The sequence below is a fragment of the Aplidium turbinatum genome, chromosome 18 (genome assembly GCF_918807975.1).
Source record: "Aplidium turbinatum chromosome 18, kaAplTurb1.1, whole genome shotgun sequence".
Taxonomy (NCBI): domain Eukaryota; kingdom Metazoa; phylum Chordata; class Ascidiacea; order Aplousobranchia; family Polyclinidae; genus Aplidium; species Aplidium turbinatum.
This window is the reverse complement of record NC_137489.1, coordinates 7,255,001-7,377,419: the sequence shown is the minus strand read 5'-3', so window position 1 is coordinate 7,377,419 and position 122,419 is coordinate 7,255,001. Positions and strand designations below refer to the sequence as shown.

The 122,419-nt window shown below is 38.2% G+C and overlaps 5 protein-coding genes across 5 annotated transcripts in view; 3 read left to right on the top strand and 2 right to left on the bottom strand.

Moving 5' to 3' along the window:
- The first annotated feature begins 15,765 nt into the window (after positions 1-15,765).
- Positions 15,766-53,128, top strand: LOC145787080 (ATP-binding cassette sub-family A member 2-like). The gene is made up of 45 exons (XM_082598798.1): positions 15,766-15,828; positions 16,268-16,361; positions 17,259-17,373; positions 18,142-18,308; positions 18,907-19,028; positions 19,550-19,702; positions 20,865-20,990; positions 22,222-22,317; positions 22,714-22,887; positions 23,704-23,824; positions 24,861-25,041; positions 25,543-25,693; positions 26,768-26,896; positions 27,781-27,942; positions 28,612-28,720; positions 29,511-29,662; positions 30,323-30,447; positions 30,884-30,998; positions 31,354-31,550; positions 32,242-32,392; positions 32,717-32,848; positions 33,101-33,217; positions 33,501-33,698; positions 34,608-34,731; positions 35,025-35,185; positions 35,564-35,693; positions 36,242-36,397; positions 36,733-36,839; positions 37,053-37,135; positions 37,500-37,712; positions 41,443-41,761; positions 41,832-41,964; positions 42,183-42,301; positions 42,607-43,425; positions 44,046-44,178; positions 44,478-44,745; positions 44,967-45,279; positions 45,922-46,218; positions 46,818-46,929; positions 47,076-47,241; positions 47,562-47,746; positions 48,069-48,274; positions 48,779-49,090; positions 50,015-50,203; positions 52,103-53,128. The coding sequence occupies exons 1-45, from the start codon at positions 15,766-15,768 to the stop codon at positions 52,130-52,132; spliced, it is 7,725 nt and encodes a 2,574-aa protein (XP_082454924.1). The 3' UTR covers positions 52,133-53,128.
- Positions 53,129-65,178: 12,050 nt separating this feature from the next.
- LOC145787084 (electrogenic aspartate/glutamate antiporter SLC25A13, mitochondrial-like) lies at positions 65,179-78,400 on the top strand. The gene is made up of 16 exons (XM_082598802.1): positions 65,179-65,226; positions 67,894-68,036; positions 68,285-68,400; positions 68,811-68,950; positions 70,144-70,290; positions 70,944-71,082; positions 71,254-71,429; positions 71,618-71,696; positions 72,035-72,156; positions 72,301-72,390; positions 72,717-72,794; positions 73,129-73,269; positions 73,643-73,781; positions 74,374-74,486; positions 75,013-75,160; positions 76,428-78,400. Exons 1-16 carry the CDS (start codon positions 65,179-65,181, stop codon positions 76,610-76,612), a joined length of 2,004 nt encoding a protein of 667 aa, XP_082454928.1. The 3' UTR covers positions 76,613-78,400.
- A 6,077-nt stretch (positions 78,401-84,477) lies between these two features.
- LOC145787325 (uncharacterized) lies at positions 84,478-86,951 on the top strand. Its single transcript, XM_082599050.1, has 4 exons — positions 84,478-84,678; positions 85,166-85,303; positions 85,879-86,031; positions 86,819-86,951. The coding sequence occupies exons 1-4, from the start codon at positions 84,519-84,521 to the stop codon at positions 86,911-86,913; spliced, it is 546 nt and encodes a 181-aa protein (XP_082455176.1). The 5' UTR covers positions 84,478-84,518; the 3' UTR covers positions 86,914-86,951.
- A 581-nt stretch (positions 86,952-87,532) lies between these two features.
- LOC145787667 (matrix metalloproteinase-14-like) lies at positions 87,533-112,554 on the bottom strand. Its single transcript, XM_082599460.1, has 11 exons — positions 112,371-112,554; positions 100,543-100,731; positions 99,766-99,845; positions 96,954-97,240; positions 93,910-94,071; positions 93,547-93,661; positions 93,127-93,255; positions 92,808-92,950; positions 92,232-92,369; positions 92,019-92,138; positions 87,533-90,168 (listed from the first exon to the last, which is right to left on the bottom strand). The coding sequence occupies exons 1-11, from the start codon at positions 112,539-112,541 to the stop codon at positions 89,756-89,758; spliced, it is 1,947 nt and encodes a 648-aa protein (XP_082455586.1). The 5' UTR covers positions 112,542-112,554; the 3' UTR covers positions 87,533-89,755.
- Positions 112,555-121,477: 8,923 nt separating this feature from the next.
- LOC145787137 (4-aminobutyrate aminotransferase, mitochondrial-like) overlaps positions 121,478-122,419 on the bottom strand; it is an 8,571-nt gene continuing 7,629 nt past the window's right edge. Inside the window, exons 10-11 of the mRNA XM_082598862.1 lie at positions 122,100-122,358; positions 121,478-121,812 (exon numbers count right to left, since the gene is read on the bottom strand). Coding sequence (XP_082454988.1) covers positions 121,691-121,812; positions 122,100-122,358 — 381 coding nt within the window. The 3' untranslated portion in view covers positions 121,478-121,690. The remainder of the gene's footprint in view (positions 121,813-122,099; positions 122,359-122,419) is intronic.

The following is a 122,419-nucleotide window of genomic DNA, read 5'->3' as shown; positions in this document are numbered from 1 at the left end:
AAAATTATCGCGCGCAAAGTTTGAATTAAGTTAGAAAAAAGAAAAGATTTAAATTTTAACAATTAACAACCCAGACAAAAATCTGTCATTTCTACATCTACGCTGCGCCTCAATGGATTTCCAAGAAAGCATGCTTGCCAACGACAACCAAAAAGTTTAGCACTTCCATCTACCCAGTTTAAGTCTTTTGTTTCTTTACCTTATATCAAGGGAGTTTCTGAAAATATTCGGCGTATCCTAAATGAAATTGGTGTAAAAGTCGCTTTGAAACCTTTCTTGAAAATAAGTAAATTTTTGCCGTCTTTAAAAGACCCCTTGAAACAAAGCGAAATCTCGGGTTTGGTGTACCAAGTTTCTTGTGATGATTGTAATTTAATTTATGTTGGCCAAACAAAACGAGATCTTAAATCTCGCATTAATGAACACAAAAGAGCTTTCAAATATCAACGCCCGGAACATTCTGCTCCTTGCATGCATGCCATAACTTCAGACCATAGAATAACTTGGAGCAATTCTAAAATTCTAAAAGTTGAAAGTGATTATAGAAAGCGAATGTTTTCTGAAAGTTGGTTCATCAATCAAAAGCCTCATGTAATGAATCGCAATGATGGCATCTCTTTTCCTGCTATCTACAAAAAACTATTGTAAGTGGTTATTTTACGTTTTTTAAATTGGTTTCACGCTGATTGTAAAACTGTGCAGTAGTGCGTTTTTTAAACTCGTTTCATCATGACTCATGCCGTTCATTCTCCTCTCTTGTCAGTGTTTCAGTTTCTTCCCTGACAGCAGAATCCATCATTTTTACATTGATTCAACGTCTGCGGACGTTGGGTAGATGTAGAAATGACAGATTTTTGTCTGGGTTGTTAATTGTTAAAATTTAAATCTTTTCTTTTTTCTAACTTAATTCAAACTTTGCGCGCGATAATTTTGTCTAGAGTTGAATTTTCATTTTGCGTGTTTAGTTGGTTTCAACAACATGGTCCTGTGTTTTGCCATGCTAGACAGGTAGTCACTACCTGGTCTAGCCCCTGAAGAAGTCAGTCGTGTCTGATTGACGAAACGTCGGAATAAAAGCAAATTGTCACTGTATACATCTTGTGATAGTTTAGCTCAATTTGCACCAGTAGAACATCTCCTATTATTTAATTTAATGCCTGGTGAACAGCCTCATTCAATTTTCAGCATTTTCTTTTTTTATTTTCCCTTTATATCTTAAATTTTTCTGAAGGTGTTGCAACCGTGCCAAATTTCTTTCAACTCAATAACTTACTTCGGTCTCAAGCACGTTTTAACGTTCGCGTTTTGTCGCTTCTACCTTTTTCTCGACCTTTGTTATGCTGACGTGCAGTGGCGTAGCCAGGAAAAAAATTTGGGGGGGGGCCAAATATTTGATGAATTGAAGAGAACGACAAAGTGTTGGATTTAAGACATCGCCACCTGATGTGCAGTGGCGTATCCTGGGGGCTTGAGCAAGGGGAAGCAATGAAACTGGTGGGGGTTAGAGCGTGCCGAAGGCACGCGTATTATAGGGGGGTCCGGGGGCATGCTCCCCCGGAAAATTTTTGCAAAATTACACTTAAATAATGGATTATAGCGCTTTCTGGAAACACTTTTAGGGTAATATTTGTATGAAATTTATTAGCAGATAAACAGCTATTAACTTATTAAAGGTAGCTCTTACACACGAACGGGCAAAATCTGCGGCTAAAATTAGAGAACACCAAAAACTCAGCTACACAAAAACCCAACAGAGTAAGCCATTCTGAAATAGCTTCCACAAATTAGTTAAAAGAAACGTAAATCGAGTACCTAAATTTTGCGCGATTTAGGATTTACAAAATTTATTGGTGTCTTTCTGTGTGTCTAAAACAAGTCCTTGGGGTGTTAATAGCCAGATGTCTTGGAAAACGTTATAAATTTCTACAAATTTTATTATATTTTCAACAAAGGGCTCAACTTCGGAATCCAAACTTTGAAAATTTGGGGGGGGCCATGGCCCCGTTCGCCCCCCTCCTGGCTACGCCTATGCTGACGTGTATTGTTTTGATATGATAGTCAGAAATAAAAACAACTGAACTGAACTGACTCATGGAATCAGATAATTCATGTTGATGGCAATCTGCTGCAAGCGGAGATGGCGATTAAATACTTACATGTAGGCTACAAGTGTTTTAGTTTCTTGTTTTCAAAACCTACACTTTTTTTCCTTACAGCTCAAGCTTTTTTTTCTTTTTAATTCTGTCAACTTAGTTGCCCGGTTGCACCACATAGTGGGCTAAAAAGAAAAACAAACCCACTTTGGAGCGCTAGAGAGCCTGTATTGAATTATTGGACTGGATGTTTACCAATTTTCACAGCAAAAAAGGAAAAGGAAAAATAGTGCACAGTTTAGCCTACTGTACAGGTACTTCTAGGAAAACTAGCTTAAAATACGTTATGTTTGTTTTGCATGAATGTTGATGTGTTCACACATCTTTTAAACTTTACGAAAGTAAAGGTAGTCTTCTTGTGCAAGTCATCAAATGGGAATGTCATTGGCAAGTTTACTCAATGATTAAATTGTGGGTTGTGCCTGACCTAGGGTATTTTATGTGTACCAGTAGCCTATATGCAGGGCCGTGTGAGCACCATCTCGCCCTCGCAAAGTCCACTAGTGGGCCCTTATGTTGGTAGGTCTATATCGATTTTTGTAGTTAGTACGGTATTTTTTTCGTCCTGGACGGCGGACGCATGACAAAAAATAAAATGATTGATGATTGATTGAAAAATAAGACAAGTGTTTAGGGCAGCAAACTCTTTCAATGTGGGGAAAAATTTACATTCATCATTTTAGTAAACAACTTTTAAAATTTTATAGAAGAAATAGTTAATAGGCTAGCCTATGCCGACAAGGCGACAATGCAGAAGAGGATCTAGAAAAAAGTGGGAAATAACCAGGGTTTTAACAAATTAAAATTTTCAACATACGGTAGGTAAACAAACAATGCAATGCAAAATTTAACGTCCAAATAAATGGAGTGTTCAGAAAGGGGGTGTGGGGTCTTGCCCAACAAAATTTTGACAAATATGTAATCTTGTTTTGGTCACTTTTTAGGCATTTTAGGAGCAATGTTTTTTATCAAGATGCACACTTTGTATAGCCTATAAGTTAGGCTGTGACTATATTTACACTATATAGTGTAAGAATAGCCTCAATAGTGTTGCCAGATAAGGAATTTTGCCCTAATTTGAGAAAATTTTAAAGCTGTTGAAAACAAAAACTTGTATTTTGGAATTTTTTTTAGTCTTGGGCAAAGATCAAAACCCTAAACTTATCCCTAGCTCTAGCCCTTACCTTAACCCTTCCTAACTCTAATCCTAACTCTGGCAACATCTCATTGTGTAAAAATAGCCACTTCCTATAAGTTAACCAATTCATCAAATTAAATTGGATTAGGGAAGAAGTTTTGTTTAAAATCTAAGTTAGCCTACCATTTCAAATTTTTTTATTTGCAACCACAGAAGGATTTCACTAATTTATTTCTTGAAAGTTTGAATAGTCTAGTGTGTTGTAGCCTTACAGGAGGCTGGAACAGGCTGTCCTCACCTTCACAGATAACATTGTCACTTTATATTTATAACCTATCTTGATTCATGTTAAAATTTATCAATTTTTTTTATTTTTGTTTTATTATCTTTATCCTGCATTGCGGGAAAGCGGACTTGAGCGCTATGCATTGGTGTACTCCTTCCGACATACACCCGACCCACGCTGCAGCCGACTGCAATGTCTGTTTCCGGTTGTCTACTCTACTTATGACTTAAATTTGGTACTACCCATTACTCGAAATCGATCACTGGGTAGAGGAAATTATCGTAAAGTTTCTTGCCCAGAGAAACAACAGCAAGTGCAAGTGGCTGGAGTCGAACATGCAGGCTCTCGACTGCGAGCCCAACACGCTAACCACTCGGCCACTGGTGGTATTATTAATTAAATAGGCTATTTCAGTGAGCAGTGTTTACTTTGAAATATCAAAAAATATTGGCCGTGGCTGTATTTACACTATATAGTGTAATAATAGCCTCAATAGTGTTGCCAAATAAGGAATTCTGCCCTAATTTGAGAAAAGTTTTAAGCTGTTAAAAATAAATACTTGTAGGCTAGGCCTATTATATGTTGGAATTTTTTTTTAGTCCTGGGGAAAGATCAAAACCCTAATCTTATTCCTAACTCTAACCCTTACCTTAACCCTTCCTAACTTTAATCCTAACTTTGGCAACACCTGATTGTAACCATGGCATTAAGTGTGGAAAAATAGCCCACTTCCAAAAATATTAGGCAGACTATGAGTGGTCTTTTAATCAGTCTCACTCAGGGGATACAGGGAGCTGTTAACACGGTTTTGACTTTGAGTGTATGCTGTGAGTTTTCTGAATATAACTAAACTAGCTCATGAATGCAAAACAATTACTCATCAGCCTTTATCAGATTTTTACAGTAGTGTCACATAAGAATTCTATTTACGGTATCAGATATTTTGGTATCAGATATTTTGTAAAAAAACTGATGTCATTTTGCTAGCCCATAGATGATTTCAGACTGCAGAAATGACTTCCCAAGACTTGATTTAGTGGGGATAGACACCAAAACCACTAGCCTGCACCCACTAGAAAAAAAATTATAGTCAATTTAAGGAATTTTGCCTTGGCGGCCACTAGAGCGCTCTTGGATAGGGGTCAAACGGGGTCAAAAAATGTTTTTTCAAGTACCAATGTAAAAGATAGCCCAAACTGCATCTTTTGGCAGATGCACTAAGCTGAACTCAAAAATTCGTTTTTTTGATCCACCCTACTCTTCAGCAGAGTACTGTGCACCTGTTTGGTGCCGCAGTGCTCACTGCCACAACATCGACACTGCCATAAATAGCGCCCTGCGCACAGTGACCGGATGCCTGTGTCCCACACCATGTGACAATCTCCCCATTCTCGCTGGCATCCAACCCGCTGAGTTTCGTCTCGAAGAAGCCACTCTGTCCCTCGGTCGACGGGCACTGGAGCCTAATCATCTTCTCCACCACAAGATCTCTGCTCTCCCAAACGAGCACCCCAGTTGACTAAAATCAAGACACCCATTCGTGCCAGCCGCTCAACTTCTTATCAACGAAGCTGATGTACAAGACATCTCTGCGGCTACTTGGGCGGACCATAAATGGAGTTCTGAATGGAAGTCAAGCGCCACCAGACTCTATTCGTTCATCCCCAATGCCGACACACGCCCCATCGGCCTGACACTACCAAGACAAGCATGGGTGCGCCTCATCCGTCTCCGTACGGGCGTCAGGCTTTTTCGCTCAACTATGCACCAATGGGGAATGGCCTCTTCCTCCTCCTGTGAATGTGGTGCCGAGGAACAGACCGCAGACCACATCATCAATGACTGTTCCATCTTCAAGCCACCTAATGGAGTGGAAGGTCTGCGTGTCATGGATGATGAAACCAAAGACTGGCTGCTCTCTAGTAGCCTTCCAGTGTAGTCCGGGAACATCGTGAATCTGGGGTGGTAAAAGGATAGACCCTCGGCCCCAGACGCTCACACGACGACGACGACAAAGGTATTTCTGCAAGTACTTTTTTTGTAAATTGTTGCAAAAGGGGTGCAAAGTAAAGTAAAGTTATGCAGTATTAGGATATCATTTTTACATTTAATATTTACAAAAATTAAAAATACATGATCACTGAAGTCCTGATTTTGTCTTTTAAAAATCTGAGTTGATTGACTGAAGACAAATAATGTATTTTCTTATGGCTTATTATTGGTGAACACTCTGTTTGTAAACAAAGAAAATAAGAAATACTAACATCAAAAGGTGGGGGTTCAACTATCAGCACATGTGCTATTGATTTAAACACTTCCAATACACAGCTCTACAATCTACATGCGGGAAAAAAGTAGCTGAGTTTAAATTAATTATCATCATTTTAACTTTAGACAACCAAAAACTTTAAACTGTCAAGTTTGTTTACAGACCTGTATAATTTTTCAACCAGTTTTTATTTTTTAAGGTTATGTCATACATAGTCAAACTTAACCCATTAAAAGCCGCCACAAGTTCCCATTGCTCTTTTTAAGTGATATTTCAGCCACAAAGTTGTATTGTCATAACTTTTTAGGTATACTAAAAAAAATTGGAGATTTTTGCTTTTTTGATGCATTTTTTTGTTTGTCTTTTAAAAGGACACCGGCCACATGGTCAAATATAAATCTCGTGATACCTTAACCGAAGCAGGTGTTTGTTTCGGTAGAAATTTGTCAGATCTTTCTTGAAGGACGTTTCAAAACTATTGTATAAACATATTATATTCACGGTAACCATCGGCGTAGCTAGTGGGAGGGCGGTCCCCCCCAGTAGGCGATCCCCCCAGTAGGCAGGAGTGCGGTTCCCCCCCCCGGTCGGAAGCTTGTGGGTGGCAGAATTTTTACATGTAAACAAAAAAGCATAGCAAAAATCTTTTTTGAAGCGGATTTTCCTCGAATTCTATATGCTGGCTCCTACTTCACACGATCAGGGGTGGAAAAATCATGGTCTGCCCCGGGCGGCACACACTCTTGCTATACGTCACAGACAGTCGTTCTCCAGCTCGTGTCCAAGCATTGGTTTCGTCGTCAAATCGAATTTGGCTTTGGATGGTGATGTCGTAGCCTACATGGGTTTGGAGGCCCAGACTACGATGGAAAAGTCATGGGCAAAAGTCACATGGTAATGGAGGGTGGGGGACGTGGTAGTTTTAGCTTTTCTAATGTTTCGTTTTTCTTGGGCTTTTTTATCCGTTTTTTTTTCGAAAATTTCCGTGCCTTCCCTAGATCTTTTCTCCAGAGTGATCTGTCACTAGCAAGTTGTTCCCAATGGGAACAACTTTCTTGAAGGACAAAAATAAAAAAAAGGAAAGAAGAAATTTTTTTTTTGAAGGAAAAAATCGAAATAGGATGATGCAATACTGAGTCATTCAAATTGGTGTCCTTTTAAAAGGACATCGGCCGTAAATGGGTTAAAGTCATGGGATTTTCAATCCATGCAATATTTAAGCATTCTCATAGCCATAAATCATGTAGTTTGCTTTGTCATATTTTAGTCACTGTCAAAATTAAAAAGGAAGTGGTGATGACATAAGCTAGTACGGTACTATACTAACTGGTATTATATATATGCAGTGATTCTATTTATTTATATTTTGCATATTTGGTCAGGGCATCTCTATATAATTTGTATGTATTGATTGAATAGCCTAGCCCTTTGAAATTGTGTAGTTTCCACTGTATGTACATGAAAATTTTTAAGTAGATTGACATGCTCTTTGACTCAGTCTTTAGCCTATCTGCAGTCCAATGAAGAGGATGAAAATTTGAGAAAAGAATTCAGAAGGGATCAGTTCATCATAAGATTTGAACAAAATGGGGTTCTGCCATCAACTCCTTATCTTATTATGGAAGAACTGTTACATAAAGAAAAGACACTTAGTAAGTAGTATTAATTAGGCCTACTAGAAAAACTGGTGTCATCTGGCATGCCCTTTGTTTGTGATATATGTTAATAGGGTGGCCCCTTTTGAGGCAATTTTTTCATTTCAACTTGCCTGGGTGATAAATTTTTGCCTTAGCCCAAAATATTAATAAATCCAAAAATTTTTTGAAATCTGACCCTGTTTAGACCCTGCCCCAACACCATTTTTAAATCGAGCCCCCTAAATCACGTTTTTAATGATAAAATTAGTACTATTTGAGCTAGATATATGTTGTTGGTATTCATTTTTATTGCCTTTCAGAAAGGAAGACACTTGCATGCCTTAATTCAAGATTTGAACAACTTTTTATAAATTCATTTTATAGTATCAATGTAAATGCTTCTTAAATTGACCGATAAAGTGATACGATTTCTTTCTGAGCATTAGGCAAAAGACAAAGTGATGAAAGTACTACTAATTTATTAACCAAGAAGTAACAGCACATCGCATTTCACACAATAGAAACTATGTTTGCTTGGATTTTCTGGTGACACGATACTTTTTCCCCATCCATGGCTTTTTCTTCCTTCTATGGTGCACAAAGCTTCACCAATTTGTCGTTTTTGCCCAGCTATCCGCCCAGTTGCTGTTGTCAGTTTAACTCCACGTCCTACAGATTGAGTGTGACTTGGATAATTTAGATGAAGAGGATGTTCCACAAATTGCTTAATGTTAATGCATGATTTGGTCAGGGGAGGTTTGTTTGTTTGTCGTATTCAGGCTTCTACCCGGTGGTGGAAGATTTAGATTAAGTGGACGGGAAGGCAAGGAATCCAATCTTCGTGTCCACCTTCAGGCGGGTCTGCTACTATTCGGTGAGTCCGATTCGGTGAGTTCGATTCGGTGAGAGCCTTTTTCGGTGAGAGCCCTATTCGGTGAGTTTTTTTTTTTAATTATTGCGCGCCGTAGCCTAATTATCATTGCCGTTATAGGGTTAGGGGTTGGGGGATAGGGGTTAGGGGGTTTTTGGGGTTGGGGGTTTTTGTGTTTTTTTTTTGAATTTTTGTTTGAAAATTATCGGGTACCGTAGCCTAATTAAAACCCCTAGCCTAATTAAAACCTCTTAAACAAAAAAGGAATCCTTCCCTTGAATGAACCCCCCTGTTGGCTGCATAGCCGAGTGGTGTGAGAACTGGAATGGCAATCGAAAGGGCGCCAGTTTGACACCGCTCAAGAGCATGCGGCTGTGTCTCTGGCACGACACTTGAAGGCATGCCTGAAGGCGGAATGGCCCGATTCGGTGAGAGCCTTTTTCGGTGAGAGCCCTATTCGGTGAGTTTTTTTTTTTAATTATTGCGCGCCGTAGCCTAATTATCATTGCCGTTATAGGGTTAGGGGTTGGGGGATAGGGGTTAGGGGGTTTTTGGGGTTGGGGGTTTTTGTGTTTTTTTTTTGAATTTTTGTTTGAAAATTATCGGGTACCGTAGCCTAATTAAAACCCCTAACCCCTAACCCAAACCCCCAAAATTCCCCAAACCCCCCAAACCCCCAATTCCCCTAAAACCCCCAAACCCCCAACTCCAAAAACCCCCAACCCAAAACCCCCAAAACCCAAAAACCCCAAAAAACCCCAACCCCAAAAACCCCCAACCCCAAAACCCCTAACCCCCAACCCCAAAAACCCCCAAACCCCAAAACCCCCAAGTCCCCCAAAACCCCCAAACCCCAAAAAACCCCAACCCCAAAAGCCCCCAACCCCCTAACCCCCAACCGCAAACCCCTAACCCCAAACCCCCAACCCCAAAAACCCCCAACCCCCAAACCCCAAAAACCCACCCCAACCCCAAAAACCCCCTAACCCCTAACCTCTATCCCCTAACCCCTAACCCCTATCCCCTAATCCCTAACCCCTATCCCCTAACCCTATAACGGCAATGATAATTAGGCTACGGCGCGCAATAGTTTAAAAAAAAAAAACTCACCGAATAGGGCTCTCACCGAAAAAGGCTCTCACCGAAAAAGGCTCTCACCGAATCGGACTCACCGAATCGGACTCACCGAATCGGGCCATTCCGCCTTCAGGCATGCCTTCAAGTGTCGTGCCAGAGACACAGCCGCATGCTCTTGAGCGGTGTCAAACTGGCGCCCTTTCGATTGCCATTCCAGTTCTCACACCACTCGGCTATGCAGCCAACAGGGGGGTTCATTCAAGGGAAGGATTCCTTTTTTGTTTAAGAGGTAAGATATTGTGGAGCACCCACTGTCATATATGGTTATCATTTCTCTATAAGATGTTGCCTCAAAATTTAATTTGGGAAGGAGAAACTCTTGCACTGAAGAATTTTGCGATTGACTTTCATCATTGGTGGTGCGCCTAATCTTAGAGATTAGTTTAACTGCATTAGCTCGGATGGTTTTGTTATCAATGCCCAGCATTGCCAATAGCACATTTTCGGGATTTTTTTATATTTCTTTTTGTAAGGTGCATTTGGTATGCATGGATATGTAAACCCTTAGAACTTGTGATCCCAAACTCAGCCAGCGAGAATGGCACAGTGGACCAATTTTGTTATTATTAATTAACTGTTAACTCCGGAGATGATCATGAAAGCTCTGATTTTGTCTATAACAAAATTGGTCTACCACTGTGCCGTTCTCGCTGGCTGAGTTTGAGATCACAAGTTCTAAGGGTTTACATATCCATGGATACCAAATGCACCTTACAAAAAAATCAACCTTCTTGCAAAATATATTGTTGGCGTTTATTGGAAAAGTCACATTCAAGCTAAATATAAAAGTACTATCACGGATGAGCCGAAAAATCTTTTTCAAAAAATACATTGCAAAAGAATCTAAATTGCCGTTTTGCAAATGTGCTTTTGGCAATGCGGGGTATGATAACAAAACCATCAGTGCTAATGCAGTCAAATTAATCTCAAAATTCTTCAGTGCGAGAGTTTCTCCTTCCCAAATTAAATTTTGAGGCAACATCTTATACAAAAATGATAACCATGTATGGCAGTGGGTGCTCCACAATATCTTACCTCTTAAACAAAAAAGGAATCCTTCCCTTGAATGAACCTCCCCTGGCCAAATCATGCATTAACATTAAGCAATTTGTGGAACATCCCCTTCATCTAAATTATCCAAGTCACACTCAATCTGTAGAACATGGAGTTAAACTGACAACAACAGTAACTGGGCGGATAGCTGAGCAAAAACGACAAATTGGTGAAGCTTTGTGCACCATAGAAGGAAGAAAAAAGCCATGGATGGGGAAGAAGCATCGTGTCACCAGAAAATCCAAGCAAACATAGTTTCTATTGTGTGAAATGCGATGTGCTGTTACTTCTTGGTTAATAAATTAGTAGTACTTGCATCACTTTGTTTTTTGCCTAACTCTCACAAAGAAATCATATCACTTTATCGGTCAATTTAAGAAGCATTTATATTGATACTATAAAATGAATTTATAAAAAGTTGTTCAAATCTTGAATTGGCATGCAAGTGTCTTCCTTTCTGAAAGGCAATAAAAATGAATACCAACAACATATATCTAGCTCAATTAGTACTAATTTTATCATTAAAAACGTGATTTAGGGGGCTTGATTTAAAAATAGTGTTGGGGCAGGGACTAAACAGGGTCAGATTTCAAAAAAATTTTGGATTTATTAATATTTTGGGCTAAGGCAAAAATTTATCACCCAGGCAAGTTGAAATGAAAAAATTGCCTCAAAAGGGGCCACCCTAATATGTTAATGTTTTGTACATACGATAAGCCTTTGTTTTTGTAAAATATAATCTTGAGTTTGTGTCAAACATACAAAGTCTAAAAAAATAAAAACTCTTCTGCCATCCTGTATAGGCTAGTTAACATTTCAAAAAATATTGTGGTATAATATCATGTTTATTGCTAGTAAACGAACCAATTTGAACAGTTTGGAGTTTTGTGAGCCTCTGCATTGCAATGGTCTTAGTTTATTATCACCTTATAAACAATTTTCCTGAACTTTGACCTGTTATCCTAACTTATTAACTTGTGCAGGCTTATTTCTTTCCAAAGTTTTATTCATTTTAATTATCTTACCTAAATTTCACTTTTCTTTTAGCAAATGGTATTTGAAATTCTGCCTTTGCTTGCTTAATACCTTGTGTGGAATTAAGTTAAAAAGTTACATGCTGGTATAATAATGTATATTTATTGCTGTAATGCTTTAATATTTTCTTTACTGTAATTCAAATGTTATTTGATAAATTTCGAGTTCGAGCAATAGTACTTTTTATAGTACCATACCGTAGCTTAAAATTTCACCTTCATAATATCTTTAATTTAAACTCTATTCTTAATTTCCAACTTCAATTAGGTCATTTTTAAAAACTAAAGTTTTCTTTATAACGCCTGGTGAACGGTCTTATTTTGTATTTCTTTAAGTTTTTTTTTATGATTTTTTTTCTGTCCAGCTTGCTTTCAAAGCTTGGTTTCTTAATGTTTCTCTATACATAGAAGGCTTGCTCAGTTGCACATGATTACCGCCTGGGGGCAAGTTTTCATGGAGTATATAACTTAGGCAATTGATGTACTTACACACTGCATTCTGTAGGTCAAGGTAAGGTTAGTCTTCTAAGTCAGAAATGACTAGATGGAACTGTTTGTATGGTTTTACCATTAGCACTTAGCAGTGATGAATGAATGTTGAATTAAATTGAGATAGAAACTGGATAATAAATGTCGCTTTGTGCGTTATAAGTCTTGTATCTTATTTACTCCTCAGATAATTTGCAGCTTCATGTATCTAAAGTTTATCTTGCCAGCGTCTGTAATTGTCCAGTCAGCAATTATTGGTTAGTATTCACCATAAGACAAAGAACAAATGTCCTGCATTCAAGTATGTTCAGCACTTGGTGCTGCTTTTGCTTAAATCATGCAGTGGTTAGAATGAACACTTCTATACCAGTGTGATTGTTCAATTGCAGCAAGCCGGTCCATCTCACTACTTGCTTACTTTTTGTTAATTTAATGTACTGCCATGATATACAGAGTTAAGCAGACATTGGCAGTTCTAAATGCAAGATTAGAAGTGACATTGAAGAAGTGTCACCCAGTTAGCAAAAGTTGCCGGTTTTACATTTATCTACGATGTAAGAACGACTTTGCAAACTGGATTGTTGGTGATGGTGAGATTGTACATTGTGACGTGATTTTGATGGCTGGTTCCTACATGACGTTTTTATGAGAGTACGAGTGAGCATTCAGCAGAGTGTCTTCTTCTGTGGAAACCACAAAAACTGTCTGAAACAGACATTAACCGATCAAGCTAGAAAGTTTACTCCTTTTTCCGTCTGCAAACATAATGTAAAAAACAAAACTTTTCTACCTTGAAAAAAGATAATTTTGCTCTTTTATAAGGTCATTTTTAATTGACAGCAGTCAAGACTCAAGATGGTAGCGATACAGTGAGCGAGAAATCTGTCAAATTAACAATTTGTCGACCAATTAGTCAGGTTTATGTTAATTCAATACTCGCACGATTTTGAAATGTTGATCAGAGAAATGTAAACTAAACCAAAACGGCAATTTGTGGCGACTTCCTTTCTTTGTGTACGTACCCGCACCGTATGTTTTATTTCAGCATATCTTCAAAGGAGCTTGCTTTGCGTAATCGTGGAATCTGCGCAGTTTGTGCTTTTTGCAGACTGGGTAAAGGCGTCTCTTTTCCTTGTTGCCAATTGTATTGCATGCGACTCAGATATAAAGCTTAGCTGCTACAACCATCTGTGCAAAGTACGCTTTATGGCTCAAGGTCATCAGGCAGTGTTCCAGCTAATTGTTTCACTTGCAGTGACCAGCGATAATAAATCGTTAAGCCAGGTAGAAAATTAGTTCTTTTGTGCTTTAGTTTCATGTTTGTAGGCGTTCAATCAATGTAAAAAGGACTGCTGGAGATACTTTATTAGTTTTTGTGTATTTTAATTTACTGTAAAAGAGCCTTAGCATAGACAAATAGTTCAGGTTAGATGACAGAGCTAACCACGTATTTGAAATTCATGAAGGTCTTGGAATGAAAGGCTTATGGAGGCAATGTTTTTCAAATAATGGTTGAAATTCTTGTCGTTTAACAAGTCTTTGTTTTTTTGGACTTTATTGCAAGATAAATTGCTTCGTTTGGTAATTTTACAAAAAATAGTCTGAATATTCTGTTAACTGAACTTAAATTTATGTCACATGTCCTTTATCTAACGTTAACTTAATCTAAACTCAAAAGCAAACTTTGACTTCCTGGACAGTGGACAAGTCTCTCCTATTTGGAAGTGATTGCTTTCTTAGCGTTGTTTCAAGGCAAATGTTTGGACAAGGCACCAAAAAGTGTTCGCTGAAATAGGTACAGCAAGCTAATGGTGTGACTCAAGGAGTATATGTGGTTGAAAGAATCAAACTAAACGCGTCATTTCGCGCAGCCTGTGCCATGCGATAGGGTGTCTTTTGTCGATCGCTCATTTTTTTTTTCGGTCATCGTCTGTCCAGATCGTTTTTTGTATGCACAACAGACGGTTGAAAATCACTTAGTCTTAGGGTTTTGAATACCTTTGTGCTTGAAAGTGTTCAGGGAGACAGGTGGTGCATTAGCAGTGCCAGCAAAATGAGGAATACTGGTAATTTAGACTTTTTCATTTACTTTTTAAGTATGTCAGCAATGTTAGTTAACTTGGTTGATCCCTTGCATTTTTTACTATTTTTGCAATGATAATGAGTTCTTTCAAGACTTTTCTCAAAAACATGTCTTTCGCGGTAGTCCAATGTAGTCGAATGTAATACTACACTCGACTGCCGAGAAACACATGTTTTTGGGAAAAGTCTTGATGGCTAGTGTGGAGGCCGCACCGGTATGGTTAGCGAAACACAATACTCGCTGTTCTATAGTGAGTAGTCAGGTAGTGCTGACGCCAGGAAGATCGCTCCTTTTCAACTAAGAATATGCGATATATATCGCGGATAATAGTTAACAATCCAGTATGCGTTTTTGTAGTTTTCCATCATTTTGCATTGTTTCAACATTTTTTTAGCGCGGGTGTTTAAAGAGCGTGTCTAAATTATCAGTTGCTGCATCTAGCTAGCAAAAGTTGCCATACTTTGAAACGATGCAAAATGATCACTTTCAAGCTTGGATTCAAAAGGCGATGACCGATAGTTCGTCGTTGTTGTTGAATGAAAGCCAACAAAGTTGTCAGCTCGTTGTGAGGCAAATAGATGGCTAGTATTTTGTTTTCTAACTGTCAATAACAAAGCGCTGCTGGTTCGTTGTTGGCACCATCTTTGCCTACTATGCACAACTACATAGTTACTGATTTTACTTCGTTGCTAGTTTTGGATGCAGTTTAAATATTGGGATAGTAGCCTTGCTCAATAAAATGTCTGTGGAGAATCGATCTAGCCCATTACAAGTGTCCAACTTTGCGCGGATAGGTCGAAACTCCCTCTTTGTGTATTGCTTCATAGGCTCTTGGCAAAGGACGTTTATTCGTTTAATATGTGATTAGGTACGTGTTCACTTTTATAATTTGACGCTTCTTTGCTAGACCAAGCGTGTTGAGGGGTCCTGCCCCTTTCCATCCTTGAGACCGCGGTTGTAGTCTGGACTAAATATCATGATAGATATTGTGATTTTTAACTTTGACGAAGTTTTGTTTTCTTGTTGGTTTATTCAGGCTGGTACTTCCTATTCCTAACGAAGCAGTCTTATACAGTTGCCCGTGTGGTCTCCATAAGGTACCACCATGGGCTCTATCCGAGGGGGGTACTCACCCCCCCCCCCCACTTATTGGAGTGGTTGAAATGACTAAGACAAGTTGAAAGTTGTTGAAATGACTATGACGATTTTAGCCTACTGTCCAAAAATCACCTCCCCAAACTCTAAAAGTGGGTAGAGCCCCTGGGTACCACCCTAGGCCTAAAGGTCATCTTTTTGTCAAAGCGAAAAGAGGAACTTTAGAATTCCAGAAATTTGTCATTTTTATGGACGTGCATTTGTGTTTAAAGTTTCCTTCAAAAATGATGTCTAGATATTCCTATCTTCATGATTAGGTCACTCTTTATTGTTGTGGAGATTCAAAGATAAGACGAATAGCCAACATAAAACAATCTACTGGTTTGGTACAGTATATACACCCATTCAGCTCCCAAAATAATTCAACAACTGATCAGTTGACAAACCAACGTAGGCAGTACACGGGTGACGGAACACAGTAGGCTACATCCCAACCATAGTTTAGGTTGCACTTTGTGACATGTTCCAACACCCTGTCTTTGTACTCTTGTGGAAAAATCTCAGGCTGAAACGAAGCTTACCAGTAAGTGAGAAATCACTAGCAGTTGAAGTGTGGTAATTGTTATTGTTTTGTTGGTGCTGGGTCGTCTAGCTAGCAAAATCTGTTATTTTAACGTTGACTTAGCGTTTGTAGACATTGAATCAATGTAGAAGAGGAATTTTGCTAGGCATGCCTGACCAATAGGAGCGCTTTAATTGTAAATTGCAAAGTTAAGGTAAAAATTGTGTTATCTCCACTTTTGTGTTGGTTATCCAATCAACCCAGCCAGTAAAATTTGGCAATTTGACATCATTGCGATGTCGCAGGTGGTAACTTTTACGAGCGGGATAACAGTTTCATGTGTTGCAAACAAATTTATAATGTAAAAAATGGTTGATTTGCTGTATGGTTGCATTCTTTTTTAGAGGGTAATTTTGTGAGCACCTTTCTTGTCACATATATTATTATATTTTCATTGCAGTGGGTGACCGTGTTCGAACTGGCAACCCCCGTTGTTCTCTTCGTTATTCTTGTAACTCTTCGTCTGAAGGAACCCGTGAAAAAGATTGACGGAAGTGAGTTTTGAACGGAAATGAACTAACGACATGTTTATATGTTTTCGCTCGAGCTTTTTTATTGACCATTTTTATTGCCTCATGGCTGTGGGAAAAAGTTTCTAATCTAACTATTTTACAACCAAGTTTTCTAATCTAATTTAACTAATCTAATTAACTGTTGGTAACCGCATTAGGTTACCGTTGCAGAGGTACTTTGGTACAGTATTTTGTAAAACTCAATCTATTCCATGTTGGAAGTTGTGTTGCGTGTTGGAAGTTTTTACGTAATTTAACGTTAAAAGTAACCGCTTGCACATCTTTCGGCCTTAAAATAATGTGTGTATCATTTTTTCTTGCCTTCAACCGCAGGGCAGTATATAACTTGTAAATTTTATTTTGTATTCGCTCTGAGGATGCGCATTGTCATGGTGTGCGAAACGTCAGTGAAGCAATAAATCAACTTCTTTGTTGATGCTTTTACTTTCACTTTCATCAGATGAACACCCAAACTTTAAAGTGTTCATGATAATCATGTCACGTTTATTTTGTTATCGATTTACATCTGCTTATATTTTTTTTTTGTAACTACTGTCATATACTTTTTTATTTTGTACTACACTGTATTATGTTTACAATGTGAACACATATTAGCACTTGGGCTTATGCACAGTACTTTACCTGAGAACTTGTTTTGGTTTCATTTGTAAAGTCTGCAGACAGGTTTTCCAACACATGCTTTACGCAATTACTGTTAGGTTATATAATGTGGTACAACGCTTGCAGCTGTGTCCGTTTGCAAATATACAGTAATCACTGTGAGAGGAAACCACATGCGGTAATTCTAGTCTTTTTTTCTTCTTTTTTTTCGGATTGTGCGGGTTTGAAGTAAAAATAAAAGTTTGTTTGCTCTTTCAGCAACTTACAAACCACGGCCTCTTCCCAGTTCAGGCATGGTGGCTGTGCTGCAGGAATTTTGCCCTCACAATGATGGGAAAGACGCCTATGGATACCCTCTCCACAACAATACTTTGTGAGACTTTCAGTAAATTTTAAATTGTTAAAAAAGCAGCAGCCAAGTTCAGAAACTTGCTTAATTCATTGATAAATCAGAAACACAGGCGTCTACTTTGTCATTTATTTTTACATAGTTTTGTCTTTTTGCTTGCCTTTTTTTCTAAGCACCACAGCTGAGCGCATGTGCAGCTGTGCATCTATGCGTGCAATTGACGCATCGTCTGTTGTGATGCAGATCAAATCTGCGATTTTTGTTTGGTTTAAAGGTCACTAAAACATCTGTTTGTTGTGGCTTAAAGCGGCTGAACTTCTTTCTTGAGTTTGGACTGGATTTACTAAACCATTGCTTGCCCCTGCCAGCAAATCAGTTGTTTTTTACGGTGATTCAACGCCTGCAGACGTTTGGACTCAAAACAAGAACTGATTTTCTAGCTAGTGTCGCGTGGTGCCTTATTTTCATTTTCACAAATTCTTTGTGAATTAAATTTTGCCTATGTTTATATATTGTTTACATTTTAATTTGAAAGGCTAACACCAACATCAGCGTTTGTTTGTTTGTTGGATATTTGCTTATTAAAGAACACAAATCGTAGATTTTTTTTGACTCTAACTTTGTCGCTCGATGTTTCCACATGTGGTGTTTTCTCGAAGTCTGAACACATCTCAACTCATACTCAAATTAAATGTCTGCAAACGTTCATACAATGCTAAAATTATTTGTTTTTCACTTGGATAATTCTGTTGGCGCTTGTTTTATTCTTTTTCATTCATGACTCGTCTTCAGGGTTGAGCCGTTTCTAGACCATCTCCACCATGCATGGGAAAACAGCAGCGTCCTTAGCGATGGACTGAATGTGTCTACCACTCTGGAAAGGTTCAATCAAACCTGGGCCGACATGGCAAACAATTCCGACCGGTTGGACAATTTGTTTACCAACCATACCGCGAACAGTGAGTGTGTCTTTTTGTGTTTCTTCACTAGTTTTGTGTTTACTGAAATGGGAGCGGATACACTTCATTTTCATTCATTATGAAACCCACAAACATTCAAAGTTAATGTAAATTTTCTTTCGAGAAAGTGTCCTTGTGTATTGACTCTTATGATCGGACAATTTGACTTGAAGAAAAAAGTGTTTAAACTGTGATTCTTTGTTGCATTTTCCGCTTATTTTAAAAGCTAGATTTGGATGTAACTTCATAATTTTTGTTGCTTTTTCCCCTTAATAACGTTTTTTTCTCTTGCTAATTTTTTGTTGAAATTGATAGAAATCCTCAAAAGCAAAACAAGCTCATGCATATTTTTTACCGCGGTATCTGATTTATTGATTGATTTGATCCATTTATACTACAGAGTGTAGATATAATAATAATATAGTAGTAATGTATTAAGTAGACGAATAAAATGAAAAGTAGATGTTTTAGTGCTTTTATAGTGTAGCGTTAACAAGACCACGAACTAACAGATAATTCAGCACGCTTCGTTTTTCATCGAAGATCATGTTTTGCTGGGAAAAAAATCTTATTTTTTTTTGTGCTGTTTCATTTTCAGCACTGCGTTTGTATGACATCTTAAAAAACAGAACCGAGTTCAAAAGTTACCTTGTCCACAACCTGTCATTCACACCAGTGGACGCCTCATCGTTTCTCAACTCCACTCTGGACTTGAAAGAGGTCGGGAATTGTTCAGTGCGGCTTTTTGATTTATCCATTTTTGTGGTTGTCATTTTTAAAAATTGCAAGTTTTCTTTATCTCAAAATGGCTCAATTTCTTTTGAGCTCTCATTTCTTTTGCGATCACTATCATATTTAAATGTGTGTAGTTTTATTTAACGTATTTGTACGTTACCTTAACCCCTTAAAGCAAGACAATCGTTTTTTCTGAGGTTGACACGCATTGATCAACCTGCTGCCGAATAGTTCCTTGAACCTGTGTGAACCGCAACGCATTCTCGCCATGATGCAAGCGCCAGGCATTAAAATAATGCTGAAACTAACTCTTACAATATGTCTTTCTGCTATGGTTTTAAATTAATTGCTCTTTGCAATTAAGCCATACTATGTAGCCTATCTCGGCTCACTAAGAATAATTAATTTTGCCTATTTTTCATATTCAATATAATTTTTAATTACGCACGTAGTCAATACAGCAATCTGAGTTTTTTTTTAATTTTAATTTGTACGGTTTAATTCAGACCATGAGAATGCTTCAAATGTACCCCCTAGCTTCACTTCCAGTCCCTAACCGGTCCAAACGAAATCTACCCAATCTGACTGGCGTATCGCTGCCAAAGGAAGAAAAGAAAATGAAATTGGCCGACTTTTTAGAGCAGACGTCTGATGTGCAGGTGAAATATGATGCCATTCCTTTGCTCTTTTTACACATATCAATAAACTTGTGATTTATTGTGTGTTTGATTTGAAGTTGTATCTGTTGCTGCGCTTAAATTTTTCGTATTTTTTACTCACTTTACTCACTTTAGGTTAGTAGAGTTGAGTTTAGAGTACAAATAAAATAACATCTTTTAAATCAGTGATTCTCAACCTTTTTTGGCCCGTGGACCATATTTAAAAAAAAAATATCCGATGGACCACTTTGCTATGTTGACGCCACTAGTCGAAACTGTATTGCACATAATTCAGAAAACTCAAGGGCGTGTTCAATCTTAGTCCTAAATAAAACAACACGTAATTAACTAATTAAGCAAACCCTCTTAAATTGCACACTCAACCTTAACTACTTGAATACAAATAATTTTAATTTCAGATTTTATTCTAACAAAACATCATGCACATATTGTTTCAATAGAATGGTAATGTCTCAGTTTTGCCTTCTTAGCAACAGGAGCTTCTGACATTTTGTTACTCTTTCAGTTTACCTTTCAGTTACATTCAGTGAAACAGAAAATAGCTCGACTCTCCTGAAAGAAACTTTGTACCATGAAGAAACGCAATCTTCATGCACCGGCAACATCACAACAATTACAGCAACACATGATTTATTGATTAGGCCTGAGCCGCCTGACAGCACTTCACTTATGCCTTGAACAGTTCAATAGCTTACTCGTCAACTAGTAAAAGAAATTCAAAAACTGCTGAGCTTATGCTTATCTAGCACTTCCAGAAAAATCGATCAAAAATCACGAGGTAGGCTGAACATAATTATTAGCCTACGTCAGGCTGACATACAATCATACATGCTAACTTATATAATTTTCTTACACCTGCATGCAGTCCTTACATAATTTACTGTTGTAAATGATACAATTTTGAAGAACGTTTCATCCAGGATTTATAGAACTCTCTGTGGACCAACAGAAATTCCAGGTGGACCACCGGTGTTCCACCTGGATCACGTTGAGAATCACTGTTTTAAATGACAAGTTTTTCTGTAAGCTTCATCAGGAAAACATGGACATGTGCCCTGGACGTCGCCATAGTCTTGGGCGACAACATTTGGCTCAAGCACGCTTCGTTGGTTGACATTGTCTTAACTATGCATTTGTGCAGTCTCCATACACTGAAGCCCTTCTTCCTCTCATCAACATCGCCTTGTTTGCTCATCCTTCACTATTCTCAAGCAATTTAAGTCACGCGGAGATGCTGCAGCAAAACTCAAAGCTCAGTGCGATCGAGGTTAGTAGAGGTTTTGTTGAATTGACATCGAACCAGACATGAAGTTATTTATAGACGCAAGAAGGAGGCAAAAGGAAATTATTTATACCTAAGCTGCCAATCGATTGTTTTTTATTGTTCTACTTTATGGCTTTTTAAATTGGCAAAGCGTGTTAAAAGATTTTGGGTTTTCAATAACATTTAGAAAGAAGGCATTTAAACTTTGTACCGCAAGCATGTGTTTTTTACACTGCCCTTGATGGTTCTATTTATATCTCAAGTGAATCAGATGTGAATGAGCAAAGGTCACTTAGACAGGGATCGGCATCGTTTTCTGCGCTACGGACCGCTTCAGAGTACTGTAGAAGCCATTTCTAAGATTCGACCAACAATTTTTACAGATTAATGAATAAAAATTAAAGCAATAATGATCGATTGCATGTAAATTAAATACAACTTTGCCTAAAATTTCTTTAATGGGATAACTTATTGTCATGTGGTCTGATGATGAATGTCTACAAGACCGTTGCTGGTCTGTGACCAGAAGGTTGCCCGCCCCCGAATTAGACTGCCTCGATAGTTTCAACGATGCATACCGCGGCTTCACTAAATCGAAAGACAAAGCAACAATATGTGGTTCAGCAGTGCAAGTTTATTCAGTGAAAACAATATAAAAATATTTTCATGTCCATTGGCCAAAAACTGTAGCTGTAGGCAGCAAAACTGACCGTTCGACTTCGCTGTTTCGGCCTCTGGGTTTATCACTACCGCTCGTATTCTAACCACGTGAAATATCTACCGATGTTAAAACAATATAACAAGAGGAATCTTTAGTAGGCCTTAACCTAGAAGAGCCGTTTTTCTAAGGAAAACAAAAACAAACTGTTTCTGAAAACGTAAAGTTACTGTTACTTTAGTTACATTGCTTTTTCGAGAATCGAATTAGCTGGAACTTCACTTGTCATTTATTGGCAACTTATTTCAGGCGGTCGTATTATTCTGACTACGTGAAAATTTTGACAACGTTAAAACGATGTAAAGAACGGAATCTTTAGTCAGTCGCAAATCTCCAAGAGCTGTCGTTTTTGTCTCATTTTTGCATAAGCAAAACGATAAACAGTTTTTAAAAAAACTAAACAGTTCTTGAAAATATAAGCATACTTTTTTTCGTCGTAAACCTAAAGTATTTACTTTAATATTTCGGAAAACGTGCTTCACTAAAACTCCACTTGCCATCTGTTGAACATTTCAGGCGATCTTCTTAAGTCCGGCTGGGTTGCGTTATATCATATGTGATTCTCACAACACTGTATTGAGCACCCACTATGCTCCAAATGCCTCTTATGTGGTAAGTGTCATTGTAGCCTGGCGACTGGTGATAATTTTGTTGCTACCAAAACGTCCGGGCTTTCGTCCAACACTTCGTAATTTAACTTAAGTGATTTGTTGTAGCATTTGTGCAGAAACACAGCTTTAGACAAACTGAACTTGTTGAAGTTTGTTGTCGAGAAAATTTTTTGTGAATTTTTTTTACATCATTTCTCATTGCTTGAACGTTATGTAACACACGTTTTTGTTGTACAGTGGAAATGTATAGTTTTGTGTCCATACTTTTCAATGTCTTCTTGTTTAAGACTAATTTAAGTGGTGCCGAGTCGAGTTAGAAGTATGGATGGTTATTTTCCCTCAATGTTATCACTTATCGAAGAATAAGATTTTTTTCAACATGGAAACTTGTGTCCAGGAGGATAAGAAGTCGATGATGTGTCAGGAGGATAGCAATTCGAAGTTTGTCTCCCTGTCTAAAGAGTTGTTAGCTCAACTCAACAACTCCGCCATTCTGGATGCGATCACCAATGCACAGACAAAATACGAAAATAAAAGATACGAAGAAAATCTGAACTCAATACTACAAGATGTAAATATTGTGTTTAATGTTATGAAAAAGCAGCTGTGTTTATGTGAATTTTTTTTCAGTCGTTACATACCTGCAAAGATAACACCCTGTTAGATATTAAAACAACATTATCAAAGCTTAAAAGACCGAGTTATGTGGTTCAGTAATAAATATAAAGGTACAGATCAATCAACGTTCTCATCATCACTGTAGTTTATGTGTACAGAAATCTAAACCTAAGTAGAATACCTAACGGTTTTACAGCATCTTGTATATTTGTTTCCTTTAAGGCTGCAACCGCGAAAAGGCAATAGGACATATATTTTTTGGACTTAAACTGTGTATTGAAACATTTTTTTGACGAGGACATGCTCGAAAACCCACAGCAAGTTTTTGTATATAAATTTAACAATGGCCTTGACCTGCCCACACCACGATACTCCTTATGTTTTTTTGTGTTAGCTTCAGAAGTTGAATTCTGCCCGCACCGTTCTTGTGCCAGTGTTGTTAATACCCCGCACTGTCTATTGTGTTGTGTAATAGCGTTTTTTTCTATTCAGTTTATTTTAAACCTTCAAATAGTGCATTGAGATGCTTTGAAGCATACAATAATATATTTTAATGACAAGTTGCTATTTTGATCCATCTGCTGCATTTGCGAATAAGCTTTTTTTGTGGCTGGTTGAACATCAAAACCACAAGTCAAGTGTGTACAGTGTACAATACTGGTCTGAGTAAACAACACAATGAAATGTCATTGTGTTATAAGCTTGTATCGATTTCCTGGGCCCCAACCGAAGCGTTGAACCAATTCTTAATTTAATTTATGATCTCCAGCTAGAAGAGCTGCAAAAATTGTCCAAGTACATCCATTCTCTGGTTCAAGTTACAAAGTTCATTCCAAATAACTCTTGCGACGGCGTCGATGAAACGCCGCACACTGCTATTAACACAACAGGTATGGATTCGGTTTGGCATTTGACACTTGACTTCAGGCCAGCAAAGCCCCAGACAGCAAATCAGTCGTTGTTTTACATTGATTCTACGTCTACAAACGTTGAATCAATGTAAAAAGACTGTTTTGCTGCCTGGGCAGAACTGGAGGCTAATTTCGGCTATTTTTAGTCTTTGTAGAGGCGTCATAGATGAATAACTTTAGGTTTCTGCACGCGCTGTTATTATCATACAATTGCTTTAGCAATAAAAATGTTTTTTTCACACTGATTCAGGTTAAATCACTGTAAATGGGTCGTATTTTCTGGCTGGATGTCAGCAACCCATACTGTTTTGGGGGTTTAGGTTGTTGCCTCACCTTCGTTGTGGCTGTCAGTTACTGTGGCGGCGTGTGGCCTGCGTTTTTCTGCTTTGCCTCTTTACGATGTAGTTTAGTTTACATCTGCAATATGCACATAAAAAAGAAAGTGACCCTTAGAAGTTTAACATTCAATGTTTAACTGTATATGCGTTTAGTTTTTTATGTGCATATTGCAGATGTAAATTAGACTACTTCTGATGAGGACACATTGTAGTGTCTAAAAGGTTCGACAACATCTTTTATGTCATGTTATCATATTTTTTGCGTGAACAAAAACAGAAAATATGTTAAACCCATCGATGTTCCTCAGTTTTATTACGATAAAAAACAAACTCGTTCTCAACTGCCCTAGCTCGGAATCATCCTTGCTGCTTCACACAGCAACCCAGACAGCAAAAAAAAAAAAACGAGTGACTTGCTGTCTAGGAAAAGACACAATCATCTACATTGTTAATTGTACTTAGTTTGCAGCCAGAAAATGTTGCCATGTTTATGTCGCTTTTAACGTCTAGTAACGTGGAAACGATGCAAAATGGCAATTTTTGTCTCTTGAGGTGAGATTTTTTTGTACGTTATCTGCTGATTTGTTTAAAGTCAATGAACAGTTATTCAATACGAAGACTGCCGCTTGTGTTGAAAGTTTACATTAATTTCAAAAATACATTTTTGTCCTTTTAAGACACTCCAATGACAACTGGAATTTACGACAATGCGACGTTGTACAACGTCACTGGAAACCCTTCCACAAACGACAGACTCGACCATGGCTCAGCCAATCCGAAGTCTGGAAAGAAGCAGCCAAAAGCCAATTACTTGGGACTGTGGGCTTCAGTGCAGCCCCTGCTTTGTGGCTCCAAAAAGTGAGTGGGATTGTATCCATATCTAGCAAACCAGCCCTTTTTTGCATCGGTTCAACGTCTGCTGACGTAAAATTGATGCAAAAAGGGTTGATTTCTTGGCTGGGATCCGTTTTGCCACCATTGAGCACATGTCTACATGTTTGTAGGTTGTTACAGCCTTTTGCACGCAGTTCATTAGTTGTTGGTAGTGGCAAGGTAAAGTTGTGTTCAAAATTCTCAGTGATTTTGATAATAGAGTGATTCGGAAGGTGAAAGCACTGGGCGATCAGTCTTGGACTGACAGCTTATCAGGTTTGTGATACTCCAAGCTACATCCCATAGAGTTAGACAACGTCTGTACTTGTCCGACATAGATGTTATTTTTTTCGTTAGTGTAAACTGTAATAGTTTTTTGCCTTTGATGATTAAAAAGTCAGAGAGTGTGATTGCTCGTGAGAATAATATTTTGCTGGTGTGTTCACTCATTGTTTTTTCAAACCGTCTTTCTAGAAGTTCGGCAAGAAGTTCATATTATAAGCAGGCCAACGCCAGCCGAGTGCATCTGACAGGATCGCAGAAACATAACCTGGGCATTCTCATTCATGTACTTGTCAGCAATCCCAAAATTTTATACGCTCCCAACACCACGGAAGTTAACAGCATCATTCAAAACGTGAGATATTCAAAATATAGTTTTGCAGCAAAATGTGATGCGAAGGCCTGCATTTTGTGTTGTGTTGTTTAAAGCTCTTCAACGCGACCCTAATGTAAATTAGAAGACTACTGCTGAGTGCTGATATGATAAGTTACATGATAATTTAAAATAACTGGCTTGATCTGTGCGGCGGACATTACGATGGTCATAAAAGTTTTTTTTTTATTTAACTTTTTCTGTCTGAACGTGAACGTGGTGAAGAATTTTTGGCGTTGGATATTACCCACTGTTTCTATGACTACACGCACGGATGAGTCGTCAGTAACTTTTAATACCGAGCTAACAAAAGTCACTTCTTTTTACCTTGTTTCAAGGTGACCAGACGTTTGCTACTGGGTACAACATGAAGTGAAAGCGCGCTCTGCTGTGACACTGCAGTTTATGTATTGATTTAATAATCGAATCCTTGGTATTCACGAAAGTGCCGTTGATGACATTTGCTTCTTCACGTTTTGGTTGGAGAACTATCCAATACTTGATATTAGCAGCAGTATCCGGAGAGTTTATTTAGAGCTTTTTTTGTTTATCTCAACCTTTTGGACAAAACTACGCCAGTAATAAAAGTCTCATGCTTATGGCATGAATTGTGTCTCTCCGCTGTTGCCTACCATTACCAGACTGCCTAACAATTGAAGGTTGTGGCTATTTTTCCAATGCAAGTGTCGCCAGATAAGGAATTCTTCCCTAATTTGAGGAAAGTTTAAAGCTGTTTGAGACAAAACTTTTGATTTGGAAAATCTTAAAGTCCTGGGCTGAGAAAAAATTCTAATCTTAATCTCAGCCCTTACTGTTACTGAGTCTAACTCCAACCTTAAACCTAACTCTGGCAACACCTGCCATGAAACAATCTTTTTTGATCGCAACCATGGCAACTAGTGTAGAAAAACAACCCGCTTCTTAAATTAAAATAAATTTACACATGACACACACATTGAGTAAATGTTTATTGAAGTGATTAACGTCTGTCTTCAGCGAAAACAAATCCTGCGTTTATAGATTAGGAGCAGTCAATACTCAGACTTTCTGTTGCAGGCCAATACCAGCTTTGCCATCATCGACAACATAACAAAGGCGGGAGACGCGTGGCGCGGTGTGTCCAAAAACATACGGAAAGCTTTGGACGACCCGAAAATCGAGCATACCTTGTCATGGATCATCCAAGTAAATTTTTGTGGCATGGTCCGGTCTAGCTGTGTTGATTGCCCCAGACAGCAAATCAAACCGTTTTTACATTGATTCAACATCTGCAGACGTTGAATCAATGTAAAAAAAAACGGTTGGTTTGCTGTCTAGGATACATGATAATGGTTTATTTTGGTACTGACGAAGCACCATCCAGTTTAGTAATTTTGTTAAACCTTTTGTGCAGACGAGCTGTAAAAGATGAAATAATTTATGTTGATTTTGCGTTTCAATTTGCCTCTTCATCGCTGCCTTCTGTTCTATGGTCTCCACTCATTTTTCTTTCCGCGCTTTCTTCGACCATTTTTCAGTCGCTTTTCTCATGGAGCTGGGTGCGGTCACACCTCGTTGATCTGACTTAACTTGTTTCGTTAAGTAACGTCGGTTTAATGAGGTTGTCGCATTGTCAGGATCAAAAATTTGGTGAAATATAACAAGGAACGTCTAACCAAACCCCGATGTTTCCATTCACGAGCTCTGATTATTTCACCCGTCCACTCGTCGTCGTGTGAGCCTCTGGGGCCGAGGGTCTATCCTTTTACCACTCCAGATTCACGATGTTCCCGGACTACACTGGAAGGCTACTAGAGAGCAGCCAGTTTTTGGTTTCATCATCCATGACACGCAGACCTTCCACTCCGTTAGGTGGCTTGAAGATGGAGCAGTCGTTGATGGTGTGGTCTGCGGTTTGTTCCTCGGCACCACATTCACAGGAGGAGGAAGAGGCCATTCCCCATTGGTGCATGGTTGAGCGGAACAGCCCGACCCGTCCACTGATCATGCTCAAGAAGCAGTACACACTTCCTACCCCCCCTCCCGTTTGTATGTGGCTGCATTTGATAAAACGTGCTTTTCTTTTTTAGTTGCAGGAAGCCCACAAAGACCATCCTGCTATGGTGAACAATTTGACCGCGGGGCAACCGAAATTGCAAAGCTTTCTATCAAGCAATGTTACCCTCCCCAACAAAACTGAATTAACTTATCAGCTAGACCAGATAGACAACGCTGCGTGTGGATGGAAGAAGGTAACCGGCATGTTATTGGCTACTGAATTGTAGGTTGATTGGGAAATTGTTCATTGAGTCTCTTTCATTCCGAGGCAGAAAAATTCGTCATTTTTATATTGACTATAATAGAATAGTTTGAATATAAAACTGATAGATTTTGCTGTCTGGGTTGTTGCTAATTGGCTCGTCATTGAGTGTTGAAGTGTTGCCAGTTAAATGTTCCATTTACGGGCTGGAGATGAACGAAGAGATGTTCTTAAAGTGTCAACTGGAAACTTGCAGCTTGGAGTGTTCGAAATTAATTTTTTGAATGATTTTAAACGAAATATTTCGCTATTTTGAACTCGTTTCTTCTAAATAGCTCCAGTTCAAGCTTACGCTAACCGCCCGACCTATGTTTGTGATTTAAACTTTCTACTTCATTTAAATAAAGATAAAAATCCTACGTGTCCAACTGTCCATGCTAAATACCCTCTTTATTAATTCCCCCATCATTCACAAATACTCCGGTAAACCCTTTTCGCGCATCATTTTCCACGGGCACTTTTCACAGGTTGCAATTTGTTGGATGACTAAATTATTTCTGAAATATAAATCGACCATTAAAAGGCTTTGTAACTTGTATAGAGTCAGCTATAACCTGTAATAACCGGTTCTAACCAGTTATAACCTGTACACTTATTTCAGCTGGTAGCAGGAATCAGTATAAACTGGTTCAAAGGTTTTCAAAGCGAAGAAGACGCGGTCACATACGCCACACAAGAGGCTTATGAAGATGGCGCTTCGGTGTTTGCAAGTAAGGACACCAGAGTTATTAAAATTTCATGACCACTGTAAGGTAGCAAAATGAATTTTTTTGGCAAACTGGGTTTTGCTTGCAGTTTCAAGCAAATTTACCAAGTTTTTTGCAATATCCGAGCGATGAATCAGTGTGAGTGTTGTGAAATCTATGTAAGAGTATAAATTTTAAATGAAATTCTGGACAGCAAATCAGGCGTTTTTTATATTGATTCTACGTCTGCGAACGATGAATCAATATAAAAAAACGACTGATTTGCTGTCTGTGTTATGACACTTGTTCTGAAAGCGATTCGTTTCCAAGGCAATCCAAAGTAAATTTTTCATCACCACAAGGTTAAGCATGATCTTTTGTTCCATGTCCTTGAACAACAGAACCAATACGAAAACTATTTGTTCAAAGCAGCATGTGGAATGTGCAGTTGTCACCAGTTAGCAAATCTATTCCATTTCACGTTGATTTGATGTTTATAGACGTTGCATCCATGTAAGAAAGGAATGATTTACTGACTGAGATGCTGTGATAAAAAGAACTACATCGGATGAACAAGTTTTTGTTTCTTTGTTGCGGTTACATAAGAATCCTTGAGAATTCAATAAAAAGAATTACTTATTGTCATTTCTCTTATTTCCAAAATGTGATGCTTGTGTCTTTGTTCCTGCAAGCATGACTATCACCTTTTCTAAAAAGTGCTGCCTTATTTCGTTGTTTCAAGTATTCAACGTCTTGCGACGCTAAATCAATGCTAAAAAATATCAAAAACAAGCAATCAACCTTTCTTTCCTAGCTTTGATATTTCAAGTGGACGAGAATGGTACTCTCCCATCCCACGTCACTTACAAGATCCGACAAAATGCCAGTTTCACTCAACCAACCTCATCGATCAGGCTTTCCTATTGGCGGCCAGACCCCTACGCATGGGACTTCAGATATTACACGGTATTTATATCTTTTTCTTGCTTGTATTGTGGAATATTTGGCAGAGATATTATTATAAAATGTTACCTACCGCTACTATCTCAGTCTGTATGGATATTTGAGAACAATCAAAGTTGGATAGCCTCCCAATTGAATCCGGCATAGAGCTATTTCTATGCCATAAGGTGTTTTCTGTATTGTATAGTACTCCCTTATTTTACATTTCAGTTCAGATATTAGTAAGAAATTTTTATTTCGTAACATCGATAGTACTAAGTTTTGTATGTTTGTGGTACAACAAGGTAAACTCTAAAATTGTATTTAAGGTCACGTTTCAATCGTATTTTTTGCAACGTTTTAGTCAAAGCATTTCAATCAAGCAATTCCCAAACTGCAAATTCTGTCATTTCATTGATTCAACGTATGTAGATGTGGAATTAGTGTAAAATGACTGGTTTTGCTGTCTGGGTAGGCGCCGATGTTATATTTAATTAAAAATCACTTTTAAGAAGGGATGCTGTTCCAAACAGCAGATCAACCGTATTTTTACATTGATTCATGTAATCTGTAATCTGATTCATGTAATCTGCAGACGTTGAATCAATGTAAAAATAAGGTTGATTTGCTGTCTGGGGTTCCACCTTGTATTGAATTTTATCGTTGTCTTATTATTATTTCTAGTTTGGGTTCGTCTGGATACAAGACTTAATAGAAAGATCGATAATGTCTGAAATGGTTGGCCGTGACGTAGTCAGCCCTGGAGCATACGTACATGAAATGCCATATCCCTGCTTCAAGTTTGACGCGTAAGTTCCTTTTCCTACTCAGCAAAAGTTGACATTTTTATAAACATTTTGAGCTTGTGTTGATTTATATGCGAGTACGTCACCGTATGTTTAATTAGAAGTTACCAATTACTTCATAAAGTAATAGAAGATTAACCATCTGCATGTAAGACTATACTCTTCATAAATACCCATGCAGTTTTCACTTCCAGCTGACCTTTCACACCTAGTCACGTGACAGAACTCCTCCATGAATGAGCCGGTTGCATATCTCGTTTTGCAAAGCAATTTGGTAATTGCTCAAACCACGTTTCCATGGCATGAGAGATTGATTTCCGTTTGAAAGTCCTCTATTAAGCTTATTGAAGTGTTGTTTCTTTGTATATTTTTGGTTAATCTCACTCCCGTTGGCTACAATACCATCAAATAGCGTCGTATCAACGTTCTTGTTTGCCAGTTTCGCGATGAATCTCGAGCACATCATGCCACTGACCATGATACTGTCCTGGGTCTACACGGTCGCCATGTTTGTCCAGCACATCGTCTACGAGAAGGAACAACGTTTGAAAGAGGTTGGTCATATCATTTGCCATTAATAGTTTTGTGTTGGGAGTGGTTAAAAGAGACAACCCAGCTTTCAAATATTACCTTTACTTTTTTACATTGTTTCAACGTCTGGCGATGTTGAAAGTTTGTAGAAAGGCAGCTTTATCAGTTTGCTTATTCAAATAGAATAACATGACGATACACGAAGCTGGAAAGCACTTAAAAATATAAGTTGTAGCTTTGAAGTTTTACTGGTTTCTTGCCGTTAGTGATCAAGTAGTGAAGCAATGTGACGTCACAGGTTAACCGCGCGTTTCATGTTCAGAACAACATGACAATTACGAAAAAAATCAATAAAACGGCTTAAATTTTTCTTTTCAGGTCATGAAAATTATGGGCTTGTCAAACGGCGTGCATTGGTTAGCTTGGTTCATCTCTATCTTCCTGCAGTTGGAGATCACCGTCACAGTTATTTCTGTTCTCCTCAAATTCGGAAAGACCGCCATTCTGCCAAACAGCAACTTCTTCATCATCTGGTTGTTCTTTTCTGTATACGCAGCAGCCACTATCATGTTCTGGTAAGCCACCTGTACCTTGTAGCAGCTACTGTACGTTTGTATGATGTACGCGCTTGGCTTAATTGGTATGGCTCTTAAACTTGCTGTCTTGTGTTTTTTTTTTCGGGAGCTCTTCAAGTTAGCTTGTTTCTTTTTTTGTCGACTGCTTGCTCGAGTGGTGGGATCCACTGTACGACACTCGAAATGGCGCCGGTTCGCCACCGCTCGAGAGCATGCGTCTGTGTCTTTGGCGGGACGCTTAAAGGCATACCTTAAGATGGACAGGAAAATTGGCTTCCTTGCTTTTTCTGTGCATTTAATATTAATCTTTAACTACCGGGCGTAATGCCTGGATACGACAAAAAGCATACTTTATAAATCGACATTAAATTATAGTCAATTAAAGCTAAGGCGGGATGACATTGAAGAAGAGATTGGCATCACCTGAATGAGAATAGCTAAAGACAGATTGATGTAGAGGCCATCTGCCAGCAGTAGCATGACTGGCTGAGGATGATGATGAAAGTTACGATCAATGTAACAATAATTTCATGGTTATGATTTTTTAAGGTTTTAGTTTGACACATAACCACCTAACATTAAGAAGGAATTTTGGGTTTTGAACAGTGACGTAAAACAACGTGACGTATCTATCACGGTAAAACAACACGTAACGTATTGCTCAACGTAAAACAATAACTTGAAATTCCAGTTTCCTCGTCAGCGTTTTCTTCTCGAAGGCGAAGGTAGCGTCAGCCTGTAGTGGGATCATCTACTTTATGACGTACTTGCCTTTCGCGTACATGTCCATTCAAGAGTATATCCTCCATCAGTCCATACCAGCTGTGGTCAAGTCAGCTGCTGTGAGTAGTAGCTGAGTAATCCAGACAGCAAGCGTTGAATCAATGTAAAAAACGGTTGGTTTGCCATCTTGGTCTCTTGTCTGGAAGTGTTAAAGGAAAATTTTTCTTTGTACGTTTAAAAATCGTAATTTTACGTTGCATCATCTCATACTCGCAATAGCGGATATAGGCATTTGTAAGCATTTGCCCGGCCAGTAAGAGTCCTTTTCTTATATTGATTCAACGTCTGTCAACTATGAATCAATGTGAAAAGGACACCTCTGGCTGAGTGGCTCCATTAAAAGTGAAGCACACTCAAGTTAATCGACCTTTTATTTTCTTCAGTCATTGCTATCAACAACCGCCTTCGGTTTGGGAGCAAAGTACTTTGCATTGTACGAACTATCAGGCTATGGCATACAATGGGACAACATGGCAACTACGCCTGTCGAGGGTGACACCTTCAGTCTGCTACAGGTTCATAGCTTGCTTGGCTTAAAATCGAATATTTCAAGCCCTTAAAATTTTCGTGCTTTTACGAGAAGTGATTTATTTGACAAAAGTAGCAAAAACGATTATTCGTAAACCGGTTTGGTATAGCAGGACTATTTTTTTGTTTGTAATCTGCGCCCGACTGGTTGATTGTGCGACCTAAAACCGATGAAAAATCCCGTGTTTATTTTGGCTTTTGTTCTCATCTCATATCACTTTGTATTGTGTCCCATCCAGGCCCTGTACATGCTCATCATTGACATTTTCCTTTACGCTTTCTTGACATGGTACATCGAGGCGGTCTTCCCGGGCCAGTATGGGCTGCCCAGGCCTTGGTACTTCCCACTCGCTATGGTAAGTCGCTTGTCAACTTTCACAAGAAAAAGAAACTCTCTTGTAATATTTGTCTTTGATGTTTTCAAATCAACAATTGAACAAAATATTATTTTTAAGTAATTTTAATTTATTCTTGGTGGAAAACGACGATAAATTGTTCCTCGGTTTTTTAGTAAAAACACTTTTGATATTTCAATGGTATCTTAAGAGAAAGATGTTTCACATTATTTGTCATTCAGACAATATCTCATTTACCCGAGGAAGCAGCCACTATATGAATTAACATTCTTTTGTCTCTCAGTCGTACTGGACGGGGCACAGTGGAACGGACACGGATTCCTGCACCCCCGGGAGGTTGTGGTCCCACCTGACCCAGCCAGGCTACCAGAGCTTGACTGAGGACGACCAAGCACAAGCCATGGATCCGCAAGGTGGCGCTGACATCGAACCAGAACCCACACATCTGCAGCTAGGTGTCAGTGTTGAGAAACTGACCAAGGTCAGTGAAGAATTGCTTTGGAAAGAAGCGCTTAGTGACTGCTTTCTATAAGGCTTGGTTCCACTCCAGTGCGATCGTACGACACGATCCATCGATCTTGTTTCTGTGTACAGCAGTGCGGAATTGTCCTGGTGCTAATCTGGCCACATCGAAACACATTGCAAACGTTCAGTTTTTAAAATACTGTTACTTCGGCTGTTGTTGTTTGTTTCACAAGCTAGAAAAGTGTGACTTATTGTAGTAGTGGGAAAGTTAATTTTATAAGCCGGTTTTGGTAACGATCCAACTCATTATAGATTAATTTCTTGCGTTCTTCCGGTGACTGTAGAGTAGACTATCACAAGATGCTGAAATGATAACTACCTTTTTATTTCCGACGTTTCGTAAGTCAGCACGACTTTTATTACCCTATTACCCCCCTCCTTCTTAGATAAAGTCAGTCGCGCTGACTTACGAAACGTCGGAAATAAAAGGGTAGTTATCATTTCAACAGCTTGTGATAGTCTAGTTCACAATCACCTGAAGAACGCAAGATATTAATCCATAATTTATAGCGCCTGGTAAAAGTCCCATTCTGTATTTATCAATCTTATTGGTCATCACCCAAAAATCTGTCGGAATCCCAAACATGTTCGATAAAGTTTTCGAAACAGTTTTAAACACTGCTGTTCAAAATCCTTTAGTCCTTGTTCATGCATTGTTTGTCATTAATCTATAGAATCGAGAAAAATCGACAAGCCAATGAAAGGGTAAAAGGACACGACCTTCTGAGACTTGAATAGTTGTTTGAAAAAAATTAAGGCTTATTGCCTGTTTCTATGATGATCCCACACCCTGGATAGCCTAAAACATTACAACTAAAGCAGCAAGAAAAATCAGTAACAATAAATTGATCCATTCCGGTTGCAGGTCTACCAGAGAGGCGGCAAGAAGGCCGTGGATAATCTGTCTGTAAATTTTTACGAAAATCAGATCACCTCATTCCTGGGCCATAACGGGGCGGGAAAGACAACCACCATGTCCATTCTAACAGGTGATTTCACTACGAGCATACGCCCAATGTCGTTATCAATGTGGCTTTTTTGTAGCGCAGCCACTTCGCTCCCCATTTGCTTTTTCAAGACTTATTTTTTGTGACAATTTTCTGAACAGAACCGTCTCAAAATTCGTCTTGTAAGGAATTTCTAAGTTCTGTTTCAGTAATTAAGACTTACAGCATCAATGAAAATCGTAGCGACAAACTACTTCAAAATGCCCAATAAAAAATAAAAATTACCTAGAGGCGGAATCGAACCCTTGTTTTTTGACCCGTAATCTCATCTTCAGGTTTGTTTCCACCTACTTCGGGTACGGCTTACGTATACGGATCGGACATACGTCATGACATGCTGACCATACGTAAGAGTCTTGGGATGTGCCCGCAGCACAACGCCTTGTTTGACGTCTTGACGGTAGAGGAACACTTGTGGTTCTATGCCAGGCTGAAGGTAAGAGCTTCGGGTACTGACTGAGGAGTTCAATTTATTAGCTTTCATGATGCGAGTCATGATGAGTGCAGATCGTCTGGCCGCACGAACTGTTTTTGCAGTTCTGTTTTAACACTGAAGATAAAACATAAGAGTTATTGAAACGTTTGCTTGGATTGGGGGTTTTATGTTTGCGTTTCTCGCTCTATGCATTTTTTTCGAATTTCGAGTAGAGATGCTTCGAAACTTGCAGAAAATATCTTCTTTTTCTAGACAGACTATGATTTATCACAACAATGTTTGTTCGAAAAACGTTGACGTAGCATTTCGAATAAATGCACTTTTCGTTTATCCAACGTGTTTTGATGTTGAATAAACGTTCCCAGTTCCATTTTTCAGGGCGTCTCGTCAACTTCCCTATCGAAGGAGATGGATGGCTTTTTAGATGACGTAGGCTTGCTGGACAAACGCGATTGCAAGGTCAATGCATTGTCTGGTGGGATGAAGAGGAAGTTATCTGTAGCTATTGGTAGGTAGGCTGGTACAAAAACAAAATCAATTTTTTACTGCAAGTTTTTAGATGAGCAAAATTGCTTTTCGGAACTTAATGTGGGTTGTTATCTGGTTCTGTAGCTCACTAAACCAAGCATACTGGTGGACGTCTATTTCAGCCTATTTCCAACTTGCAAAAGTTTCCTTTTTTACCTTGTTTCCACGTCAGTAAACGTTGAAACAATGTAAAAAGCCAACTTTTGCAGACTTTACAAGCTTGTCGGTTCCGCGCGTCTTAACAACAAGGTTGCCATTCTTATTTATGCAGTTGAGTGCCTTGTAGAAACAAATGGGGCTCTTTTTGTATCGTTTATCCTTGTACAACGCACATGAGGGCTGTCATCGAACCGTGAAAGCTTAGAATCACTTGTTGAAGGTTTTTTCAGGCGTTGAAATAGACTTTTCCACGTCATAACTTTGTAGATTGAAATCAACTGTAGTTGTGTGTCTGTCTGGGTCAAAACCCACAAGCGCTATGAAGCAGAGTTGCCAGATTGTGATGAAAATAAACCACTTCTCCCGCAGCGTTTGTTGGCGGATCTCGCACGGTCATCCTGGATGAACCAACCGCCGGCATTGATCCATACGCCCGCCGAGCCATCTGGGACTTGATAATAAAGTACAAGGAAGGACGGACCATACTCCTCTCCACTCATCACATGGATGAAGCAGACTTGCTGGGTAGCATATCCATTATCCAACCATGTTGTTATGTTTAAGGACTTTGTGTCGAATCGTTATTTTCAATAACAATGGAGTTGAAACCTAATATAGTTTTTAAGCTGTAGTTTTTATTGTAATATCATCAATTTTATTAGCATTACAGCAACGATAATAATTATGTGTGTTTTTATATAGTGCTGTAGCTATCCCAGATATGGAGATATCGCCAGCAGACTTGTTAGCGCTGCCGAGTGCATTTTGTAAGCTTCAAAACTATTCGCAGTTCCAAATTTTTGTAATTGTTTTTCCTTAGTAAGCTCAATTCTTTAAACGGTCCATTGTCTTTCGTACAGGTGACCGAATAGCCATCATATCGAACGGAAAGCTACAGTGCTGCGGTAGCTCTCTCTTCTTGAAGAGTAGATACGGAGACGGATACAACCTTACTCTGCTTAAAAAGGTAAAAATACCTCCAATACTTTGTTCATATCGTATTCTGGAAGATTTTAATATATTGTGAAATACAAAGGTCTTGAAAAAATTGGTAAAAACACTTATCTTATTTTTTTTGCATTATTACATTGACTCAAGCTGTACAAAAAAGCACAATAGCTGCAGCATTTAAATTAAAGAACATTTGTATTGTTATTTTGCTTTATCCTGTTGTTCTCAGCTGTCGGATCGAACTTCCAACGAAGCTCCCGCCACTGAAGGATCCAATACAAGAGAAGGACCTGACAAAGACAAAGTAACAAAGTGAGTTGTTCGAGATCCGGAAATGTATTTGGTGAATGGACCACTTTGCAGTGGCAGGTCATGCCTGACAGACATTAAGGATGCGATTGGCCGTCACCACGGGTGTGTTTTTGTGTAAACAACAAAATTCTTAGGTGGAGTACCCTCTAGATCTAGACAACAAGCACAAACTTTACTCTGTCGATTTCGGTCATCGGGCCTGCGTCAGTAGCTCACAGCCTATACAAGTATGCAAAGCTGCTAAGATTTTGCTTCTGAAGAGGTTTTCTCATTCCGCTGACAAAGAATTCCATCATCTAAATAATAACGTCAAAAAATCAGTCCCATCGCTTTTCTAATTTTCGTGTTGTTGCTTTTCAAACAGATTTGTCCACCGGCACGTACCCACAGCCCTTGTGACGTCAGACTCTTCAAACCAGATCTCGTTCAATCTTCCCTTTGAAGCGGCGAGGAAGGGTTGCTTCCACAGCTTGTTCGACGACCTTCCTGCTGAGATGGACGACTTGAACGTGACCAGCTACGGCCTGACAGACACAACACTTGAAGAGGTCTTTCTGAAAGTCGACACAATTGCAAGGTTCATTTTCAGTATTACAAATTTCAGCTATTTTTTTAGTTCCATTTTCAGCAATACTTGTTCAGTAAGGCGATGTGAAATTTGAATGGACAAAATCGAATTATCACACAGGGTGACTACTGTTGTGTAGAGTATATTTGTGAAGTTTTATGCAATAAAATCCAGTATCCGTAAACATGTAAGCGTGTTAAGGTTAGTATTTTCTAATTCTTGCAAGATGATTCCACAAAAAATACTATCACAACGCATCAATCCACGTGATCCAGATAGCGCGCTCTGAATGGCTAGTTAAGGAAAACGCGTTGTGTGCCGCACACACGCGCGCGCGAGCGATTGCTGTCTGCTGCTGAGAGATTTATAGCTTGAGATGCTGAATTGCTGATTATTGAAGATAAGGCTGCAAAATTCAGATAAGAAGTTGTGTTCAGCCGAAATGTTTGCTATGATTTTATGCTTGGTTGTTAAATAATCATTCAGGCTTCGGTTCAAAATTAGTTTAGGCTAGGTTTTCCAAATTGTGTAAAGTACTGTAGGCCTAAGAGGCAGTATCTGTAATTATCAGGTCTTCTGGAATAAGAACTGCTTATTCAGGTGAAGTTGCTGTTTGTGGTTCTTCATTTTTTATATATCGCTTCGAGAATGACACTAATAAAGTTCATGGTATTACGGAAGGCTCAGACAACTAAGTTTTCAGCACTTAAATTCTTAGTTCTGTGTACTGTAAGTGGGCTATGTTTTTTTTTCAAAAAATACTGTAATCTCTTCACATATTATCTTTAGTTCATAAAGCTGACCTTGTTGTGGGTAGCATTGCTAACTGTTAAATCATGCCTAAAAGTTCTACAAAGAGAGTAAGAAGCATGGAAAGCTGTTCTGTCATTGGACCCTCCAAGGAGCTTCTCACTGCTGATTTACCAACACTACGATAATGTTCTTGCATTCTGTACTTTGTTAAAGGTGATTCTCAAGTACTTTATTACTGCAACTTTTTCTCTGACTGGTTTTAATTAAACTTGGTAGTGACATAAAACATAGACCAACTCGTATATCTTCGTATGGATGAAGGGTAGTTGTTTAAAATACTAACATATAGCTTGCATGAATGAACAGTACACGTAGGCTACAATAACCAACTAGCAGACACTTTTCAAAACCTTAATGTGTTGAAATAATTAATTGCACGTTTACAGAGACAGAGCACTCATAAGGAATTAATTTTTCAGGAAGCTGGAAAAAAAGCTAACTATTCTCTTTTCAAATGAAGATCGCATTCCTAAAACAATTGAGGTTTCTCCTCTCCCAACGTTATCATGGAGTAGAAGCACCGTAATACCAAATTGGGCCTCTTGACAAAAGGACAACGAAAACGCTTCAAAAGAGAGTTAACAAAAAGGTAGGTTCTTAGATACGGTATCTGTTCAAACTTTTTTGTCTAGTAATTTTCTATGAAATGTAAGGCTTTTATAAGTATATTCTTTGATAACAGGGTCATGCATAGACATGTCCCATGTTGTGTAGCCTACTGGGGTTGGTCAGTTGTTGTCATTGGCATGGTTCTTCTAACAACATTTGTTGAATGGAGCCATATAAGAAGGAGAATAGGTTACTGCCAATTCTACAACCCCACTTCACCATTGCAGATGTAGTGCAACCAACTCTAGATAGTAGGTGGTTTAAGGATTTTTCGTTTTCCTAAAGCATTTCCTCGTGGGAAAGTGATTCAGATGTTCTGATTTCTATGTCTGTAAAGGCAGGCTTGTGCTTTCACTAAAGCTAGTCGTGCTATGGCGAGAAGATTTTTCTTGACTATCACTGATTTTTACTGCCATTTGTCCGAAAGAGTATTATTTGTTATGTTTGGCATATATTGTTTTTCGTTGTGACAGTCAGAAATAAAAACAAACTGAACTGATTTACATGGATTATTTTGTGTTCTTTACATTTATCATTCACACAAAACACTTGTTTTTCAAGGGCCTCAAACAACAGCGAGGAGATGATTTCGCTGCAGCAAAGAAGTCACAAGTGATAGAGGAAGAGAACTGAAAAAAACAGCAGTTTTCTGTAGCAATTGATGAAAAAATTGACTCTCCTTTCGAACCAGCTGCACCTGGTACATCTGAATGTGACAATGCCCGGTATCCAGTGATGATCCTGCTCTGCGATCTTTTTCTGTGAACATGTTAGAAAATATTCGCAAAGGCAGTAACTCTTGTGATGTTTATGTCCGCACTTTTACCCAACCAAAATTAAATTTGGATGCCAACTCACTGTGCTCTTTGATTGGGACCATGCCACGCTTACTGACTCTATCCTTACTTCACACTTGACCATAGATGAACTAAAGGGTTTGATAAACACAAAGTTTGAATGCCCTCATTTTCCTGCCCATACTCAGGCTGTGCAGCGTCTCATTTGGGAAGTCACTAACGGCTGTGGAAGTGTTGCTGGCCATCAACGACGGGATGGTTTCATTCGGGCGAGAATTGCTTCGCGTAGGGTCTTGCCGAAAGCAGACACGAAATCTGACTTTCTTTCATTGGCTGCAGTATAATGTTTTGATATTCACCACTGTTTCTTGTTCATTGTCTTTATTCTTCATTCGTTGGTGCACGTTTTACAAGCACATATAAAGTTGGTTGGTTAATGTGTAAGCTACCATTGGAGAGTTGCAGTTACTATATCTGTCAAAAAACAAATGTAATTCGGCGAAAACAATCGAATATTAATGCAGTGCGTTGTGTGATTATGTAATACATATTACTACAACAAAACCAAAGTGTCATCTTATGCACAGTGCATTCGTACTCTTGCGATAGAAGTGAAAAAGGCTTTAATATCATCAGTTTTTGTTGACCAAGCAAAAATAGGGTTGCCAGGTGATTGTTTAATATCTTACCGTACACCGCCAGCCTTTACCTAAAAGGGCAACTAGCAGTCGCGTCATATGTAACTGTTGTTGTGGTTGTTAAAGTTGGAAATTTTTACAATTTAAAAAAGATAAACAAAGTTTTTTCTTCAAAAAATTTGTACCTGGCAACTCTGTGCTGGCAAGAAATGCCAAGGACAAAATCGACTACATGTTTAAGGTTACTGAATATTTTTGCGTGAAATTTTACAGAAATACTCTACATAGCAATAGTCACCCTGTGTGATAATTCGATTTTTGATTTTTTGAAATTTTTTGATTTTCACATCGCCTTATTGTTCAGTTCTGTAAGCTTAAAAGTGCATCAAATCAAGCATCGTTGTTTTACAATGCAACACTGAAATTTGCTGGAGTTTGAAGTTGCATCGAATTGATTGTTGTTGGCTGAATACGATAAGCAACCAAGCTTGATTTGCAACCTAGTTGTAAACATAATTTAACATTTAAATAATGTAATCGTAAACCTTGGTATATTATTTTCATTGCAAACGTCATGATGATTTCATACTACGTCATTAAACGCTTCATCAGTTTTCTCATGTTTTGAGGCAAGGGTCCCAGCCAGCAAATCAGTCCTTGTTTACATCGATTCAACGTCTGGAGATGTTGAGTCAACGTAAAAAAGCATTTGCTGCATGTGAGGGCCATCAGAACAATACCGATGCCTTTTTGCTTTCGCAGACAGTCGACACACTTTTATGAGATGACCTATCTGTCTAGGTCCATTTTGTGTAAAGAATTGTTTCTGTTGTCAATTGACTCGTAGTAATCGTAATTTTACGATTACTCTCCACGTACCAGGTGGGATAACGAAGACAGCGTTCAGGATGAGAAGATGAAGAAGATTTTTCCTCCTCATCTCAAGAGCGACGTCAAAAACTACCCTACACGGCCCAACATACCACCTGTGATGGATCATACTACTAATGTTGATGACAACGACGATGATGAACCGTTGATTGACGTTAGACCAACGTACTTCAGTGCCTCTCAATCCGGTGATGCAAGTTCTCACTCTGTGGTTGACATCTCCAACCAAGCCTGTAGTTCTGGCAGCAGCAGTGCTGACGCTGATATTGCTTTGGCCTGGCTTCATAGCGCCCCGAGTACATCAGGATCGGTGAGTAAAGAACTTTCCTATCGATCGCTTTTGGCGCTGAACAAGTATGAAACCTTTCATTGCTCCACAGGCGGAATCTGCGCCTTCGACGCCCGACAGCGCACCTGCTGACGAGGCTTTAATGTTTGACTACGCGTTTGGAGACTCTTCGTTTTGTACCCCAACGAATTCTACACAGCAAGCTCCCAGTGATCACATTCCTGGTAACTTAGTTTCAGTTTTGTGCATTTGTACAGAATGGCGGTTGCTTGAGTTAACATTGTTTTTCATCGTTTTAAATGGAAGTCGAGCCGTCGATAAAACGCGTGGTATCAACACAAAGTTGTGTTTACTCCGTTATTTCAAAGTTCTTCCACTGACTTACTTTGCTGTGCATTAACGAGTCTTCCAGTTTTATAAATTGAGTCTTATTTTACATGAGATGGATCTTCTGCTCTTTTTGATGACGAAGATGAGCCGCTCCTGGACTTGACTGTAGACTTGGAGGGCCGCGCGAGTTACAAGCTCACTCCCATCGTCCATAACCTCCGAATCATCCAGGTGTTCATTGCAGTTGATGCAGATTGATAGAAAGTTACTTTGTTGTTTCCGGGCCAATGCCTGGTTGATGAAGGAAGGAAGACAATTTTCATGTGCACCTTCAATCATATCATTGCTTGTCTTGCCAAGGATACAGTTTCCAACGTTGTCAGACCAGCACTGTCACTTCAGTTACGCACTCGGCAATAGAATGATGACGTCATGCGGCTGTGTTGAGAAAGAAAATCTTAATCACATCAATTTTTGCAAAATCTTGTTTTAATTTTGTATCTGCTGTTCTGTTTGAATATCTTGTTTTATTGCAGAGTCTTCTGGCAAAGCGGTTTCATTACGCTCGACGTAGCAGAAAAGCGGTTTTCTATCAGATCATGCTTCCCGCCCTGTTTGTGTGCATAGCTATGACAGTTGCCCTATCGTTGCCCACCCCTGGCGACCCCCCTCCTCTCATCCTATCCCCCTCCCAGTATCACAACATGACTCAGCCAAAAGGCAACTTCATCCCTTACTCTGATCAATCAGTCATGTTCCCAGTCCAGCGGAGGAAGAGCAAAGATCAGGTGATGGATGCTGGGGCCAAGCAGATCATAGACACTTTTTCTCTTGCATCTGGAGTTGGAGCGACTTGTGTCCTGAAAAGCAATTCAAGATTCGACTTTGATCTCGACTCCATGATTAATTCCACCGCATCGGGAGACATGAAACTGGTGATGAAGTACTTTACCCCCCAGTGCGGGGCGTCGTTCACAAGGGGTATCCCCTTGTCGCAATTTGTGCCCCCTGTCACCCCAAACGTCGACGACGATTCAAATTTCACGTTACCGTTGACTAAAGACGCCCCCTGTGCCTGCGCGCATGACGGAAACACTTACATGTGTCGGAAAGGGTACGGCGAATTCCCGGTAACGCGAAGAGTGGTGACAGGCGACAAACTTATCGATGTCACAGGCAAGGAACCGATCATGCCGTACTTAATGTACACCACGAACGATTATCGGCTTCATCGGTATGGTGCGTTTTCCTTCGGCGAGGTCAGGAAATCGGTCAACCAATCCTTTCCCGGCTGGCCATCCCCGCTCAGGAAAATTGCAGTGAGAGAAGCGGCTCAAGTCTACTTCAATCACAAGGTGAGTAAAGTAAAGGTGATCCCATACTCAGTTACTGAGCTTCCGGAAATGAAAAGATAAGGTTTTCATCACACTAGGCCTTGAGCACTAACGATAGTAGGGTGGTCAGTTTCTTTATCTCAGCCGTCTTTCTTTCAGCCACTACGCCCACCCAATTTATTGCACCTTGGGTAGAGGATGACGTGAGTAAAGACCACTAAAAGCGATTTATTGCGTGCCGCCTTTAAGTTTCCAAACGTGGGTTCGATAAGTTGTCTTCCCAGACCAAGAACCCTGCAAAGATGTCGCTCAGTCTCGTTTGTGCTCAGCACTTAGGATTGAAGGAATAGATCTGAAGCACGAATGTGCTTTTGTATGCTGCACTAACATTTACCTTGAAACACCCCAGACAGAAAAATTCATCGTTTTTACATTACTTCAACGTCTGAAAACGTTGAATCAATGTAAAAATGACGGATTTTGCTGTCTGGGGCATGTCTGTAATAGATACATAACTTTATAAAAACACATTATTTTTATTTGTAAAATGTCTATTTTTGCATGATGTTTTTGCATAGTTTAACACACAAGTGCTACAACAAGCGTCCATTTATCATCTCTGTGCTTGTTATCTTTACCAGGGTTTCCATGCCATGGCTACTTACTTGAACGTATTCAACAATGCCCTATTGAGAGCAAACCTGCCTCCTGAAAAAGGCAACCCTGCCACGTATGGGATATCCGTGATCAACCATCCGATGAATATGACGGCAGGTTTGTGAATGGTTTCGTCTGTAGCGTTTCAGCCTCATATAAAAATTTGTTTGATTTAGGCTGAAAATGTGCTTGGCTAAGCTTCTATATAGTATACGGCAGTGCTGAAACTGTATTTTTAAGCGCTGAAAGTAAAGTATATCTGCGATGGATACGGCGCTATTTCAAAGTACGCATTCTCATCATTATCTGAATTTTATACATACTTGCAGTGAATCGTTTACTGTTACGTTTTATCGTCTATGCCACCCATTGAACTGTTCATCAATGCTTTACATTTTTTCACCATTTTTTTTCAGGAGCACTTTCTTTAGACTTCCTGCTGTCAGGTACAGATGTGATTATCGCAATCTTCATCATCGTTGCCATGTCCTTCATCCCTGCGAGCTTCCTTGTGTTTCTTGTCGCCGAGAAGCAGAGTAGAGCCAAACACCTTCAATTTATCAGTGGAACAGGCCCAGTAACCTACTGGCTGGCGAACTACATATGGGACATGCTCAACTACCTCTTCCCAGCCGCACTGTGTATCATGATTTTGCAAATCTTTAACCTTCCCGCTTATACAAGGTAACTCTTAGCGTGCTTCTTATTGGCTTTTTTATTATAGGTTGGTGTTGTTGAATTGGAGACCGGATCAAACCTTGAGGTTACAGATTTTATGACGTTTTCTCCATTAAAGTTGCGATAAAACTTTTATTTCTAAGTTTAAAGGTTACACGTCCTTTATTCCACATTCACATATATCTGAGTGAGCAATCCCAAACCAATCTCAATAATCGAATTTTCAGAGGTGAAAACGCCTATGCAGTAGTCGCCCTATTTCTGTTGTACGGTTGGTCTATGACGCCGATGATGTATCCCGCTTCCTTCTACTTCAACGTTCCCTCCACTGCCTACGTATGCCTCATCGTCATCAATCTGTTTGTTGGCATCACCACTGTCGTCACCACTTTTATGATATCATTATTCAACGATGACAAACGTTTGATTGAAGTAAACGAAAAATTACAAGTCGTCTTCCTCATCTTCCCAAACTACAACCTCGGCAAAGGCCTCATGGACCTCAGCTACCATGAATACATGAACGATTACTACAGAAAGGTAGGGTGCTGGAAAGTTTATGTATAAGGCCGAAGGCTGAAACGGTCTGCAGTTACAGTATATGTAATGTATCTATTTTTTTTACTTTCGGTGACCATTGCTATTAATATAGTTTTGGAAGAGAAGTTGTTTTGAAATGCCACAGATTTGTTATCAATTTTATCAATCGTCTGTTCGTAGATACTTTTATGTCGAAAAATAAGCTCGACTTCGAAATGCTAATGTGATTTTACATTCATTGTCAATAGTTGTTTTATTGAAAAAGCAAATAATACCTTGGTCCAGCTTGCAAGAGCTGCCAATTTTACATTGTTCCGAATTGAAAAAAGAGGGTAACTTATCCGGCTGGGGTTTGTGTGCTGCTGAAGCCTAAGCAATGCGTGGCATTTTGTCATTTGAACTGAAATCTGTTTATAATTACTATGATCTTCGATATTTTACATAATTGTTTGATGTCGCATTGCAACACTTCGTACCAACACAGCTCTATTGCTCTAGCTACCCATACAGCAAATCTGTCTTTTTTACATTGATTCAACGTTTGCAGACGTTACATTGAATCAATGTAATAAAACGACAGATTTTCTGTCCGGATAGAGGTTGATTGTTGAAATAATGAACATTCGCTTTACCTTGTTCCAGATCGGCGAGTACAACCGGATACGATCTCCCTTCGAATGGGACATCATCACACGTCAGCTGGTTGCTATGGGAACGGAAGGCGTCATAGGCTTCCTTCTCACCTTGCTGTGCGAGGTTCGCTTTTTCACGAGGTTTAGTCGTGGAAGCAAAAAATCCGAATCCGTCTACTCGACCACTGCTTTGGAGGACGTTGACGTCGCCAACGAGCGTCACCGCGTCGAGCAACTGCGCATGCGCCGCAGAGAGGACGATTTGATCATTGTCGACAACATAACTAAGGTCTACAATAAACACAAGGTTTGTCTTCATTGTTTGCAAGATTTCTTATTTCTTCAAGATATTTTTTGATTATTTTTTGGTTGGATACGAAAAACATATTGTTCCACTTCCTCACGTTTCGTGCACCACGTCGATGCGCATCCTCAGATTGATTAAATGCAGTGACGTAGTTACAAATAAAATTTGATAGCGGCAAAAGCAATTGTTTGGGACAAACGTCACTTAGCACGCATTACAATAGTATTAAAACGTTTAATAGTATTAAAATATATTTTTTGGGAGTATAATAAAATTTAGGGGGCGATTGCCCCCCAAGACCCTTATGCCTACGTCCATGAGTAACTGCACAAGTTTCCAACGATTTAAAGTAGACATATTAATTTGCCATGACAACATAATGTGAGCAAGAGAAGATCTTTTTGAAATAAATATCCACGGCATACGGAAAATATGTTGCAATTGTTTAGTCTTGCTCACTTGTTGCCAATCAAACGCTGTATACCTGTGCTATGCTGCCAAGTACACATAAGCTGTTGCTGTAAGCTGGTAGGCTGATAAGCTGTAAAGTACAGATAAGAATCATGATGAGAATTGTTAGTTTCGAATTATCCTTCCAGGGTAAAACCGTCGCCGTTAATGCGCTGTCCTTCAGCGTGGGAAGAGGAGAATGCTTTGGATTGCTTGGAGTAAACGGGGCTGGGAAGACGACCACCTTCCATGCCGTTACTGGTTCGTTTGACAGTAATATTACGTCATTTCACGTTGCTTTTACGTAATATATAACGGCTTCACTAAAAGTAGCGCCAAAATGAATGTTACTCTTTTGACATGAATCGCAAAAGTAACGTTGTTAAACTGTAAAACAACGGTGACAGGAGTACGCGAGGTGACTAGCGGAGATATCCGTGTATCCGGACATCGGATAACCGGCGGAAGAACCAGCGAACGGCTGCAGGGTCAACAATCCACCGGATACTGTCCACAATTTGATGCTCTGTTCAGTGAACTTACTCCAGTTGAGCATCTCCTGCTCTACTCTCGGTAAGCAATCTTCCTGATAAGTTACCAATGCTGCATTGAGGGAAATTGACATCCGCCATTCGCTTGAAAGAAATGTGTAAACCTTAAATGCTAGCGACAGCTTTCGCGGCTTTGTTTGCCAAAAAAGTTGTCTTCAGCAGCTTCACTTTTTTTACATTGATTCAATGTACCTTAAACTGCAAACTGTACCGCCTTCCCAGACAGCAAAGCAACCATTTTTTACATTGATTCTACGTCATCAGACGTTGAATCAATATAAAAAACGATTGATTTGCTGTCTGGATTGTTTTTGACATGTGACATTCGTGATGTCTTGACAGTTTGAGGGGCGTTCCTTCAAAAGACGAGAAGCGGGTTGCGGATTGGGCGATCTCAAAACTAGACCTCACCGCGCACAAAGATAAACCCGTCCGGAACTTGAGCGGGGGGAACAAGAGGAAGTTGTCGGTGGCCATCGCCCTGGTCGGATACCCTCCGGTTGTCTTGCTGGATGAACCAACCGCTGGTGAGCACAGAAGTGACGCCATTTTGTATTTTAGCTCCAAGACTGGAAATCATCTCTTCGAAGCTGTACGTCGGCTCGTATGGCACTCAAAAGGGTTCCGGTTTGACACCGCTCAAGAACATGCAGTTGTGTCTTTAGCAAGACACTTAAACACTTAAAGGCAAGCCTGAATGTGAACACGAAAATTGGCTTCCTTGCCTTCTTATTCACTTAATCTAATAATCATCGGGCGTACGCTTGAATCCGACAAAACTCATCTCTTAAAAAGGGTCTCTGGTCTTCAGAAGACTTTGAATTTTACTTTAAATCTTTCTCCTTGCAGGAATGGATCCCGGAGCCCGTCGCTTTCTTTGGGATCTAATCCTGGATGTGACAAAGTCTGGAAGAGCCGTTCTCCTGACTTCCCACTCAATGGAGGAGTGCGAAGTGCTTTGCAACAGGATCGCGATCATGGTCAATGGGAGGTTCGAATGCGTTGGACCCACGCAACATCTCAAGAACAGATTCGGCGACGGATACATTGTCTCGGTGGGTGATTACCCCGGAAAGCAAATCAGTCGCTTTTTCATTGATTCGTCTGTAGACGTTGAATCAATGTAAAAAAACAACTGATTTGCTGTCTGGAAATAACCTATTTCATCTTTTGTGCTGTTCTCTTTTTGTCCACTGTTGCAATGCCAAACAAACAAGTTAATGCAATGTGAGCATTAGCTAACCTTATCGAAGACCGCATACTGCAGTTACTTGTGGTAACTGCACTGCAGTCTGCAGTCTTCGATAGTAGCAGTATTGCAATCTGCAGTCTTTGATAGTAGCAGTCTTGCAGACTGCAGTTATCTTGTAGTAACGGCAGTCTGCAGTTTTCAGTGGCAATAACTGTAGATGAATTTCAGAAACTACCGTGAACGTGGAATGGGTCTTTTCTAACTCCAAGCTTCCATTTTGCTTTTTGGAGCTCAAAAAGCGGTCGATTTCGCAAAAAAACTCCACACACATTAATCTCAGCCTATTTATCAAATACTACCTTTTCAGATTCGCTCATCCCACCCGGAAAGATTTGTAGCCACTTTCAAGGAAGAATTTCCGTCAGCGGTGCTCAAAGAACAGCATTATCATAAAGCAGTGTTTCAACTTTCGTTTTCGAAAAACAATCACTCGGATGCTTCCCTAGCTGAAGTCTTTAAACTTCTCGAGGAAAGACGAGACGAGTTGAAAATAGAAGACTATTCCGTCAGCCAGACTACGTTAGACGATGTCTTCATAAACTTTGCCAAAAAGCAACGCTGTACGACGGTAGAAAGTAATAACTTCACCAACAGATGGAAGAAGAGACTATTGTCTTGGGTAAGTGAAAAAGCTTTTGTGAACAAGTGACCTATTCATACCTGTTGTATTTGCTCGGCTTACACCAGCTACGTTAAGCGTTTTAACATTAACTACCCGAAGATGAAATATACAGTATATGGTGATGTCGAAGTTTAAATCGAGTCTTAACACGTAATCTATTCCTTTCATAATTTGCATAAAAATTGTCATTGTTAGGCTACTACTGCTCGCAGATTAATTCAATTTGTTTCTTGGAAACCGCATAATAACAATGTTAGCCTTTTTTCTAAACCGAACTACTGTGTCAGTCGAACTGCTTTAAATTGTACCTACTATGCTAATTATAAAGTTGCACTGAAGAGGGTTCAATACCCAAAATCACGATGTGTAACACGATAATTTGTTACTTGAACTTGGTCATACATTTACCTTGAACATTTTATTCCTAAGGCCTGTAGATTCAGTGCATGTAAAACCGAAAGGTGAGGAAGCCAATATTTAAGTACGTCATGACAAAAACATAACCGTGAATTCCCTCATCTGTTGTATAGATTTCAAATTGCATGTAACTTGCTGCATCACCACTACCTTGCTTTGAAACCAGTGATAAAAGTAAATCTGGTTCTCATACTTGACATAAAGTATCAAGGCATAATGAGATAATAATGTTCTCATTTGTATTTTTCCTTCGACACTAACAAGAGTAGAGTGGCCAGTTCCTTGTTCTCGGCCGTCTTTCATTGAGCAACTACGTCCACCCAACATTACATACTACGCTTTGGGTAGAGGTGAGGGGTAACAATCTGAAGGCGGAAGTAGAACCAGGATCGGGTGATTGCATAGCGAATGCCTTATCCACTGCGCCATCTCACCGCTTCCAGTAAACCGAACCAAACAAAGTTTCGGTCCCGGATCCTTTATGTTTGGTATTTTATTTTACAGAAAGATAAATCTTTTTCGAGAGGCCGTCGGCCGAGCCCTCTAGTGGAAGGAAGAACTAGAGTCAATGACATGGCCCAGCGGAACCTTTGTTTGAGGGGAGATCCTAATCTTTCAGATCCCCAGGATAGCTCCCCGATGGACGATCTGGAAGGGGAGGACGAGCCTCTATACAACTTCAACCGGGACATGGTAGGCATGAGTAATTGAGCATACAAATTCGCTAAACAATTTTTTTATTCGTTCTTTCACATGTGTCTTCTTTTTAGAGGTTTGATTTCATATCACTTACAGTTTTAGTGTTTTGTTTGTTTGTTTTTTTTTTATTGAGCAACCGAGTGTGGTAAAAATGACAGCGATGGTTAACGCTGAGCTCATCAATAATTAATCCATGCCACAAAACTCTTGACCAGCCCTGAATTAAATTGACTGACAAGTGGTGGTACAACACCGTGCCTCGAGGGCGAAACACCGGTGCGGTCAATTCTTGCTACACTTGGCTGTTGAGACGCATTTAGTGATTGGATGGTCTAACTGGTCATGATGAGCACCACATCCATATGGAGGTTACTCGCGAAAGGCAATGCTTGCTGTGCTTAGAAATGCTCAGCCTAACCCTTATCATTAGGAAAATCTCTTTCTGCATAATATTAGCTGTTGACAATTACCTGTCTGGTCATAATAAGAAACTGTTTCTAAATAAATCTAAAGTTACTAGTAAAATGTCAGTTTGTTAGTCTTCGCGCTGCAGCGGACTCAGAGCACTTGGTCAAGTTGATTCAACGTCTTATTACAGTAGAACTTGGATAACTCGTCACCCCAGGGGGAACAGAAAAAGTGACGACTTACACGAACTGACGACCAATGCAAACAGCTAAATTTTGCCATTGTTTCACGTCGCATTAATTTCATGGTGTACCGCGACCAAATTAAATCCGATAGTGGTAAAGTGAGACAAAGAGGAAAGCGAGAAAAGAATTTAATTACGGTACACAATAAAGTACAGTAATAACGCACTTAACAGCTTAACTGAAGAACACAGATATTTTTGACTGCGTTTTGCTTGCAAGTGTCTTGTCAACCAAGTAGTCATGCATTTTTGATAGTGAGCTTGCGAATTCACCACTGTCTTCTTGGCATAACATATAGTGTTGGAGCTTTCCAACTATCTGCAAAGCTTCTTTTGTAGATGGAGGTGGCACAGGCTCTTCTTCCTCTTGAGCCACGCACATGCTGAGCAGCGCTTCTCTTATCGGCAACAGAGCACGTTCGCGTACACCCGCAATCGACCAGACCAACATACTCCACGCATGTGCGTCTGGCCCGATAGAGTGTATGCGTGCACACGTCTTAGCGCAGTAATTTCTTCTCGAAAGAGTCTGTAAATGCCACGTCAGCATTTGGGTGAATGAACTTAGACGAATTTTACGTCTCAGGGGAAGAAAAACAGTGACGACATAATCGAATTGACGAATTATGCGATGACCACTTAACCGAACTTGATTGTGTACAAAAGATAGGCTTTCTTCCGGGACTTGACTATCATTGACGACTTGGGCAAACTAACGAGTTTTCCGAAGACGAGTTATCCAAGTTCTACTGTATAAAAATGGACTAATTTACAAAAGCCGCCAATAGTATTAGGACTATTAGTATTATTAGATATAAGTAGGCTATTATATTTAGTACTATTAAAAATAGGCTTTTTTGAAGCAAAATGGAGAGAAAGAGAGATAAGCATTAATACGTTATGATTCACTATTATGACAGTCTGCTGCACTATTTCAGCAAAATATTTGACTTGGGCGAAAAGAATCGTCAAAGTTTTTCTGACTTTTGTTATTGAGAAAATCCAGCAATATGATATGACTTGTAAATAAGGTCAAGCTTCACAAAAGCCGCCAAATCTCACAGGCTTCTTGCTCTGGCAAGTTTGTCGCTGAAAATTTTAAATTGTTTATTCTCTCATGGAATTTTTACTTTGGTATCATGGTGCTCCCCCGACTTTTTTATAGATCCGCGACGAGGCTACGTCTGTATTGCATCATTTTACATCAATATTCAGTGTTTTTGTGTATTTTGATCTTTCAGTTGCTTTCGTTTTTGGATTCGTCTTGTTAAAGTTTGCCCTTCTCCTTTTTCTTCACCTCCATTGGTTTTGCAGTCACTGTGATGATGCCCCGCCCACTGGTGCTGACCAATCATCAACGATCTCCATGCGACATTCTTTCAGTGCGATTTCTCCAATTCGACTTTTACATCTGCTATTGTTGCATTTGCATGCTATTTTTACATTTAGTAGTTGGTGACTTGTATCGTACCGTTTGTCATTGCCGTACAGTTTAAGGTAGAATGCCCATAACTTTGTCAACTGACTGTAATCTTTGTGTTAATTGTAGTAGCTTACTCTTTCATAAGCAATACTGCTAAGGTTTCATAACTTAAAAACTGCAATAGCTTTTTTTCTGACAAATAATCATAGAAAAAATTACTGCTGTACCAGTATTTAAAATGTTGGTAGTTAGCGGTGGCAGAAACGATCCCAGTGGGCTAAGCAAAATACGTTATTTTTAGATTAACTTTTGTAAAAAGAACTGATTTTATTGACTGGGAAATAAAGCCCACACTATCGTTTATATGATCAGGTATCTACAAGTCTTCAAAACATTCGTTGACATTCGTTCATATTTATGTCAACTTCGAAGTCAACGTATTTTTCTTTGCAATGGGCCTATTATATTATAAGATCTACACAACGATTAAAGTTGTTTTCTGCCATTTTAGTCGGGCCTTTGTGCTTAATATCGAGATTTTTGGTAGCATGTAGCCTACGATAGCTGACATTTTTTGCACCGAGTCTCTGTTTTATGTACCATGTAATTTTTTTTCTCGTCTTTTCTGGGCAGCGGCATGATTTTTTTCGTAGTCGCAAATACTGTGCAACAAGAAAGTCCAAATACGTAAAAAAAAGTTTCATTATTTAGCGTGGATGCCAGTGTATGTAGAAAGTCGTCATTGGTTAATGCCTATCCAAGATTCCAGAACAAGCTACACAATAGGCTACACAAATTCGTTCACGATTCAGCATAGATTTCCGACCAACTTTTAAAAAACAGTGGTGCCGATAGTTCGATTGAGTTTCGTTCTATGGAAACAGAAACATGAAAATCGAGCAAGTGACTAATTCAAAGTTTGTTGTGTGGTTTCCCAATTTATGCTAGGGTGAGGTGTAGGCACAGATGTATCAGTGTAGGCGTGGTTGGTTTGAATCTTTATCCTCGTACAAACAAAGCCTTGATTGGTTATTCCTGGTAGTTTCGCATACTTGTAGAGGCTCTTGGCGCAAGGCCGGTCACCGAGATTGACAGAGTGAAGTTTCCTATTGTTGAAGTGTTGTTGCCGGGAAATTATTCTATTCACTAGGTGCCGCTGAAAGGAGATCAGTCCTGAAATGTGTTGCTCAAGCGCACACCCCGAGAGGCTACATCCTGCCACTAAAATCAAATGTTCTGGACTATTGTATTTTTACACCACAAGTTAAGACGGACTGTCGTAGTATGGAACGCAACAGGCTAATGCTGGAAAACTAAATAAAATGTACTGACCTATTAGTAGGCCTAATAACCCACTTACCGGTACTACAAGAGTAGGCCAAGGCAATATATAGGCCTACAACAAGTAAATACAAAAGGCATTAAGCTATAAGGAACGTGGTACTGAACGCTAACCAATTGCAACGTACTTTACAAAGGTAATAAATTCCAAAGTTTGTACCAGAAACGCAGGATGTTATGTTACAGCTACGCTGGCAACGACGACGATTGTAGCCTACTAACTTAGAAAGAATCAACGTAAAATAATGTCAACTAGGCCTACAACATGGGCAAAACACCGAATGATGTGTTTTAAACATAGCCGAGAGCAAGTGGACCACATTCCTTATCTAAAGTACCGTAGTAGCCAATTGTAGAATATTTAATGAAAGAGTTATTTTTCAATGGCTACCAATATCAATGTTTTGTAGGGTCTATGGAGTCAGAAAGTTTGTACTCCAAGTTGGGAACCGTCAATCTGAGAGAGAGAAAACTTTTATTTCGTCTGTTGCGAGAATCAGTTCAGTTGTGTTTATTTCTGACCATCGTATCAAAACAATACACGTCAGCATAGCAAAGGTCAAGAAAAGGGTAGAAGCGACAAAACGCGAACGTTAAAACGTGCTTGAGACTGAAGTAAGTTATTGAGTTGAGAGAAATTTGGCACGGTCGCAACACCTTCAGAAAAATTTAAGATGTTTATTACGTCTCGAGCTTTATTGCGAACGTTGTTGGTACGAAGCACTTCAGTAACAGAATGAATGCGTGTCACAAAATGGCGGTAACGGATTAGCTCAAGTGGTCGTAGAATAGAAAAAGGCGAAGTGACTGATCTCAAGACAGATACTGCGTTGCGCAATGATATGACGTCATCAACATCCCCCTTTCAATGAAAGGGGTTATGAATAGGATTGCAGGTTTACTACAGTATGAAGGAGAGATCATTTGGGGGTTAGGTTACATAATACAAAACGTATGGTAACACATATGATTACGATATGGCATATGATTACGATATACACACAATGCAAAACGTATTGTAACATATGTGATTACGATATGGTAAGTTAATTATATTTACAGCGAAAGGGTAAATGCTCAAGAGGTGGAGATGCAAGCATACTGCTAAAAGTTATCAGTGATATCTGGGATAATGCAGTTAAAATATATCACATATAACTTCATACACAAATGCCAAATGTCATCAGGTTGTAGGTTAAGAAAATTACGTAGTATGGTAATCATTCAACCACACAGGGGCTCTACGCATCCGTCTTGGTCGTTCTGAAGAGCTACTTCTGGGGTAGCTTTCAGAGGGTGCGTCATGGTTGTCAAGTGGGGTTATACTGTGTGGTATATCTAAGAACAGGTCGCTTTTGTCGATACGAAGGTGGACCCTGTTCCTTTTATACCTTGTGCCAGAAGCGGACTCGATTATGTAGGTGCGCGAAGAAGGTATTGCGGTCACTCTCCCTCGTTCCCAGCTTGTACTGGGTGGGCTTTGAAAATAAATTCGTTGTCCAATTGAAAATGGACTCATATCACGAGCGTTTTTATCATAATTTCTTTTTGTGGCATTTCTGCGATGAAGCCTTTTTTCGGCGTGCATGGTGTTGCTAGGTTTGGTGATTAGAGGTATCACTGATCTAAGTTTTCTGCCAAAGAGGATCTCTGCTGGGCTGATGTTTACGTCTTGGCGCGGCGTGTTCCTGATCTCAAGTAGGGCTTGGTATTGGTCGGTTTGGTTGAGAAATGTGCGCTTAAGCATGGTTTTTACACATTTAACCGCTGACTCTGCTTTCCCGTTTTCTCGTTGATGGCCTGGGCTGGAAGTTGTATGGGTGACCTGCCATTTTTTGCAAAATGCGTTAAAGCCATCAGACATAAACTGTGGACCGCAGTCTGATACCACACATTTGGGAATGCCGTATCGCGCAAAATGCTTTTTTAAGCAGCTTATAACTTGTCTGGTGGTGGTTGACGTCATCACGTCGATTTCAATGAAATTAGAGTAGTAGTCGACCGTTATTAAATAGCTCTTTCCTTGAAACTCGCACAGATCAATACCAATTTTCTCCCATGGCGCCGTTCCTTCGTTGTGTTGTTTGAGTGTCTCTTTCTGGTTGCTTGGTTTTGTTTGTTGACAGATTATACAATAGACCTTTTGCACATTCAAAATCACCAGAGCGTGACGTTTGAGTTACGCGGAGTCTGAGGGTTGAGAATCGCTGGTTTACTACGGTTTATGAAGGCGTTTCTTGTTATTGCAAGCAAGCGTGAGGTCGGTGGCAGGTGAAAGTAATTTTTTTGTGTTTATGAATTGTTGTAGATTATCGGCACACTTCAATTCTTGTTCGTTTTAATCATAGTGTTGGCTAACAGACTAGGAAAGGCAATTTAGGACGCCATTGTGAAGCGTGTGCATTTGACCGGGAATTATGGACCACGATAGTGGCACCTTGTCTTGCAACATTTTATTTTTATTCTGCATAACATAATATGCAACGAACCAACCACATTTTATTGATGATACCAAGCATAGTCACTGGTATTTTCCTGTCGAAGATGTGAAATTGACGAATTTTTTTATGGTCCTCTCTGCATGAATGCGATGGCGTGCAATACTTCGTTTATTCAACACTTCGTCCTCACTCATTTGAGGCCTTCTACCTAGGAACGGTGAGATATTCAAATGTAGACCAATACCATGTAGGCTAAGTCTTTTTCTATAAGAAACCCTTTATCGGCCATAACAGCATCATGAAGTGCAGTTCATTAGCAGCTATTTTCTGCTTCAAAAAGTGAAAAAATCCACTCCTCTGATATATTTCTTTGTCACACACCAGTGTACAACTGAAATACAAACATATTACCCCAGGGCCTGATTAACCATGAGGCACACGAGGCACAGGCCTCAGGCCCCCTGGTTTTGGGGCCCCAATTTTTTTTACATTAGTAGCCTACCGTAGGCGTAGGTAGTGAAAATTGTTGTGCCAGTGTGTGCACAGTTGCTATTTTGGAGTAACGATTTCAAATTGTATAACAATTTTGCAGTAACCGTTAAGCACTACTGCTCTGCATCGAAAGCAATTGCTAATAGGGCCCCTAAATTTAGCTGTGCCTCGGGCCCCCGTGAGCCTTAATCAGGCCTTGTATTACCCCCATTTGGATCAACTCCCACTAATGACTAATGCCTTTGCAGTGTTTGTACTTTTATAGTTCGAGTACGTTTGCGACTGACGGTGAAGTGAGGACAGTGTTTCGAGACGTAGGCCTACTTCAGTGCAGTCGATGATGATCATGGTGCTTGGGTAGTCCTTTTTGAAGTCTGGCTTCATGGTTGCTATGATAACGTCACGATGAGGGAATATGTTCAAACTAATCAACCTTAAATACATGAGGTGCATTCATGAATGAAAAAATACGGTGTACAGTACAGTACGAATGCGGAACTAATACCAAACCTTGTGCTTTAAGTCTGTATAAAACAAACCCAGGCGAAGCTTCAACACCAGCAAAAATTCAATCTTTCACCGCTAATCTATGTAGATGCAGTGCTCCTGTAGCATTTTGAGGTATTTCGAAAGTAGCCTTGTCATTAAGTTCTGCATCAATATTTTGATTTGCATGCTTAGCTTTTGAAGCTGTATAATTCAAGAAATTCTTCCTATCTTTGCCTGGCAAGATCGCTTCCAATACAGCAAAGAACTGGTCGAAGGTTTACACTTCTGTAGCCTAAAAGAGTTTTATTTTCTGGCAAATTATACTGAAACACTGATACACGCCTGTAAAGACCACAAAACAACAGCTCAAGCAAACGTTAAACAATTTATTCGCCTGCAAACTACGCCACTAACCCTATCGCACAGCATTGTGAACAGCGGCTAGTCGTTCACGACTCCAACGTCACGCTCTGTTGGTTTGTTATGCAAAAGGTCTATTGTCTGTCATTTGTTTTAGTTCTTTTGGTAATCCTATCCAAAACACGGTCTCGCGTGCTCGCCGCATCATGCTGTCATAACCTAAATGCGCAAGGTGTAAATTGTCTTTGATCTCTCGGCGCAAATTTTTTGGGATAAATATGCGCTCTCCCTTTAGTATTAAGTTCTTCTCTTGCGTCAGGCACTCTCGAAGCGAAAAATAAGGTTTGATGTTTTCTGGGAGATCATTTTTGGTCGCTGGCCAACCTTCTGTTATGATCCTCAACAGTGTTTTTGCTTCGTCATCGCTTTGCATGGCCTGTTTTACTGCAATTAGACGTTCGTCTGGTATGTCCTCTAGGACGTTTAAGTTCATTATGTGATTCGGTTGATTCTCTGAGCCGTTAAGTTCAGGAAAGGCTCTACTTAGGGTGTCGGCAATGACAAGGCTGGCTCCAGGCATGTATTTGAAATCAACATCGTATCTATTCATGCGCATCAGCAGGCTCTGTATCCGTTTGGGGGCCTGGCTTAGTGGTTTTTTAAGTATAGTTTCGATGGGTTTGTGGTCGTTGTGTATTGTGATTTGTCGGTCATAGGTGTATTGGTCAAATCGCTCCAGACCAAATACGACTGCTAATGTCTCTTTCTCTATTTGTGCCCAATTTTGCTCAGATTTTGTGAGGGCGCGAGATGCATATTCGACAGGTTGATCGTCCTGCAAGAGAACAGCACCAAGTCCATCCTTGCTGCTGTCCACCTGTAGAATCACTGGCTTTTGCGCGTCAAAATAGGCCAGTATTGGGGGTTGCTCGATTTTCTTTTTAACCTTTTGTATTGCCTGCTCACACTCCTCACTCCATTCCCACTCTACGTTTTTTCGGGTCAGTCTTCGTACGGGCTCGAGGTCGTTTGCCAGATTTGGCATGAACCTCGATAGATACTGAATCATGCCGCAGAATCGTTTTACGCCAGATATATCTGTGGGTGAAGGCATGTTTCTTATTGCTTCTATCTTTGATGGATCGGCTTGGATCCCGTTTTTCGTTACCTTGTGGCCCATAAACGTGATTTCCGTTTTCTTAATGATCGCCTTTTGATCATTGAGCAAAATTGGTATATTTTTGCAGCGCTGTCGCGAAGCTCTCAGGTTATCGTCATGGTTATTGATGGCCTGGTTTTCATTTGACCCACAACCAACAACAATGATGTCATCTGCGACAGCGAAGACACCGTTTAAGTTTTGCAACGCCTCTATTAATCTTTTTTGAAAAATTTCGCTACTTACTTTGAGACCGAATGGAAGTCTATTCCACCGATAGCGACCATGCGGCGTGATCATTGTTGTTAGTTTGCTCGCTTCTTCATCTAGTTCGATATGCCAATAGGCGTGTTTTACATCGACCTTTGAGAATATTTTGGCATTTGTTAAGGAAGGTAAGATATCGTCAAGCGTTGGCAATTTATAGTGTTCTTTTTTTAATGCTGTGTTTAGTGGCTGGGGATCGATGCAGATACGTAAATCCCCATTTGTTTTTTTTACTATTGCCATTTGACTAACCCAGTCCGTTGGTTCATCGAGTTCGAGTTTGACTTTCTCTTTGAGCGCGACTGGCACATTGCGACAGGGTAAGGTTCTAGGTTTTACCCTTGGGTCTACTGTTAAAGACGCACAACCGATGTAACCCAGTTTTGTGTTACTTATATTGGCGATAAAAGCATCATCATTAATCGAAATCAAATTCAAGTTTTTAACTGTGGATAATCCTAGAAGACAGTTCAAGTTATTATCTACAACAGTGAATTTAACACAGTAGGTTTCCTTAGTTCTCGGATTGATAACATCGAGTAGGGCCGTACCTGCTGGTTTGACTGTAGTTCTATTCCACATCGTCAATGTTTGTGTAGTCGGAGTTATCTGACCTCTTTTTACAAAGCGCTTGCATATGGTGTTGACGTCAGCTCCGGTGTCTAGCTGGAAACGGACTTCCTGTTCATTTATATTGAGTAGTGCAGTTAGTCCTCGTTTCTCACTTCCTTGTATAGCACACAAATATGCGTCTTCTTCTTCTGAGTGCACGCTTGGCTCCATGTTGTGGACCTGGTGTAGGCGGCTTCGGCATTTTACTGAAAAATGATTTCTTTTCCCGCAAGTGGAACACGTTTTTCCATACGCTGGGCACATGCTTCTGTTGCGGGGGATGGTTTTGGCCACAAAAGTCACATTCAGCGCTTTTCTCATAGCGTGAAAAGCGTCTCTGTGTTGCCTTGTTGGAATGGTGTTGTACAACCTTGTGTATGGACTCAGCAGGCTTTGTTTGCAATTCTTGCAATTGTTTGTGCGATGCTTCACGGGCTCGGCAGATTTGTATTGTTTTGTCAAGCGTGAGTGTCGCTTCGCATGAAAGCTTCTCTTGCAGCGCCGTCGGAACAGACAGTATGATTTTGTCTCGCAAAGCCCTGTTTCTGTCTGGAAATTTGCAGTGTTCGGCTTTTGCTTTCAATTCTGTCAGGAATGCGTCAAAGGGTTCTTTATATTCTACTTTGTAAAACCTCAATGTGGAGATAACATCGTTCTGTTTTGGGCTGCAATATTTTTCAAGTTTTTCCAGCAATATTTTCGGATCGTCTTTGCTCTCTTCTGCGGTATATTCAAAATGTCTCATTTCCTGGATCATGCTCCAGCCTGCGCATTCTTTAACGATTGCTGTCTGCACCTTGTTGTCATCATTATATGCTTTGGTCGTCAGCAAATAGATATCCACCATTTCACGCCATTGGTGATAGGACTCGGCAAGGTTGCTGTCCAGTGGATCAAGTGGTGGGGGCAGTCTATGTTGGCGATCTGACATCTTGTCTGTCTATGACGCTGGTTCAATTTAACCTTAGTGCCACTTCCATCTGTATGTCTTCGATTTGCTGACGCTACGGCTGAGTTCAAGAATCTTACGCTGCCACCATGTTTATTACGTCTCGAGCTTTATTGCGAACGTTGTTGGTACGAAGCACTTCAGTAACAGAATGAATGCGTGTCACAAAATGGCGGTAACGGATTAGCTCAAGTGGTCGTAGAATAGAAAAAGGCGAAGTGACTGATCTCAAGACAGATACTGCGTTGCGCAATGATATGACGTCATCAACATAAGATATAAAGGGAAAATAAAAAAAAGAAAATGTTACAAAAAAAAACATATATTTAGGCTATAGCTTTATTAGCCCACATAGCTTTAGCTGATATATTTAAGATTTGTATGGACAGTTGCTATGAAGATCGGCCATGGTGCGTTATCAAGAGTCGTAAGGGGATGGTCGTAAGGGGAACACGTCTTGATGCGTTTAGCTCATAGCAAAGAAGAGCAAGGCAGGCAAAGAAAACCCCACAAAGAAATCCTACCACGGGCAAAGCCATTTCAAGCGCAACGCACCATAGGCCTTGCACGACTCACAAAATAGATAGGCTATAACTTGACGACATGAAAACAATGACAAAAACAAATAAAACAAACTAGCAAAAACAACATCATCATCTTGCGGAAATTCAATTATACCTAGGGAAGTTATGTCTTGAAGATATCAAGCGTGCTTTGATAAAAGTTGCGTTGGTAAAGCAATAATTTTAGACCCCAGTCAGCTAAACTCGTCACCTCCACACTGATCCAACGTTAGCAAACGTTGAATTAATGCAAAAACGACAGGCATCGCCAGCTGGGATGTAGTAGTGGCATGTCACAGTAATATGATAAATTTGGGTTACCGTATGTTTTACACGTTAAACCATAACAAAAGTGAAAAAAAAATCCAATTTGGCATGTTAGAAAAATAGATAAACAATCAGACAATAGCATAACGATCCAGTCCAAGATATTGATATAAAACAACTGGTTGGAGCACATGGCCACCGCTTCACCGAAAGATGGCGATTGGTCGAAAAGGATGGAAAAACTTCTGCAGACTCTGTAAAACTTCTGTGGACAAAAAAAACACAAGAACCAGAAGGCCAGTAGGAGTACTTACAATAACCTTACTATTTTGCTAATAAATCTACACACATTGGCCTATCATTTCTAGGCAAAAAAAAAATATTAGTAAGTTTGGTGCATGTAATACTTAGATAGGATTATTTCAAGGAAGATTTAGATTGTTCATTTTTGATTTAAAGCCTTTTACAGTTTTGCATTCATTTCTTATAGTAGGGGGAAGCTTGTTCTAAACTGTTGGCCCCATGTACCGTATTGATTGTTTGCAAGTGTTAATTCTGCAATATATTGGAATATAAGGAGAATTACTTCTTGTTGTTAGGCTACTTGATTGTTTACACATAATTACATCATTGAATGTTGTGGGAAGTAGCCTTTTTGAATATTTAAACATGAAAGTTGCAATCTCTGTATTTTTCATGTGGTTAATTGATTTTAAATTATTGAGTTCCATTACACCTTTTATGCTTTCTCTGCGGTCAATGTCAAATACAATACGAAGAAAGTTATTGCATGTACGTTGCAGCTTTTGCAATGTAGTTTTGTTTTCATGACACCATGTTGAGATACAATATAATATCTGACTCTCAACTAGAGAATGGTAAATGGAGAGAAGTGCTTGTTTGTTTAGGAAAGGCTTAATTTTTTTTGTCACGCAGAGTTTTGATCTTATTTTTTGTAGCAAGATTTCCATATGAGATTTCCATGACAAATGCTCGTTTACAATTATTCCCAGAAACTTTATTGAGACAACTTGTTCTATGTTGTTTTTTCGAATATTTAAGGGTGGGTTGCATGATAGTGTCTTGCTTCCTTGACTTGAAAATAATATATGTTTGGTTTTGGTGACATTTAGAGACAATCGATTTGTTGATAGCCATTGATCTATGCATACAAGCTCTTGATTTGCCATATCATATACAGTAGAAACGGTTTTATTTTTATATATAATGGTGGTGTCATCTGCAAACATAATTGCAGTTCCGTGTTGAAGGCAGTTAGGAAAGTCATTTAGGCTACATAAATCAGGAATAAAAGAGGGCCTAAGAGAGACCCTTGTGGGACACCCAAAGATATGTTGTTAACATTAGAAGATAGTGTGCCATTGAAAGCCACTCTTTATTTTCTATTACTCAGGTAACTTATGAACCAGTCATAGGCCACGCCTCTTATTCCGAAATGATATAATTTAGCTAGCAATATTTTATGGTCAGTGGTGTCAAATGCTTTAGATAAATCAAGAAAGATTCCTAATGCAAGATGGTTGTCATTGAGTATACTGGTGATACTTTCTATTAGCATTGAAGCAGCATGGCTTGTGGAATGATTTTTTCTGAAACCAAATTGATTGTTAGGCTATAGAAAAATTTATGTCTAATTAAAAACGAGTATAATCTGTTGTAGGCTACATGATTCTTTCTAATATCTTTGAAAAAACAGGTAGTAGGTTGACTGGTCTGTAGTTGTTTGAATCTTTGTAGCTACCCTTTTTAAAGATAGGTATCACCTTCCCCAAATTTAAATGAATTTATGAATTTTCCACTCGTTAAAGATAAGTTAAATATATGAGTTAAAGCATGCAGTATATTGTTTGGGGTTGACTTTACAACTATGGATGGTATTTTATCGATGCCACTGCTAGTTTTTGCTGGCATAGCATGAATAATATTGTAAATTTCATTCAAAGTAGTTTGATAAATATAAATTGTCTCAGAGCATGGAGAATCAAGATATGTTGAAAATATTGTATTTGATTTGGGAATTTTTTTTTGTAAGGGAATGGGCAGCACAGGAAAAGTGATCATTGAAGTGATTTGCAATAGTTAATCTGTCAATGACTGTACTATCATTTATTTTGATGACATGGTTAGTCTTAGACTGGGATTTACCTAATAGATTGTTGATTGTTTGCCAAGTAGCTTTCATACTGTTTGCCAAGTCCGCCCCGATAGCTCAATTGGTTAGCGCGTCACTTCTGGAACGAAGAAGCTTCAAGATCAAGCGGCGCTGGTTCGACTCTCGGGGTGTGCGCTTGAGCAACGCACGTTAAGGACTGCTCTTCATTTAGCGGCATCTAATGGATGGAATAGTTCCCGGCAACAAGACTTCAACAATCGGAAACTTCACTCTGTCAATCTCGGTGACCGGGCCTGCGTCAGTGATTCAAAGCCTCTACAAGTATGCGAAACTGCCAGGATTAAGCTCTGCAAGAAGCTTTCCCAGTCCGAGGATAAAGATTCAATCAATCAATCAATATGAAACTTTTGCTTTTCAAATTTAAATTGATAAAATTCCTTCTTTTTTTGTTGAACTGTATAGAAGTATAAGTTTCTTGCAGAGGTGTAGTTCTTTTTGGAGTGAATAGTTTTATTTGCTATGTACTTTTTAAACAAACGCTCTTTTCTTCGTAATAGATGTAGTAGTTCTCTATCAAACCAAGAATTATTCTTTTTTAAAGGTGTTTTTGTAAAGGAAAATGCTTATTAAATTGACTAGTATATTCTCCTATAAATGACTCATAAGCTTCATCAGCATCATTTTGATTTAAGCACCACGTGATGTCCATATTTTCCAGAGCATTTGAGAAATTTTGTATGTATTGAGAATAGTAGGCTATGGACTATGTTTGAGAATAGTAGGCTATGGACTATGGTACAAATACAATTGTATACAATAGTACGAATAAAATAGCACCATAACAATCTAGATTCCACAACAAACAGGAAGCAGCAAAAATACAATAAAATGATTAATATAGGCCTACCGGTAGCCTACCTAATACAAAAAAATCTGCAAAAAATGCAATGATTAATGTACCGTAGCTTATTAGGCTACAGAAAAAATCGTTTTATCAAATAAATTGTTTTAAGGTTTATATATCATTTTATCCAATAAAACGAGGAAAAATTGTGTGGTGCATTTTTTTGTCAACAAACTAATTCAGACAAAATTCCAAAAAAAAATCGCAAAAGTTTGAATTAAACTCGGAAACTTAGTTTCGCAATGACACGCTTGATTTCTCAAGTGGAACACTATTTTGTGTACTCGCCAAGCATGAAACTACAGTATTATGTTTGTTGATATGATATGGCTGGCCAAGGTCAAGGTGAAACTTTTGTGTTGAAGATTCTCACAGGATTTATTTAGCATAGATTGAATACACTTTATTGTAGAATACCATAAAGCGAGGTCATGAACACTATTGCAAGGTGTTTTAGAACGTGAGGGTATGGTGTAGTAGTGGGATAGTACTGTAGGCCTGTGGGGCACTGTGCTGTGGTTGGCAGCTGCTGCATTGTAAATGCAATCTTACATTTGTACCTGTCCATTTAGCTTGTGCTTGCAAGTTGTATACCGTACAAAAATGAATGAAGAAGACAAGAATAGACTAGATATTCCTGGAATTTTAAAGTTTTAAGGCTATCCAATTTTTAAATGTTTTTAGTTACACTGTCATCAAATGTGAGCTTTTGTCATTTATTGCAACATAGATTTAATTATTAAATTATTGAAGCAGTAAGTTTTTGGTATTCCAAAATAAAGTTAAAAGGTAGGCATGGTTCGGTACTTTTACTTCCAGCTATAGTGGTGACCTCACTGTACTGCTATGAATTGGTCTTTCAGAATTTTATTTAATTTATTCGGGATACTTTAGATTGTGTTTGTGCATTTATATTATGGATGGCTCTGTTGATTCACATCACCTTAGACAAATATTTCTTAAAGTAAGTTCTGTAATTGATAGGCTGGTATTACTTGTAAGCCAAGAATAAATAGGCCTAGGCTATCTAAAAGAATGAAATTTCTTAATCATTGTTAAAAGCTATTTATCTGTGGGTTCACTTGATTTTTCCTGTACATATATTTACCATTTTGTTGAATATATACCGGTAAATATATATTGTATTATATGTATTTTCTAAAAATAAAACTTCTGTAAGTTCTGTTTAAGTGATAACCAAGTTGAGGTTACTGTAAAGTATTAGCATTTTGTAATTATGTGGTTGGTATAATGCATAGTAAATTATATCAGACTCAATCATTTTATTGCTTTGAAAAACATAATATGTATTGACAGCAAAATTCACACTCTTAAAATCTGTTTTCACTTGTGGTGGACCCTAGTATATTTTTACAATAAAGCATGAAAAAGTGGTTGTATGTATATCATATATAGTGATTCCCCCAAACACGAATTTTTGGTAAAATTACCCCAAACACGAATTTCAAAATAAACAGGCTAATATTTGTTCAAACTCAAAAACTGAAATGGCACAGGCAAGAAGATTGCTATCCCTATTTCTGCACTAAAAATTAGGCCAAAACCGCTTTTCAGATTTTAGCAATCAGCAAATGTTTGGCCTAGTCCCAAAACCCTTTCCCTAATAAAATTGAAACTTTCTGACCGTCTGCACTAACTTTGCTGTTAAATCTCTTCTAGTGAACCTAGAATGACCATTGAAAGATTAATGAAATCAGAAAAGAATACTCTACCACCTTGCGGCAAATAAAGTTCGAAACAGCAACCACTACATAGCGATAGCAAGAAGCGCGTTTAGAGCAATTTTACCACTGCGTAATAGCGACCATGCTTTTTTCCAGGGATGCCAGGTTGGCATTTGTAATGCCAAATTTCATAAATTTGGAATTTTTTTATGTTGTTTGGCATGAAAAAAATCCTGTTAGGCATTTTTTCAAAATTGTTTTTCTGAAGAATACGGTACTCTCAAGAATGAAGATAGCTAGGTTGTGCAACAGCAGCAAGTGTAGGCTGAGCTTTTTTGCAGTTTTACCCATTTTTTACCAATTCCATGATTTATTAATGAAGAAACCTTCGATTTTGCTCCGATTTGCCTATTTGGCATTTTTTTTTAGGTCATTTGGCATTTTTTGTTTAGTTGTTTGGCATTTTTTCCATAAGTGGACCTGGCAACCCTGCTTTTTTCATATCCGTTTTCTTCTTCGTCGTATGATGCTGTGTTGTTGATTTTAATTTCTTTAATAAATTTCTTTTTTCCACTGTTGCGTTGTGTAATAGCTCAGTTGGTTAGCACCCGATAGCTCAGTTGGTTAGCGCATGACTTCTGGAACGAAAAAGCTTGAAGATCAAGCGGTGCTGGTTCGACTCTCTGGGTGTGAGTTTGAGCAACGCACTTTAAGGGCAGCTTTCCATTATGTGCACCTAATTAATTGAATAATTCCGCGGCAACAACAATTTAACAATCGGAAATTTCGTTCTGTCAACCTCGGTGACAGGCCTGCGTCAGCGGTTGAAAGCCACTGTTAGTAGACTATGTGAAACTGTCAGTATTAAGATCTCAAAGAAGCTTTATTAATCAAAGGATAAAGTTTTCCTCAATAAATCCTTTGTTCCATTACATTCAGTTATGTACGGTGACCATTTTCTTGGGTGTTTACTTAATCTATTCGGACCCTTCTTCCATGAGCAACACAAGATCCGCCCTGATAGCTCAGTTGGTTAGCGCGTGACTTCTGGAACGAAGAAGCTTCAAGATCAAGCTGCGCTGGTTCGACTCTTGGGGTGTGCGCTTGAGCAACGCACGTTAACGACTGCTCTCCATTCAGCGGCATCTAATGGATGGAATAATTCCCCAGCAACAAGACTTCAACAATCGGAAACTTCACATGGTCAAGCTCGGTGACTGGGCCTACGCCAGTGATTCAAAGCCTCTGCAAATATGCGAAACTCCCAGGTTTAAGCTCTGCAAGAAGCTTTCCCAGTCCGAGGATAAAGATTCAATCAATCAATTGAGTAATGTTATCTCTGCTATTGTGTTCTCAAGTCTTTAAAATTTTTGGATTGATATTTTTTCACTAAATAAATAAAAATTAGGAAAATTGCGGATCCGAGGAAATTTATGCATATTTTCCTACCGACCAACATCGTTTTCGGGATCCATTACGCCAAGGTTTGTTCTTTTTTTCAAATGAAACTATGTGAAAATAATCAGTAGGTATGCAGGAGCTAACCATGTCAAATGGAAGCAAATTTATTACGAAATAAACGTGCAATTGAAAAAAACTTATTATCCACGAACTTCCCCAACTGCGCATTTACGCATTAAGAATTCTTCCTCTTCCTCGAAAATGCTTCCCCCATGTGACGCTTTTCTTCCGTCTATCCGAAGTTGATGGAGTTTTTGCCTGAAATAAATTGTTTTGTAAGGTAGACGCAAGTATCTAGAAGTGGATTACCACCAAAAAAATATATCTTCAGAATTAAAGAGTGGGTGATGAAAAACATTTCGTGCTTCAAAAAAAAAATTCGTGTTTGGGGGATTGACCATATCAGGTAAAATATCGGAATCAATTTCTGTAAATAAATGGTTCTCATTACCTTGACAACATTGTAAATGAAGTATTCTCTCCAGTATGCCACTTTGCAAAAAGAAGGGGAGTGGTTTATGACTTCATCCGATTTCATTCGGTCTTTTCTGAAAATGCTTCCTCATGCAAATTACAATCGAACATCGGTGGATTTACTTGCTGCAGCAGCGAATTCAACTAAAAATGGGTAAACTTTTTTTTTTTGTGCCGATTCATAAGTAAGTTAGGTTTGTTTCGTGTTGTTTGGGATATTGAAAGTCAATGTACAATAAATTTGAACCTAGGGATAAGAAATAGTTTATTTTATAATGTTGCTTGTACCAAATTGCAATTGCACAAAGTGATGTGCCAAAATAGAAATTGTAATATTTGAAAGTCTCCATTACAATCAAGAAATGTTTTTAGAAAACCCAAAAGTATATGTTTTGGTTTCAGACTAATTTCTTGGCCAGAATTTCAAGCGTTTGAAGCTGTGTTGAACTTACCTGACTCTCTTTACCATGTTGCTTTCCAAATGTTTGATATGAACTGTAGTGGCAAGATTACATTCGGTAGGTGCATATTTATTCCTTGTGAAAGTTACATACAGCACGTAACTGCAATATTTGGATTGGGAGTCGACTGCGATGAGATTCTGAAGCTTGAAACAACTTACCAGTACTATTGAGTATTGATGTTTCACAGTTTATCACAGTCGACTGTCAATATACGGTGATGACCGGAAGTCTCACTACTAAAATGATTGGTACAATGGCATGGTTGGTGAAGCACAAATGCCCTATGTTCTAGTGAGTGCTTTATCATCTGGTAATAACCATGAAGAACAACTTTATTTCTGCAAGATAAATGTCTATTTTTGAAGTCTACGTTCATTTGTAATTTTTGTTTGTATCTCCAGTTAATTTATCAGCTGCCAGCAAAAGTTACCTTTTTAAATCTTAACGCGTTTTTATTTGTGCAGATGAAGTCAAAACCTTATTCAGCAAGACTATTTGCCACCAACGCATTCCTTTCACGTGGGATTGTAAATTCATTCATCTCCACTTCGGTTTGAAGAAAGATAAAACATTAAACTACTTTGAATTTACCCAGTTCTTGCAAGTAGGTGGAAATTATAAACTTAGCTTAACATTAAAACAATTTGGGTAGAGAGGTAACTCTTTTAAACCATAAACAGACATAACTAAGCAACAACACTACATTGAACATTATAAAAACAAAAAACAACAAGCGAACGTTTTCGGCTAGTCATATAGCCCTTTTCAAGCTTATAAGAAAAATACATTATTGAAAGAAATGCTAAAGAATCATATAGTATCACAGCAAAAATATGGTCAAATCTAAACATTTGAGAAACTGCCTCGCTCACACAAAATGATAACTGAAAATTACACAGCGCAACGGGTCAAGTATTTCAGAGGTAAAAATAATTGATTGTTCAGACAAGGACTCAGGCAGATTACGCAAGAAAGACAGAAGCACAAGAGATAGTGGCACAAAACAAACTAGGCTACGGTACCCGATAATTTCCTTTCAGTCCAAGCTGTAGGCCACACATTTGTTGATCCAAACTAATCATTTTAATTATTCAAAAGTACTAAACTTATAGACATTAAACATGATTTTTTTTTGTAACATTTTATTTTTTTATTTTCCCTTCATATCTTAAATTTTCTGAAGGTGTTGCGACCGTGCCAAATTTCTTTCAACTTAATAACTTACTTCGATCACAAGCACGTTATAACGTTCGCGTTTTGTCGCGTCTACCTTTTTCTACACCTTTGCTATGTTGACGTGTATTGTTTTTGATATCATTATCAGAAATAAAAACAACTGAATTGACATGACGAATTCAAACACGTTTTAATGTTCGCGTTTTGTCGCTTCTACCTTTGCTATGTTGACGTGTATTGTTTTTCATATGATGGTCAGAAATAAAAACAACTCAACTGAACTGACATAACGAATTTTAATTTAATAGATCAAACATTTTATTTTTATTCCTTTCTGCACGATTTCAACGTTTAGCGATGTTAAAACGATGTAATAACGGCAATTATAATTAGGCTACGGTACCCGATAATTTTCTTTCAAAAATTTTAAAAACTCGCCGAATAGGGCACTCGCCGAAAAAGGCTCTCGCCGAATAGGGAACTCGCCGAATCGGACTAGCCGAATCGGACTCGCCGAATTGGACTCGCCGAATAGTAGCAGACCCGTTCAAAATACATGAATGTTACTACCGTACTGAGAATAAATGTTTTCTCAATTAACTGGATGGCTCTAATTTTCAGGAACTTCAAATGGAACACGCCCTTCAAGCATTCCAGAGGTTTGACGTGAGGATGGAAGGACACATCCCTGTCCTCGCATTTAAAGAGATTATGGAAACGATACGGCCCCATTTGCTCACCGATGTTGTCAATGAGAAGTTGATTGCTGTAATTAAAATGCATATCTTTGTTGTCGGAGAAAACTGTTTTGTGTCTTCATGGTTAATTTTTGTTCAATTTCAATCTAATCCAGGTGTGTTAAAATGAAAATTGTTTTTCTAATGATGATTAACATATAATGTCAACGTAATCAAGTTTGTCAACTTTCCTGACATTGTCAAAGTAATAGACTTGATTAAACTGATGATGACAGCTCATTCTTTTGACATCCCTGTCTAAACCAACTGCTACGCGTTTACCTGCTGCGTTAACAGATCGGCGACTGCTTGATACTGGAATCGATGCAGAGTCCCAGCATGGCTGTAAATTGCACAATAGCCACTAAGAATTTTGTGTGGCTCTGATGTGGAGTGGATGGAATATTTATGCTTTTATGGCCTACTATTGTGGTAACTTTGCCAAAAGAAATCCCGAAGATTATCTCCGATACTTCCCCAGACAGCAGAATTTGTTATTTTAACATTGATTCAACGTCTGCAGACGTTGAATCAATGTTAAAATGCAGAATGTAAAAATATCGGAAATTGCTGTCTGGGTTGTTGTATTTTTTGCGGCAAAGTTGTGTTCTCCTTCGAATAAAATAACTTTTTTTTTTATCAAAATTTTCTACAACATTTCGCACCAGCTTCTTTAAATCCCAGGTCATGGTGGGGTCAGGGCAGCAGTTGGTCAGCTTCACTTACTTCCAAGCCTTTCAAACTTTACTGAAGAACATGGAACTTGTGAAGAAAGTCTACGAGAGCGTTGTAGGGAAGAATGACTCAAGTGCGGTCACGAAAGGTAATCTTACCCAGTCAGCTAAAGTTTCCTATTTTACATCGTTTCAACGTCTAGGGACGTTTAAGATAATAATAAAAGGTGTTCGGAGAAACTTGTACTTTTGACAAATGTCAAGGTAATAAAGCATCTGTGGTCCGTACTTTCCATAGCTTCTAAGGTAACTGATTTCAGAGGAATTTCTACTCGGAGCCCAACGGATCTCACGAATGACCCCGCTCGAGGTCGACTTGTTGTTCCAGTTGAGTGATCTTTGCGGAGATAAGGGGAGAATCACGATGAGCACGATAGAGGCCATCACCCCCCTAGAGGAGGGGTCTCTACCGTACAGCATTGCCATGCAGCAGAAGGTAAAACGATGTAATCCCGATCAAAAGTCACGGTCTCGCAGAGAAAAAAAACTTTCTGTTACTTAATAATTCAACTGTACATCAGATCAGCTTCAAGCTTTTTTTCTGATTCTGAGTTTGTATACTTTGGAACTGCTTCATGGTAGTAGTTAATAGCATTTATCTTAAATTCAATATTTCTTTTCCAGGAAATCAAACAGCACCGCTCTGTGCTGCTCACGGTGGCCGAAAATGCATACCGATTCGGTCTCGGTGTTATCGCTGGAGGTAAGGACGCAAGTTCGTGTTTTGAATATGTGCTACGCAACAGCTAAATTTTTTACTCATTGCATTTTGTCTCAACTTCTGTCGTATTGGAAACCTGCGACTCGAGCGATCTCTGAAGAAGAGTGTCAGTTTTAATGAGCTTTGTGAAGTTATCGTTGCCACGGTTTAGCACATACCTGTTCATTTATAAATTGATCAGTGACAGACAGTTGTGGGGAAAGTTTACCCATTATAGGAAATAACAGCATTTGTAAATACACAATACTTACATTTTTGACAATATAGTACTAAGGAGCGCGTTGGAATCGGAACCAAATAACAAACGTTGTTGTGCGCAGGTGTGGGTGCTACAGCAGTCTACCCGATAGACCTCGTCAAAACAAGGCTGCAGAACCAGAGATCGACTGGTTCATTTGTTGGGGAGCTCATGTACCGGAACAGCTTTGATTGTTTTTTCAAGGTTTAGGCCTATACATTTTTTTTCTTTTAAAAAATTTTTTTTTTTATCAATTTTTGTATAAAGTTGTCCATATGTAATTTTGAGATTTGCAAACAAATCTCGAGAGTTACAAGTATCTGTGAAGCGTGTTGTTTGTCATTTCAGGTGCTTCGTCACGAAGGTTTTTTGGGACTTTATAGGGGCCTTATCCCTCAACTGGTGGGCGTGGGACCGGAGAAAGCCATCAAACTAACGGTAAGGTAAAGGTAACACCAAACAAACTACAGTCTACAAACTATAATACGTGCTTCATGTCTACAGTTGCTTGATGCTTCTGGAACTCTCACAGACTTGTTGTTTTTGATATGGGCAAGCACCATTCACCTTGTTCGACTAACTTATAAGCAGATTGGTCAATGTCTTCGTTAGGGGCTTGGTTCGATTCTAAATTGGGCCAGGCCAAAGACGCAAAAATGATTCCGTTTGTGTTAAAGGTCAATAGAGGACAAAATGAAAAAATAACGTCGAGTTGTCGAAAAATGATATTGATTTGATCAGAATTTGTCACCGCTTCTTTACAGATGAATGACTTTGTGCGAGACCAAGTCCGTAAAGATGGAAAGGTCCCAATGTGGGGCGAGGTGCTCGCCGGAGGAATTGTAAGTTGATAGAGAGCCAATGAACGACCTTTTTACGTTGCTTCACCTTAAGCATTCAGTTAAATTCGATGTTACCATGGTTGGTGCACTCTAAATCGTAGTTTAACTCCGATGAAGCTGCTTTTGTGTGCTACCGCTGTTCAACTCATAATCAAAATTGTCCTGTTCGAAACTGGTAACAGTACGTGGTTTATTCCAGTCCGCAAAGTTTTTGTTTTTACATCGTTTTCACCTCGCTAGACGTTAAAACGATGTAAAAATGACAACTTTTGCTGACCATTATTATTTTTTTGACACAACTCCATTAGAATGACTGAAGAACATTATTCCCTAGGCAGGAGGCTCCCAGGTCCTCTTCACTAATCCTTTGGAGATTGTGAAAATCCGTCTGCAAGTATCTGGTGAGATAGCCGGTGGACCAAAAGTATCAGCTATCGGAGTCGTCAAAGAACTTGGGCTTCCTGGACTATACAAGGTACATCTGGGTCCGGGTGTGTTCAGATTAGAATCATTGATATGTCATAGTAAGTTATCGGCATTTTTCTTGCGTTTATCCGAAACTGATCTTCTGCTTTTAATATATCATAACTTTCCTCTCAGTGTCTAGATTACAAAGCGTTAAGGTTTCTGGGTCGTATGAATCGAAATACAGACTTCGAACGCATTTTTTGCACCAATTGCGTTCATATTTTTTAAAGCTAAAGTTTAACCATTATATATATGCTATAGTTTTTTAATTTCACTATCAAATGTTTAAGACATGACATCATTTCAAACAGATCTGTGATCCATAAAAGAGTTAACGTCAGGCATGTTACTGAGAGATTCAAATGAAGTTGTGTTCCTAGGGCGCTAGAGCTTGTCTTCTGCGAGACATTCCATTCTCCGCCATTTACTTCCCAACCTATGCGAACATCAAACAAGCACTGGCCCGTGACGACGGTCACGTGACTGCAGGAAGCCTTTTGTTGTCCGGAACTCTAGCAGGTACATTTAGTGCGAGAAATTTATTTTTTATGAAGCAATAGCTGTGGTTTCAGCGTCTTTCTACCTTAAAATGGAAAATTTTGCTATCTGGGCCGCAGTATTTTATAAGAGCATTATTGTTGACCTGGTTATGCTGCAAAACACAGATCTTATTATTACTGGTGCGTGAAAATAAAAAAACAAGCATTAACTTGTCTTTTTCGTCATGTTTGTACACAATATTTTGTGTTTCATTTTTATGAGTTACTTCAAATCTAACCCTCTCTGCTTTATCCCTCTCTCTCACTCTCGATTTTTCTTTTAATAAGCCTGGTCTTCATCCCGAAACATCAGGGTCGACCAGTTGTCTGCAGTGACTCCTCCATTTCTCTCTATCGTTGTCAGTTGTCACCTTCAATCTTCAAGCTCCAGTGTCTTTGTTGAAGGCTGATCGTATTATTTAAATCGCTCATAATGCATTTGTGAATCTTTGCTTTTTGCAACGATTTATGTCGAAAGTCGTAGTCCTTTTTTGTTCCGAGCAAGCGATCAAGGAAACAAGTCAATTTTTTTTACTTGATTGCATATAACGTCACCACCTCCTCCTCTCCAGGTGCTCCCGCCGCTTCTCTCACTACTCCTGCTGACGTCATAAAGACAAGACTGCAAGTCAAGCAGAGAGATGGTCAGACGACTTACAAAGGGGTCCTTGACTGCTGCCGTAAGGTGGGTATGCTATGCTGTTACGTTTGAACCAGTGCTCAGTTTGAAAATACGTAACTTCTACCACTCATTTTCGTTTTCCTGATGGTTGCCAAATGATTTGTGTTAGAATATCCAGATTTAGACTGCAACAAGTGAAAAACATAACTATTCAAATGTTATTTTAAGAAATGCGTAATACAGAATTTAATTACACCCAAGCACTTCATTTTTTTGAAGCAAGCTTTGGATCACCATGCTACTGCCAGACCGCAAATGCTCTATAGCACGCTTAATCACACATTATGGGGCTGTTAAAATTTTACCACCCTAAATGCAATTAATTGTTAAATTTGATAATGATCAACCCGACCGTTTGTTGTTGCATTTAAAAATGGTACTTTTTATCCAAAATCTATCGGAAATTCTGATTATGTCTGAACCACTACGCCAGATTGCCAATATTTTCAATCGCCTTGATACGCTCCAGCTTGTCTTTGTATGAATCCATATCCCAGTTAAATTTAGTGTTTACACATCTTCTACGCAGGTGTACGGAGAAGAAGGTTTTGCCGCCTTCTGGAAGGGCGCTCCTGCTCGCGTCTTCCGTTCCTCTCCCCAGTTCGGAGTCACTTTGCTCACCTACGAATTGCTCCAAAGGTTCTTTAACAAAGACTTTGGAGGAAGTAAGCCTATCGGTAAGTACGCGCTTCACTTCGATCACATGACAGGCAGCTGGCTTCGTATTGCGCTGTCATCTTTCTATTAGACCACTCAGACAAGATGCTCATGCTTGGTGACGATCTACTCTTAACTCGTAGATAAGACATCTGGATGCCAAGTTCTGAAGCACTTGCCGTCGGCGGCGTGAAATTTTGAAACTGTACTTCAGACTTTTATGCTTCCACTCAATTAATCCGGGCATGTCAACGTAGCTCCCTGCTAATAAACGTCGCTATAGAGTTACCCAACCTTCTTCATCGTTTGAGCCCTGAAGTTGGGTGGTTCATTGGTACCACTTGTTGAGCATGTGGCCACGCTTCTGACTTACAGAAACAAGTCAAACTATGAAACTATAGGAAATACGATAAAAAAACGTTTTCTGAACATCCTTAGTTGCACTTCTCCACTCTACCGTTGTACAATGTACACATTGTACAGTGCACGCTACAGTGTCAATCTTGTGCAAATCACCACCAGCGTGGTATCCAACTATCCATGCGCCAATTCTGTAATCAGTACCATCCTATAGTTTCTATGTAGGAAGGCTTGTGAGCGCTGATACTTTCGTTATTGTACAATATTCATTTGTTTAATGACTTTTGCACTTTCGTCACGTGAAATACTTAACGAGCGGAAACGGTGCTCGCAGAAAAGGTTAGCGCAAGAACAATTGATTAATTGGAATATTTGTTTGAAAGAGAGAAAGGTTTCCCCGAACCGCGTTGTCAACCAATGTTTTACCGCCATAGTTGCCGTAGTTTTATAAACATGTCCTGAAATAACAGCAGGGCTGTAGAGTCGGAGGGATTTTGACGTGTCTGGAGTCGTTAAAAAAAAGGCAGCCTCCGATTTGATACAACACGATGACCAATACCTTTTTTGTTTGCAATATTTTTTCAAAATATTGTTCCTGATTAACAGTACATTTGCGCCTCAAGAACAAGAATTTTCTCCAAATCCTTTCAATTAGGTCTGTCGCCTGATTAATTTTGTCCTTCCCGCCTAATGATCCTGTCATTTCATTCACGTTTGTCTTGCTGGTCTGTCGCATCAGCGATCGCTTGTCAGGACATTTGTATTCCACAGTCGTGACTTCCGATACTCAGGAAGAAAAGTTGTTCTTTTCACATCGTTACAACATCACTAGATGTTAAAACGATATGAAAAGACCATTATGTGTTAACTAGATTGTCAAATGAACATGTTAGAAAAATTAGAAAATACAAACACTCCATTTTGCAGGTTTTGGTCATAAGCCGAAGTATGTTCACGTGACCGACCTTCCACCAATTACACCCGACCACGTTGGTGGCTTCAGGTTGGCAGCTGCCACCTTCGCTGGGATAGAAAGCAACTTCGGGCTGGCTTTGCCGAGGTTTGAACCCGCGCCCTCCAAAACAGCGCAAGCAACTTCGAGCATAAACTAGCCAGAAATTCTGTGTCAATTTTGGTGCTTTTGTTTGGAAGAAGGTGCATTTTACTTCAGGGCTCTATTTACAGTTACAGCGGAGTTTCCTAGTAGTGGGATGAACGAATAATAAAATGCATATGGTTTTACTTGGTAGATGGGGCAACGAAGAGGTCAAACGTAAGCTAAAGAAAAAAATCGGAAGCTCTTAACTACAGTAAAATGGTTGTCGCTACAAAACAGTCGTATCACGTCTCTTGCAGTTGCAAGTTCGTGCCATATCAGCTGGCAAATTAGCTCTTTTCAATATTGTTGAATCAGTGGGGAAAAGAGCTGATTTTCTGACTGGAATCATGGCCGAAAATCTGCCAAGTTGTTCTTTTTTTACATGGAGTCAACGTCTGCAGAGGTTGGTTCAATGTTGTATAAAGCTCCAGTTTTTTTTTAGTTGTCCTGTCTCTTTCATTTGGTGCTCGATTACATCCTTGCTGTATGGTGCAACATTTTACTCGCAATTATTTATTCTGAATATCCCTTCAGTGTTTGTATTGGATGCAATCGCCCTCTCTTTACTTTGATGTTTAGTTAGAATGTTGAAACAACGTCGTTTCAACGTAAAAGCCGTCTCCATCATCCCTGTTGAAATGGGCATTGACATAAAACATTTACATCATATTGACGTCGGCTGCATAGCCGAGTGGTGAGAACACTGGAACGGCAATCGAAAGGGCGCCGGTTCGACACCGCTCAAGGGTATCCGGCTGTGCCTCTGGCAAGACACTTAAAAAAGCATGCCTGAAGGTGGACACGAAGATTGGCTTCCTTGCCTTTCCGTCCACTTAATCTAAATCTTCAACCACCGGGTTTAAGCCTGGATACGACAAACAACAGTAATATTAATGCATCAAACTTTTAGCAAGTTATAAGGTTTTCACGACCATTGTTTACAACTAGCTGGTGGTAGTTTACCATTTCGCTTAAGTTGTGTTTCAGTCATGAAATCTAAAGGTTTACAATGTGCAAGTTCAAATGGGCTTAAAAGTGAAATGAAGACTACATTTCCCAGACAACAAAATCCGTCATTTTTACATTGATTCAACGTCTGCAGACATTAAATCAATGTAAGACTGACGGATTTTGCTCTTTGTATCGAGACCCTTTCAGGAAATGTCCTTTCTGCATTGATTCAACGTTTGCAGGCTTTTTAATTCACTCTCTGTAAGACGTTGAATCGATGTACAAAAACGACTGCTTTGATGAGAAAAAAGTAAATTTTTACCACGGTGTTTCGCGTAAATTTAAGTGTTATCTGCACCTATGTCATTTCCTTCATTTTTGCTACAAAAAGTTTCAAAATGCTGTTTTTAACTACCTAAAGAACTAAATACCTATGTACGAAGTGTACATAATAAACTCAATTCAATCGTTTAACTAACCTATTTATTCCTTCTACTGTGAACGTTATACTAGAAAATAATGTTGTTTGCTACAAAATTGTGGACTACCTGTCTTGGCTATACCTCGCACTCGCCCAAGTCAAATCCCTGTTATTCTATTATGATTGTAAAAAGACGGTTAAGTGCAGCAAAAGGAAATAGCTGAGAAACATCGCTTGTTTTGCATTGTTTGCATGTGTGTGTTATTAATCGTGAAATGAAAATGACTTGCAAATTTTCACACTCCAACCAACAATATTTAAATACTCACTTTCAAGTTGGCAATTGTAAACGACGGCTCAGTTTTTATTTTTATTTACATGATATTTTGTCACTGTACATTTTTAACTTAATAAAATTCAACCAAGTTGCTCAGCTGTCAATCAACGCAGAGAAGCAGACAGTTTATTGAGACGAATGTTTCCAGCATAGTTGCCATTCTACTACTGCCTTGTCTCAGTTTATTTGCCACATGGAAAGCAAAAGATTATATAAAAATATTACATCGTGTCAGTTTGCCCAGCAGTTCTCAAATTCTTTACCTATCTTGGCAACCTCATAAGTGATTAATTACGTAACCAATACTGTCGTGATGTCATGATTTAACCTATTTTTTTTTCAATAATTTGATCAGGGACGTTGATTCTGAAACCTCAGGAGGAAAGTTCATCTTGAAAAGTGGTTGGTTTGAATCTTTATCCTTAGACTGACATGTTCCTGGTAGATTCGCATACTTGTAGAGGCTTTTGTCGCAGGGCCGGTTACAGTCACAGAGATTGGCAGAGTAAAGTTTCCGATTATTGAAATGTTGCTGGGGAAGTTGCTCAAGCGCACACCCCGGTAACCGAACCAGCGCCGCGTGATCTTGAGTTGGGCGCTCAACCACTGAGCTAACAGTCATACGATGTATGAACAAACAACAGAAGTACTTAGTGCTTACGCATGACAACCCCTGCTTTGATCGCTTGCCAAAAGACAAATTTTGTGGGAAAAGAAAAAGCCAATCATTTGGAGAGCTAATAGGTCAACATGATTTGCTGGACAATGAACTTAAAAGATGCCGCCATCTTGGAGTTTTGCGTACTCCAGTTTGGGAACCACTGAGTTAGCCCAAACCAGAACTACAATAATTAAACTACTTGCCTTTGGTACAAGCATCGAAGAGCGCAGTTTAGCCACCCGATAAAAGCGTTTACCATTGGCTTAAGTTTATATAGACCCTACCCTTGCTCAAACGTTCAGTTTCTTGAAAGTGGAGTAATATTCAAATCACTGTAACGGTCAAAGAAATGAATAGCCTATCATATGACGCCATTTTTTTATTTGTGATCCGATATGTGACGTTTTCATTGATGATAGCTCTCACTTCATGCGCCGATGCGCGTCATAAGATGTTTGTGAGAACGGTCATTTCTTAGTTCGCTTTTTAAGCAATCGCTCCCTATTGAGTTATGAAACCCTATGCGTGAATGTACAGTATGAGATCTTGTTTAGCGGAGACTGAGTTGAACCAGGCATTGGGAATCCATGTTGTGTGTTTTCAAACTATTAAATTTTTGTGGATAGACTAAAATGGCTTTGAACCGACAGACTTCACAAGACAAACAATACGAAAAGCATTTCCTTAGCATGTAAAACGACTTGAAAAACAAAACGCTAAAATGTCTCCATGACAAAGAAAAAATTGCTAAGCAATCAAATCAAGTAAAAATTGGTTCAGTTGCCACATTCGGTTTGCATAAAATCAGCGGCTTCCAGTGTTGCCATGTAGGTTTTTTAAAAATAAACTAGATGAAGCTAAAAAAAAAGACCAGAAAAACCAAATCACGGCAGAACTGTACCGGTAGGTTACCAGTTATATGCCATGGGTGTTTTTTTTGCCACAATTAGCTTTCTAAAAAATAACGCGTTAAAATATTTTTTGAAAATTTTTTGATTGGCGGTGTGCGGTGCGGTGCAGTGTCAAAGTTCCAGATAAATTGCGGTGTGCGGATAAAAATTTTGGGTTCGCTGCATCTCTAACATACAATACTGATGACAAACCACATCACGACACATGAAGCTAAACAAAAAAGACCAGAATAAGACAAATTGAAGCAGAAATAAACTAAAAAATAAGACGTAAAGTATGTCAAAAAAAACAAATATAAACCAAAAAAATAAACTAAAAAAATAAACTATAAACCAAATCGAAAAAAAAATGAACCAAACGGTTGCAAAATAAACCAGATTTGGTTTAAAAAAGACTAAAATGGTTACACTGGCGGCTTCTGAAGAGCTCTCAAAGTTTAATTAGTTGGAGTTAACTACCACAACTAACTAACATGCAAATCTCAATGCTAGTGGGCTACGTCGTGTCTTAAAATAACTGCAAAAAATGAAGGATCGCAAATGCTCCAAGTTAATTATTTCGAACAAATAATTGCTAAAATTTAGATTAAATGCAGTAATACTTAAAAGTAACTTCAGGTGATTGCATCTGACTTATTCTAGGCCTAGTTGATTTTTTTAAAAACAATTTTTACTTTACTGCTGTTTCGCTGGAACGCAATCAGTTAGATGTAGGAACTGCGAGAAAAATTATTTTATTGTAAAATGTGACACTACGTAAGGCCATTGGCACTGCTTTGCGTTATAATTCTCAATGCGCTGTTTGAAAAGGCAAAGAATAGGCTTGGGTAGGCTACAAGTTTTTTAAAAAATGTGATTAAAGGGATTGATTTGTTATTTCAAATCAAGCAACCACAGAGTAGGCGATTATCACGATACACAATAAAACTAACATTAGAACGTTTTAACTATAAGTTTTGTCTATAATCTATAACTCCAAATGTTTAGAACTTTCATTTTTTTATATAACCTAGTCTACTAAATGCCATGTTGTTGCTTGGTTTCATTTGCTTAGGGTTGAAAAAGTAGCCTATCTACCAAAATTGTTGTATTGTTCTGGTTGAAAAATAAACACGACATAAAAAAGTCCCAGTTTAAGCCAAAAATAACTAAAGGGCCATCGCGCTTCGACATACGCCGGCTTGTGAATGAGCAGTTAAAATGTAAAATATTTTATTGCATTTTCGGCAAATGATATAATGCATCATAGAAATTGACATTACGTCAAAGTTTGTTAGAAGTGTCTCCGAGAGTTTAGGCTAGGGTACCGACCAATAGGTACGTCACAACAATTCTATCGTGACGGCCATTCTAACACTTCAAGCTCGACAAATGTGATTTCCGTGAAAAATCTATTTATCAAATCATTCATCCGATGAATGAAACCATATAAGGATGTACTTAAGTTGTGAAACGTTGAAGTGCCACAAGAAAAAAAAAACGTTTTGAATTGGTTTGGAAGAGATTTGCACTTACAGACCAGCAAGAAGTTGCTTATAAATCATGGGGATTTTATTTTATGGACAGTCGTGCCTAAGAACAGCAACAAAGTAAGTTGTTGCAAATTTGTGATTTGAAAGGATTTTATTTTACCACATTCAAAAAGCAGTGTTTCCAATTAATAAATTTTCGATTAGTAGTTCAGAACTATTTAAAAAAAAAGTTTTATCTCTTTTTTTAGAAGTCAAAACAGGTTCAAGTTTGAAATTTGTTCTGTAACAGTGAAGTTAGTATTTTTTGGAATTGCAAATTTACGTTTGGTGTAAGCATCAATTTCAAGTGAAATTGACAAGTTTTTCGACTATAACCATCAGTATTATTACATTGCAAAACTGAAAACTGTTTCAGTAGTTATGACAAAAAATCACTTTACAATGATTGTATTATCTTTTAAATATTTTATCATTTTATAATGATTGGTATTGCTTTTTAAATCTCATTTCTCTCAAACGATGATGACTATGGTGGGCATGGGCGTCCGCACATAGGAGCAAAAAGGGTCAGCCGAACCCCCCTGGAAAATTGTCGGATGAAAAATGAAAAAGCGAGAACATGCAAAAATAGCATGTTCTCATGGTGGCCATTACAAAGCGCTTATGAGCGGAAAGACAGAAAGAGCAAATAAATAATAATTTTTTTTTACTAAGCATGAAAAAATGGAAAATTAAATAAATATCACCAAGAGAAAGCTATCATAACCAATGTAATATGTGTGTGCTTCAATAATAATATAGTAGTGGAACGCATGGTATAGCATCGCTGGACAAAGCTACACTCACCTGGCTCTCCACCACCTGCCCTGAAATTTGATCTAGTCTCAAACGAAAGAAGAAGAAGCAATATATTTATTGTCACCCTTCCACATCTATGGAGTTTTGAAAAATGTAGACCCTCTTTACAAGTTTGCATTTTTATCATACCATTTAGCACTTCACAATTAAAAATACATTTTTCTCAACAAAGAAAACTTTGATAGTCCCGTTTTTTAGTTATTCTAAACCAAACGCTTGTTAAACTTTTATTTTGAATTTTGTTTTTATTTTAAACTTTCTTGCAAAGCTTTTTCAATATTTTCCTTGACAGTTCATGTTGTTTGGACGTCTGCCGAATCATAAGTTGATAACGTATCAAACACAATGGCTTTTGTATTTTATTAATTATGGCTCTTAACAGACAACGAAGAGGTCCCTTAATCAGTTGTCTTGGGGTAATCTTCGTTAACTTAGGATGACCTTTAAATATTCCATTTTTTCAGTCACGAAATAGGAAAAGTTTTAATTTTAAAGCACGATTGGGTTTTATTTATATTTTGAAAATGGACATCATGGGGCTATTATGAAAGCATGTTTGCGTTCTGGCAATGTTTCAATAACATTATCGATTAATAGACTACTTGTAGAATTTTAAAAGATCTGAATAGAATTTTGTTTTTTTTTGATATGCATGATTGAAAAATGATTTTCAGTTGGCTATTTCAGTCTTTGCAAAAACCAACACTTTCAAATTAGGAATATCGAAAAATGTGGTTCATTAAGTATTTCGAAAATCATCTCTGTGGCTCGTGCAATGCGAAACGGACAAACTCTTAAAATAAGACCGAAACAAGCCGTAGCTTTGGCTAATTGCATTTTAATGCGACGGAAAAAATTAATCAAAAATCAAATTAACTTTGTTCAGCGGTTTACATTTACAATCAAGGGCAGTTTGCGCCAATTAAAATGCTAATCAAAACAACTTGCTTAATGAATCTGTCTCGATTTTGACAGAAGTTTGCATTCGGGATATTTTTTTATCAACGAAAATAGTAGCCTACTATGGAAAGAGAAAATTTTTATTAGTTTGTTTTACGATTTGGTAGACTAAAGTAATAAGACTCTAACAGTCTAACTTATTAAAATCAGCTAAAACAACAGTTGGCCAACAAAAACCTGAAAGAGTCTTTAAATATAACAATATACATTTTAAAACTTTACTGGTTGATATTTGTAAGAATAGGCATAGTTTGTTATTGGAGTTTAAGAATTATTCAGTTCCAATCAGAGTCAAATTAAACCCACAAGGAGATAGCTCTCACTTTAATCTTGAAATTATTTGCAACTTTTGGGTACAGTATTTATCATCAGACGATTGGTATTGGTTTTTAAATAAAAATAAGCTGCTTTTGGACAAAACGATATTAATTTCTGCGACCAATTTTACATTCTAATGAATAATCTTAATGGTCTTGCGCGAATCAATTTAGAATACAACTGGAAAGGTTTCGTTTCCAGCAAATGAATGCTGAAGAAAACGACGTTTCATTTTTGAAAAGTTATAATTAGCAAAGGCTAATGACGACAATTAAACAATTGGCAAAAGAAAATCTTTTTCACGGCATGAAGGAAGGTTGTGACATCAGCTTATAGGTAGGTCTTAAGCACAACATTCGATTCCGTTAACATTCTGACCTCCCAGTGAATGTTAGTGATATTTAGGATAAACTCATTTGATATCTTGATCTTCAGCGTGCTGATTGTGTCAAGAAAGGTCGTATGCCGCAATTAAAAAGTCAAAGTAAACATTGCTAATTTGTTTAGGCAGGTGAGAGATAGTACTTTTAAAGTGATTTGGCAGTGTTAGGGGTTTGTGATTAGGGTTAGGGTAAAAAAAACGTTTCTTTGGACAAAAGTTTTATAAACTGTCTGACTCTCACAAGTTTGCTGTATTTTGTTGAAACGTTTGAACTTGTGAGTGTGCAAGCAAGCTCTTAAGAAAACTTCTGTTGCAGCTTCGTGCAGACAGCAAGGGAAAAACGTGTGGCAGTGTGCAACACTTGCGGAAGCAGATAGCATTATTGTTCTTGATTTCTTGATTTTGAATCAAAATGTCACCAGTGAGCTTCCAACCAAAGCCTGCCAAAAAGTTTTGCAACCGAAAAAAAAATTGATTGCTTTTATTAGCCTGGCTGTGGTGCAGTGAAATTTCAACAGTAAGCTGTTAAAAGATGGATTATTCATGGCTTTTCTGGCATTGACTTTCAGACGATACTAAGTTCGAACGAAAAACTTTGTAATTTTTTGTAATTATAATTTAAAGAATATATTTATTAATTATTTGACCATGAAGTCCCTTCATGCCACAACGTTGATTCTCATCATTATTGCGTCACTAGCAACTATAATAACGATCTCTACCAACTACTGGTTGGTAAAAGATCAACAGACAGCTGGATTGTTCGAGATATGCACGGGATCACTTTGCCGGTACAGCGGCTTCCGAGGTAAGTTTCAAATGAATTTGATTCTGTTTGTGTCCAAATCCCTTAGCTTGGTTCAACAGCAACTCCAGATTAAGTTCTATTGTAACTAAATCATTGCTTTAGTTTTAACAATAATTAGGTGTAGATGTTTTGACTTAGTTGGGTAGCTAGGTGCTAAGAAGTCTGGTCGACTACCAAAGGGACATTGGTTTGACTGCAATAAAAAGCATGCGACTTTGTTTTGGCAAAACCATTTGATTGAAGGTGAACGCAAAGATTGACTGTTTCAATTACTCGTCTAGTTGATTCAAAATTTCAATCCTTAACACGAAATTGGATAAAGCAATTGGCTTTGTTTACATCCCAAATTTGAACATGAAAATCGTGCATCAAAAAAATGTGCAATGAAACACCAGATCTGGCTAAAAAATATTTTTATATGTAATAACTCGCTGCTCAATTACATTTGCCGAGCAAAACATCAATAAATTTTGTTATTTTTTTCCAGCATCCTCAGTCGTAGTAGCTGTGCTATTCATCGCCAGTCTGATTGAAATGTTGGTTGGTTCAATCGTTTTATTTGTTGCTTGGAATAAATCAAAACTGTCCCTTCAGAAGATTGGAACCGCACTTGTGATGTTAGCAAGTAAGTCATAAGCAAGTGTGTGTGTTTGTTCTGTGTATACAGCTCGTTCATCCTAATTTCAAACTCGTGAATTTTTTGTTGTTGTTTGGAATGTGTCTTGAAGACAAATCAATTGTCAAAAGCAGTAACCTATAAGACAATAAAAAATTATTTTGTAAAAAATGATTTCTAATATAGTCCGCCCCGATAGCTCAATTGGTTAGAGCGTGACTTCTGGAACGAAGAAGCTTCAAGATCAAGCAGCGTTGGTTCGATTCTCGGGGTGTGCGCTTGAGCAACGCATCCTAAGGACTGCTCTCTAAGGACTTTAGCGGCACCTAATAAATGGAATAATTTCCCGGCAACAACACTTCAACAATAGAAAACTTCACTCTGTCAATCTCGGTAGCCGGCCCTGCGTCAAAAGCCTCTACAAGTATGCGAAATTACCAGGAATAACCAATCAAGGCTTTGTCACTCCGAGGATAAAAATTCAAATCAAAGCCTACGCAACGTTACCATTTTACTCAAGTCATCTGTTTATTCGATTCTTGTTTGGTAAAGTGACTGTCATAAAAACAAACTTATATTTGCAGCTTTACAATACTTTATTGGATGTGGAGTTTTCACATGGTTCACAGCTCCTACACATCCAAAGTTATCACGTTGGGGTTTGAGTTATGCCCTCGCGTGGGGGGTTGCCGTTTTGTCTTTTCTGTCATCAACATTATGTCTTCATCTTTTATCAAGTAAGTTGAAGCAAATATTTTGAACTTAATTGATAAGAAAGTTTTTGCCCATGTTTAATTTTGTCAATCTTCAGCTTAGCCTAAAGAACAGAAGAAAAATAATTCCTTATCTGAGCAGCAGGCTACGTGTTTGATTTAACATTCTAATCTTAGAGTGCTGATGAAGCCATAACACTATAAATGAAAACACACTGACTTTTGTCGATTTTAAGAACATTTTGTAACTGCTTTTCAAGATTATCCGCTAGGTGGCGTTATTTTTAATAATAGTGGTATTGTGAAAGAGCTCATTAGGTGAAAGCAGCAGAGTTTTGGATATTATTTTAATTTTTGCATTTTGTATAGATTTAAAACGCAAAACTAGAGCATTGCAGTTAGACCTTGCGACCGAGTTACACAAATTGATTAATGAACAAATTGTCTTTTAATTAATTGGCCGATCATCAAGGATATGTCGAACATGAAAGAAAGATGGCTGTAAGCCGATAACTCACTAAAATCCATGTATTGATAATCTAGAGCACACACAATTAAGCTTCTGTTCAATAACCATTTTTTTAACAAACTCTGGGAAAATCATAACTTTTTTGGTAAAAAAAACCCAGATATTTTTAATCTATCCTGACACGAAGTTTGGTTATTATCATTCAATCACGTTTCTGGAACACTTTTAGGAAGAAACCTTTTCAAACCTTACGTAAGTTGGATCCAAGTCAACACAAACCTTAAAACACAAAAGTTTGCACTAATTAAACACCTATTTTATGGAGTGCTCTGTCTCTTGTAGAAACCAAAGAAGAAACTTCGCAAGACATTACCAAGCCAAGACACGGTTCCTCTGAAGACTCTGTGCCGATGGAGAAGAGTGGAAGTTTTGTTTAATTTATTTTGTTTGGCTTTTTGATATTTATGAACGCGCCATTGAATAAAATCGTTGCTTTTATATTGTAAAATCGATGCGTGGCTTTTCAGTTCAGAAAAAGCGATCTTCCTAGCGTCAGCACAAGGCTGACTACTCACTATACATGTGTAGAAAAGGGGCATTGCGTTTCGCTAACCATACCGCACCGGTGTAGCCTCTATGCTGGCCAATGGCCATCAAGTGATTTTTTGTCATCCAATATGAACACAATGATTTTGCTTATCGTAGTTCTGCAACGATTTTAGCGGCTGTACTGTAGGCTACCATTAAAGTTTACTTTGTGTCAATGGTATGGCCAATTGGCCATACACCAAGTTTGCTCATGATGTCAGATAAAGGAAACATCCTCACTGATTTGCGAATGAACACAGGTAGAGATTATTTTATAGTAGGCCTATATATTTGTACTTTTGGAGTGCCACCCCTACTCCCCCCCAATCAAATATCACGCTACGCCACTGATTGTGCTTAGACTGTAACTTTTCTTCAAATACAGTATAATTGATGCTTTCATATCTCTTTTTCTTGCTGCCGTGCAATTGACTTTAGCCTTTCGCCTTAAAGCTGTGAAAAAACTAATTAAACGTTTCAAAGCTTTTCTCTTTTTCTCGCACGAGAGTTAACACAAACAGCTTGTTTGTGACAGAGTATAGTCAAATATCGGAATGACTTCATGATGCAAAAAACAAAAGCAACTAAATGAATAAAAAGCAATGCAAGCAAAACATTGAACCACATGTTTAACTCTAATATGGTGAATGCAGTTTGATAAACAGTTACTGTTGGTAGTATAAAAAAAAGTTCATTTGATGCAATATATCTTTGCTTTGGTTTTTTATCATTTCGAATTAACTTTCTTAATTCGTTTAATTTAGACAAGATAAATTTCCATCAAACACCAGAGGAAGATATCTTCAATGTTTCAATCTCATAGTCAGTTCTACTTCAACGAAAATGGGTGATTTAAATAAAGCAATTGACTGGCACAAGTCCGCCAGATGTTTCTGGATATTTTTGACTCACTTCATAGCCCTAATAGGTAGTCTATGACGTAAACTAAAACGCACTCATGCGGATCGTTTTAACGTCACACGTATCAGTGGGTTCACAATAGCGTTTCCCAGACAGCAACATTTGTCATTTTTACATTGATTCAACGTCTGCGACAAATGTTGCTGTCTGGGTTCCAACTCAAAAAAGTTGCTCTTCAAAGATGCATCTAGTAGACGTTGAAAAGATGTTAAAGCACAAACTTTTTGGAGTTGGGTTTTCACAAAACGAGCAAGTAATACTGATAAATATGAAGAAAAGTAACAAAGTTAAAAAAAGTACTGCAATATTACATTGTAATGATGTAAAAGCAACGCTTTTGATTCCCATCATTATTATTTTGACGGAAGGAACTGAAAATTGAGAGCTATTGTAACTCTTCTTTAACAAAAAACATATTTTGAAAAGATGATTGCAGATTTAAATTCGGAATTTACAGTATACCAGTGACAATACGAAATTAACAACTTTGACATAAAACTAGACATGTTTATGCCCTTTCTAAATTAACGGATTTATTATTATTCCGACTATTACTGCATCCTGTATGAAAAATTCATTGCCAATTTGATTCAACATGTCTCATCCTAACAAATGGCACCAACTTAATCATTCTTCATTACTGCAAACAGTGATAACTACTTCAAAAGTAGTATAGTGCTTTGTATCAATATCAATACAAGTTTTCTTAAAGCTGGACCACTGAAAAAAAGCATAGAATTTCGCTGTTGCGTGTAGGCCCATAGAAAAAACAGAAAATTTCAACAAGTTAGCTTAGCAAGTGTAAAATGGAGGCAGTGCACAGATGTACTTGAAGATAACAGCCAACAAACAGCATTCATAGCACATGTGATTCCTGCTAGATGGACATGAAATACAAATAAAAAGTACAAAACATTGAAAGAATTTCTCTAGTCACGCAACGCAACCCGGACACATGCAGACACAATGAACGGTGTTACAAAGTCTGAGAACTAAATCTAAACGCAATTTCACCGTGTGTAATCGAATTGGGGGTAACGAACCAGATACAAAGTACAAATTTCCATTTGGGTTGTGGTGAGGTGATCGGCCAATCCAGGCACAAAATGACAAAATAATTCGTTTTCTAAATTGATTCAACATATTCAAACATTAATGTAATAAGGACATTTGCTGATTGGAGAAAGCTAATGCAGCAAATTTTTCGAAGTTTTCCGGGTCAAAAAAACAATAATCTTGAGCGGCTTCACCAATGCTTTTGTTGTATTTCAGCATTGGCATTGATTAACAAGTTTAATCATTGTCTGGCGGTGACTGCTGGGTTTTTTATTTGACGGTTTGCGTCAACTAAAACTGTCATTAGCGCTGCGTTTGCCCAACCAACTTTCACAACCCTAAAAGCTTCAACAGGTTGCATAAAAGGTTATGTTGTTTGACGAAGTTAGAGCCCCAATTGTGACACAGCAATATCAAAGGGTAACTCTTAAATGAAATGAGTCTCGTTGCATGAAGTCAATATTAAGCAACAGAAGTTTAGAAAACAAAGGATTATAACAGTGAACAATTTATATGAGCGAGAGCAATAGCAATTCAAGCCTGGTTGACTTGAATATAAATATTTTCTAATAACTTATTTATTGTTTATTCAATGCAATGGTAGTGGTGCGTTCGTTCACAGTTTTGAAATGTCATGACCTATGAGCATAGAATGGAAGTCTGCTTGCTTGAAATAGAATAAATTTCCTACAACAACCTAAAGGTTGAAAAGGTTCAGACTTTTCCTTGAAGTGAAAACCGCAACCATCGAAACCGTTGTTGAGCTGCCGTAACGCACATAGTTTTTTCGCCGGAAAATTGCGCTTGATTTCCCGCAGATGGATAATTATATCCCGGGGTGTATTCATTATGAGAAGTCACAACAGTAGTTTTGGGCATTCGTTTAACGGATTGTTTCCTTCTTTTCAAGATAAACACAAAAGCAATCACAGCAACAATCACTGCAATTATGACAACAACAACTATGGCGACTGTGGACCCGTCGCTTCCAGAATGTTCCTCTTCTTCTACAACGTCACAAAACAGCCAGTCGTTCCTAAATGACCTGGCACCAGATACAACTTTGATATCCCAATTGTTAAATGTCCAATATTTAGTTCCTTTCACAAAGTAAGTGTGGTTTCGCCCTGAAAATAACAAAAATCTTTTTAGATTACGGACATTTGCGTCATTGCGTCATTTACATCAAAAATATTTGCTCAATTTTTTTTTTGAAAAAAATACGCAACTCTTCGCTTTTATATCGAATACACAAATAGCCCATATATGATAGTGGCCCCATACTTGATACCAAGCATCGAAGAATGATATACTAATTATTAAAAACTAATAAGAGTAAGGTGGACGGTTCTTTTCTTTCTATAACTTCTTTCCTTTAGCAACCATGCCCAGTTGCCCCAGGGTTGTCAGTATTTTACCCAACCCAAAAAAAACCGGGTGGGTTTTTTCAAAAAAACCCACTTAAAAAACCCCAAAAAAAACCATAAAAAAACCCAGAGCATCATATTTGTCCAGTTTTTATTAGAAAATTGAAAAAATGAACAAAAACACTTCAAGGCACTTAAAACAAACTTTAAATTAGGACTTAAGAATGTGATTGTGAAGTAAATTTCCAAGAATAAACTGAAAACGCAGTGGATATTGTACAGTACACAGAAATCAAGTAATGCCCCTTTGTGTATACTACACTAAAACTCATTTATGCAAGAAGGCGTTATAGTTAAACTGGTGAAAGTACTACTCTACTGTAGTCTGTATATATGATGTGAAATGCAATTTAGGAGGCTATTTACCAATTACAGATTCAGCGAAGCAGGACATTAAGGCGCGAACAAAATGGCGCAGAGGCAAAACGGCGCAGACATAACGGCGCCAAAGTCAACGCAACAAGTTCAATTTATAGAACGATAATACTCTGCAACCATAACGAAAGTTTATGTGTGAATAAGGATTTTTGGAGCTGGTATACAAGTCCCCCCCCCCCCCACCACCCTTGGCAACTCATGACAAAGAGGAATTGACCAAAACATGTTAACAAAATGAGGAAAAGGTTCTAAGCTGGTTACGTTGACTTTGGCGCCGTTTTGTCTGCGCCGTTTTGCCTCTGCGCCGTTTTGTTCGCGCCTTAATGTCGTGGACCGCAGATTCTGGATTCTAACGCTTGGCTGTTTCAGAGCATTTGCCTAAATGGCCATTGGCCACGCAATTGCTCATCCATTACTATATATAATATATATATAAATGATAAAAAATATTTAAACATGATGGCATAAATGCTCCTTGCCTTCAAATCTAAAGCAAATGATGCAATAATGTGATTTCTACCACAGTAGCATCAACTTGGTATAGAAATCAGTGGATATGCAACATCCAACTTGATCTTGAAATTAATGGATGATGCAACATTCAAGCAACAACAGCCTTAGTGCATTATTTTATTGAGTTATGCAAGCATGTACTGTGAGTGAAAGGCACTTCATTTGTAAAAAGTAATTTTGAGGTAAAATAAGCATGAATCTACCTTTTTTTGCATCTTTTTTAAAAAAACCCAAAAAAACCCGGGTTTTTTTAAAAAAACCCGGGCGGGTTGGGCTTTTTTAAAAAAACCCGGGTTTTTCTCAACTCTGAGTTGCCCACCGAATTTATTAAACGCTGGGTAAAAGTGAGCGGTGTTTTTCAACAACCCGTCCAAGCGGGAGTCGAACCAACATCGAACAATTGTAAAGCAAAGGCCTTATCCGTAACGCATACCTTCATTTCATTCTTCTACATTAGAATGAAATTACAAACCGGAGGTTTTGTTTATTACTTGTTGCAACGGATTTTGTTAAAACTGATATGCATTGCCAATTTTAAGGCAACCGTTGAACAATATCAAGTTGTCCATTGACTAATTCTAAAACTGCCAATAAAAAAACATACATTCAGTGTTAAAAATTCAAATTATCAACATTTTGCGCAAATAGCTAAGTTGTACCGTCGGCATCTATTCCTGTGAAAGCAGCATCTACGGATCTCGGAACTCCACTCCAAATATTGATCGACTTAGGATAGCCTTTCTCGACTTTTGAACCGCTGAATCTCCAGTAATTTGAATCTAAAGCAAAACAATTACATTGTTTTGTGTTGCTAAAGATCAAGGTGTAGCAACAATGCTACGAAATGCATTCTCTGTTGAACTACAACACACCTTGAAAGAAATAAGTTTTTCCGTTTCTTTCCCACCACACGGAGGCGCCAACGTGATCATTTTGAAGACCGAGGAAACGAACAGGTCTAGGAGAGTTCTCCAGCAATTGCACTCCATTGTATTCCCAGTACAAATGATCTAAAACAAAAGTCAGTTGAACTGAACCGTTCTATAGAAGCCCACTTAAAACCTACAAGACGATATAATTAAATAGCACGAGACAAGCTGCAAAATATGATCAAACTGAAACTTTGTGGCCATCATGCCCAAGATTAAGCCTGGTGGCCAAAGGTATGATAGAAAGTCAATCTTCTTGTTCTATTGCGCAAGCTCTTAGTTACTTACAAACTCTTAACCAAAATACTTTCGATTTTTACTTAATCGTGTAATGAACCGTTTAAATGCTGTGATGTTCTGGTGATTGAAACTGCTCGGAGCTTCTAAATTCTTGTAGTGTAAAAGCTATTGTCATCGTTTCAAGATGTCTGTCGTTCTGTGCAAGTAGAATTCCACACTCGATATTGCTAGCCAGGAGAGATAACAATTTATCAAAGAACTTTGCTTCAAAAAATTTACCTTTGAAAAACACAATTTGATTTGTCGCCGGATTTTCAAACGCTGCGTTAACTCCATCTGTCATCTGAGACCAAAAAGTTGTGATTTTGTATGGGCCCTGCATGCTCCGGTCATGTTGCCTTCGTCTCCACATGTACTTGCCGCTTCACAAATAATAAACTGGGTTTAAATGTCATGAAATACATTGGAAATTATCGTTACACATGCCAGCAAGAAAATTATTCCTTTTTATGTTGATTGAAAGTTTGATGACATTGAGTCAACGTACAAATAATAATTTTTTGACTCAAAGCCGAGACCTGCAGACACCGTCGCTCACCTGAAAACGTAAAGTTCACGGCGAATAAAGCTAACGGCATCGTAGTTTGTCAACTTGCAGATGTCTGGAAGGGGAGGTTTGGTGGTCGTGGTTGGGGGAGGTCGAGTTGGTTTTGTGGTTGTTGGTTTTCTATAAGAAAAAGTTAAATTTACAAAATCACCATCAAAAAGATCTGTTTTAGCGAATACATTTTACCACAGTCAGCAAATCCGTGTTTTTTTTTCTTTGAGATGGTATTATAAAAGAACTCATTTTGCAATACCGACCTTCAAGTCACAAAATATTGTCGAGGTGTTTGATCACATTCTAAGATGGCGATAAATGCCAAACGTTGAAACAAAAGAAGAGAAATATACGCTAACTACACGTACAAATTAAATAAACGATATATAACGTTTGTGAAACACTTTTTATAATTACCCGCGATAAATTTTCGTTCTAAATGGAACAAATTTGGTGGTTGATTTTGGAATCGGTTTTTCTGTGGTTGAGGTTGTTGGGTTTATTGGAATCTCTGGTCGAGCGTACCTTTCACCTGTAGAAATTCAGGTATTAGAATTTACTTGGTCACACAATAGATTGCTTCAGTACCAAGCTACCCAGACAGCAAAATCCGTCATTTTTTACATTGATTCAACGTCTAAAAACGACGGATTTTGCTTTATGGGTAGGTGATTGCATTCAAAATACTTTGCGCACTCATGAAGACATTTAAAAAATTTTTCAACGACGCTGTTTCAACCTGAGTTTGAAATGACTCAACATCGACATCTAGCGGCTTACCATATATGCTCTGAATCCCTAAGATATCGTCTTGGGGCAGCTTGAAGTTTGCAGTGTCGTGGTGTTTGTAGACAGGAGCCATGATAGCTCTTTCGTCAGGGGAATGTCCAAGACCCAAAGCGTGGCCTAACTCGTGGACTGCGACCAGAAATAAATCGTTGCCTGAAATGAAAAATAAAATCGAGTTGAGACCAGGGCAAGTACATACACTAGGGAAATCACGTCATCGTGGCGTCATCGCACGGTCAGTATGAAAACAGTTTGTTGTTGTTGTGTTTACTCACAAACAGCGCAGTCGACAAGTTTAAATGCAATACACAGCGCGGCAGTGACGTCACTACTTCAGGGATCGGAAAATGTCCCTTTCAAAAGTGCTTTTTATCATTTTAGAGATAAGAGCTTGGGTTATGCAACAAAAAGCTGTTTTTGCAGCAACAGGCTTGCTTGCTGACGGCATTCGATACAGACAAAGGTTAATCAAGCTCAAGCTGCCTGGAAATAAGGTTGGAAACTAGCGAATAAAACCAAATTCGGTCTCCTAACTTCCAAATGCAACCACAGCAAAACGACAATGAGCTTCGAACTGAACTGTGAGTTCGATCAGCAGTTTATGCTCAATCGCTGTAACAATAAAAATGCTACATTTAGTGATAGGGCATGCACTTTAAATCCAAAGCTTTGCGTTAAAATGACGTGCCCCAACGTAGAAGCAATGCTTAGATACTAATTGATATGCTAATTCCTCACACGGAAGTCCTATGCTAACTTTCTATGCAATAATTGGAAAAAAAATTTTCTTAGTACCGTATTCGTAAGAACTGCTTGTTAATACGATGGAGACTATCAATTAAAATGTGTCAACTTTGGCAGAGTCATAATGTCTAATCGTTTTATTTTGGGCATAAAAATATTAAAGGTCATACGCAACCTTGCCCTATTGATGTAGACAATGCAACCTATTCCCAAAATAGACTTGTAACCAATTGCTTTGGCAAGCAGGACACTTTCAATAATTTGTTGCATGGTCACTTGGTATGTTGATTAAACGTTGTCTTCATGATTAAAGTTTGATGAAGATTTCTCTGCTGGTGTCAAAAGCATGTCTCGCCATGAAGTGTTAAAGAAAAAAGACATTTTTTGGCAAAACAAAAAGGAATCGATCGCAATCATGCAGGTATAGCAGAGCATACAGCCGTATCTTTACACGTCACCGCTTCAAACCGCAATGCATTTCCTCATAGCAGGAAAAATTTGTCATTTATAGATTCTTAATAACGTTTTGCATCTTTTAAAATTCACTTTCAAACGATGGTAAAATGACAAATATTTAAGTAGGATCTACTGTAGGTTTGACATCATTAGTGCAGCAGATGTTCGCTGGAAACATGAACCTACATGCAGCTCAATTGGTATGTCAATCAACAATATTTATCACACGATCTTAAAATGAAAATAACAAGGATGATTGACAGCTTCCAGCAGACAACCAAACGGCTGCAAGTGATAACTAATATCGACTTAACATGGAGTATATCTCTACGTTTATTGTACGTATCAGTGGCACCATTATCAGACTGTGTTAAACCAGAAATTTAGCAAGGGGATATGTTGTAATATCAGTGATTAAACGAATGGATATGTAACTTAACTGTCGTTGTAAAGACACTATGTTATAATCTATTTTAGTTCGTATTAGTTCCTTGATGAAACAAGAGATTTATTGAGTTGAAGTCGACAAAAACACAAAGTGCTGATAGTTGAAAGTTTAACACAGCCACAAAGCAGATCGATAAGGATTGTTTAGTGAAGAGAGGCCTTGTCAAAATCTAAACCAACTGCATTTGCGTTTGGAAAACTTAGAATACATACTTCCTGTTTAAAAGCACCTAGCTAACCCTTCTATTAATAATTTTTCTGAATATAGAGGTGGAATATCTTTTAAAAATCTAGAGAAGTTGTCAAGACATGAAGATGGACCACCACCCCACCCAAACAACAGACGAAAAGAATATGTTTCTCTTCACAAGACAAAAATAAATTGGGAAAATTATTTATGTTGCAAATATTTCATAACAGACGATGACTTGAATACATATAAACAGTTTTGTGTGGGAAAAGTTTCAATCACTTGCAGCATTCAATGCGCAGATGTTTCACCATTTTGCAACATAAAGGTCGATATGATTTAACTGAGAATAAGATCCTAGTTAATAGTTGGTTTCCCTTTTCAAAAAAAAAAAAATCGGCTCTCAAATGACTCCAGGTCACATGCTGTCAATCCAGGTGCAATCAATTCGTCGCGCACGAAATTCCGGTTTAAAATTGACTAAATGATTTCGGGATCGGATGTCTGACGTTTTGAAAGCGCTCAGTTTATTTCGTGACGCAACCCGGAAACAATATAAAGAATTTCTCCAGCCATCATCGGCAACTGGCTGTTTTGCACAATAAAAAACGCAAAGAAGTTGTGCTTTCCGTATCATCTGATTGTCAAATTGCGTTGAAACGATCCAGTGAGGAAGGCTGCTCAATTGCTTGCTAAGGGAAACATTTGTCAAACGCAAACGCACAACTTTAACCACAAAACGCAACCTACTTACTGAGCTCTTTGTGATCTCAAAATGACTGATAATGCAAAAAATTCGTGACTTGTTGCAGCTATTAGACTGGTTTAGCTAAGCAGTAGGCCTGCTTGTTTGTTTTTGTCTTAGAGACAATAAAATACTGGACAAAAAAGTCATTTCATCCTTCAAATACCTTGTTTCTTTAAAAGTGCAGCACAGCAGCCTAAGCGCATGGCTGAACATTATTTCTATTATTGTTTTCTCATAGCGAAAAAGGTACATTTTATCCTATCTCTAGTAGACGTTTCTAAAAGAGGCTTGTTTTGCAAATGTCATCAACCTTCCGAAAGGTTTCTTTTTGAAATTGAGTTTTTTCACTGCTGAGATAAGATTAAAAACAAATTTGTTTGTGATATTATGCCCACTTACACCATCACAACAATCTCAAAGTGTTTCTGTCCGTTGAATGGTTCGTCTCACCTTTGTATGCTTCCTCGTGGAGAGTCCAAGGCTCTTCAGAGTCAAAATGGGTATCGCCTCCGATTCCGGGGCCAGGGTAGTAGGCATGGGCCAAGTACCCTCCCGCTCCGTCAAAGGCTGTGTTATCGTTGTGGTAACCTTTTGCAAAAAACGTGACAATGTCTGGATTGTCCTCATGGGAGACTTTCTTGAACTGCAGAGGTATGTGCTGACTCCATACGTCAAACGCGTTATCGATGGCTTCATGAGTACGTGTCTTTCCAAGCTTGGGAGTAAAGTTGTTGATTCTGTAAAAAAATCAAACATGTCGCATAAGAGTTTGGAGCATTTGAATTTCAAAAATAACTTCAAATTTTGATGATATCACCCCTGAAGCAAACGTTTTAGCTAAAATCACATATTATATTTTTTCTATCAGAAAAGGCGTGTCAATTCCAGCTCTGCTCTATCCACATGAACTATGACGTCACAACAAAAAGAGATCGTTGTAGTTAAAAACCTTCAAGGTCTTCCTCACAAACAAGAGCAGAATTACGTCACTTGAAAGTTCGCATTAAAATTTAATGCTAAAGCGGATGATTGAAAAACATTAGGATCACAAAATTAACAATTTACCGTCGATTCTACGTTTCTCGCATTTGTTCTCAATTTATTGCGAAAGAGTTCTATCGTTGCCTTTTCTGCAGTTATGGACGCTCTTGGCTTACGCCGATTGAGCACTTTACTGGAGGCACCTTGCTATGCATTGCGCAAAGCTCACTGCTTGCAGTTTGAGCACTTTGGCAAGGTTGGTAGTAGTACCATTTTTGGAGCATGAAAATGTCACATCGAGGTATCTATTTACGTGGCCATACCCAGTGTACCTACTGCACTGAGGACTGAGGAGGCCGAAAAACCGAAACGGTGTGCACTGTCTGCAGTTAATACACAGCACATATGCTTTCAACGTGTAAATGAACTATGAGAATTTATTTGTGGCTAACTTATATCTTTGCAATTACAGTAAAACAAAACCTTTAGCCTGAAGGTGATGAAAAATCAGCAAAAGTATTAAGAACTTTTACTGAGTGATTGTTGGTAGATTTTATATCATTGAGACTTGATAATATGTTTAACGCTTACTGCAAAATATGCAACAATTTCCAATATATGTTCATGCAATGAATAACAATTGCTACATCAAAGGAGCGCAAATGTGACGCAAAGGCTTTGCGACTCGTGATCAACTGACCTTTTCGAACAAGAGCCGCTTCTGTACTGCAGTTACTGTACTTATAAGGATATTTTAGGCATGGTTTTACACAACAAAATTTACTCTATGTTGTAACTGTAACACACACTTTGTAAATTACAATAATCGTGAGTTTTTGATACGCGGAACTTGTGTATAAATATAACGTTTGTTCTCTGGTTAATGCGAAACCCTGTAATCAGTAGATATCGAAAGTGCTGTTGTTTGTGACACCAGAGTTGCAGGAACCAACAAGACTGTCAAATAAAGTTAATTCGACGTCAGAAATACATACTGATAACCAATTTTTTTTTTAAATGATATTATTCCAATTATTTGCATTGCTGTTTTTGGTAGAAAGCCGAAATCTTTGAAGCGTAGTGGACAAACAGGCAACTACATTTTATTTTCAAACTTTCCGGTAAGCATTTATGACAGAAAAAAAAAACCTGTTTGGTGCTAGTTGAACTAAAAAAATAAATTCAGTTTATGCAGACTACAAAGACCATTGGGCTTATCAATAGATTTTGCAAAACTTTTTAAGTAGTCCCGCTTTGCACACCCTAGGCCTAAAGCTAAGCGTTAATTAAGTCTAATCTTTGGCATTACAAAATCAATGTACAGGAATTTGGCGTTCATGTTTTTTTCCGGGAAGGTAGCTTGCAGACTTTGGATCTATGTGAAAAACCATATGAACAACCTTCAACAAGGTGTTTTCACTGAGCTTTAATCAACGAGGCTTTACTTTTTTGTATTCCAACTGTTAGTAAGCCTGAAATTTCATGACACCTGTAGCGCCTTGTTACACCGCATAGAGTCGCAACAGAGCATATGTTTCGATCCAAGGATAAAATCAAGCGGGGGACGACGTGTTGTAGCCTGTGACCTAGCCAGCAAAACTTGCTATTTTTTATGGCCTTTTTGTTTTGAAAACAAACAGAGTGCAAAACTGGTGATGCTTTAATTTTAAGTGCAAGAGTCTTGTTTTAGGTTTGGCTAGTGCCAATCTTCTGTGGAGTTCAAAAGGAGTATGGAGAGAAAAGTGCTTTAAAGCAACGCTACCTTGCTTAAAGTCGATTTTGCCCTGTTGAAAGAACACCAAAACAAGCACGTGAAAATAAGCGTTGTAGTATTTTTGTCTAAACTGCTAAACCGGAAACACTTCCTTTGAAAGTTATCTCTTGAGGGCATTCAAGTTTTACGTCTTCCGGTAAAACGTGAAATGAACATCTTGTGACTGAATGACCACACCAACAACGTCTTTAGACGTTGAAGCCATGTAAGAAAGACAACTTTACGTCATAAAACATTACAAAAAGCTTAAGCTAAAGCATAGGTTTTTAACCAGGGGTGCAAAGTCTGTTTCTAGGGGTTGCGTGGAAGCTGAATCCTTAGGATTAGTTAATAAAGATTTTAAGAAGCTATGCTTGTTTGCAGGGCTTTCAACGAACATTCTGAATTGCAGTTAACTATTACTTTTCAGCCATTCTACAAGGGGGTGTGAAAACTGATTGGTGATTTCAAGGTGGTGCCAGCAAAGCAAAAGGTTAATACCCCTAGGATAAAAAAGCAGCAACTTACGAGTATGTGATCAACAAGGATTGCCACTTTGAACCAACTTTGACGTAGCGTTTTTTCCTTAGGTTTGTATCGATCGCGACCTGCAATAGTATTGCAATGAAATCGAACATTTCTTTCAAGAGTAAAGTGCTTTGAACACATAATATGAAGAACTGATTGGCTTTTGATTGGTCTTTGCCTCGGGCAAATCTAAACCTTTTGCACAAAAAAACAAACAAAAAAAACTAATGAAAACTTTTTTTTCTGTTGAAAGGTGAAAGCATTTTTTACAATAGTCACTGAAAACATTTACCAATTACTGAGTTATGTAGAAATTTGTTATTATTTTACTGACTACAAGTAATATTCAGTAAAACAATCTCAAGCAAAGAATGACTAGCTTTGAGGATGCGGGAAAGACTGGAGCCCAAAACGTAAGAAAAGCATTAAATTTTAGGGTTTTGTTTGATGACTAAAACTTTTTCGTGTCATTGCAACGCCAGCAGAAACCTGCCTTTGTTTCACCACAAACATGTGACATGCATTGCACAGCAACAAGCAAAACAGTGATGGTGCAAATGGGACGTTTCCAAGCAAAAACAACCCTTACCAGACGTTTAAATACTCAAAAGAGTAATAACTATTAAAAGCTAAGGTTATATCATCGAGGACATCCTTGCAATTACAAAACACTAATGAAATGGGTCCTCCTGAATGACCATCGTAGCACATGAAAGAGGTTATAAAACAATCTTTCAAAAACAAAATATGTTTTTTCTAAGGTTGAGTTACCGTTACCTTATCAGGGTTAGCGCATCTCGGTTTTTTCATCAGTTTCAACGTTTTTTCATCTATTCTTCCGGTTTTTTCTAGCCCAAAAAAGGACTGAAAATCCAAGACTGCTTTTTCCCAACTTGTTTGAGCAGCCTCTTGTCCGTTGCTTTGCAGTGATCCAGGAGGAACGTACCCATACTTTATCAAAAAGTTCTGAATAAACAAGAAAAAAACAATATTAAACAGTTTATTGCTGAAATATTTTATTTTAGGTAAAATATAGTTTGTAGAAATGTGAACTGGAAACAAAAAACAAAAAAGAAAACCCGTGCTTAGATGGTACAGATAGAGGGACCTAAAGTGGAGACAAGAAACTGAGCATTTGTCGTCTTTCATTAAGCGACCCATTGCGAACAAAAAAGATAAACTTTGTAAAGACACAATTCAAAATTTCAAAATGTTCAAAACAAAAAGGGAGATAAGGAATGAATTTCTTTGGAAAAAAAATGAAATAAAGAATGAAATTCTGGAACGATTGTGACGTCATTGTACCAAACCCATGATGTCATCGAGCACCGGGGTGACGTTGACGAAATACCAAAAGGCAAATATTACTTAACACTTGTATCATCACAAAGCGTTTGAAGAAAACCACCAATGCGACATTAAACAGACGATGACTGATCATGATGGATGAAGGGTTAGAGAAAGTTTGACCACACTGGGTCAAACTAGAAAAAAAATCCCCAAACACGTTTTTTAACAATCCGGTTTGAGAAATCACGTTTCTTTTCATCTTTGCAAAGTCTGCATCATATCATTGTGACATACAGGGAGATTCGTTTTGATAAAGCTTGTTTCCAGTCGAGAAAGTGTAATTCTGAAGCCTGGGTGGGCAAGAAACGTACTGCGTAGCCAAGGAATAATACTGTGCTGATTTGCTATGATATCTTTTTAAACACTTTTTTTGAAAAACTGAAAAAAAATTAAAAGTCATGTAATTTTCACTTTGTGTGAAACTACTATACATGTAGCTTACTTGAGAGGTTACTGATATTTTTTTTATTCACTAAAAGAAACAAACTTTGCATCATCAAAGACGTTTTGTAACTGTTAAAATAATCGTCTTGTAGATTGTTTGCAAAATCCAATCCATCATCAAGTTGAAATAATAGTTTAATATTTTCCATTTTAACAAGGCATCGGCGAGGTTGGCCAAGTAGGTTTCAATGTAACTCTACCATGCTCTACTTAGATTGAATGCAATAAAAATTGAGTTCAGAAATTGAAAAAATGAAGCTACAACTCAAAATTACTCCTGTGCGGTGTCTCAACATACAATACCGTTTGGAAAGAATCAAAAACGCAAATGAGTTCTATCGCAAAGCAAATGCCCAAATTTGTTTATCAAAAGTAGCTGATCCTGATCTTTTCATACAAACGCTGTTCTAAATCTTGCCATAAGGTGGGTACGATATTAAGGGATATTCGTAAGTACTACTTCATGTAATTTCCTTAACGAGTTTATTATATCAACACATTTTACGATGCTAAGTCGATGTCATCGTAACTGTAGTCTTCAAAACGCCCCCTTCAGGTTCCTCATGGTAGCCTACGTATGAAGGAAAACAACAAAAAGTTCTAAGATGGCAGCATTGGTTGATTCGTCAAAATAGGTAGAAAAGATACTTCAAAAAAAAAACTATTATTTTTGTACACGTGTCGGTGAAGCATCGACTCAAAAAGTGAGCAATCTTCTCCCGTCAATTAAATGTATTCATCCGCGTTCTTCTACAAGTCCAATAGCACACGATTTATGAGTGACAGATCACAACAAGATTTGCAGTTATTACAGGCCTATTCAAAGGGACGATAGTAATCGTAACAAAAAACAAACAACCAATATAACGTATCCACTGTGCTAATGTATACAGGTTACCTCACCATGCAGAAACACCTCAAGAGCTTTGTAACTCAAAATACCACTGAATTATTTAGATAAGCACCTGTCATCCGGCGTTTTAGTTGCACGTCAAATTGATGTTGCAATAACACAGCAACTGCATTGCAATGAACCACCTTATTGCCAACAGCACTTGCAGATGAACAAACTGTCAATGTTGCGTCGTTTAGATGTGAGAGCGTTGCTAAGGAAAGATTTTGCAATTTGTGAACTGCTTTTCGTGTTTTTTTTTTACATTTGAAGGGGAGTTCCAGTGAAAAAAACAATGGAAAAAGCAAGGCATAAAAACGTCATTTTTGAGTTGAGGCGACGTTAAGGATAGATGAGATGCACTGAAGAGTAATGACATTATCCAGCGCTGCTGATTCACTTTTACTTCCGAATCAAGCATCAAGGGCTTACAAACAGCAGATTCAAACTAACTTACATCAAAGCAACACAACCATTGAAGTTGAGCCATTCAAACTTCCCCTATCTTAAAAAACATGACGTCATCAAAAGACAACCCGCTGAATTAAATCTTTAAGATAATGGATGAAACATGGAAAGCTAGGATAGAATCAGAGTCTGTTATGAAAGCATCCCGTCTCCCACTGGGAAAAGAACCGAGCACATTAGCCGTGCAGCAAGGAGTTTGATTCTGGTGATAATTGCGTGTCGAAAGCAAATAGGCTAACACACACTGTTACGAGATTGTAATGTGCTTTAAATTATCACACAACGTTCAATTCCGTTGGCCTTTCCTTCTCGGTCGATCTTGATCTTGATAAATCGAGTTTCACATAAATCAAATGTGTTATTCAGCCAAAGCTCTCACTCAGACCCCAAGAGAAACCAAGGATGCTTCTGCGTAGGCTTTTTTGTTTTTAAATGAGGTTCTGCTTATATCTCTCAAAAGCTGCAGGTTGGCAGGTTTTTGGTTGTTGTTGTATATGCTGCTCAATACCACAAATTGGACTCTATTGAAAGCTTTAGTTGTTTAACAGGGACATTTGTTTTGCTATAGCAATGAATCAATAGTACAAGCACAAAACTACAATGTGTTTCGATTTTCTGCACACGTTTCGCACACCATGACAAAAATCATCCTCAGTCGCTATTTGTTTGAACAATTCACACACGAAGTTTTACAGTAACAACAAAAAACAAACGATAAAGCTGAGAACGCATGTTCTAAAGTGGCATTTTTTTTCATTTATTTTAATTTATCTTTTGTTTGAATTTAAACTCTTTGTTTGGAGATTATGTAATCATATTCACAAAGTGAACAAGTTAAAGAAACGCAAAAAATTTTAAACGAATTTCAACAGACATGGTGCTTCAGGCAAGTTCAAGGCCGAAGAAAAGCAAACCATGCGTGAACGCAAAACAGATGATTCAGACTTTCATGTTGGGCAAAACAACTGCAACAATAAATTCATTTAACATTAGATGACGTTTTGGGAAAATAAAAAAGACGTAATATTTAACTGGTGATAATCTGAACGAAAGAGAATATTGATAACGATCGCTAAGCGGCTGTGCAACATAATGCGCTTGTTGCTTGACAAAGCAAACTTTTGCTAAAACTTCATTGTTTGAAATTTTGATGAATCAAAGTTTCTCTCATAAAAACGTTAAATGGGAAATAGCTGATCACGTTTCAAGACAAAAAAATATTAATTTCAACAACAGGTGATGCTGTTTCAACGTCTGAAGGTAACGTCAACAACGACAGTCAACTTCAAGTGGGCATGCTGTACGAGTAAAAGGAATTTGGGTTCAAGATGTTTTAGAAACACTTTAATTGCAGCACAGCTGGGTACCCAGGGCCGGATTTAGCTGATGGGGGGCCCGGGGCACTTTTAGATCGGGGGGCCCCCGTGCAAAAAAATTTTTCGCGCCTACGGCGCGAAAAACCACCTCTACGTCTACACTACCATTAATCCAGCACTGTACAGCATTTTGCAGAAACTTTAAAGACTGAAAGGAAAAATAACAACACAAAAACACATTTTTTCCACGTAGGGGGGCCCTTCAAAAGTCGGGGGGCCCGGGGCACCTGCCCCCTCTGCCCCCCCTAAATCCGGGCCTGTGGGTACCACGAGGATAACGTATCGTATCACGTGATTGTAGACCTTGTCGGCGTGAAAATACTTCGCTTCGCTTTCTGGCTTGCACTCGAGACAAAGTCTGGTGGAGTGATAGCTCCCAGCCAGAAAATCAGTCGTTTTTTACATTGATTCAACGTCTGCCAATGTAAAAAGGAATGCTTTGCTGCCTGAGAGACAATAGCACAACACTACACGTCTCTTCTTCAGGGGTCATGAGTTTTGTGTCAGCCTGAGAACTAAACCATGTAAAATTTATATAGGCTGCCAGATCGAGTTGTGAGAGCTTGCTAGAAGGCGAAGGGGCTTCGATTCGAAACCATTCAAAAACAGACAGCTATGACTTGCAAGACATGTCGGCTGATTACCATTCATTTGATGACATTTTAAAGTGTTTGCAAAGTTTGTCTTTGTTTTTCCATCTACTTCATCCAGATCTTTAAACACAGAATTAGGCCGCGCTACAAGACAGTGGTAAACTCTATAAATTTCTTTCATTTGTAAAACAAATATTGCCGTAGAAAAGCAATATTTGTTGCTCGGCTCATGAAAACAAGTTTAAATTTTCATCCACCTAGCTACATAGAAATCTGTCTTTTTTTGTCTTTTTTTTTCTGATACATAATAATGTCTGATACATAATAATGTCTGATACATAATAATGTTGTAAATTGTAATGCCAGAAGAATTGATTTAGTCATTTCAAACAGTGATTTACGCCTAACTTTGATTAAACATTTTCTCTAAGTTGGTTAAAGCGATTTGTCAGCTAGATCAAGGCAGCCGCGTACATTAAACCCACAAGATGGAAACATGATATATTGATTATTACTAGCCATATAGAGACGAGGGACCACTGTCTTACTTCTTTCTTCTACTTCCAACTTCAAATGCTCATTTTTGCAAAACTGACGTTTAAAATCGTAAAAAACGACAAAATAGTGAACCGAACCCATTTGGGACTTCTGCTTTTGTTCGAATGGAAACACTGGCATCGGAACAGTTGGGGCACCAGAAGACTACATTACATGTCAGGATAACACTTCTGTGCATATATTTGATGTTTAGAGAGACACAACAATACCGAAGATTTACAGACTCCGCTGGGATAGCAAGATCATTGCCTTAGCTTATTTCTATTACCTTATAACGTCGTCTATATTAAAGATATCGAACCAGGACAATTGGAAATGACAACATGAGACAACGTTTTGCTTCTTTCTACAGTATTGCAAATTATTTTTGCTGTCTACAGTTTTTGTAAGAAAGGAATTGTATTTGATCTGAAACGAAATTGCCTTCTGTAAGAAAAGAAATATTTCGAAACAAAATTTGTTAACTATTTGAAACACGATTGCTTCTAACAGCGGAAGAACAAAACAGAGAAAGATGAAATGAGGATTAATTTCACTGAAATTTATGCTTAGAAAAGCAATGAGAACCTAAGATTTACAACAGGCCTCGCATGTTTTTCACAAATAATAATCGCTTAAAATGCCGCTGTAGTTTCATTTATGCAACAAACTTTACTATGGCATTGCAAAATTCGGTGCCATAAATCTCAAAAAGAACACGACATAGCAAAAGACAAAGTATTTTATGCAAGATTTCAAATCTTGCATATTTCAACTTAAAATAAGAGGTTTATTTCAGAAATGCTGATACTTCAATTTATATTGCAACTCTGGCTGTTAAATCGGCTCTAGCTAAAGATGCCAAACCTTTCACAATAGATTTTGCACAGTCAGTTTAAAAGTAGCGTTTTTAGACTGAACGTAACGCTGAGTGTTTACATAAAATAAAATCTTGTTTTTCTCGGTGTTCTTAACCAATAATTCAGCATGCCAAGATTTGTCAAATTATAGGGTTGCATGTGCGCAAATGATGGTAGAAATGAAGCCGCAAGAGACTCAATCTATTGCACCACAAATGACCACAAAGCATAAAAGTGAGGGGCGGCGGTAAAGTGGCATTTACTTGAAATAAAAGATGGGGTATAATTTAAGGAAAATTGCGCTTTAAACTAGCATTTTAAGCTTCATCTTTTCAAAAACCTCATAAAATATCTTAAAGTGTTTCGCGTCGCTATTTCTGTGAAACAAAAATTGTTTTTAATCGACGAAGTTAATGTAAAGGATTGACATTTGCGAGGAAAAAGATTTTTTTGGGGAATCATGTAGAAAAGAAAAGGATTCCATCAGACATGACTGATCGAGTTTCCGTTGACGTACTTTAAATTTTTAGTTATTGAAAATCTAGCAGCAAAAGGCGTCAAGTTATTTGCTTAATGGTGGTCACACAGGTTGTTTACAATATGTCAACCAAACCAAACTGACCAGTTGATGAATCACACTTTTCAGTGTAAAACGATGGTTTTGGTTTACTCTCGTTATTTTACATCAATAAAACGCTTTTAGTCATTCAGTAAACACATTTTTAGGGCTTTTAGTTTGAATGGTGCCAGGGGTAAACCAGATGTGGCCCTTTGGTCATTCTAACGTTATTTATTGTTTTTTTAACGTTAAAAAATGTCGTTGCTTATAAAGTTATCTGAAATCTAATAACCTCAATGCGTCACATAACAGCCTGAGCTATAGTGGTTCTAATGTCAATAATTTCATTATAATTGTCATTATGGACATTGTAAACACTTCATTTCGAATCAAATGACATTTTCTTAGACATGCAGCTCAAAATAAGACGCGCCGGACAAAATATTACAAAGCAAAGTCAACAATAACAAACGCCATATTGAATCTCAAGTTCTTAGCTCTGCTAGCCTACTACTCGCATTTCAAGGGGCCTGCAAAAGGCGAATACTGATTCCATTGGAAGGAAATACTGAGAAAACCGTTTATATGGCGGTAAAAGCTTGATCAGAAATTACTACACAGTACAAGTTCCTAAACTTGGCTGATTTTATTTACTTTATGATTGTACAAAAGCAGTAAAATTTGCCTTTTCAACAGAGGGTGAAACAGCCTTTTCAAATATTGATGATGTAAAAGAGCAATGGTTATGTTTTTCAGTATACTTTCATGGCTTCTTGGAGACGAAGATCTCTAGGCAGCCATGATACTTTTCTTTCTTATCAACTTTTTGTTTTAATGAAATTATTGCTCGATTTCGAGTAGGCGAAAGTATTTAACGGATGCTAAAACAAAGTTGTCGCCAAGGTTTACGCAAACTTTTAAGGAAAACGCAATTTCTCATAAAGTCATAATACTTCCCAATTACTTACTGTTTTTGTTTTAGAATGTGTCACTGATTAGCAAATTAACAGATTAAGAAGATAAAGAGAAGTAGCTTTCTGGGCTGGAAAAGGACTTATACATTGTTTGCATTGATTTTTCGTCCGCCAATGTTCTTTCAAAGGCAAGTCTTCAATTAAGGTTTCCAATACAAAACAAAAGCCACTTTTGGGTTAACAAGCGGAGAAAATTGGATTAAAAGTGAAAGTATTGTCTTCTAGGGTTTCGTAGTTATCTGTCCAAAACCCATCTGAGTTAATGCTTGTAGCAATTAGACGTCGATATTTGACACGCATTTGGTGATTGGGGCTCGTGAATAAGATAAAAGACAGCAGTTCCACCACTTAATAATGTTTCATTAAAATCTTCTAATCAGTTGCCGACAATAGCGTTGACAAGGGGTCCAGGGGAGCACTTTTGAACTCGTGATCATTTTTAGGAAGCTAGATTTTTTTCAGGGGGATAAGAAGAAAACAAGATGGCGTAATTTAGAATCTTATTGTTTTCTTTAGAAATGTCTTGTTTTGGGGAACGGGCCTTTTATTGGAACCGGCCTCAAATTAGCCTCCCAACGGGCCTGGTCGTCGGCCAGTTTTTTTGTCACAATCAGGCTAAATATAAACAGGACTATTCAAAATAAACCTTGCAGATATTCCTTTGGTTACAGTGAAATTTTCGCTTTTAGCCAACTTAATTTATTTGTCGCATTTTAATTACTTTTTGAAACCAACAAGGAAAAATTAAGCCAAATTATTTCAAAGATAATTCTCAAGCTATTCCGTCGATCTGTCATCTTTCTGTTGATGACCACAATTTTAAGCTGATAATGAAAACCAAACGGAACGAAATGACAAGAGGCCTGATGATCATTAAAAAACAATCTTGAAAACAAACAATTGTGAGTAATCCTTTCTCATGTATTGTACAATTGCTTTTGCTTGGTCATTTCTGGATATCCTTATTTATTTTAACGTATTTTACGTTACATTTCTTCAATGACGTTCAACGCGTCATGGCTCATTGAGCTTTTGTCAAAGACCTCACAACAAATGGAGATCGCTATAACGAAGTATAAATCGTTTGTAACAAAAAAATTGAGTCGGGTCATCACCTATCAATCTTCCAGCTTATCTGGACTAATCCTTTCACACATTTGTCAAATAAATATCGTTACAAATTTTCATGTGTTCTGTTGTTGAAGATAAAAACAACAAGTTGGTTTCAAGAGTTATTTTTAAACAAACATGTCAACAGAATTCATTTGTCTTAATTCGATAATTAGACTACACTTTCCTCTCACAAACAACAACTAATTTGGTGAGTGGAAATGATAAAAAAAGAAAAATGTGGGGAAAAATTTGAAGTGATTTCAACCGATGATACATGTGTCAGTCGGTGGTCGTTTCTCTTTAGTAGTAGCCCTTGTTCAATCTAAAGCGGGCAGCAGACGATTTTCCACCTACTTCATACTTTCACTTGAATTGGTCATCATCAATGCATTTCTCATAAATAAGCCCTGGAGTTAACAAGTTAGTAATACCGCGCTCAAAATTGGATGAACAATATTCTTGAAATGATGTCTCAATGCGATCACATCAGTGACAAGTAACTTTTTGCATGATTTTGGTCCACAGCCTAGGGTCTAGGCTACTGAAGAAGCTATTTAAATTGTTTTTGCAGCAGGCCAAAAAACGTCATTCAAATTCTCAAGCAAATTAAAATAACTCAACAACCAGTGCTGCTGTAAAAAGTCAAAACATTGTTAGAAACGGTGAATCCCTGATTAGCCTACTTAAAAATGTAAACAAAAAGAATGATGTAGATATCCTTGATTGATCAAGCGTAACAACTGGAAGAGCGGTAGCGAATCATCGTCTAACGTTACAGAGATTACTTCTCTGACACATTTGTGTTAACTAGAGTGTTACGCTGATTGCTGTTTACGTTTAATTTTGTTTGAATCTAATTACTTTTTTGGAGGTAAATGTGATGATTGTAGAGGAATAAAGATGTTCCTATTTACTGTCCTACACACAACTGGTGGTGACAGAAAAATTACAACACAAATGAAAACATGTTTTAACCGCATTATAGAAGTTACTTTGAATTGTGAAAACTTCAGGCGGAAACTGTTTGACCAAGACTCGAGTCAGGCCTATCGCTTGAGCTGGCTCTAATTCAGTCCCATAAGAATACAGACTTAAACATAGCCTTGTGTAGGGAATGGGGATGTGAAACTTAATCGATATATCGAACTTCAAGGTTGTATGGAAGTTACAGTAATTAATCAAGCTTCTTGTGCACAGGACATAGCTTGAGGTCGTAGAACCACAAGATTTATAACGACGTTTTATTGCTACAGAGTTGCATCAATTATAAAAGTGCAATATTATTCTCCAAAGTATGTTAATCACCTATCATTCAAAGGTAGCTGGTTCTATCATGAAAAAGTTCCTTTCTTGCACTTGCTGATTTTACTGTTGTAGCGCATGTTCCATCGACGCAATGGTATTCACGCAAGCTAGGTCAGTGGTCACTGGTCAACGCGAGGTTCGTTCCAATCAATCGTAAATATTATAAAAAAAAAAAACGAGAAAGTAGCCGATATTGGTTGAATATTGAATAACCATAGTTGTTGTAGAAGTGGTAGAACGACAAAAATAAACCGGGATAAAGCTATTTTATAGCATGATGATCATGATTAATTTTTAGCAAGTGATAACATGCTGATAACAATTGATAAAAGAAAAATATTGTTTCAAGTAAAGCAGCAAAAGTTTACTACCGGATATTATCTCACGATTTATTTGAAAAATTAAAAAATATGGTTTTTTGATCGTTACCAACACAGTTGGACAAACACGAGCTACATATGCTTGTAGCGACTTTCTCAAAACTTCAAAATAATAAAGCAGATTTTTTGGTCAAAAATCGGTAATATGAATCGAAATTTTATGACTTCACAGATGCTAAAAAGAAAAAGAAATGTGTGAACAATATTTTAATGGGTCTTCAAATGAGAAGATTTTACGATGAAACTTTGCTACCTAACAAGTGTTAGTGCTGATAGCGGGCAGTTCTGTCACATCATAATAACGTTATGGGACATAAAATCAATTATGTAAAAGTAGTGGTTTGTCAACCATTTGAAATAGCCTTATTCTCAGGAGTCATAAAGAAGAAGATAAAAATATAAAACCATCAATCACCTAAGATCAATAACGAATTTTCAATTTCGTTCCTGTGGCAAAAGCTGATTGTTCGATTGTTTTTGTTTCGAACCATGCTCCGTTGTAAAAGTAATGGAACAAGATAAATCAAATTGAAAAGGAGGAACGGAGGATACTATATTTTTTTTATCGGTGTGAAACCGCCCGATCTTCTTACATGTTGACAAATTTATTGCTGCTTGCTGAAAGCAGAAAGCTTCTGAGCGATTAAGATTATATCAATCGGTTGATATATGGATCAGAAAGTAAATGGTTTTTTGTTGCAATTGCATGGTGATGTAAATTGCAAATTGCAAATTGTGATTTGTCAAGTAAGGCCCCAAAAAGCAAATGTGGGAGTCTTCTCACGACGTTTGAAGCACTATACATCTAAACCGATCCTGTATAAGGAATAATTTAACCGAAACGAAATTTGATTGGAAAAGCAAAGTTTCATTGCTTACTGTTTGACTTGCTTTAATGTTCAATTTTACCACTTTAAAAGCTCATGATCGTGAACAATGGCGCATTGCTTCCAACCCTCAATACGAAGAAGGACCATTATAATGACGTTAGGTGACAACAGCTAGGTGATGTCCATGATAAGGAGTGTTGACAAAAAGTGTAAGATTTGACCGGATATCTAAAAAAATTACTCAATTGGATGCTTTTGCGAGCAACAGTAGCTTTCAATTTCTGCCTAATCCTTTTTTGTGACCAAATTTGGTTCAATATTAATAGTTTGGAAACTTTTTTTTGCAACACCACCTGTCATGCATTTAACATACCGTACAGGAAGTGTTGACAGCAGTACGTTCTATTAATAGTTTATTACATCATTTATCATCATAGTTACTTCCACAACAATAACTGTGTCAACATGTAGTAAAAAATCAGTGTTAAATTTATCTATGTCTTCCTGACAAGGTGACATGACTGATAAGTGGACATCACCAACGGTTACAACCAATAAGCAACTAAACAGGGCTGCCCGTTACATTTGTTTCTAAGATAGCGAAGTTTACTTTTGATAAAGTTGTCTGCTAATTGGATATGAGTGTATTAGTAAACACGGACCGTTTCGTGCGAATGAACGTTTCTGTTTTAAGTCACTCGTTCTGAAGGAGGAGTCTTTTCTCATTTATAAAACACGATAATAATTAATACGTTGGTTACACGTTGTTACATAAAAGAAATTACACCCAACAAAAAATTTTGTTACTTGGTGTTCTGCATACTGAAAAGCCCAATGAGAATTTTCTTCTTTTTATAAATTCGATTCTATATGCAACAACGTTAAAATAACAATAACTTAGATTTAGTAAATGTAAAATCTTACCTTTCCAAAGGCAACGTCCGCGTCACGTTTGCTTCTGGACTCCGCAAGAAATTTTCTACTTTCTTTGCCTAACTTGTTGAGGACTTGGAATTGTAAGGAATTGGAAAACGTACAAAAGGATAAAATAAAAACACAACTTTGACACAGTTGAAGTATTGAAATCGATTTCATTGTTGGTGTAATAAAAATAGAAACAATAAATTAAAAATTTCTGCAAATAAAAAACAAACAATGAGGGAATATCTTTCAGCAAACACAAACAGATTGTGTTTTGAAAGGCATGCAAAACATTAGAAAATTCTTAGGTGAGTTTCAAACAACACAAAATACGTAGTACAGAAAACAACGCAAGACTCAGCCGGCTGCAATTACTGCAGGGTAGCCACTTTAACAAGTCGAAATTCTGCCACTGCGAATGACTACAATGCAACCGCCAACCAATCAGAACATGTTATAAGAGGCTACCGTCCAAATGTGACCCTTCTAGTACTCAGTCAGAGAGTTAATGCTTGTTTTGAACTTTATTTGGTAATTACAGAAGAAAAAGAGCAATGACAGTGGTGGGAATCGAACCCGCGTCAATGAAATGACTACTTTCTAGCCCTAACCCTAACCCAACCAGCTGACAGAAAATCCATCACTTAATTTGCTTTCTATCATCTTCTTTTCGCCATTTTTTACGTCACTTAAACCGTAGCTTATGATTGGTTGGCGGTTTCATTCTAGTCATTTTCAGTGGCAGAATTTTGACTTGTTAAAGTGGCTACCTTACTGCAGCTGTGCAGCAAATCAAATCGTAGTAACTCTGACCAATTGACCATGGACCATTTATTTTTGGTAAGATCCGTGAATAAGATGGAAAGGTCCAGCGGATAAGGCGTTGGCTTTCCAATTATGCGAACCTGGTTCGACTCCCGGCTTAAGCTGATTGTAGAAAAGCACCGCACCTCTGAGAACCTTATCTTTTCGTTCGCAAAAAATGCTAAATAACTGAACATGGAACCTTTACCTTGAACGAATTCACGTCTCACGAATGACTGGGGGTGTTTCTTCCATTTGTATTCAGACAATACTACCTGAAACAAACAACAAATATCTATCATCGCAACAACGGTGGTAATCGTTCTTAATATTCTTCACTGTCATTCAAATCATTGAAAGATTGAGATAACTCACAAGCAGGCTATTGAGGTGCAAAAGAATGCCAAAATGCACTGTGACCATTTGCACTAGTTTGTTTGTCAGAGAAGGTGTTGTCGTGATACGCTTCAATGATACACCCTTTTGCGCTGCAGATAATAATCATTAACTTTGACTTCATGCCTGCAGCAGTCTGTTAGGACTTTTCTATGAAAGCTGAAAGGCTCGGCCTACTTTGCATTGGAATATTCATTATTCAAGTGTTGTCTGCAGAAACGGATAACTGAATTTTTATTCTGCCGCTTACTACTTGTATTGTAGACTGTGGTCTCTTCGTTTTAGTGGCCAAGCAAATTGCAGTATGTACCGCACTAAAGTTTTGTAAGTACTTGGTCGCCACCAAAATCTCCTAAAAACTGTTACGGCATACCTAGTTTCAAACCTTAGCACTGAATATCTTTTGCAAGGTTGCTAGGCCGGTAGGTGAATATCAGTTGTTGTAATCTAACTACCAAACCAAGCTTACAGTCACAACGGATTAAACCAGACACGCTTCAATGTGGGGCGGTTTGTTTCACAAAGCGGAGGTTATACTCGCTGGCTGCCTTTTTCAGTTTCCTTTCTCTCGTATATATACTTTTAACGCTCCTATAATTGTCGCAAGGGCTGTCTTGGAAGGAAAGATACACCAGACCAGTGGTCAGAATAAGTGGTCCACCAACGAGGCCCATTTGGCCAAAACAGCGCAGTTTACGGTTTTATTCTTTCCACACTCGAGTACCGAAATGCAAAAGCCAATCTTCTATTTGTCACATTCTGTAGCCTACTACAATATTTACATGATGGTTTTGGTTTGTTGTTATCTTAACGGGAGCTTACGAAAGCAGAAGTAAATACCATTGCTACAATGTCTGAAGAAACAAAGTACAAATACAACACACGTACTCTAAACTTTTGTCTCCTTTTTATAGTCACATGCCAATTATGCAATACAATTCCTGCTGTTTTAAGAAACCATTGGCAAATTTGAAAGATTGAGACTGTAACTCACAAGCAGCTTGGTTATGAAAAATAAGTTTTAAATGTATTTTTTATTTTTGTGGTGTAAAGTGAAATGTGGTATTGTTGTTTAGCTGGGTCTGTTAATGGTTGAAAATTCGAAAGAGTACAATAAAGGCTGGTGCTCTCAACCATATAGCACTGCATTTTTATTTTTATCTTGCAGGTAACAGAGTATGAATGGGACAAGGGTCACGTAGAGATGCAGGGGCGTCGCCAGCACATGGTAGGGGGCAATATCCAACACTTTTTTTGTTAAAACTAGCCCATCAGGATACTTGTATTTCATGTCGAAAATCTGAGCCACGTGTTTATGATGTCAATGAGATGGTGATGGAGAAAATAAGCAGTTGAGACTACTATGCTGAAAAAAATATTCCCATCAAGTGATATTGGCCGCTTGTAATGATGCTCATATTATAAGCTACATTAGGAAAATAGGTTGTATTCAAACATGGAAAGTTGTGACTTTTGCATCTTGTCAGGCTTTGTAAATAATCGATGTCAATTAAAGAAGAATTCGAGCTCACCTGACGGAGAGCCAACTCTTACTGGTTCGGGCAGTAAGAGAAAAAGAACAAAATTTTCCTTTACAGAGAATTAGGGGGTTGTTGTATTAAACTTGTGCGCAGAAAACGGTAGTAGTTAAATTTTTTGCTTGTTCAGCTTGATACTCGGTTTGTGATAACAAATCCGGCATCAAATCGGTTCGTAAAATAAAAAACGTTGCAGACGCATTTCAATCAGTCGTTTTCGACGTTTAAAACATGTTGATTGCTTTGGTTTAAATTAAGCATTGTCAAACGTTTAACTCTTGCTCATCTTTTGTCGACTTTCTATCAGCTATTCTAGAATCACGGTTTTGGCGTTTATTGTATCTTCTGCCAGAGGTTAAGGTTAGCTCTGCTTGAGAACCCAGTCTGGTTTAAACTCAAAAAGTTCGTTTGATTGACACACGGAGTAACAATGGACGTATCATCACAGGTACTGTAGTCTTTAGTAGACCTACAATATTCAAACTTTTTTATTTGTTTTTGTTTAGACGAAACTTCGACGTGTAAGGATGATAAAGTGACTTGAAAGTTAAAGAGTTTGACAAAACGATTTACTTATTAAATATTTAATGACTGGGAATCAATAAATGTTTTTTCCTAAAACGTCATTGGGCAACTTAATGTGAAGAGTCGCTATTTTTCTTGATAGATATAGAGATTCTTTGTTGTTTAATTTAAGGTTTGTATAATCATATAAGTTAATGCATTATAATATGTTTGGTGTTTAGTCTAAAACTCTAAATAGTGTGCAGGGTAAGTTATTTGGGTTCTAGCCGCGTCAGCTATAAACACGTAAGCCTGCGTTACTACCCAAGCATTTTGATGTTGTATGGTTGAAAACCTTCAAAGTTTCTTTGCCTTTTCTCGTTGATTGGGATGGTGAAATACAGCTCACTGCATTATGTGATTTAGCATTAAGGCGCTCACTTTTCAATCATGCAATTTTGGATTGACTCTCGGCTTATGCTGTTTGTTGACAAACACCGCTCACCTCTACCCAGGGTGTAATAAATTGGGTGGGCGTAGTTTCTGAAGTAAAGGCGGCCGAGAGAAAGGAACTGGCCACCCTACTCTCGTTAGTGCCGAAGGCTTAGTATAATGAGAACCTTATCTTCTCATCCCCTGATGCTTGGATTCAAGTATGGGACTCACCTTTACTTTTTATAAGACGTCAATGGCAACAAATAAAAGTATGATAAAATATAATTTGTTATTGTTTCTGCTCCTGAAATTTGGCCCATCACCTTTAACAATACGAACAAAATCTTACAGACTCTAGACCAGAGTTTGGATCTTGACTTATGACGGTTCGTCAGTCAATTGCTTATGTATGGCACTAGTGGAAAACAATGTTAAATTTCTTCCAAAGAGCTAATAAATATAACAAAACTCTGAAAGAAGGCTTCACGTTTAGAAAGAGTGTCAGTTTTTGGTGTTTTGATGATTTATTGTTGTGCTTTCTGAGATCTTCATTTGTCAAAAATGAGTGCTTTGTGTTAGTGTGCCATACTTAAGCTTAGCGAATAGAAAACAACCAAGTTTCGAAGTTTGTTGAACTTTTTAATACATTTTTATAATTTTTGATTTTACGACTTTGCAAACATCAAAAAACTTATGTTGGAATCACAGATTATGAAAGATGATTGCAGTAATAACAATAAAAATGTGTTAATGGTTTGAAATGTTCTATAACCTTAGGTACTTTAAAGTTTTTTTTGTGCCCACTAAAAAAATTGAGCAAACTTTAAGAGAAAATGTTAATTTGAATACATTTCAGTGGGTTTTTCAGACATTACATCATAATATTCCCAGATGTTGTTCTCAGTACCATAGCACCAGCTACAACAAGGTGGTCTGGTCATATAAGTTTTCGTGCAATGTGTTTGCAACAGCCTTGTTATTATTGCTGCCACTTTATTATGACACATCCTATCAAAATATTAATTCTTAATTTTTTCTTTATAAATACTCCTTGTTGAAAATGCCAATACAATGAGCTCGAAAAACACTTTTAGCTTAACTCTTTATGAAACAGGTCAGAGTCATTCCTCAGAATTGTTGGCGTGCACCCAATTGCATCACAGCTTAACTACAAATCTGGTTCTATATGTCAGATTGCCTTATGGACGTTTTTCAACCATCAAATCAGTTCTCGTTTGCATAGATTTAACATCTTCAAACGTTAAACGTTTTTCAAAAAGACTGATTTGCTAGCTGGGTATCAATTCTTTGCCTTCACATAACAGTTTTCACATGACGTCAATATAATCTGGATAGTTTTATGTCGCTTACACTCTCTGGCCTTATGAAAAGAATCAAACAAAAACCATTTCGACAACTATAAGAGTCACTCAATTTTCATCCTTGACCAGTGACTTCCAACTTGGTCAACGGATTTATGGATTTTGTAGAAAGTTTTATGGGGATCCTTGAAATGAACGTATTGATTTTTAAAAAAAAGTACTAAAATTCAAGAAATGAAATTTGTATATTCAAACGCAATAGTGAATGACTTTCACTCAAGGTTGTTGTTATGAGTTTAGGGCAGCAGATTAATAAACCTTGAAGTGGGTCTGTAGCCTAAATTGCAAAAGTTAGGAATTTCTAGCATGAGTAAGATTTGCATAAGATTTGCATACTACCGTGAAAATGTCCAATTTCTTGAATTGCAAATAGTTCGCCCTATTGGGCGAACAGTCTGGACACAATAAGAAATTTTTATTTAACAAAGAAATCTTAAAAGTTTCTAAGCCAGACCAACAAACGTGATTATTAAAACTTGAAGGAATATTCAAAGAAACATAAAAACGAAGGTTAATTAAAAAGAATTGAAAATACCGTGTAAGCTTTAAAGGTTTATTTTTGTTTTGTTTTTATGTTTGAAAAGCTGAGTTGTTGCAAAGTTTGTGTAAGAGAAAATGCAAGTGTAGCTTATTATAAAGCATTACAAGTTAGCGCAGTTGCAAATTTCTAATATTAGCCTATTAACAACACTCTCTTTGTAATGGTAACTGACCTCAGCAGCTGTGTCCATGCAAATAGTCAAACACCGGAAATTGCAGTTTTGAAAAGTGTTAATTGCGCGATAAATGGTAAACCTATTGTTATATTGTGGTATCGTATATACATGGACCGTATATCACATCAGCAGTGAAGATATAACGTGCGGAAGTCACGCCAGATGATGGAAATTCCACCATTCACTCTGTTGACAATAAAGTTTTGAATGAGTGTAGGAAATGATTTTCAATAGAGCTCATAAAAGTGTAAAAAATAACGTCCGAATTTAGTCAACTAGCACCTTTCGTTGGGATCGACTGCACACGGCTGTACTTTCTCTTCCTGTCGTTTGATGAGCAATATGCTAAGGTTGATAATTTTGACCGCTCATCACGCTGACGTACAATTAAATAATGCCTCGGGTGAACTGCATGACGCATCGGAGAATTGCATTCACACGTGATGCATGAAAGAGTCATGGTATTGAAGTTACTCACATCAAAACTTGGCATTTTCTGGCCAATATTCTTTTTTCAATATAAATTTCAAGTCAAAGAAACCTTAACAACGTACCGGTTCTTTCTCATCTTCTTAAAGTAGTAAGGTCAAGTCAACACAATTGTTACCGTAAATACAGTAGTACAAATAAACCTCAATTCAACGTCGGATATGTGACAGGGAGCAAGCCTTAAATGATCCAAGGATTATTATCAAAGTTTTTGTTGTAAACCTATGTGAGAGCGGCCACTTTAGCATAAAAAAAAGTTTGATTGGTTAGTCTGGGTAGGCTACATGGAACCCGACCACTAAAGTAGAACAATGGATTGGAACCGAAATTAACAACCAGACGACGAAAAGCTTTTACTGATGACTTTACTCCTTAAAGACTATTTTGAAATGTTTCAATACTTCAGTCTTTCCACTTGCACAAATAGGGGATGGCACCATCCGCGAGTGTGAGTCCGACAAAGAGGCACATACCGCAGATCACACCATCATGGTCTCAATGAACTAGATGACGAATCGATCCAAAGACTGCTTGACATCTGCCTACACATTTAGCCCGAGCCACGGTCACTGCTCAGTGGTGGTAAAAGATAGAGCCCTTCAAGACGAGTACAGGAAACAACAAGTTCAAACGAAGAAGACGAAGTCTTGCTTTTGCTTTATTTCGTTTTAAACAAACAATTTGTATTAAACAGCCTTAGCAACAGGTCCTTCTACTTTTAGAAAAAAATATAGACCTATGCCTGTGTTTCTAAATTCTCAAGCAAAACTTTTATTTTCTAAATTCTCTACTGCAAAATAATATCTTTTATTAAATAACAATAAATACTTAGGCTATAATAGTCATAAAATACAAAATGGCCTTGATATTTGCAACTACTGTTCAGGATTTTAACAAATCTGTCATCCAATAATTTTTAGTATGTTACGAAGCTGTCAACATGGACACGTTCATCACAAAATATATGTCAAAAGATCGGTCCAACTGGGAATACCTTTTTTTGAGCTGTGAATTTTGTTTTGGATTCAAGCATTTTTCCTAATTTATAAACCTTTGGTAAAAACGACAGTTTATTGTGAAACAGTAGGCTAAGTTGTAAAATAGCGTTAACAAAGAATATCCATAATATCACAACAAAACATTTATGTGATTTAAGTCAGTGGCGTAGCTGGGGGGGCGGGGGGGGGGGGGGGGCGGACCGCCCCGGGCGCACGTCTGGGGGGCGGCACTTTCAGACAAGACGTTTTGTTTTTTTTGTTGATAATGCAAAAGTACACGAAAAATAAAAGCAAACAGAATGGCAACGTTCAAAACAGTGGCGTAGCCAAGGGGGAGGAGGGGTTTGGGGGTTATAACCCCCCCTTTGTCACGCATGTGACGTCATGATATTGAGAATGATGCTTTCACTCTCTATGTCTCTAAAACAAAGTTTACCTAATTTTAAACGAAACTCCATTAAAAGAGCGAGTTTTACCAATACCAAACATTCAAATATCTCAGCCAGGAATTAGCAACAAGAAAACATAGAGACTTATCTAAGCTACCGAAAAATTCCCAAGAAAATATGATCTTATCCTTTTGCTATGCCACCGGACAGCACCATTTTACAGGAATATTTATGCCCACACTTTTGTTGAAAATGCTCTCAGAATGCACCAAATCCAAAGCAATTTTTCAAAATTTTCTGGGGGAGGCCCCCCAGACCCCCCGCCGTTGAGTGTCGTCTTAAGTGAAGACGCCGTCGGGCTACGCCCGCCGGCTGTCAAAACCTCCCATTTCAAAATCACTGGCTACGCTACTGGTTCAAAACATACAATAATTCCACTTTAAGTCAAACAAAAAAATTTCATTTTCACATGCTCTTTCTTGAAGGGGCGGCAAAATTTGAATCCGCCCCGGGCGGCACATTCTCTAGCTACGCCACTGATTTAAGTTCCATTGCAAGCAACCACATTTACTTTTTGATGATTTGAAAAAAATTCACTCGTCACCGCCACCTGGTGATCAAATTGAACACAATCGTTTGTGATTTTGCAAACCTTGTTTAAAGAAATCACTGTTTTGACACTGCAAACCTGCCTTAAAGAACTGATGGAAAAGTTTGTTGACGTTCAATGGATCTCCAACCAGTAAAAAGTTGTTCTTTGCATTGGTTCAATGCCTGAACTGTTTGTTCTATTAAAGCGCAAAACAATCGAGTGCGCCAACCTTGTAGTAGATCTAATGGCTCTCGTGCGACAACAACAATCAATTTTTTACTGGTTTATAGCCGCATGGTGGCATATTATGGAAATCGTTAAACAACATGATAGTTCAGCTTAGTTTGCACTAGAAGAACGTATACTATGATATTTAACTAAATGCTTGGTGAACAGCCTCATTCAATTTTTAATGAAATCGTTCAAATTATTTTCCAGAGCTTGTAATTACTATATAGCAAGGGACATTTATGCATCGATATAATTATCTATTTATTCAATTCTTTTTCGCCTGTCCACGAAAAAACAAAAGGAAAAGTTTCATTTTCCTGTACCGTAATCTGCCTCAGCTTGACCTCTAACACGGAACCCTTTCTGACCTGACAGTTTGATAACATTGGTTACTTGTGGCTGAATTATTATCAAACTCATTGTCTGAAGACACGTAGCAAAATTTTGAGTTTGAAATGCTATCAGTGGCCAACGTGGGCACTGTGCACTAAATAGACCGACGTGTCGTTCTCAAGCGATGAAAGGTACTGTTCGAATCCGCCCAAAGTCTCTGTGGTTTTGTTCTAGCCCTGCACAAACTAGCTATCAGCTAACTAGCCATTATCTTGCACATACGAACTAAGTATAGCCTCGAAATGAAACATGATAAAATTTATTACACCAACCCACAGACTGTCATAAAGAATAGGCTACAAAGATTCAAATGACTCATATTACCATTTTTGCTATGATTAAAAGCCGACATTACAGCGCCGATACAATAGCATTAGCCTATGATCTGTAGTTGAAGCGACACTGACATAGCAACCACAGCAAAGGTGGAATTCTTCATTGTAAGTTGGATCTATGTCATTGTAACTGTTGGATAGTTTCGTTCAGCTTGTCAAGAAATATGTCACCGTGGGCTGGCGTTAGAAGAAGAGAAGGTCTCAATCTTACGGTTTGACTACCGCAAGACCCAATCAGCACGCCTAGAAATGCATAAACAATAAACAAGGATTAGATTTGCAGTACCGTCGCTTTTATAACGATATTGATAATACTTGGATCTTCTTCGGAAAAAATTAGTTTAAGAAAATTTTGAAACAAAATTCGATAAGCTGTCGGTTTACAGAGCACATTGGAATGAGAACTGTGAAAGATTGAGTAAAACAAGAGAATTTACCAAATCCATTTCTATTTTATTATCATTGATGCTGATAACAAAGTTACAACAATAATATGTTTGTATACCGTATGCCAATACAGTTTGTCCTACCTTTCTGTAGCAGTTGCTTGGTAATCTTGTCCCGTTTGCCGTCTCCAAACACATCAAACGCAATGAACATGCCTTTGCCTCTTGATGCTCCCATTAAGCCAGGATAACGTCTTTCCATGTCTTTAAGCTCATTCATCAAGTATGCTCCCGTGGTAGAAGCTTTCTCTACCAAGTTCTCTTTTTCTGCAACTTCGAGCGTTTTCTCCAGAAGCACCAGCTTAGTAGGATCTCCCATCCATGTGTTGAAGATTCTGTAGCCCTACCATTAATTTATAAAGACATTTTTAATACGTCAATCAACATCGACAAATCAAAAAAGA

Bases quoted from the DNA above. Each gene is read 5' to 3' on its own strand.
- LOC145787080 (XM_082598798.1), top strand. From the start codon at position 15,766: ATGTTCCAACACCCTGTCTTTGTACTCTTGTGGAAAAATCTCAGGCTG. The intron at 19,029-19,549 runs GTCGGGAATTGT...GGTTTAATTCAG, and splicing joins CCACTCTGGACTTGAAAGAG to ACCATGAGAATGCTTCAAAT. The intron at 33,699-34,607 runs GTCAGTGAAGAA...TTCCGGTTGCAG, and splicing joins GTGTTGAGAAACTGACCAAG to GTCTACCAGAGAGGCGGCAA.
- LOC145787084 (XM_082598802.1), top strand. From the start codon at position 65,179: ATGGATGGCTCTGTTGATTCACATCACCTTAGACAAATATTTCTTAAA. The intron at 71,083-71,253 runs GTAATCTTACCC...AACTGATTTCAG, and splicing joins CTCAAGTGCGGTCACGAAAG to AGGAATTTCTACTCGGAGCC. The intron at 74,487-75,012 runs GTGGGTATGCTA...TCTTCTACGCAG, and splicing joins TCCTTGACTGCTGCCGTAAG to GTGTACGGAGAAGAAGGTTT.
- LOC145787325 (XM_082599050.1), top strand. From the start codon at position 84,519: ATGAAGTCCCTTCATGCCACAACGTTGATTCTCATCATTATTGCGTCA. The intron at 84,679-85,165 runs GTAAGTTTCAAA...ATTTTTTTCCAG, and splicing joins CCGGTACAGCGGCTTCCGAG to CATCCTCAGTCGTAGTAGCT. The intron at 86,032-86,818 runs GTAAGTTGAAGC...TGTCTCTTGTAG, and splicing joins ATGTCTTCATCTTTTATCAA to AAACCAAAGAAGAAACTTCG.
- LOC145787667 (XM_082599460.1), bottom strand. From the start codon at position 112,541: ATGAAATCGATTTCAATACTTCAACTGTGTCAAAGTTGTGTTTTTATT. The intron at 97,241-99,765 runs GTAAGTTGCTGC...ATTTTTTTACAG, and splicing joins TCCTTGTTGATCACATACTC to AATCAACAACTTTACTCCCA. The intron at 92,951-93,126 runs GTGAGCGACGGT...TTATTTGTGAAG, and splicing joins CGTGAACTTTACGTTTTCAG to CGGCAAGTACATGTGGAGAC.